The following is a 144179-nucleotide window of genomic DNA, read 5'->3' as shown; positions in this document are numbered from 1 at the left end:
ATCAACACTCTGATAGTCCACAGATTACAGAATTCCACCAGATGTGCATCGGAAACTACTACTGGTCTTCCAGGGATCGATCAAAGCGTAGACTGTTTGAGAATTACTCCCATGGAGGAAAGTGCGCATGGTGACTGTTGTATTCAATCCCGATGCAATTTCTGTACTTCATCAACAATCTGATAGTCCTCAGATTACAGAATGCCTCCAGATGTGCATCGGAAACTACTGCTGGTCTTCCAGGGAACGATCAAAGCGTAGACTGTTTGAGACACTACTCCCATGTAGGAAAGTGCGCATGGTAACTGTTGTATTCAATCCCGATGCAATTTCTGTGTTTCATCAACACTCAATTAGTCCACAGATTTCAGAATGCCTCCAGATGTGCATCGGAAACAACTACTGGTCTTCCAGGGAACGATTAAAGCGTAGACTGTTTGAGACATTACTCCCATGGAGAAGAATGCGCATGGTGACTGTTGTATTCAATTACAATACAATTTCTGTGTTTCACCAACACTCTGATAGTCCACAGATTGCAGGATGCCTCCAGATATGCATCGGAAACTACTGCTGGTCTTCCAGGGAACGATCAAAGCGTTGACTGTTAGAGACATTACTCAAATAGAGGAAAATGCGCATGGTGACTGTTGTATTCAATCCCGATGCAATTTCTGTGTTTCATCAACACTCTGATAGTCCACAGATTACAGAATGCCTCCAGATGTGCATTGGAAACTACCACTGGTCTTCCAGGGAACGATCAAAGCGTAGACTGTTTGAGACATTAGTAACATGGAAGAAAGTGCGCATGGTGACTGTTGTATTAAATCCCGATGCAATATCTGTGTTTCATCAACACTTTGAGGGTCCACAGACTACATAATATCTACAGAGGTGCATCGGAAACTACTACTGGTCTTCCAGGGAACGATCAAAGCGTAGACTGTTGGAGACATTACGCCCGTGGAGGAAAGTGCGCATGGTGACTGTTGTATTCAATCCCGATGCAATTTCTGTGTTTCATCAACACTCTGATAGTCCACAGATTACAGAATGCCACCAGATGTGCATCGGAAACTACTACTGGTCTTCCACGGAACGATCAAAGCGTAGACTGTTTGCGACATTACCCCCATGGAGGAAAGTGCGCATGGTGACTGTTGTATTCAATCCCGATGCAATATCTGTGTTTCGTCAACACTCTGATACACCACAGATTACAGAATGAAACCAGATATGCATCGGAAACTACTACTGGTCTTCCAGGCAACGATCAAAGCGTTGACTGTTAGAGAATTTACTCAAATGTAGGAAAGTGCGCATGGTGACTGTTGTATACAATCGCGATGCAATTTCTGTGTTTCATCAACACTCTGATAGTCCACAGATTACAGAATGCCTTCAGATGTGCATTGGAAACTACCACTGGTCTTCCAGGGAACTATCAAAGCGTAGACTGTTTGAGACATCAGTAACATGCAAGAAAGTGCGCATGGTGACTGTTGTATTCAATCCAGATGCAATATCTTTGTTTCATCAACACTTTGAGGGTCCACAGATTACAGAATGTCTACAGATGTGCATCGGAAATTACTTCTGGTCTTCCAGGGAAGGATGAAAGCGTAGACTGTTGGAGACATTACTCCCGTGGAGGAAAGTGCACATGGTGACTGTTGTATTCAATCCCGATGCAATATCTGTGTTTCGTCAACACTCTGATAGTCCACAGATTACAGAATGACACCAGATAGGCATCGGAAACCACTACTGGTGTTCCAGGGAACGATCAAAACGTAGACTGTTTGAGACATTACTCCCGTGGTGGACACTGAGCATGGTGACTGTTGTATTCAATCCCAATGCAATTTCTGTGTTTCATCAACACTCTGATAGTCCACAGATTACAGAATGCCACCACATGTGCATCGGAAACTACTACTGGTCTTCCATTGAACGATCAAAGCGTGGACTGTTTCCGACATTACTCCCATGGAGGAACGTGCGCATTGTGACTGTTGTATTCAATCCCGATGCAATTTCTGTGTTTCATCAACACTCTGATAGTCCACAAATTACAGAATACCTTTAGATGTGCATTGCAAACTACCACTGGTCTTCCAGGGAACGATCAAAGGGTGGACTGTTTGCGATATTACTCCTGTGGTGGATAGTGTGCATGGTGACTGTTGTATTCAATCGCAATGCAATTTCTTTGTTTCATCAACACTCTGATAGTCCACAGATTACAGAATGCCACCAGATGTGCATCGGAAACTACTACTGGTCTTCCAGGGAACGATCAAAGCGTAGACTGTTTGAGAAATTACTCCCATGGAGGGAAGTGCGAATGGTGACTGTTGTATTCAATCCCGATGCAATTTCTGTGTTTCATCTACACTCTGATAGTCCACAGATAAAATAATGACACCAGATATGCATCGGAAACTACTACAGGTCTTCCAGGTAACGTTCAAAGCGTGGACTGTTTCAGACATTACTCCCATGGAGGAAAGTGCGCATTGTGACTGTTGTATTCAATCCCGATGCAATTTCTGTGTTTCATCAACACTCTGATAGTCCACAGATTACAGAATGCCTCCAGATGTGCATTGGAAACTACCACTGGTCTTCCAGGGAACGATCGAAGCGTGGACTGTTTGAGACATTACTAACATGGAGGAAAGTGCGCATGGTGACTGTTGTATTCAATACCGATGCAATTACTGTGTTTCATCAACACTCTGATAGTCCACAGATTACAGAATGCCTCCAGATGTGCATCGGAAACTACTACTGGTCTTCCAGGGAACGATCAAACCGTAAACTCTTTGAGACATTACTCCCATGGCGGAAGTCGCGCATGGTGACTGTTGTATTCAATCCCGATGCAATTTCTGTGTTTCATCAACACTCTGATAGTCCACAGATTACAGAATTCCACCAGATGTGCATCGGAAACTACTACTGGTCTTCCAGGGATCGATCAAAGCGTAGACTGTTTGAGAATTACTCCCATGGAGGAAAGTGCGCATTGTGACTGTTGTATTCAATCCCGATGCAATTTCTGTACTTCATCAACAATCTGATAGTCCTCAGATTACAGAATGCCTCCAGATGTGCATCGGAAACTACTGCTGGTCTTCCAGGGAACGATCAAAGCGTAGACTGTTTGAGACACTACTCCCATGTAGGAAAGTGCGCATGGTAACTGTTGTATTCAATCCCGATGCAATTTCTGTGTTTCATCAACACTCTGATAGTCCACAGATTACAGAATGCCTCCAGATGTGCATTGGAAACTACCACTGGTCTTCCAGGGAACGATCAAAGCGTAGACTGTTTGAGACATTAGTAACATGGAAGAAAGTGCGCATGGTGACTGTTGTATTAAATCCCGATGCAATATCTGTGTTTCATCAACACTTTGAGGGTCCACAGACTACATAATATCTACAGAGGTGCATCGGAAACTACTACTGGTCTTCCAGGGAACGATCAAAGCGTAGACTGTTGGAGACATTACGCCCGTGGAGGAAAGTGCGCATGGTGACTGTTGTATTCAATCCCGATGCAATTTCTGTGTTTCATGAACACTCTGATAGTCCACAGATTACAGAATGCCACCAGATGTGCATCGGAAACTACTACTGGTCTTCCACGGAACGATCAAAGCGTAGACTGTTTGCGACATTACCCCCATGGAGGAAAGTGCGCATGGTGACTGTTGTATTCAATCCCGATGCAATATCTGTGTTTCGTCAACACTCTGATACACCACAGATTACAGAATGAAACCAGATATGCATCGGAAACTACTACTGGTCTTCCAGGCAACGATCAAAGCGTTGACTGTTAGAGAATTTACTCAAATGTAGGAAAGTGCGCATGGTGACTGTTGTATTCAATCGCGATGCAATTTCTGTGTTTCATCAACACTCTGATAGTCCACAGATTACAGAATGCCTTCAGATGTGCATTGGAAACTACCACTGGTCTTCCAGGGAACTATCAAAGCGTAGACTGTTTGAGACATCAGTAACATGCAAGAAAGTGCGCATGGTGACTGTTGTATTCAATCCAGATGCAATATCTTTGTTTCATCAACACTTTGAGGGTCCACAGATTACAGAATGTCTACAGATGTGCATCGGAAACTACTTCTGGTCTTCCAGGGAAGGATGAAAGCGTAGACTGTTGGAGACATTACTCCCGTGGAGGAAAGTGCACATGGTGACTGTTGTATTCAATCCCGATGCAATATCTGTGTTTCGTCAACACTCTGATAGTCCACAGATTACAGAATGACACCAGATAGGCATCGGAAACCACTACTGGTGTTCCAGGGAACGATCAAAACGTAGACTGTTTGAGACATTAATCCCGTGGTGGACACTGAGCATGGTGACTGTTGTATTCAATCCCAATGCAATTTCTGTGTTTCATCAACACTCTGATAGTCCACAGATTACAGAATGCCACCACATGTGCATCGGAAACTACTACTGGTCTTCCATTGAACGATCAAAGCGTGGACTGTTTCCGACATTACTCCCATGGAGGAACGTGCGCATTGTGACTGTTGTATTCAATCCCGATGCAATTTCTGTGTTTCATCAACACTCTGATAGTCCACAAATTACAGAATACCTTTAGATGTGCATTGCAAACTACCACTGGTCTTCCAGGGAACGATCAAAGCGTGGACTGTTTGCGATATTACTCCTGTGGTGGATAGTGTGCATGGTGACTGTTGTATTCAATCGCAATGCAATTTCTTTGTTTCATCAACACTCTGATAGTCCACAGATTACAGAATGCCACCAGATGTGCATCGGAAACTACTACTGGTCTTCCAGGGAACGATCAAAGCGTAGACAGTTTGAGAAATTACTCCCATGGAGGGAGGTGCGAATGGTGACTGTTGTATTCAATCCCGATGCAATTTCTGTGTTTCATCTACACTCTGATAGTCCACAGATAAAATAATGACACCAGATATGCATCGGAAACTACTACAGGTCTTCCAGGTAACGTTCAAAGCGTGGACTGTTTCAGACATTACTCCCATGGAGGAAAGTGCGCATTGTGACAGTTGTATTCAATCCCGATGCAATTTCTGTGTTTCATCAACACTCTGATAGTCCACAGATTACAGAATGCCTCCAGATGTGCATTGGAAACTACCACTGGTCTTCCAGGGAACGATCGAAGCGTGGACTGTTTGAGACATTACTAACATGGAGGAAAGTGCGCATGGTGACTGTTGTATTCAATACCGATGCAATTACTGTGTTTCATCAACACTCTGATAGTCCACAGATTACAGAATGCCTCCAGATGTGCATCGGAAACTACTACTGGTCTTCCAGGGAACGATCAAACCGTAAACTCTTTGAGACATTACTCCCATGGCGGAAGTCGCGCATGGTGACTGTTGTATTCAATCCCGATGCAATTTCTGTGTTTCATCAACACTCTGATAGTCCACAGATTACAGAATTCCACCAGATGTGCATCGGAAACTACTACTGGTCTTCCAGGGATCGATCAAAGCGTAGACTGTTTGAGAATTACTCCCATGGAGGAAAGTGCGCATGGTGACTGTTGTATTCAATCCCGATGCAATTTCTGTACTTCATCAACAATCTGATAGTCCTCAGATTACAGAATGCCTCCAGATGTGCATCGGAAACTACTGCTGGTCTTCCAGGGAACGATCAAAGCGTAGACTGTTTGAGACACTACTCCCATGTAGGAAAGTGCGCATGGTAACTGTTGTATTCAATCCCGATGCAATTTCTGTGTTTCATCAACACTCAATTAGTCCACAGATTTCAGAATGCCTCCAGATGTGCATCGGAAACAACTACTGGTCTTCCAGGGAACGATTAAAGCGTAGACTGTTTGAGACATTACTCCCATGGAGAAGAATGCGCATGGTGACTGTTGTATTCAATTACAATACAATTTCTGTGTTTCATCAACACTCTGATAGTCCACAGATTGCAGGATGCCTCCAGATATGCATCGGAAACTACTACTGGTCTTCCAGGGAACGATCAAAGCGTTGACTGTTAGAGACATTACTCAAATAGAGGAAAATGCGCATGGTGACTGTTGTATTCAATCCCGATGCAATTTCTGTGTTTCATCAACACTCTGATAGTCCACAGATTACAGAATGCCTCCAGATGTGCATCGGAAACTACTACTGGTCTTCCACGGAACGATCAAAGCGTAGACTGTTTGCGACATTACCCCCATGGAGGAAAGTGCGCATGGTGACTGTTGTATTCAATCCCGATGCAATATCTGTGTTTCGTCAACACTCTGATACACCACAGATTACAGAATGCCACCAGATATGCATCGGAAACTACTACTGGTCTTCCAGGCAACGATCAAAGCGTTGACTGTTAGAGATATTACTCAAATGGAGGAAAGTGCGCATGGTGACTGTTGTATTCAATCCCGATGCAATTTCTGTGTTTCATCAACACTCTAATAGTCCACAGATTACAGAATGCCTCCAGATGTGCATCGGAAACTACTGCTGGTCTTCCGGGGAACGATCAAAGCGTAGACTGTTTGAGACATTACTCCCATGGAGGAGAGTGCGCATGGTGACTGTTGTATTCAATCCCAATACAATTTCTGTGTTTCATCAACACTCTGATTGTCCACAGATTACAGGATGCCTCCAGATGTGCATCGGAAACTACTACTGGTCTTCCAGGGAACGATCAAAGCGTTGACTGTTAGAGAATTTACTCAAATGTAGGAAAGTGCGCATGGTGACTGTTGTATTCAATCGCGATGCAATTTCTGTGTTTCATCAACACTCTGATAGTCCACAGATTACAGAATGCCTTCAGATGTGCATTGGAAACTACCACTGGTCTTCCAGGGAACTATCAAAGCGTAGACTGTTTGAGACATCAGTAACATGCAAGAAAGTGCGCATGGTGACTGTTGTATTCAATCCAGATGCAATATCTTTGTTTCATCAACATTCTGATAGTCCACAGATTACAGAATGCCATCAGATGTGCATCGGAAACTACTACTGGTCTTCTAGGGAACGATCAAAGCGTAGACTGTTTGAGACACTACACGCATGGAGGAAAGTGCGCATGGCGAGTGTTGTATTCAATCCGGATGCAATTTCTGTGTTTCATCAACATTCTGATAGTCCACAGATTACAGAATGCCACCAGATGTGCATCGGAAACTACTACTGGTCTTCCACGGAACGATCAAAGCGTAGACTGTTTGAGACATTACTCCTTTGGAGGAAAGTCCGCATGGTGACTGTTGTATTCAATCCCGATGCAATATCTGTGTTTCGTCAACACTCTGATAGTCCACAGATTACAGAATGCCAACAGATATGCATCGGAAACCACTACTGGTGTTCCAGGGAACGATCAAAGCGTAGACTGTTTGAGACATTACTCCCGTGGTGGAAACTGAGCATGGTGACTGTTGTATTCAATCCCAATGCAATTTCTGTGTTTCATCAACACTCTGATAGTCCACAGATTACAGAATGCCACCAGATGTGCATCGGAAACTACTACTGGTTTTCCATTGAACGATCAAAGCGTGGACTGTTTCCGACATTACTCCCATGGAGAAACGTGCGCATTGTGACTGTTGTATTCAATCCCGATGCAATTTCTGTGTTTCATCAACACTCTGATAGTCCACAAATTACAGAATGCCTTTAGATGTGCATTGCAAACTACCACTGGTCTTCCAGGGAACGATCAAAGCGTGGACTGTTTGCGATATTACTCCTGTGGTGGATAGTGCGCATGGTGACTGTTGTATTCAATCCCAATGCAATTTCTTTGTTTCATCAACACTCTGATAGTCCACAGATTACAGAATGCCACCAGATGTGCATCGGAAACTACTACTGGTCTTCCAGGGAACGATCAAAGCGTAGACTGTTTGAGAAATTACTCCCATGGAGGGAAGTGCGAATGGTGACTGTTGTATTCAATCCCGATGCAATTTCTGTGTTTCATCTACACTCTGATAGTCCACAGATAAAATAATGACACCAGATATGCATCGGAAACTACTACAGGTCTTCCAGGTAACGATCAAAGCGTGGACTGTTTCAGACATTACTCCCATGGAGGAAAGTGCGCATTGTGACTGTTGTATTCAATCCCGATGCAATTTCTGTTTTTCGTCAGCACTCTGATACTCCACAGATTACAGAATGCCTCCAGATGTGCATTGGAAACTACTACTGGTCTTCCAGGGAACGATCAAACCGTAAACTCTTTGAGACATTACTAACATGGAGGAAAGTGCGCATGGTGACTGTTGTATTCAATACCGATGCAATTACTGTGTTTCATCAACACTCTGATAGTCCACAGATTACAGAATGCCTCCAGATGTGCATCGGAAACTACTACTGGTCTTCCAGGGAACGATCAAACCGTAAACTCTTTGAGACATTACTCCCATGGCGGAAGGCGCGCATGGTGACTGTTGTATTCAATCCCGACGCAATATCTGTGTTTCATCAACACTCTGATAGTCCACAGATTGCAGGATGCCTCCAGATATGCATCGGAAACTACTACTGGTCTTCCAGGGAACGATCAAAGCGTTGACTGTTAGAGACATTACTCAAATAGAGGAAAATGCGCATGGTGACTGTTGTATTCAATCCCGATGCAATTTCTGTGTTTCATCAACACTCTGATAGTCCACAGATTACAGAATGCCTCCAGATGTGCATTGGAAACTACCACTGGTCTTCCAGGGAACGATCAAAGCGTAGACTGTTTGAGACATTAGTAACATGGAAGAAAGTGCGCATGGTGACTGTTGTATTAAATCCCGATGCAATATCTGTGTTTCATCAACACTTTGAGGGTCCACAGACTACATAATGTCTACAGATGTGCATCGGCAACTACTACTGGTCTTCCAGGGAACGATCAAAGCGTAGACTGTTGGAGACATTACGCCCGTGGAGGAAAGGGCGCATGGTGACTGTTGTATTCAATCCCGATGCAATTTCTGTGTTTCATCAACACTCTGATAGTCCACAGATTACAGAATGCCACCAGATGTGCATCGGAAACTACTACTGGTCTTCCACGGAACGATCAAAGCGTAGACTGTTTGAGACATTACCCCATGGAGGAAAGTGCGCATGGTGACTGTTGTATTCAATCCCGATGCAATATCTGTGTTTCGTCAACACTCTGATACACCACAGATTACAGAATGCCACCAGATATGCATCGGAAACTACTACTGGTCTTCCAGGGAACGATCAAAGCGTTGACTGTTAGAGATATTACTCAAATGGAGGAAAGTGCGCATGGTGACTGTTGTATTCAATCCCGATGCAATTTCTGTGTTTCATCAACACTCTGATAGTCCACAGATTACAGAATGCCTCCAGATGTGCATCGGAAACTACTGCTGGTCTTCCGAGGAACGATCAAAGCGTAGACTGTTTCAGACATTACTCCCATGGAGGAGAGTGCGCATGGTGACTGTTGTATTCAATCCCAATACAATTTCTGTGTTTCATCAACACTCTGATTGTCCACAGATTACTGGATGCCTCCAGATGTGCATCGGAAACTACTACTGGTCTTCCAGGGAGCGATCAAAGCGTTGACTGTTAGAGATATTACTCAAATGTAGGAAAGTACGCATGGTGACTGTTGTATTCAATCCCGATGCAATTTCTGTGTTTCATCAACACTCTGATAGTCCACAGATTACAGAATGCCTTCAGATGTGCATTGGAAACTACCACTGGTCTTCCAGGGAACGATCAAACGTAGACTGTTTGAGACACTACACGCATGGAGGAAAGTGCGCATGATGAGTGTTGTATTAAATCCGGATGCAATTTCTGTGTTTCATCAACATTCTGATAGTCCACAGATTACAGAATGCCATCAGATGTGCATCGGAAACTACTACTGGTCTTCTAGGGAACGATCAAAGCGTAGACTGTTTGAGACACTACACGCATGGAGGAAAGTGCGCATGGCGAGTGTTGTATTCAATCCGGATGCAATTTCTGTGTTTCATCATCATTCTGCTAGTCCACAGATTACAGAATGCCACCAGATGTGCATCGGAAACTACTACTGGTATTCCACGGAACGATCAAAGCGTAGACTGTTTGGGACATTACTCCTTTGGAGGAAAGTCCGCATGGTGACTGTTGTATTCAATCCCGATGCAATATCTGTGTTTCGTCAACACTCTGATAGTCCACAGATTACAGAATGCCAACAGATATGCATCGGAAACCACTACTGGTGTTCCAGGGAACGATCAAAGCGTAGACTGTTTGAGACATTACTCCCGTGGTGGTAACTGAGCATGGTGACTGTTGTATTCAATCCCAATGCAATTTCTGTGTTTCATCAACACTCTGATAGTCCACAGATTACAGAATGCCACCAGATGTGCATCGGAAACTACTACTGGTCTTCCATTGAACGATCAAAGCGTGGACTGTTCCCGACATTACTCCCATGGAGAAACATGCGCATTGTGACTGTTGTATTCAATCCCGATGCAATTTCTATGTTTCATCAACACTCTGATAGTCCACAAATTACAGAATGCCTTTAGATGTGCATTGCAAACTACCACTGGTCTTCCAGGGAACGATCAAAGCGTAGACTGTTTGAGACACTACACGCATGGAGGAAAGTGCGCATGGTGAGTGTTGTATTCAATCCGGATGCAATTTCTATGTTTCGTCAACACTCTGATACACCACAGATTACAGAATGCCACCGGATATGCATCGGAAACTACTACTGGTCTTCCAGGGAACGATCAAAGCGTTGACTGTTAGAGATATTACTCAAATGGAGGAAAGTGCGCATGGTGACTGTTGTATTCAATCCCGATGCAATTTCTGTGTTTCATCAACACTCTGATAGTCCACAGATTACAGAATGCCTCCAGATGTGCATCGGAAACTACTGCTGGTCTTCCGAGGAACGATCAAAGCGTAGACTGTTTGAGACATTACTCCCATGGAGGAGAGTGCGCATGGTGACTGTTGTATTCAATCCCAATACAATTTCTGTGTTTCATCAACACTCTGATTGTCCACAGATTACAGGATGCCTCCAGATGTGCATCGGAAACTACTACTGGTCTTCCAGGGAGCGATCAAAGCGTTGACTGTTAGAGATATTACTCAAATGTAGGAAAGTGCGCATGGTGACTGTTGTATTCAATCCCGATGCAATTTCTGTGTTTCATCAACACTCTGATAGTCCACAGATTACAGAATGCCTTCAGATGTGCATTGGAAACTACCACTGGTCTTCCAGGGAACGATCAAAGCGTAGACTGTTTGAGACACTACACGCATGGAGGAAAGTGCGCATGGTGAGTGTTGTATTCAATCCGGATGCAATTACTGTGTTTCATCAACATTCTGATAGTCCACAGATAACAGAATGCCATCAGATGTGCATCGGAAACTACTACTGGTCTTCTAGGGAACGATCAAAGCGTAGACTGTTTGAGACACTACACGCATGGAGGAAAGTGCGCATGGCGAGTGTTGTATTCAATCCGGATGCAATTTCTGTGTTTCATCAACATTCTGATAGTCCACAGATTACAGAATGCCACCAGATGTGCATCGGAAACTACTACTGGTCTTCCACGGAACGATCAAAGCGTAGACTGTTTGAGACATTACTCCTTTGGAGGAAAGTCCGCATGGTGACTGTTGTATTCAATCCCGATGCAATATCTGTGTTTCGTCAACACTCTGATAGTCCACAGATTACAGAATGCCAACAGATATGCATCGGAAACCACTACTGGTGTTCCAGGGAACGATCAAAGCGTAGACTGTTTGAGACATTACTCCCGTGGTGGAAACTGAGCATGGTGACTGTTGTATTCAATCCCAATGCAATTTCTGTGTTTCATCAACACTCTGATAGTCCACAGATTACAGAATGCCACCAGATGTGCATCGGAAACTACTACTGGTCTTCCATTGAACGATCAAAGCGTGGACTGTTTCCGACATTACTCCCATGGAGAAACGTGCGCATTGTGACTGTTGTATTCAATCCCGATGCAATTTCTGTGTTTCATCAACACTCTGATAGTCCACAAATTACAGAATGCCTTTAGATGTGCATTGCAAACTACCACTGGTCTTCCAGGGAACGATCAAAGCGTGGACTGTTTGCGATATTACTCCTGTGGTGGATAGTGCGCATGGTGACTGTTGTATTAAATCCCAATGCAATTTCTTTGTTTCATCAACACTCTGATAGTCCACAGATTACAGAATGCCACCAGATGTGCATCGGAAACTACTACTGGTCTTCCAGGGAACGATCAAAGCGTAGACTGTTTGAGAAATTACTCCCATGGAGGGAAGTGCGAATGGTGACTGTTGTATTCAATCCCGATGCAATTTCTGTGTTTCATCAACACTCTGATAGTCCACAGATTACAGAATGCCTCCAGATGTGCATTGGAAACTACCACTGGTCTTCCAGGGAACGATCGAAGCGTGGACTGTTTGAGACATTACTAACATGGAGGACAGTGCGCATGGTGACTGTTGTATTCAATACCGATGCAATTACTGTGTTTCATCAACACTCTGATAGTCCACAGATTACAGAATGCCTCCAGATGTGCATCGGAAGGTACTACTGGTCTTCCAGGGAACGATCAAACCGTAAACTCTTTGAGACATTACTCCCATGGCGGAAGGCGCGCATGGTGACTGTTGTATTCAATCCCGATGCAATTTCTGTGTTTCATCTACACTCTGATAGTCCACAGATAAAATAATGACACCAGATATGCATCGGAAACTACTACAGGTCTTCCAGGTAACGATCAAAGCGTGGACTGTTTCAGACATTACTCCCATGGAGGAAAGTGCGCATTGTGACTGTTGTATTCAATCCCGATGCAATTTCTGTGTTTCATCAACACTCTGATAGTCCACAGATTACAGAATGCCTCCAGATGTGCATTGGAAACTACCACTGGTCTTCCAGGGAACGATCGAAGCGTGGACTGTTTGAGACATTACTAACATGGAGGACAGTGCGCATGGTGACTGTTGTATTCAATACCGATGCAATTACTGTGTTTCATCAACACTCTGATAGTCCACAGATTACAGAATGCCTCCAGATGTGCATCGGAAACTACTACTGGTCTTCCAGGGAACGATCAAACCGTAAACTCTTTGAGACATTACTCCCATGGCGGAAGGCGCGCATGGTGACTGTTGTATTCAATCCCGATGCAATTTCTGTGTTTCATCAACACTCTGATAGTCCACAGATTACAGAATGCCACCAGATGTGCATCGGAAACTACTACTGGTCTTCCAGGGAATGATCAAAGCGTAGACTGTTTGAGAATTACTCCCATGAAGGAAAGTGTATGCTGACTGTTGTATTCAATCCCGATGCAATTTCTGTATTTCATCAACAATCTGATAGTCCTCAGATTACAGAATGCCTCCAGATGTGCATCGGAAACTACTGCTGGTCTTCCAGGGAGCGATCAAAGCGTAGACTGTTTGAGACACTACTCCCATGGAGGAAAGTGCGCATGGTAACTGTTGTACTCAATCCCGATGCAATTATGTGTTTCATCAACACTCAATTAGTCCACAGATTTCAGAATGCCTCCAGATGTGCATCGGAAACTACTACTGGTCTTCCAGGGAACGATTAAAGCGTAGACTGTTTGAGACATTACTCCCATGGAGAAGAGTGCGCATGGTGACTGTTGTATTCAATTACAATACAATTTCTGTGTTTCATCAACACTCTGAAAGTCCACAGATTGCAGGATGCCTCCAGATATGCATCGGAAACTACTACTGGTCTTCCAGGGAACGATCAAAGCGTTGACTGTTAGAGACATTACTCAAATAGAGGAAAATGCGCATGGTGACTGTTGTATTCAATCCCGATGCAATTTCTGTGTTTCATCAACACTCTGATAGTCCACAGATTACAGTATGCCTCCAGATGTGCATTGGAAACTACCACTGGTCTTCCAGGGAACGATCAAAGCGTAGACTGTTTGAGACATTAGTAACATGGAAGAAAGTGCGCATGGTGACTGTTGTATTAAATCCCGATGCAATATCTGTGTTTCATCAACACTTTGAGGGTCCACAGACTACATAATATCTACAGATGTGCATCGGAAACTACTACTGGTCTTCCAGGGAACGATCAAAGCGTAGACTGTTGGAGACATTACGCCCGTGGAGGAAAGTGCGCATGGTGACTGTTGTATTCAATCCCGATGCAATTTCTGTGTTTCATCAACACTCTGATAGTCCACAGATTACAGAATGCCACCAGATGTGCATCGGAAACTACTACTGGTCTTCCACGGAACGATCAAAGCGTAGACTGTTTGAGACATTACCCCCATGGAGGAAAGTGCGCATGGTGACTGTTGTATTCAATCCCGATGCAATATATGTGTTTCGTCAACACTCTGATACACCACAGATTACAGAATGCCACCAGATATGCATCGGAAACTACTACTGGTCTTCCAGGGAACGATCAAAGCGTTGACTGTTAGAGATATTACTCAAATGGAGGAAAGTGCGCATGGTGACTGTTTTATTCAATCCCGATGCAATTTCTGTGTTTCATCAACACTCTGATAGTCCACAGATTACAGAATGCCTCCAGATGTGCATCGGAAACTACTGCTGGTCTTCCGAGGAACGATCAAAGCGTAGACTGTTTGAGACATTACTCCCATGGAGGAGAGTGCGCATGGTGACTGTTGTATTCAATCCCAATACAATTTCTGTGTTTCATCAACACTCTGATTGTCCACAGATTACAGGATGCCTCCAGATGTGCATCGGAAACTACTACTGGTCTTCCAGGGAGCGATCAAAGCGTTGACTGTTAGAGATATTACTCAAATGTAGGAAAGTGCGCATGGTGACTGTTGTATTCAATCCCGATGCAATTTCTGTGTTTCATCAACACTCTGATAGTCCACAGATTACAGAATGCCTTCAGATGTGCATTGGAAACTACCACTGGTCTTCCAGGGAACTATCAAAGCGTAGACTGTTTGAGGCATTAGTAACATGGAAGAAAGTGCGCATGGTGACTGTTGTATTCAATCCAGATGCAATATCTGTGTTTCATCAGCACTTTGAGGGTCCACAGATTGCAGAATGTCTACAGATGTGCATCGGAAACTACTACTGGTCTTCCAGGGAACGATCAAAGCGTAGACTGTTGGAGACATTACTCCCGTGGAGGAAAGTGCACATGGTGACTGTTGTATTCAATCCCGATGCAATATCTGTGTTTCGTCAACACTCTGATAGTCCACAGATTACAGAATGCCACCAGATATGCATCGGAAACCACTACTGGTGTTCCAGGGAACGATCAAAGCGTAGACTGTTTGAGACATTACTCTCGTGGTGGAAACTGAGCATGGTGACTGTTGTATTGAATCCCAATGCAATTTCTGTGTTTCATCAACACTCTGATAGTCCACAGATTACAGAATGCCACCAGATGTGCATCGGAAACTACCACTGGTCTTCCAGGGAACGATCAAAGCGTAGACTGTTGGAGACATTACGCCCGTGGAGGAAAGTGCGCATGGTGACTGTTGTATTCAATCCCGATGCAATTTCTGTGTTTCATCAACATTCTGATAGTCCACAGATTACAGAATGCCACCAGATGTGCATCGGAAACTACTACTGGTCTTCCACGGAACGATCAAAGCGTAGACTGTTTGAGACATTACCCCCATGGAGGAAAGTGCGCATGGTGACTGTTGTATTCAATCCCGATGCAATATCTGTGTTTCGTCAACACTCTGATACACCACAGATTACAGAATGCCACCAGATATGCATCGGAAACTACTACTGGTCTTCCAGGGAACGATCAAAGCGTTGACTGTTAGAGATATTACTCAAATGGAGGAAAGTGCGCATGGTGACTGTTGTATTCAGTCCCGATGCAATTTCTGTGTTTCATCAACACTCTGATAGTCCACAGATTACAGAATGCCTCCAGATGTGCATCGGAAACTACTGCTGGTCTTCCGAGGAACGATCAAAGCGTAGACTGTTTGAGACATTACTCCCATGGAGGAGAGTGCGCATGGTGACTGTTGTATTCAATCCCAATACAATTTCTGTGTTTCATCAACACTCTGATTGTCCACAGATTACAGGATGCCTCCAGATGTGCATCGGAAACTACTACTGGTCTTCCAGGGAGCGATCAAAGCGTTGACTGTTAGAGATATTACTCAAATGTAGGAAAGTGCGCATGGTGACTGTTGTATTCAATCCCGATGCTATTTCTGTGTTTCATCAACACTCTGATAGTCCACAGATTACAGAATGCCTTCAGATGTGCATTGGAAACTACCACTGGTCTTCCAGGGAACTATCAAAGCGTAGACTGTTTGAGACATTAGTAACATGGAAGAAAGTGCGCATGGTGACTGTTGTATTCAATTCAGATGCAATATATGTGTTTCATCAGCACTTTGAGGGTCCACAGATTACAGAATGTCTACAGATGTGCATCGGAAACTACTACTGGTCTTCCAGGGAACGATCAAAGCGTAGACTGTTGGAGACATTACTCCCGTGGAGGAAAGTGCACATGGTGACTGTTGTATTCAATCCCGATGCAATTTCTGTGTTTCATCAACACTCTGATAGTCCACAGATTACAGAATGCCACCAAATGTGCATCGGAAACTACTACTGGTCTTTTAGGGAATGATCAAAGCGTAGACTCTTTGAGACATTACTCCTGTATAGGAAAAAGCGCATGGTGACTGTTGTATTAAATCCCGATGCAATTTCTGTATTTCATCAACACTCTGAGAGTCCGCAGGTTTCAGAATGACACCAGATGTGCATCGGAAACTACTACTGGTCTTCCAGGGAACTATCAATGCGTAGACTGTTTGAGACATTACTCCCGTGGAGGAAAGTGTTCATGGTGACTGTTGTATTCAATCCCGATGCAATTTCTGTGTTTCATCAACACTCTGATAGTCCACAGATGACAGAATGCCTCCAGATGTGCATTGGAAACTATCACTGGTCTTCCAGGGAACGATCAAAGCGTAGACTGTTTGAGACATTACTAACATGGAGGCAAGTGCGCAAGGTGACTGTTGTATTCAATCCGGCTGCAATATGTTTGTTTCATCAACACTCTGATAGTCCACAGATTACAGAATGCCACCAGATGTGCATCGGAAACTACTACTGGTCTTCCACGGAACGATCAAAGCGTAGACTGTTTGAGACATTACTCCTGTGGAGGAAAGTCCGCATGGTGACTGTTGTATTCAATCCCGATGCAATATCTGTGTTTCGTCAACACTCTGATAGTCCACAGATTACAGAATGCCAACAGATATGCATCGGAAACCACTACTGGTGTTCCAGGGAACGATCAAAGCGTAGACTGTTTGAGACATTACTCCCGTGGTGGAAACTGAGCATGGTGACTGTTGTATTCAATCCCAATGCAATTTCTGTGTTTCATCAACACTCTGATAGTCCACAGATTACAGAATGCCACCAGACGTGCATCGGAAACTACTGATGGTCTTCCATTGAACGATCAAAGCGTGGACTGTTTCCGACATTACTCCCATGGAGGAACGTGCGCATTGTGACTGTTGTATTCAATCCCGATGCAATTTCTGTGTTTCATCAACACTCTGATAGTCCACAAATTACAGAATGCCTTTAGATGTGCATTGCAAACTACCACTGGTCTTCCAGGGGACGATCAAAGCGTAGACTGTTTGAGAAATTACTCCCATGGAGGGAAGTGCGAATGGTGACTGTTGTATTCAATCCCGATGCAATTTCTGTGTTTCATCTACACTCTGATAGTCCACAGATAAATTAATGACACCAGATATGCATCGGAAACTACTACAGGTCTTCCAGGTAACGATCAAATCGTGGACTGTTTCAGACATTACTCCCATGGAGGAAAGTGCGCATTGTGACTGTTGTATTCAATCCCGATGCAATTTCTGTGTTTCATCAACACTCTGATAGTCCACAGATTACAGAATGCCTCCAGATGTGCATTGGAAACTACTACTGGTCTTCCAGGGAACGATCGAAGCGTGGACTGTTTGAGACATTACTAACATGGAGGAAAGTGCGCATGGTGACTGTTGTATTCAATCCCGATGCAATTTCTGTGTTTCATCAACACTCTGATAGTCCACAGATTACAGAATGCCACCAGATGTGCATCGTAAACTACTACTGGTCTTCCAGGGAACGATCAAATAGTAGACTGTTTGAGAATTACTCCCATGGAGGAAAGAGCGCATGGTGACTGTTGTATTCAATCCCGATGCAATTTCTGTATTTCATCAACAATCTGATAGTCCTCAGATTACAGAATGCCTCCAGATGTGCATCGGAAACTACTACTGGTCTTCCAGGGAACGATCAAAGCGTTGACTGTTAGAGACATTACTCAAATAGAGGAAAATGCGCATGGTGTCTGTTGTATTCAATCCCGATGCAATTTCTGTATTTCATCAACAATCTGATAGTCCACAGATTACAGAATGCCTCCAGATGTGCATCGGAAACTACTACTGGTCTTCCAGGGAACGATCAAACCGTAAACTCTTTGAGACATTACTCCCATGGCGGAAGGCGCGCATGGTGACTGTTGTATTCAATCCCGATGCAATTTCTGTGTTTCATCAACACTCTGATAGTCCACAGATTACAGAATGCCACCAGATGTGCATCGGAAACTACTACTGGTCTTCCAGGGAATGATCAAAGCGTAGACTGTTTGAGAATTACTCCCATGAAAGAAAGTGTATGCTGACTGTTGTATTCAATCCCGATGCAATTTCTGTATTTCATCAACAATCTGATAGTCCTCAGATTACAGAATGCCTCCAGATGTGCATCGGAAACTACTGCTGGTCTTCCAGGGAACGATCAAAGCGTAGACTGTTTGAGACACTACTCCCATGGAGGAAAGTGCGCATGGTAACTGTTGTACTCAATCCCGATGCAATTATGTGTTTCATCAACACTCAATTAGTCCACAGATTTCAGAATGCCTCCAGATGTGCATCGGAAACTACTACTGGTCTTCCAGGGAACGATTAAAGCGTAGACTGTTTGAGACATTACTCCCATGGAGAAGAGTGCGCAAGGTGACTGTTGTATTCAATTACAATACAATTTCTGTGTTTCATCAACACTCTGAAAGTCCACAGATTGCAGGATGCCTCCAGATATGCATCGGAAACTACTACTGGTCTTCCAGGGAACGATCAAAGCGTTGACTGTTAGAGACATTACTCAAATAGAGGGAAATGCGCATGGTGACTGTTGTACTCAATCCCGATGCAATTTCTGTGTTTCATCAACACTCTGATAGTCCACAGATTACAGAATGCCTCCAGATGTGCATTGTAAACTACCACTGGTCTTCCAGGGAACGATCAAAGCGTAGACTGTTTGAGACATTAGTAACATGGAAGAAAGTGCGCATGGTGACTGTTGTATTAAATCCCGATGCAATATCTGTGTTTCATCAACACTTTGAGGGTCCACAGACTACATAATATCTACAGATATGCATCGGAAACTACTACTGGTCTTCCAGGGAACGATCAAAGCGTAGACTCTTGGAGACATTACGCCCGTGGAGGAAAGTGCGCATGGTGACTGTTGTATTCAATCCCGATGCAATTTCTGTGTTTCATCAACACTCCGATAGTCCACAGATTACAGAATGCCACCAGATGTGCATCGGAAACTACTACTGGTCTTCCACGGAACGATCAAAGCGTAGACTGTTTGAGACATTACCCCCATGGAGGAAAGTGCGCATGGTGACTGTTGTATTCAATCCCGATGCAATATCTGTGTTTCGTCAACACTCTGATACACCACAGATTACAGAATGCCACCAGATATGCATCGGAAACTACTACTGGTCTTCCAGGGAACGATCAAAGCGTTGACTGTTAGAGATATTACTCAAATGGAGGAAAGTGCGCATGGTGACTGTTTTATTCAATCCCGATGCAATTTCTGTGTTTCATCAACACTCTGATAGTCCACAGATTACAGAATGCCTCCAGATGTGCATCGGAAACTACTGCTGGTCTTCCGAGGAACGGTCAAAGCGTAGACTGTTTGAGACATTACTCCCATGGAGGAGAGTGCGCATGGTGACTGTTGTATTCAATCCCAATACAATTTCTGTGTTTCATCAACACTCTGATTGTCCACAAATTACAGGATGCCTCCAGATGTGCATCGGAAACTACTACTGGTCTTCCAGGGAGCGATCAAAGCGTTGACTGTTAGAGATATTACTCAAATGTAGGAAAGTGCGCATGGTGACTGTTGTATTCAATCCCGATGCAATTTCTGTGTTTCATCAACACTCTGATAGTCCACAGATTACAAAATGCCTTCAGATGTGCATTGGAAACTACCACTGGTCTTCCTGGGAACTATCAAAGCGTAGACTGTTTGAGACATTAGTAACATGGAAGAAAGTGCGCATGGTGACTGTTGTATTCAATCCAGATGCAATATCTGTGTTTCATCAGCACTTTGAGGGTCCACAGATTACAGAATGTCTACAGATGTGCATCGGAAACTACTACTGGTCTTCCAGGGAACGATCAAAGCGTAGACTGTTGGAGACATTACTCCCGTGGAGGAAAGTGCACATGGTGACTGTTGTATTCAATCCCGATGCAATATCTGTGTTTCGTCAACACTCTGATAGTCCACAGATTACAGAATGCCACCAGATATGCATCGGAAACCACTACTGGTGTTCCAGGGAACGATCAAAGCGTAGACTGTTTGAGACATTACTCTCGTGGTGGACATTGAGCATGGTGACTGTTGTATTGAATCCCAATGCAATTTCTGTGTTTCATCAACACTCTGATAGTCCACAGATTACAGAATGCCACCAGATGTGCATCGGAAACTACCACTGGTCTTCCAGGGAACGATCAAAGCGTAGACTGTTGGAGACATTACGCCCGTGGAGGAAAGTGCGCATGGTGACTGTTGTATTCAATCCCGATGCAATTTCTGTGTTTCATCAACACTCTGATAGTCCACAGATTACAGAATGCCACCAGATGTGCATCGGAAACTACTACTGGTCTTCCACGGAACGATCAAAGCGTAGACTGTTTGAGACATTACCCCCATGGAGGAAAGTGCGCATGGTGACTGTTGTATTCAATCCCGATGCAATATCTGTGTATCGTCAACACTCTGATACACCACAGATTACAGAATGCCACCAGATATGCATCGGAAACTACTACTGGTCTTCCAGGGAACGATCAAAGCGTTGACTGTTAGAGATATTACTCAAATGGAGGAAAGTGCGCATGGTGACTGTTGTATTCAATCCCGATGCAATTTCTGTGTTTCATCAACACTCTGATAGTCCACAGATTACAGAATGCCTCCAGATGTGCATCGGAAACTACTGCTGGTCTTCCGAGGAACGATCAAAGCGTAGACTGTTTGAGACATTACTCCCATGGAGGAGAGTGCGCATGGTGACAGTTGTATTCAATCCCAATACAATTTCTGTGTTTCATCAACACTCTGATTGTCCACAGATTACAGGATGCCTCGAGATGTGCATCGGAATCTACTACTGGTCTTCCAGGGAGCGATCAAAGCGTTGACTGTTAGAGATATTACTCAAATGTAGGAAAGTGCGCATGGTGACTGTTGTATTCAATCCCGATGCAATTTCTGTGTTTCATCAACACTCTGATAGTCCACAGATTACAGAATGCCTTCAGATGTGCATTGGAAACTACCACTGGTCTTCCAGGGAACTATCAAAGCGTAGACTGTTTGAGACATTAGTAACATGGAAGAAAGTGCGCATGGTGACTGTTGTATTCAATCCAGATGCAATATATGTGTTTCATCAGCACTTTGAGGGTCCACAGATTACAGAATGTCTACAGATGTGCATCGGAAACTACTACTGGTCTTCCAGGGAACGATCAAAGCGTAGACTGTTGGAGACATTACCCCCATGGAGGAAAGTGCGCATGGTGACTGTTGTATTCAATCCCGATGCAATATCTGTGTTTCGTCAACACTCTGATACACCACAGATTACAGAATGCCACCAGATATGCATCGGAAACTACTACTGGTCTTCCAGGGAACGATCAAAGCGTTGACTGTTAGAGATATTACTCAAATGGAGGAAAGTGCGCATGGTGACTGTTGTATTCAATCCCGATGCAATTTCTGTGTTTCATCAACACTCTGATAGTCCACAGATTACAGAATGCCTCCAGATGTGCATCGGAAACTACTGCTGGTCTTCCGAGGAACGATCAAAGCGTAGACTGTTTGAGACACTACTCCCATGGAGGAAAGTGCGCATGGTAACTGTTGTATTCAATCCCGATGCAATTTCTGTGTTTCATCAACACTCAATTAGCCCACAGATTTCAGAATGCCTCCAGATGTGCATCGGAAACTACTACTGGTCTTCCAGGGAACAATTAAAGCGTAGACTGTTTGAGACATTACTCCCATGGAGAAGAGTGCGCATGGTGACTGTTGTATTCAATCCCAATACAATTTCTGTGAATCATCAACACTCAGATAGTCCACAGATTGCAGGATGCCTCCAGATATGCATCGGAAACTACTACTGGTCTTCCAGGGAACGATCAAAGCGTTGACTGTTAGAGACATTACTCAAATAGAGGAAAATGCGCATGGTGACTGTTGTATTCAATCCCGATGCAATTTCTGTGTTTCATCAACACTCTGATAGTCCGCAGATTACAGAATGCCTCCACATGTGCATTGGAAACTCCCACTGGTCTTCCAGGGAACAATCAAAGCGTAGACTGTTTGAGACATTAGTAACATGGAAGAAAGTGCGCATGGTGACTGTTGCATTCAATCCCGATGCAATATCTGTGTTTCATCAACACTTTGAGGGTCCACAGATTACATAATATCTACAGATGTGCATCGGAAACTACTACTGGTCTTCCAGGGAACGATCAAAGCGTAGACTGTTGGAGACATTACGCCTGTGGTGGAAAGTGCACATGGTGACTGTTGTATTCCATCCCAATACAATTTCTGTGTTTCATCAACACTCTAATTGTCCACAGATTACAGGATGCCTCCAGATGTGCATCGGAAACTACTACTGGTCTTCCAGGGAACGATCAAAGCGTTGACTGTTAGAGATATTACTCAAATGTAGGAAAGTGCGCATGGTGACTGTTGTATTCAATCCCGATGCAATTTCTGTGTTTCATCAACACTCTGATAGTCCACAGATTACAGAATGCCTTCAGATGTGCATTAGAAACTACCACTGGTCTTCCAGGGGACTATCAAAGCGTAGACTGTTTGAGACATCAGTAACATGGAAGAAAGTGCGCATCGTGACTGTTGTATTCAATCCAGATGCAATATCTGTGTTTTATCAACACTTTGAGGGTCCACAGGTTACAGAATGTCTACAGATGTGCATCGGAAACTACTACTGGTCTTCCAGGGAACGATCAAATCGTAGACTGTTGGAGACATTACTCCCGTGGAGGAAAGTGCACATGGTGACTGTTGTATTCAATCCCGATGCAATATCTGTGTTTCGTCAACACTCTTATAGTTTACAGATTACAGAATGCCACCAGATATGCATCGGAAACTACCACTGGTCTTCCAGGGAACGATCAAAGCGTGGACTGTTTCCGACATTACTCCCATGGAGGAACGTGCGCATTGTGACTGTTGTATTCAATCCCGATGCAATTTCTGTGTTTCATCAACACTCTGGTAGTCCACAGATTACAGAATGCCACCAGATGTGCATCGGAAACTACTACTGGTCTTTTAGGGAATGATCAAAGCGTAGACTGTTTGAGACATTACTCCTGTATAGGAAAGTGCGCATGGTGACTGTTGTATTCAATCCCGATGCAATTTCTGTATTTCATCAACACTCTGAGAGTCCACAGGTTTCAGAATGACACCAGATGTGCATCGGAAACTACTACTGGTCTTCCAGGGAACTATCAAAGCGTAGACTGTTTGAGACATTACTCCCATGGAGGAACGTGTCCATTGTGACTGTTGTATTCAATCCCGATGCAATTTCTGTGTTTCATCAACACTCTGATAGTCCACAGATTACAGAATGCCACCAGATATGCATCGAAAACCACTACTGGTGTTCCAGGGAACGATCAAAGCGTAGACTGTTTGAGACATTACTCCCGTGGTGGAAACTGAGCATGGTGACTGTTGTATTCAATCCCAATGCAATTTCTGTGTTTCATCAACACTCTGAATGTCCACAGATTACAGAATGCCACCAGATGTGCATCGGAAACTACTACTGGTCTTCCAGGGAACGATCAAAGCGTAGACTGTTTGAGACATTACTAACATGGAGGCAAGTGCGAATGGTGACTGTTGTATTCAATCCCGATGCAATTTCTGTGTTTCATCTACACTCTGATAGTCCACAGATTAGAGAATGACACCAGATATGCATCGGAAACTACTACAGGTCTTCCAGGTAACGATCAAAGCGTGGACTCTTTCAGACATTACTCCCATGGAGGAAAGTGCGCATTGTGACTGTTGTATTCAATCCCGATGCAATTTCTGTGTTTCATCAACACTCAGATAGTCCACAGATTACAGAATGCCTCCAGCTGTGCATCGGAAACTACCACTGGTCTTCCAGGGAAATATCAAAGCGTAGACTGTTGGAGACATTACTCCCGTGGAGGAAAGTGCGCATGGTGACTGTTGTAATCAATCCCGATGCAATATCTGTGTTTCATTAACACTCTGATAGTCCACAGATTACAGAATGCCACCAGATGTGCATCGGAAACTACTACTGGTCTTCCACAGAACGATCAAAGAGAAGACTGTTTGAGACATTACTCCTGTGGAGGAAAGTCCGCATGGTGACTGTTGTATTCAATCCCGATGCAATATCTGTGTTTCGTCAACACTCTGATAGTCCACAGATTACAGAATGCCACCAGATGTGCATCGGAAACTACTACTGGTCTTCCAGGGAACGATCAAAGCGTGGACTGTTTCCGACATTTCTCCCATGGAGGAATGTGCGCATTGTGACTGTTGTATTCAATCTTGATGCAATTTCTGTGTTTCATCAACACTCTGATAGTCCACAAATTACAGAATGCCTCTAGATGTGCATTGCAAACTACCACTGGTCTTCCAGGGAACGATCAAAGCGTAGACTGTTTGAGATATTACTCCTGTGGTGGATTGTGTGCTTGGTGACTGTTGTATTCAATCCCAATGCAATTTCTTTGTTTCATCAACACTCTGATAGTCCACAGATTACAGAATGCCACCAGATGTGCATCGGAAACTACTACTGGTCTTCCAGGGAACGATCAAAGCGTAGACTGTTTGAGAAATTACTCCCATGGACGAAGTGCGAATGGTGACTGTTGTGTTCAATCCCGATGCAATTTCTGTGTTTCATCTACACTCTAATAGTCCACTGATTAAAGAACGACACCAGATATGCATCGGAAACTACTACAGGTCTTCCAGGTAACGATCAAAGCGTGGACTGTTTCAGACATTACTCCCATGGAGGAAAGTGCGCATTGTGACTGTTGTATTCAATCCCGATGTAATTTCTGTGTTTCATCAACACTCTAATAGTCCACAGATTACAGAATGCCTCCAGATGTGCATTGGAAACTACCACTGGTCTTCCAGGGAACGATCGAAGCGTAGACTGTTTGAGACATTACTAACATGGAGGAAAGTGCGCATGGTGACTGTTGTATTCAATACCGATGCAATTACTGTGTTTCATCAACACTCTGATAGTCCACAGATTGCAGAATGCCTCCAGATGTGCATCGGAAACTACTACTGGTCTTCCAGGGAACGGTCAAACCGTAAACTCTTTGAGACATTACTCCCATGGAGGAAGGCGCGCATGGTGACTGTTGTATTCAATCCCGATGCAATTTCTGTGTTTCATCAACACTCTGATAGTCCACAGATTACAGAATGCCACCAGACGTGCATCGGAAACTACTACTGGTCTTCCAGGGTACGATCCAAGCGTTGACTGTTAGAGACATTACTCAAATGGAGGAAAATGCGCATGGTGACTGTTGTATTCAATCCCAATGCAATTTCTGTGTTTCATCAACACTCTGATAGTCCACAGATTACAGAATGCCACCAGATGTGCATCGGAAACTACTACTGGTCTTCCAGGGAACGATCAAAGCGTGGACTGTTTCCGACATTTCTCCTATGGAGGAACGTGCGCATTGTGACTGTTGTATTCAACCCCGATGCAATTTCTGTGTTTCATCAACACTCTGATAGTCCACAAATTACAGAATGCCTCCAGATGTGCATTGCAAACTACCACTGGTCTTCCAGGGAACGATCAAAGCGTAGACTGTTTGTGACATTAGTAACATGGAAGAAAGGGCCCATGGTGACTGTTGTATTAAATCCCGATGCAATATCTGTGTTTCATCAACACTTTGAGGGTCCACAGATTACAGAATATCTACAGATATGCATCGGAAACTACTACTGGTCTTCCAGGGAACGATCAAAGCGTAGACTGTTGGAGACATTACTCCCGTGGAGAAAAGTGCGCATGGTGACTGTTGTATTCAATCCCGATGCAATTTCTGTGTTTCATCAACACTCTGATAGTCCACAGATTACAGAATGCCACCAGATGTGCATCGGAAACTGCTACTGCCCTTCCAGGGAACGATCAAAGCGTATACTGTTTGAGACATTACTCCCATGGAGGAGAGTGCGCATGGTGACTGTTGTATTCTATCCCAATACAATTTCTGTGTTTCATCAACACTCTGATTGTCCACAGATTACAGTATGCCTCCAGATATGCATCGGAAACTACTACTGGTCTTCCAGGGAACGATCAAAGCGTTGACTGTTTCAGACATTACTCCCATGGAGGAAAGTGCGCATTGTGACTGTTGTATTCAATCCCGATGCAATTTCTGTGTTTCATCAACACTCTGATAGTCCACAGATTACAGAATGCCTCCAGATGTGCATTGGAAACTACCACTGGTCTTCCAGGGAACGATCGAAGCGTAGACTGTTTGAGACATTACGCCCATGGAGGAAAGTGCACATGGTAACTGTGTATTCAATCCCGATGCAATTTCTGTGTTTCAATAACACTCAATTAGTCCACAGATTTCAGAATGCCTCCAGATGTGCATCGGAAACTACTACTGGTCTTCCAGGGAACGATCAAAGCGTAGACTGTTTGAGACATTACTCCCATGGAGGAGAGGGCACATGGTGACTGTTGTATTCAATCCCAATACAATTTCTGTGTTTCATCAACACTCTGATAGTCCACAGATTGCAGGATGCCTCCAGATATGCATCGGAATCTACTACTGGTCTTCCAGGGAACGATCAAAGCGTTGACTGTTAGAGACATTACTCAAATGGAGGAAAATGCGCATGGTGACTGTTGTATTCAATCCCGATGCAATTTCTGTGTTTCATCAACACTCTGATAGTCCACGGATTACAGAATGCCTCCAGATGTGCATTGGAAACTACCAGTGGTCTTCCAGGGAACGATCAAAGCGTAGACTGTTTGAGACATTAGTAACATGGAAGAAAGTGCGCATGGTGACTGTTGTATTAAATCCCGATGCAATATCTGTGTTTCATCAACACTTTGAGGGTCCACAGATTACAGAATATCTACAGATGTGCATCGGAAACTACTACTTGTCTTCCAGGGAACGATCAAAGCGTAGACTGTTGGAGACATTACTCCCGTGGAGGAAAGTGCGCATGGTGACTGTAGTATTCAATCCCGATGCAATTTCTGTGTTTCATCAACACTCTAATAGTCCACAGATTACAGAATGCCACCAGATGTGCATCGGAAACTACTACTGGTCTTCCACGGAACGATCAAAGCGTAAACTGTTTGAGACATTACCCCCATGGAGGAAAGTGCGCATGGTGACTGTTGTATTCAATCCCGATGCAATATCTGTGTTTCGTCAACACTCTGATACTCCACAGATTACAGAATGCCACCAGATATGCATCGGAAACTACTGCTGGTCTTCCAGGGAACGATCAAACCGTAGACTGTTTGAGACATTACTCCCATGGAGGAGAGTGCGCATGGTGACTGTTGTATTCAATGCCAATACAATTTCTGTGTTTCATCAACACTCTGATTGTCCACAGATTACAGGATGCCTCCAGATATGCATCGGAAACTACTACTGGTCTTCCAGGGAACGATCAAAGCGTTGACTGTTAGAGATATTACTCAAATGGAGGAAAGTGCGCATGGTGACTGTTGTATTCAATCCAAATGCAATTTCTGTGTTTCATCAACACTCTGATAGTCCACAGATTACAGAATGCCTCCAGATGTGCATTGGAAACTACCACTGGTCTTCCAGGGAACTATCAAAGCGTAGACTGTTTGAGACATTAGTAACATGGAAGAAAGTGCGCATGGTGACTGTTGTATTCAATCCCGATGCAATATCTGTGTTTCGTCAACACTCTGATACTCCACAGATTACAGAATGCCACCAGATATGCATCGGAAACTACTGCTGGTCTTCCAGGGAACGATCAAACCGTAGACTGTTTGAGACATTACTCCCATGGAGGAGAGTGCGCATGGTGACTGTTGTATTCAATGCCAATACAATTTCTGTGTTTCATCAACACTCTGATTGTCCACAGATTACAGGATGCCTCCAGATATGCATCGGAAACTACTACTGGTCTTCCAGGGAACGATCAAAGCGTTGACTGTTAGAGATATTACTCAAATGGAGGAAAGTGCGCATGGTGACTGTTGTATTCAATCCAAATGCAATTTCTGTGTTTCATCAACACTCTGATAGTCCACAGATTACAGAATGCCTCCACATGTGCATTGGAAACTACCACTGGTCTTCCAGGGAACTATCAAAGCGTAGACTGTTTGAGACATTAGTAACATGGAAGAAAGTGCGCATGGTGACAGTTGTATTCAATCCCGATGCAATTTCTGTGTTTCATCAACACTCTGATAGTCCACAGATTACAGAATGCCACCAGATGTGCATCGGAAACTACTACTGGTCTTCCAGGGAACGATCAAAGCGTGGACTGTTTCCGACATTACTCCCATGGAGGAACGTGCACATTGTGACTGTTGTATTCAATCCCGATGCAATTTCTGTGTTTCATCAACAGTCTGGTAGTCCACAGATTACAGAATGCCACCAAATGTGCATCGGAAACTACTACTGGTCTTCTAGGGAATGATCAAAGCGTAGACTGTTTGAGACATTACTCCTGTATAGGAAAGTGCGCATGGTGACTGTTGTATTAAATCCCGATGCAATTTCTGTATTTCATCAATACTCTGAGAGTCCACAGGTTTCAGAATGACACCAGATGTGCATCTTAAACTACTACTGGTCTTCCAGGGAACTATCAAAGCGTAGACTGTTTGAGACATTACTCCCGTGGAGGAAAGTGCGCATGGTGACTGTTGTATTCAATCCCGATGCAATTTCTGTGTTTCATCAACACTCTGATAGTCCACAGATGACAGAATGCCTCCAGATGTGCATCGGAAACTACTGCTGGTCTTCCAGGGAACGATTAAAGCGTAGACTGTTTCAGACATTACTCCCATGGAGGAGAGTGCGCATGGTGACTGTTGTATTCAATCCCAATACAATTTCTGTGTTTCATCAACACTCTGATTGTCCACAGATTACAGTATGCCTCCAGATATGCATCGGAAGCTACTACTGGTCTTCCAGGGAACGATCAAAGCGTTGACAGTTTCAGACATTACTCCCATGGAGGAAAGTGCGCATTGTGACTCTTGTATTCAATCCCGATGCAATTTCTGTGCTTCATCAACTCTAAGATAGTCCACAGATTACAGAATGCCTCCAGATGTGCATTGGAAACTACCACTGGTCTTCCAGGGAACGATCGAAGCGTAGACGGTTAAAGACATTACTAACATGGAGGAAAGTGCGCATGGTGACTGTTGTATTCAATACCGATGCAATTACTGTGTTTCATCAACACTCTGATAGTCCACAGATTACAGAATGCCTCCAGATGTGCATCGGAAACTACTACTGGTCTTCCAGGGAACGATGAAATCGTAAACTCTTCGAGACATTACTCCCATGGAGGAAGGCGCGCATGGTGGCTGTTGTATTCAATCCCGATGCAATTTCCGTGTTTCATCAACATTCTGATAGTCCACAGATTACAGAATGCCACCAGATGTGCATCGGAAACTACTACTGGTCTTCCAGGGAACGATCAAAGCGTAGACTGTTTGAGACATTACTCCCATGGAGGAGAGTGCGCATGGTGACTGTTGTATTCAATCCCAATACAATTTCTGTGTTTCATCAACACTCTGATAGTCCACAGATTGCAGGATGCCTCCAGATATGCATCGGAAACTACTACTGGTCTTCCAGGGAACGATCAAATCGTTGACTGTTAGAGACATTACTCAAATGGAGGAAAATGCGCATGGTGACTGTTGTATTCAATCCCGATGCAATTTCTGTGTTTCATCAACACTCTGATAGTCCACAGATTACAGAATGCCTCCAGATGTGCATTGGAAACTGCAACTGGTCTTCCAGGGAACGATCAAAGCGTAGACTGTTTGAGACATTAGTAACATGGAAGAAAGTGCGCATGGTGACTGTTGTATTAAATCCCGTTGCAATATCTGTGTTTCATCAACACTTTGAGGGTCCACAGATTACAGAATATCTACAGATGTGCATCGGAAACTACTACTGGTCTTCCAGGGAACGATCAAAGCGTAGACTTTTGGAGACATTACTCCCGTGGAGGAAAGTGCGCATGGTGACTGTTGTATTCAATCCCGATGCAATTTCTGTGTTTCATCAACACTCTTATAGTCCACAGATTACAGAATGCCACCAGATGTGCATCGGAAGCTACTACTGATCTTCCACGGAACGATCAAAGCGTAAACTGTTTGAGACATTACCCCCATGGAGGAAAGTGCGCATGGTGACTGTTGTATTCAATCCCGATGCAATATCTGTGTTTCGTCAACACTCTGATACTCCACAGATTACAGAATGCCACCAGATATGCATCGGAAACTACTGCTGGTCTTCCAGGGAACGATAAAAGCGTAGACTGTTTGAGACATTACTCCCATGGAGGAGAGTGCGCATGGTGACTGTTGTATTCAATGCCAATACAATTTCTGTGTTTCATCAACACTCTGATTGTCCACAGATTACAGGATGCCTCCAGATATGCATCGGAAACTACTACTGGTCTTCCAGGGAACGATCAAAGCGTTGACTGTTAGAGATATTACTCAAATGGAGGAAAGTGCGCATGGTGACTGTTGTATTCAATCCAAATGCCATTTCTGTGTTTCATCAACACTCTGATACTCCACAGATTACAGAATGCCTCCAGATGTGCATTGGAAACTACCACTGGTCTTCCAGGGAACTATCAAAGCGTAGACTGTTTGAGACATTAGTAACATGGAAGAAAGTGCGCATGGTGACTGTTGTATTCAATCCCGATGCAATTTCTGGGTTTCATCAACACTCTGATAGTCCACAGATTACAGAATGCCACCAGATGTGCATCGGAAACTACTACTGGTCTTCCAGGGAACGATCAAAGCGTGGACTGTTTCCGACATTACTCCCATGGAGGAACGTGCACATTGTGAATGTTGTATTCAATCCCGACGCAATTTCTGTGTTTCATCAACACTCTGCTAGTCCACAGATTACAGAATGCCACCAGATGTGCATCGGAAACTACTACTGGTCTTCCAGGGAACGATCAAAGCGTAGACTGTTTGAGACATTACTCCTGTGGAGGAAAGTGCCCATGGCGACAGTCGTATTCAATCCCGATGCAATTTCTGTGTTTCATCAACACTCTGATGGTCCACAGATTACAGAATGCCTCCAGATGTGCATTGGAAACTACTACTGGTCTTCCAATGAAAGATCAAAGCGTAAACTCTTTGAGACATTACTCCCATGGAGGAAGGTTGGCATGGTGACTGTTGTATTTAATCCCGATTAAATTTCTGTGTTACATCTACACTCTGATGGTCCACAGATTACAGAATGTCTCCAGATGTGCATCGGAAACTACCACTGGTCTTCCAGGGAACGATCGAAGCGTAGACTGTTTGAGACGTTACTAACATGGAGGCAAGTGCGCATGGTGACGGTTGTATTTAATCCCGAAGAAATTTCTGTGTTTCATCAACACTCGGATTGTCCACAGGTTAAGGAATGCCACCAGATGCGCATCGGAAACTACTACTGGTCTTCCAGGGAACAATCAAAGCGTAGACTGTTTGAGACATTACTTCCGTGGAGGAAAGTGCGCATGGTGACTGTTGTATTCAATTCCGATACAATTTCTGTGTTTCATCAAGACTCTGATAGTCCACAGATTACAAAATGCCACCAGATGTGCATCGGAAACTACTGCTGGTCTTCCAGGGAACTATCAAAGCGTAGACTGTTTGAGACATTACTCCCATGGAGGAGAGTGCGCATGGTGACTGTTGTATTCAATGCCAATACAATTTCTGTGTTTCATCAATACTCTGATTGTCCACAGATTACAGGATGCCTCCAGATATGCATCGGAAACTACTACTGGTCTTCCAGGGAACGATCAAAGCGTTGACTGTTAGAGATATTACTCAAATGTAGGAAAGTGCGCATGGTGACTGTTGTATTCAATCGAAATGACATTTCTGTGTTTCATCAACACTCTGATAGTCCACAGATTACAGAATGCATCCAGATGTGCATTGGAAACTACCACTGGTCTTCCAGGGAACTATCAAAGCGTAGACTGTTTGAGACATTAGTAACATGGAAGAAAGTGCGCATGGTGACTGTTGTATTCAATCCCGATGCAATTTCTGTGTTTCATCAACACTCTGATAGTCCACAGATTACAGAATGCCACCAGACGTGCATCGGAAACTACTACTGGTCTTCCAGGGAACGATCAAAGCGTGGACTGTTTCCGACATTACTCCCATGGAGGAACGTGCACATGGTTTCTGTTGTATTCAATCCCGATGCAATTTCTGTGTTTCATCAACACTCTGATAGTCCACAGATGACAGAATGCCTCCAGATGTGCATTGGAAACTACCACTGGTCTTCCAGGGAACGATCAAATCGTAGACTATTTGAGACATTACTAACATGGGAGCAAGTGCGAATGGTGACTGTTGTATTCATTTCCGATGCAATTTCTGTGTTTCATCAACACTTTGAAGGTACACAGATTACAGAATGCATCCAGATTTGCATCGAAAACTACTACTGGTCATTCAGGGAACGATCAAATCGTAGACTATTTGAGAAATTAATCCCATGGAGGAAAGTGCGCATAGTGAATGTTGTATTCAATCCCGATGCAATTTATGTGTTTCATCAACACTCTGATAGGCCACAGATTACAGAATGCCACCAGATGAGCATCGGAAACTACTACTGGTCTTCCAGGGAACGATCAAAGCGTAGACTGTTTGAGACATTACTCCTGTGGAGGAAAGTGCGCATGGCGACAGTTGTATTCAATCCCGATGCAATTTCTGTGTTTCATCAACACTCTGATTGTCCACAGATTTCAGAATGCCTCCAGATGTGCATTGGAAACTGCTACTGGTCTTCCAATGAAAGATCAAAGCGTAAACTCTTCGAGACATTACTCCCATGGGGGAAGGTGGGCATGGTGACCGTTGTATTTAATCCCGATTAAATTTCTGTGTTTCATGTACACTCTGATAGTCCACAGATTACAGAATGTCTCCAGATGTGCATCGGAAACTACCACTGGTCTTCCAGGGAACGATCGAAGCGTAGACTGTTTGAGAAGTTACTAACATGGAAGCAAGTGCGCATGGTGACGGTTGTATTTAATCCCGAAGAAATTTCTGTGTTTCATCAACACTCGGATTGTCCACAGGTTAAGGAATGCCACCAGATGCGCATCGGAAACTACTACTGGTCTTCCAGGGAACGATCAAAGCGTAGACTGTTTGAGACATTACTTCCGTGGAGGAAAGTGCGCATGGTGACTGTTGTATTCAATTCCGATGCAATTTCTGTGTTTCATCAAGACTCTGATAGTCCACAGATTACAAAATGCCACCAGATGTGCATCGGAAACTACTACTGGTCTTCCAGTGAACGATCAAACCGTAGACTGTTGAGACATTACTCCCGTGGATTAACGTGCGCATGGTGACTGTTGTATTCAATCCCGATGCAATTTCTGTGTTAAATCAACACTCTGATAGTCCACAGATTACAGAATGCCTCCAGATGTGCATCGGAAACTACCACTGGTCTTCCAGGGAATGATCAAAGCGTAGACTGTTTGAGACATTACTAACATGGAGGCAAGTGCACATGGTGACTGTTGTATTCAATCCCGATGCAATTTCTGTGTTTCATCAACACTTTGAAGGTCCACAGATTACAGAATGCATAAAGATGTGCATCGGAAACTACTACTGGTCTTACAGGGAACGATCAAGACGTAGACTCTTTGAGACATACCTCCTGTGGAGGAAAGTGCGCATGGTGACTGTTGTATTCAATCCCGATGCAATTTCTGTGTTTCATCAACACTCTGATAGTCCACAGATGACAGAATGCCTCCAGATGTGCATTGGAAACTACCACTGGTCTTCCAGGGAACGATCAAAGCGTAGACTGTTTGAGACATTACTAACATGGAGTCTAGTGCGAATGGTGACTGTTGTATTCAATTCCGATGCAATTTCCGTGTTTCATCAACACTTTGAAGGTACACAGATTACAGAATGCATCCAGATTTGCATCGAAAACTACTACTGGTCATTCAGGGAACGATCAAATCGTAGACTATTTGAGACATTACTCCCATGGAGGAAAGTGCGCATGGTGACTGTTGTATTCAATCCCGATGCAATTTCTGTGTTTCATCAACACTCTGCTAGTCCACAGATTACAGAATGCCTCCAGATGTCCATTGGAAACTACCACTGGTCTTCCAGGGAACTATCAAAGCGTAGACCGTTTGAGACATTAGTAACATGGAAGAAAGTGCGCATGAAGACTGTTGTATTCAATCCCGATGCAATATCTGTGTTAAATCAACACTCTGATAGTCCACAGATTACAGAATGCCTCCAGATGCGCATCGGAAACTACTACTGGTCTTCCAGGGAACGATCAAAGCGTAAACTGTTTGAGACATTACCCCCATGGAGGAAAGTGCGCATGGTGACTGTTGTATTCAATCCCGATGCAATATCTGTGTTTCGTCAACACTCTGATACTCCACAGATTACAGACTGCTACCAGATATGCATCGGAAACTACTGCTGGTCCTCCAGGGAACGATCAAAGCGTAGACTGGTTGAGACATTACTCCCATGGAGGAGAGTGCGCATGGTGACTGTTGTATTCAATGCCAATACAATTTCTGTGTTTCATCAACACTCTGATTGTCCACAGATTACAGGATGCCTCCAGATATGCATCGGAAACTACTACTGGTCTTCCAGGGAACGATCAATGCGTTGACTGTTAGAGATATTACTCAAATCGAGGAAAGTGCGCATGGTGACTGTTGTATTCAATCCAAATGCAATTTCTGTGTTTCATCAACACTCTGATAGTCCACAGATTACAGAATGCCTCCAGATGTGCATTGGAAACTACCACTGGTCTTCCAGGGAACTATCAAAGCGTAGACTGTTTGAGACATTAGTAACATGGAAGAAAGTGCGCTTGGTGACTGTTGTATTCAATCCCGATGCAATTTCTGTGTTTCATCAACACTCTGATAGTCCACAGATTACAGAATGCCACCAAATGTGCATCGGAAACTACTACTGGTCTTCTAGGGAATGATCAAAGCGTAGACTGTTTGAGACATTACTCCTGTATAGGAAAGTGCGCATGGTGACTGTTGTATTCAATCCCGATGCAATTTCTTGTGTTTCATCAACACTCTGAGAGTTCACAGGTTTCATAATGACACCAGATGTGCATCTTAAACTACTACTGGTCTTCCAGGGAACTATCAAAGCGTAGACTGTTTGAGACATTACTCCCGTGGTGGAAAGTGCGCATGGTGACTGTTGTATTCAATCCCGATGCAATTTCTGTGTTTCATCAACACTCTGATAGTCCACAGATGACAGAATGCCTCCAGATGTGCATTGGAAATTACCACTGGTCTTCCAGGGAACGATCAAAGCGTAGACTATTTGAGACATTACTAACATGGAGGCAAGTGCGAATGGTGACTGTTGTATTCAATTCCGATGCAATTTCTGTGTTTCATCAACACTTTGAAGGTACACAGATTACAGAATGCATCCAGATTTGCATCGAAAACTACTACTGGTCTTTCAGGGAACGATCAAATCGTAGACTATTTGAGACATTAATCCCATGGATGAAAGTGCGCATGGTGAATGTTGTATTCAATCCCGATGCAATTTATGTGTTTCATCAACACTCTGATAGGCCACAGATTACAGAATGCCACCAGATGTGCATCGGAAACTACTACTGGTCTTCCAGGGAACGATCAAAGCGTAGACTGTTTGAGACATTACTCCTGTGGAGGAATTGCGCATGGCGACAGTTGTATTCTATCCCGATGCAATTTCTGTGTTTCATCAACACTCTGATGGTCCACAGATTACAGAATGCTTCCAGATGTGCATTGGAAACTACTACTGGTCTTCCAATGAAAGATCAAAGCGTAAACTCTTTGAGACATTACTCCCATGGAGGAAGGTGGGCATGGTGACTGTTGTATTTAATCCCGATTAAATTTCTGTGTTTCATGTACACTCTGATAGTCCACAGATTACAGAATGTCTCCAGATGTGCATCGGAAACTACCACTGGTCTTCCAGGGAACGATCAAAGCGTGGACTGTTTCAGACATTACTCCCATGGAGGAAAGTGGGCATGGTGACTGTTGTATTCAATCCCGATGCAATTTCTGTGTTTCATCAACACTCTGATAGTCCACAGATGACAGAATGCCTCCAGATGTGCATTGGAAACTACCACTGGTCTTCCAGGGAACGATCAAAGCGTAGACTGTTTGAGAGATTTCTAACATGGAGGCTAGTGCGAATGGTGACTGTTGTATTCAATTCCGATGCAATTTCTGTGTTTCATCAACACGTTGAAGGTACACAGATTACAGAATGAATAAAGATTTGCATAGAAAACTACTACTGGTCTTTCAGGGAACGATCAAATCGTAGACTATTTGAGACATTACTCCCTTGGAGGAAAGTGCGCATGGTGACTGTTGTATTCAATCCCGATGCAATTTCTGTGTTTCATCAACACACTGCTAGTCCACAGATTACAGAATGCCTCCAGATGTGCATTGGAAACTACCACTGGTCTTCCAGGAAACTATCAAAGCGTAGACTGTTTGAGACATTAGTAACAAGGAAGAAAGTGCGCATGAAGACTGTTGTATTCAATCCCGATGCAATATCTGTGTTTCATCAACACTCTGATAGTCCACAGATTACAGAATGTCTACAGATGTGCATCGGAAAATACTACTGGTCTTCCAGGGAACGATCAAATCGTAGACTGTTGGAGACATTACTCTTGTGGAGGAAAGTGCGCATGGTGACTGTTGTATTCAATCCCGATGCAATATCTGTGTTTCATCAACACTCTTATAGTCCACAGATTACAGAATGCCACAAGATGTGCATCGGAAACTACTACTGTTCTTCCAGGGACCGATCAAACCGTAGACGGTTGGAGACATTACTCCCGTGGAGGAAAGTGCGCATGGTGACTGTTGCATTGAATCCCGATGCAATTTCTGTGTTTCATCAACACTCTGATAGTCCACAGATTACAGAATGCCTCCAGATGTGCATTGGAAACTACCACTGGTCTTCCAGGGAACTATCAAAGCGTAGACTGTTTGAGACATTAGTAACATGGAAGAAAGTGCGCATGAAGACTGTTGTATTCAATCCCGATGCAATATCTGTGTTTAATCAACACTCTGATAGTCCACAGATTACAGAATGCCTCCAGATGCGCATCGGAAACTACCACTGGTCTTCCAGGGAACGATCAAAGCGTAGACTGTTTGAGACATTACTTCCGTGGAGGAAAGTGCGCATGGTGACTGTTTTATTCAATTCCGATGCAATTTCTGTGTTTCATCAAGACTCTGATAGTCAACAGATTACAAAATGCCACCTGATGTGCATCGGAAACTACTACTGGTCTTCCAGGGAACGATCAAACCGTAGACTGTTTGAGACATTACTTCCGTGGAGGAATGTGCGCATGGTGACTGTTGTATTCAATCCCGATGCAATTTCTGTGTTTCATCAACACTCTGATGGTCCACAGATTACAGAATGCCTCCGGATGTGCATTGGAAACTACTACTGGTCTTCCAATGAAAGATCAAAGCGTAAACTCTTTGAGACATTACTCCCATGGAGGAAGGTGGGCATGGTGACTGTTGTATTTAATCCCGATTAAATTTCTGTGTTTCATCAACACTCTGATAGTCCACAGATTACAGAATGTCTCCAGATGTGCATCGGAAACTACCACTGGTCTTCCAGGGAACGATCGATGCGTAGACTGTTTGAGACGTTACTAACATGGAGGCAAGTGCGCATAGTGACGGTTGTATTTAATCCCGAAGAAATTTCTGTGTTTCATCAACACTCGGATTGTCCACAGGTTAAGGAATGCCACCAGATGCGCATCGGAAACTACTACTGGTCTTCCAGGGAACGATCAAAGCATAGACTGTTTGAGACATTACTTCCGTGGAGGAAGGTGCGCATGGTGACTGTTGTATTCAATTCCGATGCAATTTCTGTGTTTCATCAAGACTCTGATAGTCCACAGATTACAAAATGCCACAAGATGTGCATCGGAAACTACTGCTGGTCTTCCAGGGAACTATCAAAGCGTAGACTGTTTGAGACATTACTCCCATGGAGGAGAGTGCGCATGGTGACTGTTGTATTCAATGCCAATACAATTCCTGTGTTTCATCAACACTCTGATTGTCCACAGATTACAGGATGCCTCCAGATATGCATCGGAAACTACTACTGGTCTTCCAGGGAACGATCAAAGCGTTGACTGTTAGAGATATTACTGAAATGTAGGAAAGTGCGCATGGTGACTGTTGTATTCAATCCAAATGCCATTTCTGTGTTTCATCAACACTCTGATAGTCCACAGATTACAGAATGCCTCCAGATGTGCATTGGAAACTACCACTGGTCTTCCAGGGAACTATCAAAGCGTAGACTGTTTGAGACATTAGTAACATGGCAGAAAGTGCGCATGGTGACTGTTGTATTCAATCCCGATGCAATTTCTGTGTTTCATCAACACTCTGATAGTCCAGAGATTACAGAATGCCACCAGATGTGCATCGGAAACTACTACTGGTCTTCCAGGGAACGATCAAAGCGTGGACTGTTTCCGACATTCCTCCCATGGAGGAACGTGCACATTGTGACTGTTATATTCAATCCCGATGCAATTTCTGTGTTTCATCAACAGTCTGGTAGTCCACAGATTACAGAATGCCACCAGATGTGCATCGGAAACTACTACTGGTCTTGTAGGGAATGGTCAAAGCGTAGACTGTTTTCTGACATTACTCCTGTATAGGAAAGTGCGCATGGTGACTGTTGTATTCAATCCCGATGCAATTTCTGTGTTTCATCAACACTCTGATAGTCCACAGATGACAGAATGCCTCCAGATGTGCATTGGAAACTACCACTGGTCTTCCAGGGAACGATCAAAGCGTAGACTATTTGAGACATTACTAACATGAAGGCAAGTGCGAATGGTGACTGTTGTATTCAATTCCGATGCAATATCTGTGTTTCATCAACACTTTGAAGGTACACAGATTACAGAATGCATCCAGATTTGCATCGAAAACTGCTACTGGTCTTTCAGGGAACGATCAAATCGTAGACTATTTGAGACATTAATCCCATGGAGGAAAGTGCGCATGGTGAATGTTGTATTCAATCCCGATGCAATTTATGTGTTTCATCAACACTCTGATAGGCCACAGATTACAGAATGTCACCATATGAGCATCGGAAACTACTACTGGTATTCCAGGGAACGATCAAAGCGTAGACTGTTTGAGACATTACTCCTGTGGAGGAAAGTGGGCATGGCGACAGTTGTATTCAGTCCCGATGCAATTTCTGTGTTTCATCAACACTCTGATGGTCCACAGATTACAGAATGCCTCCAGATGTGCATTGGAAACTACTACTGGTCTTCCAATGAAAGATCAAAAACGTAAACTCTTTGAGACATTACTCCCATGGAGGAAGGTGGGCATGGTGACTGTTGTATTTAATCCCGATTAAATTTCTGTGTTTCATCTACACTCTGATTGTCAACAGATTACAGAATGTCTCCAGATGTGCATCGGAAACTACCACTGATCTTCCAGGGAACGATCGAAGCGTAGACGGTTTGAGACGTTACTAACATGGAGGCAAGTGCGCATGGTGATGGTTGTATTTAATCCCGAAGAAATTTCTGTGTTTCATCAACACTCGGATTGTCCACAGGTTAAGGCATGCCACCAGATGCGCATCGGAAACTACTACTGGTCTTACAGGGAACGATCAAGACGTAGACTGTTTGAGACATACCTCCTGTGGAGGAAAGTGCGCATGGTGACTGTTGTATTCAATCCCGATGCAATTTCTGTGTTTCATCAACACTCTGATAGTCCACAGATGACAGAATGCCTCCAGATGTGCATTGGAAACTACCACTGGTCTTCCAGGGAACGATCAAAGCGTAGACTGTTTGAGACATTACTAACATGGAGTCTAGTGCGAAGGGTGACTGTTGTATTCAATTACGATGCAATTTCTGTGTTTCATCAACACTTTGAAGGTACACAGATTACAGAATGCATCCAGATTTGCATCGAAAACTACTACTGGTCTTTCAGGGAACGATCAAATCGTAGACTATTTGAGACATTACTCCCATGGAGGAAAGTGCGCATGGTGACTGTTGTATTCAATCCCGATGCAATTTCTGTGTTTCATCAACACTCTGCTAGTCCACAGATTACAGAATGCCTCCAGATGTGCATTGGAAACTACCACTGGTCTTCCAGGGAACTATCAAAGCGTAGACTGTTTGAGACATTAGTAACATGGAAGAAAGTGCGCATGGTGACTGTTGTATTAATTCCCGATGCAATATCTGTGTTTCATCAACACTTTGAGGGTCCACAGATTACAGAATATCTACAGATGTGCATCGGAAACTACTTCTGGTCTTCCAGGGAACGATCAAAGCGTAGAATGTTGGAGACATTACTCCCGTGGAGGAAAGTGCACATGGTGACTGTTGTATTCAATCCCGATGCAATTTCTGTATTTCATCAACACTCTGAGAGTCCACAGGTTTCAGAATGACACCAGATGTGCATCTTAAACTAATACTGGTCTTCCAGGGAACTATCAAAGCATAGACTGTTTGAGACATTACTCCCGTGGTGGAAAGTGCGCATGGTCACTGTTGTATTCAATCGCGATGCAATTTCTGTGTTTCATCAACACTCTGATAGTCCACAGATGACAGAATGCCTCCAGATGTGCATCGGAAACTACCCCTGGTCTTCCAGGGAACGATCGAAGCGTAGACTGTTTGAGACGTTACTAACATGGAGGAAGGTGGGCATGGTGACTGTTGTACTTAATCCCGATTAAATTTCTGTGTTTCATCTACACTCTGATAGTCCACAGATTACAGAATGTCTCCAGATGTGCATCGGAAACTACCACTGGTCTTCCAGGGAACGATCGAAGCGTAGACTGTTTGAGACGTTAATAACATGGAGGCAAGTGCGCATGGTGACGGTTGTATTTAATCCCGCAGAAATTTCTGTGTTTCATCAACACTCGGATTGTCCACAGGTTAAGGAATGCCACCAGATGCGCATCGGAAACTACTACTGGTCTTCCAGTGAACGATCAAAGCGTAGACTGTTTGAGACATTACTTCCGTGGAGGAAAGTGCGCATGGTGACTGTTGTATTCAATTCCGATGCAATTTCTGTGATTCATCAAGACTCTGATAGTCCACAGATTACAAAATGCCACCAGATGTGCATCGGAAACTACTACTGGTCTTCCAGGGAACGATCAAACCGTAGACTGTTTGAGACATTACTCCCGTGGAGGAATGTGCGCATGGTGACTGTTGTATTCAATCCCGATGCAATTTCTGTGTTAAATCAACACTCTGATAGTCCACAGATTACAGAATGCCTCCAGATGTGCATCGGAAACTACCACTGGTCTTCCAGGGAATGATCAAAGCGTAGACTGTTTGAGACATTACTAACATGGAGGCAAGTGCACATGGTGACTGTTGTATTCAATTCCGATGCAATTTCTGTGTTTCATCAACACTTTGAAGGTCCACAGATTACAGAATGCATAAAGATGTGCATCGGAAACTACTACTGGTCTTACAGGGAACGATCAAGACGTGGTCTGTTTGAGACATACCTCCTGTGGAGGAAAGTGCGCATGGTGACTGTTGTATTCAATCCCGAAGCAATTTCTGTGTTCATCAACACTCTGACAGTTCACAGATGACAGAATGCCTCCAGATGTGCATTGGAAACTACCACTGGTCTTCCAGGGAACAATCAAAGCGTAGACTGTTTGAGACATTACTAACATGGAGGCTAGTGCGAAAGGTGACTGTTGTATTCAATTCCGATGCAATTTCTGTGTTTCATCAACACTTTGGAGGTACACAGATTACAGAATGCATCCAGATTTGCATCGAAAACTATTACTGGTCTTTCAGGGAACGATCAAATCGTAGACTATTTGATACATTACTCCCATGGAGGAAAGTGCGAATGGTGACTGTTGTATTCAATCCCGATGCAATTTCTGTGTTTCATCAACACTCTGCTAGTCCACAGATTACAGAATGCCTCCAGATGTACGTTGGAAACTACCACTGGTCTTCCAGGGAACTATCAAAGCGTAGACTGTTTGAGACATTAGTAACATGGAAGAAAGTGCGCATGAAGACTGTTGTATTCAATCCCGATGCAATATCTGTGTTTCATCAACACTCTGATAGTCCACAGATTACAGAATGTCTACAGATGTGCATCGGAAAATACTACTGGTCTTCCAGGGAACGATCAAAGCGTAGACTGATGGAGACATTACTCTTGTGGAGGAAAGTGCGCATGGTGACTCTTGTATTCAATCCCGATGCAATATCTGTGTTTCATCAACACTCTGATAGTCCACAGATTACAGAATGCCACAAGATGTGCATCGTAAACTACTACTGGTCTTCCAGGGACCGATTAAAGCGTAGACGTTTGGAGACATTACTCCCGTGGAGGAAAGTGCGCATGGTGACTGTTGTATTCAATCCCGATGCAATTTGTGTGTTTCATCAACACTCTGATAGTCCACAGATTACAGAATGCCTCCAGATGTGCATTGGAAACTACCACTGGTCTTCCAGGGAACGATTAAAGCGTAGACTGTTTGAGATATTACTAACATGGGATAAAGTGCGCATGGTGACTGTTGTATTCAATCCCAATGCAATTTCTGTGTTTCATCAACAGTCTGATAGTCCACAGATTACAGAATGCCACCAGATGTGCATCGGAAACTACTACTGGTCTTCCAGGGACCGATCAAAGTGTAGACTGTTTGAGACATTACTCCCATGGAGGAGAGTGCGCATGGTGACTGTTGTAATCAATCAAAATGCAATTTCTGTGTTTCATCAACAATTAGTTAGTCCACAGATTTCAGAATGTCTCCAGATGTACATCGGAAACTACTACAGGTCTTCCAGGGAACGATGAAAGCGTAGACTGTTTGAGACATTACTCCCATGGAGGAGAGTGCGCATGGTGACTGTTGTATTCAAACACGATGCAATTTCTGTGTTTCATCAACACTCTGATAGTCCACAGATTACAGAATGCCTCGAGATGTGCATCCGAAACTACTACTGGTCTTCCAGGGAACGAATAAAGCGTAGACTGTTTGAGATATTACTAACATGGGATAAAGTGCGCATGGTGACTGTTGTATTCAATACCGATGCAATTTCTGTGTTTCATCAACACTCTGATAGTCCACAGATTACAGAATGCCTCCAGATGTGCATCGGAAACTACTACTGGTCTTCCAGGGACCGATCAAACCGTAATCTCTTTGTGACATTACTCCCATGGAGGAAGGTGCGAATGGTGACTGTTGTATTCAATCCCGATGCAATTTCTGTGTGTCATGAACACTCTGATACTCCACAGATTACAGAGTGCCTCCAGATGTGCATCGGAAACTACTACTGGTCTTCCTGGGAACGATCCAAGCGTAGACTTTTAGAGACATTACTCCCATGGAGGAAAGTGCGCATGGTGACTGTTGTAATCAATCCCAATGCAATTTCTGTGTTTCATCAACAATCAGTTAGTCCACAGATTTCAGAATGTCTCCAGATGTGCATCGAAAACTACTACAGGTCTTCCAGGGAACGATCAAAGTGTAGACTGTTTGAGACATTACTCCCATGGAGGAGAGTGCGCATGGTGACTGTTGTATTCAAACACGATGCAATTTCTGTGTTTCATCAACACTCTGATAGTCCACAGATTACAGAATGCCTCCGGATGTGCATCGGAAACTACTACTAGTCTTCCAGGGAACGATCAAAGCGTAGTCTGTTAGAGACATTACTCATATGGAGGAAAGTGCGCATGGTGACTGTTGTATTCAATACCGATGCAATTTCTGTGTTTCATCAACACGTTGATAGTCCACAGATTACAGAATGCCTCCAGATGTGCATCGGAAACTACAACTGGTCTTCCAGGGACCGATCAAACCGTAAACTCTTTGAGACATTACTCCCATGGAGGAAGGTGTACATGGTGACTGTTCTATTCAATCCCGATGCAATTTCTGTGTGTCATGAACATTCTGATTCTCCACAGACTACAGAATGCCTCAAGATGTGCATCGGAAACTACTACTGGTCTTCCTGGGAACGATCCAAGCGTAGATTGTTAGAGACATTACTCCTGTGGAAGAAAGTGCGCATGGTGACTGTTGTATTCAAACACGATGCAATTTCTGTGTTTCATCAACACTCTGATAGTCCATGGACTACAGAATGCCACCAAAATTGCATCGGAAGCTACTACAGGTCTTCCAGGGAACGATTAAAGCGTGGACTGTTTCAGACATTACTCCCATAGAGGAAAGTGCGCATGGTGACTGTTGTATTCAATCCCGATGCAATTTCTGCGTTTCATCAACACTCTGATATTGCACAGATTACAGAATGCCTCCAGATGTGAATTGGAAACTACCACTGGTCTTCCAGAGAACGATCAAATCGTAGACAGTTTCAGACATTACTGACATGGAGGTAAGTGCGCATGGTGACTGTTGTATTCAATCCCGATGCAATTTCTGTGTTTCATCAACACTCTGATAGTCCACAGAGAAAGGAATGTCATCAGATGTGCATCCGAAACTACTACTGGTCTTCCTGGGAACGATCAAAGCGTAGACTGTTTGAGACATTACTTCCGTGTAGAAAGTGCACATGGTGACTGTTGTATTCAATCCCGATGCAATTTCTGTGATTCATCAACACTCTGATAGCCCACAGATTACAGAATGCCTCCAGATGTGCATCGGAAACTACTACTGGTCTTCCAGGGAACAATCAAAGCGTAGACTGTTAGGGACATTACTCATATGGAGGAAAGTGCGCATGGTGACTGTTGTATTCAATCCCGATGCAATATCTGTGTTTCATCTACACTTTGAAGGTCCACAGATTACAGAATGTCTCCAGATGTGCATCGGAAACTACTACAGGTTTTCCAGGGAACGATCAAAGCGTAGACTGTTTGAGACATTGCTCCTGTGGAGGAAAGTGCGCATGGTGACTGTTGTATTCAATTGCGATGCAATTTCTGTGTTTCATCAACACTTTGATAGTCCACAGATAAAGGAATGTCACCGGATGTGCATCCGAAACTACTACTGGTCTTCCAGGGAACGATCAAAGCGTAGACTCTTTGAGACATTACACCCGTGGAGGAAAGTGAGGATGGTGACTGCTGTATTCAATCCCGATGCAATTTCTGTGTTCCATCAACACTCTGATAGTCCACAGATTACAGAATGCCTCCAGATGTGCATCGGAAACTACTTCTGGTCTTATAGGGAACGATCAAAGCGTAGACTGTTAGAGACATTACACCCATGGAGGAAAGAGCGCATGGTGACTCTTGCGTTCAATCCCGATGCAATTTCTGCGTTTCATCAACACTCTGATATTGCACAGATTACAGAATGCCTCCAGATGTGAATTGGAAACTACCACTGGTCTTCCAGGGAACGATCAAATCGTAGACAGTTTCAGACATTACTGACATGGAGGTAAGTGCGCATGTCGACTGTTGTATTCAATCCCGATGCAATTTCTGTGTTTCATCAACACTCTGATAGTCCACAGATTACAGAATGCCTCCAGATGTACATCGGAAACTACCTCTGGTCTTCCAGGGAACGATCAAAGCGTAGACTGTTTGAGACATTACACCCGTGGAGGAAAGTGAGGATGGTGACTGCTGTATTCAATCTAAATGCAATTTCTGTGTTCCATCAACAGTTTGAAGGTCCACTGATTACAGAATGCATTAAGATGTGCATCGGAAACTACTACTGGTCTTCCAGGGAACGATCAAGGCGTAGACTATTGAAGACATTACACCCATGGAGGAAAGTGCACATGGTGACTGTGGTATTCAATCCCGATGCCATTTCTGTGTTTCATCAAGACTCTGATAGTCCACAGATTACAGAATGCCTCCAGATGTGCATCGGAAGCTACTTCTGGTCTTCCAGGGAACGATCAAAGCGTAGACTGTTTGAGACATTACTCCCATGGAGGGCAGTGCGCATGCTGACTGTTGTATTCAATCCCGATGCAATATCTGTGTTTCATCTACACTTTGAAGGTCCACATATTACAGAATGTCTCTAGATGTGCATAGGAAACTACTACAGGTTTTCCAGGGAACGATCAAAGCGTAGACTGTTTGAGACATTGCTCCTGTGGAGGGAAGTGCGCATGGTGACTGTTGGATTCAATTCCGATGCAATTTCTGTGTTTCATCAACACTTTGATAGTCCACAGATAAAGGAATGTCACCAGATGTGAATCCAAATCTACTACTGGTCTTCCAGGGAACGATGAAGGCATAGACTCTTTTAGACATTACACCCGTGGAGGAAAGTGAGGATGGTGACTGCTGTATTCAATCCCGATGCAATTTCTGTGTTCCATCAACACTCTGATAGTCCACAGATTACAGAATGCCTCCAGATGTGCATCGGAAACTACTTCTGATCTTACAGGGAACGATCAAAGCGTAGACTGTTACAGACATTACACCCTTGGAGGAAAGAGCGCATGGTGACTGTTGCATTCAATCCCGATGCAATTTCTGTGTTTCATCAACACTCTGATAGTCCACAGATAAAGGAATGTCACCAGATATGCATCCGAAACTACTACTGGTCTTCCAGGAAACGATCAAAGCGTAGACTGTTTGAGACATTACATCCGTGGAGGAAAGTGAGGATGGTGACTGCTGTATTCAATCCAGATGCAATTTCTGTGTTCCATCAACAGTTTGAAGGTCCACAGATTACAGAATGCCTCCAGATGTGCATCGGAAGCTACTTATGGTCTTCCAGGGAACGATCAAAGCGTAGACTGTTTGAGACATTACTCCCATGGAGGGCAGTGCGCATGCTGACTGTTGTATTCAATCCCGATGCAATTTCTATGTTTCATCAACACTCTGTTAGTCCACAGATTACAGAATGCCACCAGACGTGCATCGGAAACTACTACTGGTCTTCCAGGGATCGATCAAAGCGTAGACCGTGTGAGACCTTACTCCCGTGGAGGAAAGAGCACATAGTGACTGTTGTATTCAATCCCGATGCAATTTCTGTTTTTCATCAACTCTCTGATAGTCCACAGATTACAGATTGCAACCAGATGTACATCGGAAACTACTACTGGTCTTCCAGGGAACGATCAAAGCGTAAACTGTTTGAGACATTACTCCCGTGGAGCAAAGTGTGCATGGTGACCGTTGTATTCAAACCCGATGCAATTTCTATGTTCCATCAACACTCTGATAGCCCACAGATTACAGAATGCCTCCAGAAGTGCATCGGAAGATACTTCTGGTCTTCCAGGGAACGATCCAAGCGTAGGGGGGTGGGCGTAGCTCAGATGGTAGAGCGCTAGCTTAGCGTGCGAGAGGTACTGGGATCGATACCCAGCGCCTCCAGAACTTTTAACGGTCACAACGCCCATATAGTACTAGGAACAGAAAGTTGGCTGAAACCAGACGTAAACAGTAATGAAATCCTAAACTCTGATTGGAATGTATACCGCAGAGATAGGCTGGACAGTGAAGGGGGAGGCGTGTTTATAGCGATAAGAAGTGCAATAGTATCGAAGGAAATTGAAGGAGATTCGAATTGTGAAATGATTTGGGTGAAGGTCACGGTTAAAGCAGGCTCAGACATGGTAATTGGATGTCTCTATAGGCCCCCGGGCTCAGCAGCTGTTGTGGCTCAGCACCTGAAAAATAATTTGGAAAATATTTCGAGTAGATTTCCCCACCATGTTATAGTTCTGGGTGGAGATTTTAATTTGCCGGATATAGACTGGGAGACTCAAACGTTCATAACGGGTGGCAGGGACAAAGAATCCAGTGAAATATTTTTAAGTGCTTTATCTGAAAACTACCTTGAGCAATTAAACAGAGAACCGACTCGTGGCGATAACATATTAGACCTTCTGGTGACAAACAGACCCGAACTATTTGAATCAGTTAATGCAGAACAGGGAATCAGCGATCATAAAGCGGTTATTGCATCGATGATTTCAGCCGTAAATAGAAATATTAAAAAAGGTAGGAAGATTTTTCTGTTTAGCAAAAGTGACAAAAAGCAGATTTCAGAGTACTTGATGGCTCAACACACAAGTTTTGTCTCAAGTACAGATAGTGTTGAGCATCAGTGGACGAAGTTCAAAACCATGGTACAATATGCGTTAGATGAGTATGTGCCAAGCAAGATCGTAAGAGATGGAAAAGAGCCACCGTGGTACAACAACCGAGTTAGAAAACTGCTGCGGAAGCAAAGGGAACTTCACAGCAAACATAAACATAGCCAAAGCCTTGCAGACAAACAAAAATTACGCGAAGCGAAATGTAGTGTGAGGAGGGCTATGCGAGAGGCTTTCAATGAATTCGAAAGTAAAGTTCTATGTACTGACTTGGCAGAAAATCCTAAGAAATTTTGGTCCTATGTCAAAGGGGTAGGTGGATCAAAACAAAATGTCCAGACACTCTGTGACCAAAATGGTACTGAAACAGAGGATGACAGACTAAAGGCCGAATTACTAAATGTCTTCTTCCAAAGCTGTTTCACAGAGGAAGACTGCACTGTGCTTCCTTCTCTAGATTGTCGCACAGTTGACAAAATGGTAGATATCGAAGTAGACGACAGAGGGATAGAGAAACAATTAAAATCGCTCAAAAGAGGAAAGGCCGCTGGTCCTGATGGGATACCAGTTCGATTTTACACAGAGTACGCGAAGGAACTTGCCCCCCTTCTTGCAGCGGTGTACCGTAGGTCTCTAGAAGAGCGAAGCGTTCCAAAGGATTGGAAAAGGGCACAGGTCATCCCCGTTCTCAAGAAGGGACGTCGAACAGATGTGCAGAACTATAGACCTATATCTCTAACGTCGATCAGTTGTAGAATTTTGGAACACGTATTATGTTCGAGTATAATGTCTTTTCTGGAGACTAGAAATCTACTCTGTAGGAATCAGCATGGGTTTCGAAAAAGACGATCGTGTGAAACCCAGCTCGCGCTATTCGTCCACGAGACTCAGAGGGCCTTAGACACGGGTTCACAGGTAGATGCCGTGTTTCTTGACTTCCGCAAGGCGTTTGACACAGTTCCCCACAGTCGTTTAATGAACAAAGTAAGAGCATACGGACTATCAGATCAATTGTGTGATTGGATTGAGGAGTTCCTAGATAACAGAACGCAGCACGTCATTCTCAATGGAGAGAAGTCTTCCGAAGTAAGAGTGATTTCAGGTGTGCCGCAGGGGAGTGTCATAGGACCGTTGCTATTCACAATATACATAAATGACCTGGTGGATGACATCGGAAGTTCACTGAGGCTTTTTGCAGATGATGCTGTGGTGTATCGAAAGGTTGCAACAATGGAAAATTGTACTGAAATGCAGGAGGATCTGCAGCGAATTGACGCATGGTGCACGGAATGGCAATTGAATCTCAATGTAGCGAAGTGTAATGTGATGCGAATACATAGAAAGATAGGTCCCTTATCATTTAGCTACAAAATAGCAGGTCAGCAACTGGAAGCAGTTAATTCCATAAATTATCTGGGAGTACGCATTAGGAGTGATTTAAAATGGAATGATCATATGAAGTTGATCGTCGGTAAAGCAGATGCCAGACTGAGATTCATTGGAAGAATCCTAAGGAAATGCAATCCGACAACAAAGGAAGTAGGTTACAGTACGCTTGTTCGCCCAATGCTTGAATACTGCTCAGCAGTGTGGGATCCGCACCAGGTAGGGTTGATAGAAGAGATAGAGAAGATCCAACGGAGAGCAGCGCGCTTCGTTACAGGATCATTTAGTAATTGCGAAAGCGTTACGGAGATGATAGATAAACTCCAGTGGAAGACTCTGCAGGAGAGACGCTCAGTAGCTCGGTACGGGCTTTTGTTAAAGTTTCGAGAACATACCTTCACCGAAGAGTCAAGCAGTATATTGCTCCCTCCTACGTATATCTCGCGAAGAGACCATGAGGATAAAATCAGAGAGATTAGAGCCCACACAGAAGCATAACGACAATCCTTCTTTCCACGTACAATACGAGACTGGAATAGAAGGGAGAACCGATAGAGGTACTCAGGGTACCCTCCGCCACACACCGTCAGGTGGCTTGCGGAGTACGGATGTAGATGTAGATGTAGATAGACTGTTTGAGACATTACTCCCATGGAGGAAAGTGCGCATGGTGACTGTTGTATTCAATCCCGACGCAATTTCTGTGTTTCATCAACACTCAGTTAGACCACAGCTTTCAGAATGCCTCCAGATGTGCATCGGAAACTACTACTGGTCTTCCAGTTAACGATCAAACGTAGACTGTTTGAGACATTACTCCCATGGACGAAAGTGCGCATGGTGACTGTTGTAATCAATCCCAATGCAATTTCTGTGTTTCATCAACAGTCAGATAGTCCACAGATTTCAGAATGTCTCCAGATGTGAATTTGGAAACTACCACTGGTCTTCCAGGGAACGATCAAAGCGTAGACTGTTTGAGACATTACTAACATGGAGGAAAGTGCGCATGGTGACTGTTGTATTCAATCCCGATGCAATTTCTGTGTTTCATCAACACTCTGATAGTCCACAGATTACAGAATGCCTCCAGATATGCATCGGAAACTACCTCTGGTTTTCCAGGGAATGATCAAAGCGTAGACTGTTTGAGACATTACTAACATGGAGGCAAGTGCTCATGGTGACTGTTGTATTCAATCCCGATGCAGTTTCTGTGTTTCATCAACACTTTGAAGGTTCACAGATTACTGAATGCATCCAGATGTGCATCGGAAACATCTACTAGTCTTCCAGGCAACGATCAAAGCGTAGACAGTTTGAGACATAACTCCCGTGGAGGAGAGTGCGCATGGTGACTCTCGTATTCAATCCCGATGCAATTTCTGTGTTTCATCAACACTCTGATAGTCCACGGATTACAGAATGCCACCAGAATTGAATCGGAAACTACTACTGGTCTTGCAGGGAACGATCAAAACGTGGACTGTTTTAGACATTACTCCCATGGAGGAAAGTGGGCATGGTGACTGTTGTATTCAATCCCGATGCTATTCCTGTGTTTCATCAACACTCTGATAGTCCACAGATTACAGAATGCCTCCAGATGTGCATCGGAAACTACTACTAGTCTTGCAGGGAACGATCAAAGCGTAAACTCTTTGAGACATTACTCCCATGGAGCAAGGTGTGCATGGTGACTGTTGTATTCAATCCCGATGCAATTTCAGTGTTTCATCAACACTCTGATACTCCACAGATTACAGAATGCCTCCAGATGTGCATCGGAAACAACTACTGGTCTTCCTGGGAACGATCGAAGTGTAGACTGTTAGAGACATTACTCCCATGGAGGAAAGTGCGCATGGTGACTGTTGTATTCAATCCCGATGCAATTTCTGTGTTTCATCAACACTCTGATAGTCCACAGAGAAAGGAATGTCATCAGATGTGCATCCGAAACTACTACTGGTCTTCCTGGGAACGATCAAATCGTAGACTGTTTGAGACATTACACCCGTGGAGGAAAGTGCGGATGGTGACTGCTGTATTCAATCCCGATGCAATTTCTGTGTTCCATCAACACTCTAATAGTCCACAGATTACAGAATGTCACCAGATGTGCATCGGAAACTACTACTGGTCTTCCAAGGAACTATCAAATCGTAGACTGTTTGAGACATTACTCCCATGGAGGGAAGTGCGCATGCTGACTGTTGTATTCAATCCCGATGCAATTTCTGTGTTTCATCAACACTCTGTTAGTCCACAGATTACAGAATGCCACCAGACGTGCATCGGAAACTACTACTGGTCTTCCAGGGAACGATCAAAGCGTAGACCGTGTGAGACCTTACTCCCGTGGAGGAAAGATAACAAGGTGATTGTTGTATTCAATCCCGGTGCAATTTCTGTTTTTCATCAACACTCTGATAGTCCACAGATTACAGAATGCAACCAGATGTGCATCGGAAACTACTACTGGTCTTCCAGGGAACGATCAATGCGTAAACTGTTTGAGACATTACTCCCGTGGAGCAAAGTGCGCATGGTGACTGTTGTATTCAATACCGATGCAATTTCTGTGTTCCATCATCACTCTGATAGTCCACAGTTTACAGAATGCCTCCAGATGTGCATCGGAAGATACTTCTGGTCTTCCAGGGAACGATCAAAGCGTAGACTGTTTCAGACATTACTCCCATGGAGGAAAGTGGGCATGGTGACTGTTGTAATCAATCAGAAAGCAATTTCTGTGTTTCATCAACAATCAGTTAGTCCACAGATTTCAGAATGCCTCCAGATGTGCATCGGAAACCAATACTGGTCTTCCAGGGAACGATCAAAGCGTAGACTGTTAAGGACATTACTCATATGGAGGAAAGTGCGCATTGTGACCGTTGTATTCAATCCCGATGCAATATCTGTGTTTCATCAACACTTTGAAGGTCCACAGATTACAGATTGCCTCCAGATGTGCATCGGAAACTACTACAGGTTTTCCAGGGAACGATCAAAGCGTAGACTGTTTGAGACATTGCTCCTGTGGAGGAAAGTGCGCATGGTGACTGTTGTATTCAATCCCTATGCAAATTCTGTGTTTCATCAACACTCTGATAGTCCACATATTACAGAATGCCACCAGATGTGCATCGGAAACATCTACTAGCCTTGCAGGCAACGATCAAAGCGTAGACAGTTTGAGACATACCTCCCGTGGAGGAGAGTGCGCATGGTGACTGTCGTATTCAATCCCGATGCAATTTCTGTGTTTCAACAACACTCTGATAGTCCACGGATTACAGAATGCCACCAGAATTGCATCGGAAACTACTACTGGTCTTCCAGGGAACGATCAAAGCGTGGACTGTTTCAGACATTACTCCCATGGAGGAAAGTGGGCATGGTGTCTGTTGTATTCAATCCCGATACAATTCCTGTGTTTCATCAACCCTCTGATAGTCCACAGATTACCGAATGCCTCCAGATGTGCATCGGAAACTACTACTGGTCTTGCAGGGAACGATCAAAACGTAAACACTTTGAGACATTACTCCCATGGAGGAAGGTGTGCATGGTGACTGTTGTATTCAATCCCGATGCAATTTCTGTGTTTAATCAACACTCTGATACTCCACAGATTACTGAATGCCTCCAGATGTGCATCGGAAACAACTACTGGTCTTCCTGGGAACGATCGAAGCGTAGACTGTTAGAGACATTACTCCCATGGAGGAACGTGCGTATGGTGACTGTTGTATTCCATCCCGATACAATTTCTGTGTTTCATCAACACTTTCAAGGTCCACAGATTGCAGAATGCATCCAGATGTGCATCGGAAACTACTACTGATCTTCCAGGGAACGATCAAAGCGTGGACTGTTTCAGACATTACTCCCATGGAGGAAAGTGGGCATGGTGTCTGTTGTATTCAATCCCGATACAATTCCTGTGTTTCATCAACACTCTGATAGTCCACAGATTACAGAATGCCTCCAGATGTGCATCGGAAACTACTACTGGTCTTGCAGGGAACGATCAAAACGTAAACACTTTGAGACATTACTCCCATGGAGGAAGGTGTGCATGGTGACTGTTGTATTCAATCCCGATGCAATTTCTGTGTTTCATCAACACTCTGATAGTCCACAGGTTACAGAATGCCTCCAGATGTGCATCGGAAGCTACTTCTGGTCTTCCAGGGAACGATCAAAGCGTAGACTGTTTGAGACATTACTCCCATGGAGGAAGTGCATCGGAAACTACTACAGGTTTTCCAGGGAACGATCAAAGCGTAGACTGTTTGAGACATTGCTCCTGTGGAGGAAAGTGCGCATGGTGACTGTTGTATTCAATCCCTATGCAATTTCTGTGTTTCATCAGCACTCTGATAGTCCACATATTACAGAATGTCACCAGATGTGCATCGGAAACATCTACTAGTCTTCCAGGGAACGATCAAATCGTAGACAGTTTGAGACATACCTCCCGTGGAGGAGAGTGCGCATGGTGACTGTCGTATTCAATCCCGATGCAATTTCTGTGTTTCATCAACACTCTGATAGTCCACGGATTACAGTATGCCACCAGAATTGCATCGGAAACTACTACTGGTCTTCCAGGGAACGATCAAAGCGTGGACTGTTTCAGACATTACTCCCATGGAGGAAAGTGGGCATGGTGTCTGTTGTATTCAATCCCGATGCAATTCCTGTGTTTCATCAACACTCTGATAGTCCACAGATTACAGAATGCCTCCAGATGTGCATCGGAAACTACTACTGGTCTTGCAGGGAACGATCAAAGCGTACACTATTTCAGACATTACACCCATGGAGGAAACTGCGCATGGTAACTGTTGCATTCAATCCCGATGCAATTTCTGTGTTCCATCAACAGTTTGAAGGTACACAGATTACAGATGCATCCAGATGTGCATCGGAAATTACTACTGGTCTTCCAGGGAACGATCAAGGCATAGACTATTTGAGAAATTACACCCATGGAGGAAAGTGCGCATGGTGACTGTTGTATTCAATCCCGATGCAATTTCTGTGTTCCATCAACACTCTGATAGTCCACAGATTACAGAATGCCTCCAGATGTGCATTGGAAGCTACTTCTGGTCTTCCAGGGAACGATCAAAGCGTAGACTGTTTGAGACATTACTCCCATGGAGGGAAGTGCGCATGCTGACTGTTGTACTCAATCCCGATGCAATTTCTATGTTTCATCAACACTCTGTTAGTCCACAGATTACAGAATGCCACCAGACGTGCATTGGAAACTACTACTGGTCTTCCAGGGAACGATCAAAGCGTAGACCCTGTGAGACCTTACTCCCGTGGAGGAAAGGGCACATGGTGACTGTTGTATTCAATCCCGATGCAATTTCTGTGTTCCATCAACACTCTGATAATCCACAGATTACAGAATGCCTCCAGATGTGCATCGGAAGCTACTTCTGGTCTTCCAGGGAACGATCAAAGCGTAGACTGTTTGAGACATTACTCCCATGGCGGTAACTGCGCATGGTGACTGTTGTATTCAATCCCGATGCAATTTCGGTGTTTCATCAACACTCTGATAATCCACAGAATACAGAATGCCTCCAGATGTGCATCGGAAACTACTACTGGTCTTCCAGGGAACGATCAAATCGTAGTCTGATTGAGTTACTACTCACACGGAGGAAAGTGCGTATGGTGAATGTTGTATTCAATCCCGATGCAATTTCTGTGTTTCTTCAACACTTTTAAGGTCCACAGATTACAGAATGCCTACAGATGTGCATCGGAAACTACTACTGATCTTCCAGGGAACGATCAAAGCGTGGACTGTTTCAGACATTACTCCCATGGAGGAAAGTGGGCATGGTGTCTGTTGTATTCAATCCCGATACAATTCCTGTGTTTCATCAACACTCTGATAGTCCACAGAGAAAGGAATGTCATCAGATGTGCATCCGAAACTACTACTGGTCTTCCTGGGAACGATCAAATCGTAGACTGTTTAAGACATTACACCCGTGGAGGAAAGTGCGGATGGTGACTGCTGTATTCAATCCCGATGCAATTTCTGTGTTCCATCAACACTCTAATAGTCCACAGATTACAGAATGTCACCAGATGTGCATCGGAAACTACTACTGGTCTTCCAAGGAACTATCAAATCGTAGACTGTTTGAGACATTACTCCCATGGAGGGAAGTGCGCATGCTGACTGTTGTATTCAATCCCGATGCAATTTCTGTGTTTCATCAACACTCTGTTAGTCCACAGATTACAGAATGCCACCAGACGTGCATCGGAAACTACTACTGGTCTTCCAGGGAACGATCAAAGCGTAGACCGTGTGAGACCTTACTCCCGTGGAGGAAAGAGCACAAGGTGATTGTTGTATTCAATCCCGGTGCAATTTCTGTTTTTCATCAACACTCTGATAGTCCACAGATTACAGAATGCAACCAGATGTGCATCGGAAACTACTACTGGTCTTCCAGGGAACGATCAATGCGTAAACTGTTTGAGACATTACTCCCGTGGAGCAAAGTGCGCATGGTGACTGTTGTATTCAATCCCGATGCAATTTCTGTGTTCCATCATCACTCTGATAGTCCACAGATTACAGAATGCCTCCAGATGTGCATCGGAAGATACTTCTGGTCTTCCATGGAACGATCAAAGCGTAGACTGTTTCAGACATTACTCCCATGGAGGAAAGTGGGCATGGTGACTGTTGTAATCAATCAGAAAGCAATTTCTGTGTTTCATCAACAATCAGTTAGTCCACAGATTACAGAATGCCTCCAGATGTGCATCGGAAACTACTACTGGTCTTGCAGGGAACGATCAAAACGTAAACACTTTGAGACATTACTCCCATGGAGGAAGGTGTGCATGGTGACTGTTGTATTCAATCCCGATGCAATTTCTGTGTTTCATCAACACTCTGATAGTCCACAGGTTACAGAATGCCTCCAGATGTGCATCGGAAGCTACTTCTGGTCTTCCAGGGAACGATCAAAGCGTAGACTGTTTGAGACATTACTCCCATGGAGGAAGTGCATCGGAAACTACTACAGGTTTTCCTGGGAACGATCAAAGCGTAGACTGTTTGAGACATTGCTCCTGTGGAGGAAAGTGCGCATGGTGACTGTTGTATTCAATCCCTATGCAATTTCTGTGTTTCATCAGCACTCTGATAGTCCACATATTACAGAATGTCACCAGATGTGCATCGGAAACATCTACTAGTCTTCCAGGGAACGATCAAATCGTAGACAGTTTGAGACATACCTCCCGTGGAGGAGAGTGCGCATGGTGACTGTCGTATTCAATCCCGATGCAATTTCTGTGTTTCATCAACACTCTGATAGTCCACGGATTACAGTATGCCACCAGAATTGCATCGGAAACTACTACTGGTCTTCCAGGGAACGATCAAAGCGTGGACTGTTTCAGACATTACTCCCATGGAGGAAAGTGGGCATGGTGTCTGTTGTATTCAATCCCGATGCAATTCCTGTGTTTCATCAACACTCTGATAGTCCACAGATTACAGAATGCCTCCAGATGTGCATCGGAAACTACTACTGGTCTTGCAGGGAACGATCAAAGCGTACACTATTTCAGACATTACACCCATGGAGGAAACTGCGCATGGTAACTGTTGCATTCAATCCCGATGCAATTTCTGTGTTCCATCAACAGTTTGAAGGTACACAGATTACAGATGCATCCAGATGTGCATCGGAAATTACTACTGGTCTTCCAGGGAACGATCAAGGCATAGACTATTTGAGAAATTACACCCATGGAGGAAAGTGCGCATGGTGACTGTTGTATTCAATCCCGATGCAATTTCTGTGTTCCATCAACACTCTGATAGTCCACAGATTACAGAATGCCTCCAGATGTGCATTGGAAGCTACTTCTGGTCTTCCAGGGAACGATCAAAGCGTAGACTGTTTGAGACATTACTCCCATGGAGGGAAGTGCGCATGCTGACTGTTGTATTCAATCCCGATGCAATTTCTATGTTTCATCAACACTCTGTTAGTCCACAGATTACAGAATGCCACCAGACGTGCATTGGAAACTACTACTGGTCTTCCAGGGAACGATCAAAGCGTAGACCCTGTGAGACCTTACTCCCGTGGAGGAAAGGGCACATGGTGACTGTTGTATTCAATCCCGATGCAATTTCTGTTTTTCAGCAACTCTCTGATAGTCCACAGATTACAGAATGCAACCAGATGTGCATCGGAAGCTACTACTGGTCTTCCAGGGAACGATCAAAGCGTAAACTGTTTGAGACATCACTCCCGTGGAGCAAAGTACGCATGGTGACTGTTGTATTCAATCCCGATGCAATTTCTGTGTTCCATCAACACTCTGATAATCCACAGATTACAGAATGCCTCCAGATGTGCATCGGAAGCTACTTCTGGTCTTCCAGGGAACGATCAAAGCGTAGACTGTTTGAGACATTACTCCCATGGCGGTAACTGCGCATGGTGACTGTTGTATTCAATCCCGATGCAATTTCGGTGTTTCATCAACACTCTGATAATCCACAGAATACAGAATGCCTCCAGATGTGCATCGGAAACTACTACTGGTCTTCCAGGGAACGATCAAATCGTAGTCTGATTGAGTTACTACTCACACGGAGGAAAGTGCGTATGGTGAATGTTGTATTCAATCCCGATGCAATTTCTGTGTTTCTTCAACACTTTTAAGGTCCACAGATTACAGAATGCCTACAGATGTGCATCGGAAACTACTACTGATCTTCCAGGGAACGATCAAAGCGTGGACTGTTTCAGACATTACTCCCATGGAGGAAAGTGGGCATGGTGTCTGTTGTATTCAATCCCGATACAATTCCTGTGTTTCATCAACACTCTGATAGTCCACAGATTACAGAATGCCTCCAGATGTGCATCGGAAACTACTACTGGTCTTGCAGGGAACGATCAAAACGTAAACACTTTGAGACATTACTCCCATGGAGGAAGGTGTGCATGGTGACTGTTGTATTCAATCCCGATGCAATTTCTGTGTTTCATCAACACTCTGATAGTCCACAGAGAAAGGAATGTCATCAGATGTGCATCCGAAACTACTACTGGTCTTCCTGGGAACGATCAAATCGTAGACTGTTTAAGACATTACACCCGTGGAGGAAAGTGCGGATGGTGACTGCTGTATTCAATCCCGATGCAATTTCTGTGTTCCATCAACACTCTAATAGTCCACAGATTACAGAATGTCACCAGATGTGCATCGGAAACTACTACTCGTCTTCCAAGGAACTATCAAATCGTAGACTGTTTGAGACATTACTCCCATGGAGGGAAGTGCGCATGCTGACTGTTGTATTCAATCCCGATGCAATTTCTGTGTTTCATCAACACTCTGTTAGTCCACAGATTACAGAATGCCACCAGACGTGCATCGGAAACTACTACTGGTCTTCCAGGGAACGATCAAAGCGTAGACCGTGTGAGACCTTACTCCCGTGGAGGAAAGAGCACAAGGTGATTGTTGTATTCAATCCCGGTGCAATTTCTGTTTTTCATCAACACTCTGATAGTCCACAGATTACAGAATGCAACCAGATGTGCATCGGAAACTACTACTGGTCTTCCAGGGAACGATCAATGCGTAAACTGTTTGAGACATTACTCCCGTGGAGCAAAGTGCGCATGGTGACTGTTGTATTCAATCCCGATGCAATTTCTGTGTTCCATCATCACTCTGATAGTCCACAGATTACAGAATGCCTCCAGATGTGCATCGGAAGATACTTCTGGTCTTCCATGGAACGATCAAAGCGTAGACTGTTTCAGACATTACTCCCATGGAGGAAAGTGGGCATGGTGACTGTTGTAATCAATCAGAAAGCAATTTCTGTGTTTCATCAACAATCAGTTAGTCCACAGATTTCAGAATGCCTCCAGATGTGCATCGGAAACCAATACTGGTCTTCCAGGGAACGATCAAAGCGTAGACTGTTAAGGACATTACTCATATGGAGGAAAGTGCGCATTGTGACCGTTGTATTCAATCCCGATGCAATATCTGTGTTTCATCAACACTTTGAAGGTCCACAGATTACAGATTGCCTCCAGATGTGCATCGGAAACTACTACAGGTTTTCCAGGGAACGATCAAAGCGTAGACTGTTTGAGACATTGCTCCTGTGGAGGAAAGTGCGCATGGTGACTGTTGTATTCAATCCCTATGCAAATTCTGTGTTTCATCAACACTCTGATAGTCCACATATTACAGAATGCCACCAGATGTGCATCGGAAACATCTACTAGTCTTCCAGGCAACGATCAAAGCGTAGACAGTTTGAGACATACCTCCCGTGGAGGAGAGTGCGCATGGTGACTGTCGTATTCAATCCCGATGCAATTTCTGTGTTTCAACAACACTCTGATAGTCCACGGATTACAGAATGCCACCAGAATTGCATCGGAAACTACTACTGGTCTTCCAGGGAACGATCAAAGCGTGGACTGTTTCAGACATTACTCCCATGGAGGAAAGTGGGCATGGTGTCTGTTGTATTCAATCCCGATACAATTCCTGTGTTTCATCAACACTCTGATAGTCCACAGATTACAGAATGCCTCCAGATGTGCATCGGAAACTACTACTGGTCTTGCAGGGAACGATCAAAACGTAAACACTTTGAGACATTACTCCCATGGAGGAAGGTGTGCATGGTGACTGTTGTATTCAATCCCGATGCAATTTCTGTGTTTAATCAACACTCTGATACTCCACAGATTACTGAATGCCTCCAGATGTGCATCGGAAACAACTACTGGTCTTCCTGGGAACGATCGAAGCGTAGACTGTTAGAGACATTACTCCCATGGAGGAACGTGCGTATGGTGACTGTTGTATTCCATCCCGATACAATTTCTGTGTTTCATCAACACTTTCAAGGTCCACAGATTGCAGAATGCATCCAGATGTGCATCGGAAACTACTACTGATCTTCCAGGGAACGATCAAAGCGTGGACTGTTTCAGACATTACTCCCATGGAGGAAAGTGGGCATGGTGTCTGTTGTATTCAATCCCGATACAATTCCTGTGTTTCATCAACACTCTGATAGTCCACAGATTACAGAATGCCTCCAGATGTGCATCGGAAACTACTACTGGTCTTGCAGGGAACGATCAAAACGTAAACACTTTGAGACATTACTCCCATGGAGGAAGGTGTGCATGGTGACTGTTGTATTCAATCCCGATGCAATTTCTGTGTTTCATCAACACTCTGATAGTCCACAGGTTACAGAATGCCTCCAGATGTGCATCGGAAGCTACTTCTGGTCTTCCAGGGAACGATCAAAGCGTAGACTGTTTGAGACATTACTCCCATGGAGGAAGTGCATCGGAAACTACTACAGGTTTTCCAGGGAACGATCAAAGCGTGGACAGTTTGAGACATACCTCCCGTGGAGGAGAGTGCGCATGGTGACTGTCGTATTCAATCCCGATGCAATTTCTGTGTTTCATCAACACTCTGATAGTCCACGGATTACAGTATGCCACCAGAATTGCATCGGAAACTACTACTGGTCTTCCAGGGAACGATCAAAGCGTGGACTGTTTCAGACATTACTCCCATGGAGGAAAGTGGGCATGGTGTCTGTTGTATTCAATCCCGATGCAATTCCTGTGTTTCATCAACACTCTGATAGTCCACAGATTACAGAATGCCTCCAGATGTGCATCGGAAACTACTACTGGTCTTGCAGGGAACGATCAAAGCGTACACTATTTGAGACATTACACCCATGGAGGAAACTGCGCATGGTAACTGTTGCATTCAATCCCGATGCAATTTCTGTGTTCCATCAACAGTTTGAAGGTACACAGATTACAGATGCATCCAGATGTGCATCGGAAATTACTACTGGTCTTCCAGGGAACGATCAAGGCATAGACTATTTGAGAAATTACACCCATGGAGGAAAGTGCGCATGGTGACTGTTGTATTCAATCCCGATGCAATTTCTGTGTTCCATCAACACTCTGATAGTCCACAGATTACAGAATGCCTCCAGATGTGCATTGGAAGCTACTTCTGGTCTTCCAGGGAACGATCAAAGCGTAGACTGTTTGAGACATTACTCCCATGGAGGGAAGTGCGCATGCTGACTGTTGTATTCAATCCCGATGCAATTTCTATGTTTCATCAACACTCTGTTAGTCCACAGATTACAGAATGCCACCAGACGTGCATTGGAAACTACTACTGGTCTTCCAGGGAACGATCAAAAGCGTAGACCCTGTGAGACCTTACTCCCGTGGAGGAAAGGGCACATGGTGACTGTTGTATTCAATCCCGATGCAATTTCTGTTTTTCAGCAACTCTCTGATAGTCCACAGATTACAGAATGCAACCAGATGCGCATCGGAAGCTACTTCTGGTCTTCCAGGGAACGATCAAAGCGTTGACAGTTTGAGACATTACTCCCGTGGAGGAAAGTGCGCATGGTGACTGTTGTATTCAATCCCGATGCAATTTCGGTGTTTCATCAACACTCTGATAATCCACAGAATACAGAATGCCTTCAGATGTGCATCGGAAACTACTACTGGTCTTCCAGGGAACGATCAAATCGTAGTCTGATTGAGTTACTACTCACACGGAGGAAAGTGCGTATGGTGAATGTTGTATTCAATCCCGATGCAATTTCTGTGTTTCTTCAACACTTTTAAGGTCCACAGATTACAGAATGCCTACAGATGTGCATCGGAAACTACTACTGGTCTTCCAGATAACGATCAAAGCGTAGACTGTTTGAGACAATACTCCCATGGAGGAAAGAGCGCATGGTGACTGTTGTATTCAATTCCGATTAAATTTCTATGTTTCATCAAGACTCATATAGTCCACAGATTACAGAATGCCTCCAGATGTGCATCGGAAACTACTACTGGTCTTCCAGATAACGATCAAATCGTGGACGGTTTGAGACATTACTCCCATGGAGGAAAGTGCACATGGTGACTCTTGTATTCAACCCCGATGCAATTTCTGTGTTTCATCAACACTCTGATAGTCCACAGATTACAGAATGCCTCCAGATGTGCATCGGAAACTGCTACTGGTCTTCCAGGTAACGATCAAACCGTAAACTGTTTGAGACTTTACAACAATGGAGGAAAGTGCGCATGGTGACTGTTGTATTCAATCCCAATGCAGTTTCTGTGTTTCATCAACACTCTGATAGTCCACAGATTACAGAATGCCATCAGATGTGCATCGGAAACTACTACTGGTCTTCCAGGGAACGATCAAAGCGTAGACTGTTTGAGACACTACTCGCATGGAGGAAATTGCGCATGGTGAGTGTTGTATTCAATCCCGATGCAATTTCTGAGTTTCATCAACACTCTGATAGTCCACAGATTACAGAATGCCTCCAGATGTGCATCGGAAACTACTACTGGTCTTCCAGGGAACGATCAAAGCGTAGACTGTTTTCGACATTACTCCCATGGAGGAAAGTGGGCATGGTGACTGTTGTAATCAATCCCGATGCAATTTCTGTGTTTCATCAACACTCTGATAGTCCACACATTACAAAATGCCCCCAGATGTGAATCGGAAACTACTACTGGTCTTCCAGGGAACCATCAAAGCGTAGAATGTTTGAGACATTACTCCCATGGAGGAAAGTGCACATGGTGACTGTTGTATTCAATCCCGATGCAATTTCTGTGTTTCATCAATACTTTGAAGGTACACAGATTACAGAATGCCTCCTGATGTGCATCGGAAACTACTACTGGTCTTCAAGGGAACGATCAAAGCGTAGACAGTTTGAGACATTACTCCCATGGAGGAATGTGCGCATGGTGACTGTTGTATTCAATCCCGATGCAATTTTGGTTTTATCAACACACTGATAGTCCACAGATTACAGAATGCCTCCAGATGTGCATCGGAAACTACTACTGGTCTTCCAGGGAACGATCAAAGCGTAGACTGTTTGAGACATTACTCCCATGGCGGAAAGTGCCCATGATGACTGTTGTATTCAATCCCGATGCAATTTCTGTCTTTCATCAACACTCTGATAGTCCACAGATTACAGATTGCCATCAGATGTGCATCGGAAACTACTACTGGTCTTCCAGGGAACGATCAAATCGTAGACTGTTTGAGACACTACTCGCATGGAGGAAAGTGCGCATGGTGAGTGTTGTATTCAATCCCGATGCAATTTCTGTGTTTCATCAACACGCTGATAGTCCACAGATTACAGAATGCCTCCAGATGTGCATAGGAAACTACTACTGGTCTTCGAGGGAACGATCAAAGCGTAGACTGTTTTCGACATTACTCCCATGGAGGAAAGTGGGCATGGTGTCTGTTGTATTCAATCCCGATGCAATTTCTGTGTTTCATCAACACTCTGATAGTCCACACATTACAGAATGCCTCCAGATGTGAATCGGAAACTACTACTGGTCTTCCAGGGAACCATCAAAGCGTAGAATGTTTGAGACATTACTCCCATGGAGGAAAGTGCACATGGTGACTGTTGTATTCAATCCCGATGTAATTTCTGAGTTTCGTAAACACTCAGATAGTCCAGAGATTGCAGAATGCTCCAGATGTGCATCGGAAACTACTACTGGTCATCCAGGGATCGATCAAAGCGAAGACTGTTGCTACATTACTTCCATAGAGGAAAGTGGGCATGGTGACTGTTTTATTCAACCCCGATGCAATATCTGTGTTTCATCAACACTCTGATAGTCCGCAGATTAAAGAATGCCTCTAGATGTGCATCGGAAACTACTACTGGTCTTCCAGGGAACGATCAAAGCGCAAACTGTTTGAGACATTACACCCATGGAGGAAAGTGCGCATGGTGAGTGTTGTATTCATTCCCGATGCAATTTCTGTGTTTCATCAAGACTCTTATAGTCCACAGATTACAGAATGCCTCCAGATGTGCATCGGAAACTACAACTGGTCTTCCAGGGAACGATCAAAGCGTAGACAGTTTGCGACATTACTCCCATGGAGGAAAGTGCGCATGGTGACTGTTGTATTCCATCCCGATGCAATTTGTGTGTTTCATCAACACTTTGAAGGTCCACAGATTACAGAATGCCTCCAGATGTGCATCGGAAACTACTACTGGACTTCAGTGAACCATCAAAGCGTAGACTGTTTGAGAAATTACTCCCATGGAGGAAAGTGCACATGGTGACGCTTGTATTCAATCCGGATGCAATTTCTGTGTTTCATCAACATACAGATAGTCCACAGATTACAGAATGCCGCCAGATGTGCATCGGAAACTACTACTGGTCTTCCAGGGAACGATCAAATCGTAGACTGTTTGAGACATTACTCCCATGGAGGAAAGTGCGCATGGTGACTGTTGTTTTCAATCCCGATGCAGTTTCTCTGTTTCATAAACACTCTGATAGTCCACAGATTACAGAATGCCTCCAGATGTGCATCGGAAACTACTACTGGTCTTCATGGAAACGATAAAAGCGTAGACTGTTTGAGACATTACTCTCATGGAGGAAAGTGCGCATGGTGACTGTTGTATTCAATCCCGATTAAATTTCTGTGTTTCATTAACACTCTGATATTCCACAGATTACAGAATGCGTCGATTTACATCGGAAACTACTACTGGTCTTCCGGGGAACGATCAAAGCGTAGACTGTTTGAGACATTACTCCCATGGAGGTAACTGCGCATGGTGACTGTTGTATTCAATCCCGATGCAATTTCGGTGTTTCATCAACACTCAGATAATCCACAGAATACAGAATGCCTCCAGATGTGCATCGGAAACTACTACTGGTCTTCCAGGGAACGATCAAAGCGTAGACAGTTTAAAACATTACTAACATGGAGGAAATTGCGCATGGTGACTGTTGTATTCAATCCCGATGCAATATCTGTGTTTCATCAAGACTCTGATAGTCCACAGATTACAGAATGTCTCCATATGTGCATCGGAAACTACTACTGGTCTTCCAGGGAACGATCAAAGCGTAGACAGTTTGCGACATTACTCCCATGGAGGAAAGTGGGCATGGTGACTATTGTATTCAATCCCGATGCAATTTCTGTGTTTCATCAACACCTGATAGTCCACAGATTACAGAATGCCTCCAGATGCGCAACGTAAACTGCTACTGCTCTTCCAGGGAACGATCAAAGCGTAAACTGTTTGAGACATTACATCCATGGAGGAAAGTGCGCATGGTGACTGTTGTATTCAATAACAATGCAATTGCTGTGTTTCATCAAGACTCAGATAGTCCACAGATTACAGAATGCCTCCAGATGTGCATCGGAAACTACTACTGGTCTTCCAGGGAACGATCAAAGCGTAGACTGTTTGCGACAATACTCCCATGGAGGAAAGTGGGCATGGTGACTGTTGTATTCAACCCCGATGCAATTTCTGTGTTTCATCAACACTCTGATAGTCCACAGATTACAGAATGCCTCCAGACGTGCATCGGAAACTGCTACTGGTCTTCCAGGTAACGATCAAACCGTAAACTGTTTGACACTTTACACCAACGGAGGAAAGTGCGCATGGTGACTGTTGTATTCAATCCCGATGCAATTTCTCTGTTTCATCAACACTCTGATAGTCGACAGATTGCAGAATGCCTCCAGATTTGCATCGGAAACTACTAGTGGTCTTCCAGGGAACGATCAAATCGTGGACGGTTTGAGACATTACTCCCATGGAGGAAAGTGCGCATGGTGAATTTTGTATTCAATCCCGATGCAATTTCTGTGTTTTATCAACACTTTTAAGGTCCACAGATTACACAATGCCTCCAGATTTGCATCGGAAACTGCTACTGTTCTTCCAGGGAACGATCAAACCGTAGACAATTTAAAACATTACTCCCATGGACGAAAGTGCGCATGGTGACTGTTGTATTCAGCCCGATGCAATATCTGTGTTTCATCAAGACTCTGATAGTCCACAGATTACAGAATGCAACCAGATGTGCATCGGAAACCACTACTGGTCTCCCAGGGAACGATCAAAGCGTAGACTGTTTGAGACATTACTCCCATGGCGGTAAGTGCGCATGGTAACTGTTGTATTCAATCCCGATGCAATTTCTGTGTTTCATCAACGCATTCAAGGTCCACAGATTGCACGATGACTCCAGATGTGCATCGGAAACTACTACTGGTCTTCCAGGGAACGATCAAAGCGTAGACAGTTTGCGACATTACTCCCATGGAGGAAAGTGGGCATAGTGACTGTTGTATTCAATCCTGATGCAATTTCTGTGTTTCATCAACACTCTGATAGTCCACAGATTACAGAATGCTTCCAGATGTGCATCGGAAACTACTACTGGTCTTCCAGATAACGATCAAAGCGTAGACTGTTTGAGACAATACTCCCATGGAGGAAAGAGCGCATGGTGACTGTTGTATTCAATCCCGATGCAATTTCTGTGTTTCATCGAGACTCATATAGTCCACAGATTACAGAATGCCTCCAGATGTGCATCGGAAACTACAAATGGTCTTCCAGGGAACGATCAAAGCATAGACAGTTTGCGACATTACTCCCATGGAGGAAAGTGCGCATGGTGACTGTTGTATTCAATAACGATGCAATTGCTGTGTTTCATCAAGACTCAGATAGTCCACAGATTACAGAATGCCTCCAGATGTGCATCGGAAACTACTACTGGGCTTCCAGGGAACGATCAAAGCGTAGACAGTTTAAAACATTACTAACATGGAGGAAATTGCGCATGGTGACTGTTGTATTCAATCCCGATGCAATATCTGTGTTTCATCAAGACCCTGATAGCCCACAGATTACAGAATGTCTCCATATGTGCATCGGAAACTACTACTGGTCTTCCTGGGAACGATCAAAGCGTAGACTGTTTGAGACATTTCTCCCATGGAGGAAAGTGCGCGAGGTGACTGTTGTATTCCATCCCGATGCAGTTCTGTGTTTCATCAACACTTTGAAGGTCCACAGATTACAGAATGACTCCAGATGTATATCGGAAACTACTACTGGTCTTCCAGGGAACGATCAAAGCGTAGACAGTTTGCGACATTACTCCCATGGAGGAAAGTGGGCATGGTGACTATTGTATTCAATCCCGATGCAATTTCTGTGTTTCATCAACACCTGATAGTCCACAGATTACAGAATGGCTCCAGATGCGCAACGGAAACTGCTACTGCTCTTCCAGGGAACGATCAAAGCGTAAACTGTTTGAGACATTACATCCATGCAGGAAAGTGCGCATGGTGACTGTTGTATTCAATAACGATGCAATTCCTGTGTTTCATCAAGACTCAGATAGTCCACAGATCACAGAATGCCTCCAGATGTGCATCGGAAACTACTACTGGTCTTCCAGGGAACGATCAAAGCGTAGACAGTTTGCGACATTACTCCCATGGAGGAAAGTGGGCATGGTGACTGTTGTATTCAATCCCGATGCAATTTCTGTGTTTCATCAACACACTGATAGTCCACAGATTACAGAATGCTTCCAGATGTGCACCGGAAACTACTACTGGTCTTCCAGATAACGATCAAAGCGTAGACTGTTTGAGACAATACTCCCATGGAGGAAAGAGCGCATGGTGACTGTTGTATTCAATCCCGATGCAATTTCTGTGTTTCATCAAGACTCATATAGACCACAGATTACAGAATGCCTCCAGATGTGCATCGGAAACTACAAATGGTCTTCCAGGGAACGATCAAAGCATAGACAGTTTGCGACATTACTCCCATGGAGGAAAGTGCGCATGGTGACTGTTGTATTCCATCCCGATGCAATTTGTGTGTTTCATCAACACTTTGAAGGTCCACAGATTACAGAATGCCTCCAGATGTGCATCGGAAACTACTACTGGTCTTCAGTGAACCATCAAAGCCTAGAATGTTTGAGACATTACTCCCATGGAGGAAAGTGCACATGGTGACTCTTGTATTCAATCCGGATGCAATTTCTGTGTTTCATCAACATTCAGATAGTCCACAGATTACAGAATGCCGCCAGATGTGCATCGGAAACTACTACTGGTCTTCCAGGGAACGATCAAATCGTAGACTGTTTGCGACATTACTCCCATGGAGGAAAGTGGGCATGGTGACTGTTGTATTCAACCCGGATGCAATTTCTGTGTTTCATCAACATTCTGATAGTCCACAGATTACAGAATGCCTCCAGATGTGCATCGGAAACTGCTACTGGTCTTCCAGGTAACGATCAAACCGTAAACTGTTTGAGACTTTACACCAATGGAGGAAAGTGCGCATGGTGACTGTTGTATTCAATCCCAATGCAGTTTCTGTGTTTCATCAACACTCTGATAGTCCACAGATTACAGAATGCCTCCAGATGTGCATCGGAAACTACTACTGGTCTTCCTGGAAACGATAAAAGCGTAGACTGTTTGAGACATTAATCTCATGGATGAAAGTGCGCATGGTGACTGTTGTATTCAATCCCGATTCAATTTCTGTGTGTCATTAACACTCTGATAGTCCACAGATTACAGAATGCGTCCAGATTTGCATCGGAAACTACTACTGGTTTTCCAGGGAACGATCAAAGCCTAGACTGTTTGAGACATTACTCCCATGGAGGAATGTGCGCATGGTGACTGTTGTATTCAATCCCGATGCAATTTTGGTTTCAACTACACTCTGATAGTCCACAGATTACAGAATGCCTCCACATGTGCATCGGAAACTACTACATGTCTTCTAGGGAACGATCAAAGCGTAGACTATTTGAGATATTACTCCCATGGAGGAATGTGCGCATGGTGACTGTTGTATCAATCCCGATGCACTTTTGGTTTTATCAAGACCCTGATAGTCCACAGATTACAGAATGCCTCCAGATGTGCATCGGAAACTACTACTGGTCTTCCAGGGAACGATCAAAGCGTAGACTGTTTGAGACATTACTCCCATGGCGGAAAGTGCGAATGATGACTATTGTATTCAATCCCGATGCAATTTCTGTGTTTCATCAACACTCTGATAGTCCACAGATTACAGAATGCCTCCAGATGTGCATCGGAAACTACTACTGGTCTTCCAGGGAACGATCAAAGCGTAAACTCTTTGAGACATTACTCCCATGGATGAAAGTGCGCATGGTGACTGTTGTATTCAATCCCGATGCAATTTTGGTTTCATCAAAACTCTGATAGTCCACAGGGTACAGAATGCCTCCAGATGTGCATCGGAAACTACTACTTGTCTTCTAGGGAACGATCAAAGCGTAGATTGAGATATTACTCCCATGGAGGAAAGTGCGCATGGTGACTGTTGCATTCAATCCCGATGCAATTTTGGTTTTATCAAGACCCTGATAGACCACAGATTACAGAATGCCTCCAGATGTGCATCGGAAACTACTACTGGTCTTCCAGGGAACGATCAAAGCGTAGACTGTTTGAGACATTACTCCCATGGCGGAAAGAGCGAATGATGACTGTTGTATTCAATCCCGATGCAATTTCTGTGTTTCATCAACACTCTGATAGTCCACAGATTACAGAATGCCTCAAGATGTGCATTGGAAACTACTACTGGTGTTCCAGGGAACGATCAAAGCGTAGACTGTTTGAGACATTACTCACATGGAGGATAGTGCGCATGGTGACTGTTGTATCCAATCCCGATGCAATTTCTGTGTTTCATCAATACTTTGAAGGTACACAGATTACAGAATGCCTCCTGATGTGCATCGGAAACTACTACAGGTCTTCAAGGGAACGATCAAAGCGTAGACAGTTTGAGACATTACTCCCATGGAGGAAAGTGCGCATGGTGACTGTTGTATTCAATCCCGATGCAATTTTGGTTTTATCAACACTCTGATAGTCCACAGATTACAGAATGCCTCCAGATGTGCATCGGAAACTAATACTGGTCTTCCAGGGAACGATCAAAGCGTAGACTGTTTGAGACATTACTCCCATGGGGGAAAGTGCGCATGATGACTGTTGTATTCAATCCCGATGCAATTTCTGTGTTTTATCAACACTCTGATAGTCCACAGATTACAGAATGCCATCAGATGTGCATCGGAAACTACTACTGGTCTTCTAGGGAACGATAAAAGCGTAGACTGTTGGAGACACTACTCGCAAGGAGGAAAGTGCGCATGGTGACTGTTGTATTCAATCCCGATGCAATTTCTGTGTTTCATCAACACTCTGATAGTCCACAGATTAAAGAATGCCTCTAGATGTGCATCGGAAACTACTACTGGTCTTCCAGGGAACGATCAAAGCGCAAACTGTTTGAGAAATTACACCCATGGAGGAAAGTGCGCATGGTGACTGTTGTATTCAATCCCGATTCAATTTCTGTGTTTCATCAAGACTCTGATGGTCCACAGATTACAGAATGCCTCCAGATGTGCATCGGAAACTACTACTGGTCTTCCACTTAACGATCAAAGCGTAGACAGTTTGGGACATTACTCCCATGGAGGAAAGTGCGCATTGTGACAGTTGTATTCCATCCCGATGCAATTTCTGTCTTTCATCAACACATTGAAGGTCCACAGATTACAGAATGCCTCCAGATGTGCATCGGAAACTACTACTGGTCTTCCAGGGAACGATCAAAGCGTAGACAGTATGAGACAATACTCCCATTTAGGAAAGTGCGCATCGTGACTGTCGTATTCAATCCCGATGCAATTTCTGTGTTTCATCACCAGTCTGATAGTCCACAGATTACAGAATGCCTCCAGATGAGATTCGGAAACTACTACTGGTCTTCCAGGGAACAATCAAAGCGTAGACTGTTTGAGACATTACTCCCATGGAGGAAAGTGCGCATGGTGACTGTTGCATTCAATCCTGATGCAATTTCTGTGTTTCATTAACACTCTGATAGTCCAAAGATTACAGAATGTCTCCAGATGTGCATCGGAAACTACTACTGGTCTTCCTGGGAACGATCAAAGCGTAGACTGTTTGAGACATTTCTCCCATGGAGGAAAGAGCGCGAGGTGACTGTTGTATTCCATCCCGATGCAGTTCTGTGTTTCATCAACACTTTGAAGGTCCACAGATTACAGAATGACTCCAGATGTGCATCGGAAACTACTACTGGTCTTCCAGGGAACGATCAAAGCGTAGACAGTTTGCGACATTACTCCCATGGAGGAAAGTGGGCATGGTGACTATTGTATTCAATCCTGATGCAATTTCTGTGTTTCATCAACACCTGATAGTCCACAGATTACAGAATGCCTGCAGATGTGCATCGGAAACTGCTACTGCTCTTCCAGGGAACGATCAAAGCGTAAACTGTTTGAGACATTACATCCATGGAGGAAAGTGCGCATGGTGACTGTTGTATTCAATCCCGATGCAATTTCTCTGTTTCATCAACACTCTGATAGTCCACAGATTACAGAATGCCTCCAGATGTGCATCGGAAACTACTACTGGTCTTCCTGGAAACGATAAAAGCGTAGACTGTTTGAGACATTACTCTCATGGAGGAAAGTGCGCATGGTGACTGTTGTATTCAATCCCGATGCAATTTCTGTGTTTCATCAACACTCTGATAGTCGACAGATTGCAGAATGCCTCCAGATTTGCATCGGAAACTACTACTGGTCTTCCAGGGAACGATCAAATCGTAGACGGTTTGAGACATTACTCCCATGGAGGAAAGTGCGCATGGTGAATGTTGTATTCAATCCCGATGCAATTTCTGTGTTTTATCAACACTTTTAAGGTCCACAGATTACACAATGCCTCCAGATTTGCATCGGGAACTACTACTGTTCTTCCAGGGAACGATCAAACCGTAGACAGTTTAAAACATTACTCCCATGGACGAAAGTGCGCATGGTGACTGTTGTATTCAGCCCGATGCAATATCTGTGTTTCATCAAGACTCTGATAGTCCACAGATTACAGAATGCAACCAGATGTGCATCGGAAACCACTACTGGTCTCCCAGGGAACGATCAAAGCGTAGACTGTTTGAGACATTACTCCCATGGAGGAAAGTGCGCATGGTGACTGTTGTATTCAATCCCGATGCAATTTCTGTGTTTCATCAACACTCTGATAGTCCACAGATTACAGAATGCTACCAGATGTGCATCGGAAACTACTACTGGTCTTCCAGATAACGATCAAAGCGTAGACTGTTTGAGACAATACTCCCATGGAGGAAAGAGCGCATGGTGACTGTTGTATTCAATCCCGATGCAATATCTGTGTTTCATCAAGACTCATATAGTCCACAGATTACAGAATGCCTCCAGATGTGCATCGGAAACTACAAATGGTCTTCCAGGGAACGATCAAAGCATAGACAGTTTGCGACATTACACCCATGGAGGAAAGTGCGCATGGTGACTGTTGTATTCCATCCCGATGCAAATTCTGTGTTTCATCAACACTTTGAAGGTCCACAGATTACAGAATGCCTCCAGATGTGCATCGGAAACTACTACTGGTGTTCAGTGAACCATCAAAGCGTAGACTGTTTGAGACATTACTCCCATGGAGGAAAGTGCGCATGGTGAATGTTGTATTCAATCCCGATGCAATTTCTGTGTTTTATCAACACTTTTAAGGTCCACAGATTACACAATGCCTCCAGATTTGCATCGGAAACTACTACTGTTCTTCCAGGGAACGATCAAACCGTAGACAGTTTAAAACATTACTCCCATGGACGAAAATGCGCATGGTGACTGTTGTATTCAGCCCGATGCAATATCTGTGTTTCATCAAGACTCTGATAGTCCACAGATTACAGAATGCAACCAGATGTGCATCGGAAACCACTACTGGTCTCCCAGGGAACGATCAAAGCGTAGACTGTTTGAGACATTACTCCCATGGAAGTAAGTGCGCATGGTGACTGTTGTATGTAATCCCGATGCAATTTCTGTGTTTCATCATCACTTTCAAGGTCCACAGATTACACGATGACTCCAGATGTGCATCGGAAACTACTACTGGTCTTCCAGGGAACGATCAAAGCGTAGACAGTTTGCGACATTACTCCCATGGAGGAAAGTGGGCATGGTGACTGTTGTATTCAACCCCGATGCAATTTCTGTGTTTCATCAACACTCTGATAGTCCACAGATTACAGAATGCCTCCAGACGTGCATCGAAAACTGCTACTGGTCTTCCAGGTAACGATCAAACCGTAAACTGTTTGAGACTTTACACCAATGGAGGAAAGTGCGCATGGTGACTGTTGTATTCAATCCCGATGCAATTTCTCTGTTTCATCAACACTCTGATAGTCCACAGATTACAGAATGCCTCCAGATGTGCATCGGAAACTACTACTGGTCTTCCTGGAAGCGATAAAAGCGTAGACTGTTTGAGACATTACTCTCATGGAGGAAAGTGCGCATGGTGAATGTTGTATTCAATCCCGATGCAATTTCTGTGTTTTATCAACACTTTTAAGGTCCACAGATTACACAATGCCTCCAGATTTGCATCGGAAACTACTACTGTTCTTCCAGGGAACGATCAAACCGTAGACAGTTTAAAACATTACTCCCATGGACGAAAATGCGCATGGTGACTGTTGTATTCAGCCCGATGCAATATCTGTGTTTCATCAAGACTCTGATAGTCCACAGATTACAGAATGCAAACAGATGTGCATCGGAAACCACTACTGGTCTCCCAGGGAACGATCAAAGCGTAGACTGTTTGAGACATTACTCCCATGGAGGTAAGTGCGCATGGTGACTGTTGTATGTAATCCCGATGCAATTATTGTGTTTCATCATCACTTTCAAGGTCCACAGATTACACGATGACTCCAGATGTGCATCGGAAACTACTACTGGTCTTCCAGGGAACGATCAAAGCGTAGACAGTTTGCGACATTACTCCCATGGAGGAAAGTGGGCATGGTGACTGTTGTATTCAATCCCGATGCAATTTCTGTGTTTCATCAACACTCTGATAGCCCACAGATTACAGAATGCTTCCAGATGTGCATCGGAAACTACTACTGGTCTTCCAGATAACGATCAAAGCGTAGACTGTTTGAGACAATACTCCCATGGAGGAAAGAGCGCATGGTGACTGTTGTATTCAATCCCGATGCAATATCTGTGTTTCATCAAGACTCATATAGTCCACAGATTACAGAATGCCTCCAGATGTGCATCGGAAACTACAAATGGTCTTCCAGGGAACGATCAAAGCATAGACAGTTTGCGACATTACTCCCATGGAGGAAAGTGCGCATGGTGACTGTTGTATTCCATCCCGATGCAATTTGTGTGTTTCATCAACACTTTGAAGGTCCACAGATTACAGAATGCCTCCAGATGTGCATCGGAAACTACTACTGGTCTTCAGTGAACCATCAAAGCGTAGACTGTTTGAGACATTACTCCCATGGAGGAAAGTGCACATGGTGACTCTTGTATTCAATCCGGATGCAATTTCTGTGTTTCATCAACATTCAGATAGTTCACAGATTACAGAATGCCGCCAGATGTGCATCGGAAACTACTACTGGTCTTCCAGGGAACGATCAACTCGTAGACTGTTTGCGACAATACTCCCATGGAGGAAAGTGGGCATGTTGACTGTTGTATTCAACCCCGATGCAATTTCTGTGTTTCATCAACACTCTGATAGTCCACAGATTACAGAATGCCTCCAGACGTGCATCGGAAACTGCTACTGGTCTTCCAGGTAACGATCAAACCGTAAACTGTTTGAGACTTTACACCAATGGAGGAAAGTTCGCATGGTGCCTGTTGTATTCAATCCCGATGCAATTTCTCTGTTTCATCAACACTCTGATAGTCCACAGATTACAGAATGCCTCCAGAGGTGCATCGGAAACTACTACTGGTCTTCCTGGAAACGATAAAAGCGTAGACTGTTTGAGACATTACTCTCATGGAGGAAAGTGCGCATGGTGACTGTTGTATTCAATTCCGATGCAATTTCTGTGTTTCATCAACACTCTGATAGTCGACAGATTGCAGAATGCGTCCAGATTTGCATCGGAAACTACTACTGGTCTTCCAGGGAACGATCAAATCGTAGACGGTTTGAGACATTACTCCCATGGAGGAAAGTGCGCATGGTGAATGTTGTATTCAATCCCGATGCAATTTCTGTGTTTTATCAACACTTTTAAGGTCCACAGATTACACAATGCCTCCAGATTTGCATCGGAAACTACTACTGTTCTTCCAGGGAACGATCAAACCGTAGACAGTTTAAAACATTACTCCCATGGACGAAAGTGCGCATGGTGACTGTTGTATTCAGCCCGATGCAATATCTGTGTTTCATCAAGACTCTGATAGTCCACAGATTACAGAATGCAACCAGATGTGCATCGGAAACCACTACTGGTCTCCCAGGGAACGATCAAAGCGTAGACTGTTTGTGACATTACTCCCATGGAGGTAAGTGCGCATGGTGACTGTTGTATTTAATCCCGATGCAATTTATGTGTTTCATCAACACTTTCTAGGTCCACAGATTACACGATGACTCCAGATGTGCATCGGAAACTACTACTGGTCTTCCAGGGAACGATCAAAGCGTAGACAGTTTGCGACATTTCTCCCATGGAGGAAAGTGGGCATGGTGACTGTTGTATTCAATCCCGATGCAATTTCTGTGTTTCATCAACACTCTGATAGTCCACAGATTACAGAATGCTTCCAGATGTGCATCGGAAACTACTACTGGTCTTCCAGATAACGATCAAAGCGTAGACTGTTTGAGACAATACTCCCATGGAGGAAAGAGCGCATGGTGACTGTTGTATTCAATCCCGATGCAATTTCTGTGTTTCATCAAGACTCATATAGTCCACAGATTACAGAATGCCTCCAGATGTGCATCGGAAACTACAAATGGTCTTCCAGGGAACGATCAAAGCATAGACAGTTTGCGACATTACTCCCATGGAGGAAAGTGCGCATGGTGACTGTTGTATTCCATCCCGATGCAATTTATGTGTTTCATCAACACTTTCTAGGTCCACAGATTACACGAAGACTCCAGATGTGCATCGGAAACTACTACTGGTCTTCCAGGGAACGATCAAAGCGTAGACAGTTTGCGACATTACTCCCATGGAGGAAAGTGGGCATGGTGACTGTTGTATTCAATCCGGATGCAATTTCTGTGTTTCATCAACATTCAGATAGTCCACAGATTACAGAATGCCGCCAGATGTGCATTGGAAACTACTACTGGTCTTCCAGGGAACGATCAAAGCGTAGACAGTTTGCGACATTACTCCCATGGAGGAAAGTGGGCATGGTGACTGTTGTATTCAATCCCGATGCAATTTCTGTGTTTCATCAACACTCTGATAGCCCACAGATTACAGAATGCTTCCAGATGTGCATCGGAAACTACTACTGGTCTTCCAGATAACGATCAAAGCGTAGACTGTTTGAGACAATACTCCCATGGAGGAAAGAGCGCATGGTGACTGTTGTATTCAATCCCGATGCAATATCTGTGTTTCATCAAGACTCATATAGTCCACAGATTACAGAATGCCTCCAGATGTGCATCGGAAACTACAAATGGTCTTCCAGGGAACGATCAAAGCATAGACAGTTTGCGACATTACTCCCATGGAGGAAAGTGCGCATGGTGACTGTTGTATTCCATCCCGATGCAATTTGTGTGTTTCATCAACACTTTGAAGGTCCACAGATTACAGAATGCCTCCAGATGTGCATCGGAAACTACTACTGGTCTTCAGTGAACCATCAAAGCGTAGACTGTTTGAGACATTACTCCCATGGAGGAAAGTGCACATGGTGACTCTTGTATTCAATCCGGATGCAATTTCTGTGTTTCATCAACATTCAGATAGTTCACAGATTACAGAATGCCGCCAGATGTGCATCGGAAACTACTACTGGTCTTCCAGGGAACGATCAACTCGTAGACTGTTTGAGACAATACTCCCATGGAGGAAAGTGGGCATGTTGACTGTTGTATTCAACCCCGATGCAATTTCTGTGTTTCATCAACACTCTGATAGTCCACAGATTACAGAATGCCTCCAGACGTGCATCGGAAACTGCTACTGGTCTTCCAGGTAACGATCAAACCGTAAACTGTTTGAGACTTTACACCAATGGAGGAAAGTTCGCATGGTGACTGTTGTATTCAATCCCGATGCAATTTCTCTGTTTCATCAACACTCTGATAGTCCACAGATTACAGAATGCCTTCAGATGTGCATCGGAAACTACTACTGGTCTTCCTGGAAACGATAAAAGCGTAGACTGTTTGAGACATTACTCTCATGGAGGAAAGTGCGCATGGTGACTGTTGTATTCAATCCCGATGCAATTTCTGTGTTTCATCAACACTCTGATAGTCGACAGATTGCAGAATGCGTCCAGATTTGCATCGGAAACTACTACTGGTCTTCCAGGGAACGATCAAATCGTAGACGGTTTGAGACATTACTCCCATGGAGGAAAGTGCGCATGGTGAATGTTGTATTCAATCCCGATGCAATTTCTGTGTTTTATCAACACTTTTAAGGTCCACAGATTACACAATGCCTCCAGATTTGCATCGGAAACTACTACTGTTCTTCCAGGGAACGATCAAACCGTAGACAGTTTAAAACATTACTCCCATGGACGAAAGTGCGCATGGTGACTGTTGTATTCAGCCCGATGCAATATCTGTGTTTCATCAAGACTCTGATAGTCCACAGATTACAGAATGCAACCAGATGTGCATCGGAAACCACTACTGATCTCCCAGGGAACGATCAAAGCGTAGACTGTTTGAGACATTACTCCCATGGAGGTAAGTGCGCATGGTGACTGTTGTATTCAATCCCGATGCAATTTATGTGTTTCATCAACACTTTCTAGGTCCACAGATTACACGATGACTCCAGATGTGCATCGGAAACTACTACTGGTCTTCCAGGGAACGATCAAAGCGTAGACAGTTTGCGACATTTCTCCCATGTAGGAAAGTGGGCATGGTGACTGTTGTATTCAATCCCGATGCAATTTCTGTGTTTCATCAACACTCTGATAGTCCACAGATTACAGAATGCTTCCAGATGTTTATCGGAAACTACTACTGGTCTTCCAGATAACGATCAAAGCGTAGACTGTTTGAGACAATACTCCCATGGAGGAAAGAGCGCATGGTGACTGTTGTATTCAATCCCGATGCAATTTCTGTGTTTCATCAAGACTCATATAGTCCACAGATTACAGAATGCCGCCAGATGTGCATCGGAAACTACTACTGGTCGTCCGGGGAACGATCAAATCGTAGACTGTTTGCGACATTACTCCCATTGAGGAAAGTGGGCATGGTGACTGTTGTATTCAACCCCGATGCAATTGCTGTGTTTCATCAACACTCTGATAGTCCACAGATTACAGAATGCCTCCAGATGTGCACCGGAAACTGCTACTGGTCTTCCAGGTAACGATCAAACCGTAAACTGTTTGAGACTTTACACCAATGGAGGAAAGTGCGCATGGTGACTGTTGTATTCAATCCCAATGCAGTTTCTGTGTTTCATCAACACTCTGATAGTCCACAGATTACAGAATGCCTCCAGATGTGCATCGCAAACTACTACTGGTTTTCCAGGGAACGATCAAAGCGTAGACTGTTTGAGACATTACTCCCATGGAGGAATGTGCGCATGGTGACTGTTGTATTCAATCCCGATGCAATTTTGGTTTCAACTACACTCTGATAGTCCACAGATTACAGAATGCCTCCACATGTGCATCGGAAACTACTACTTGTCTTCTAGGGAACGATCAAAGCGTAGACTATTTGAAATATTTCTCCCATGGAGGAAAGTGCGCATGGTGACTGTTGTATTCAATCCCGATGCAATTTTGGTTTTATCAAGACCCTGATAGTCCACAGATTACAGAATGCCTCCAGATGTGCATCGGAAACTACTACTGGTCTTCCAGGGAACGATCAAAGCGTAGACTGTTTGAGACATTACTCCCATGGAGGAAAGTGGGCATGGTGACTGTTGTATTCAATCCCGATGCAATTTCTGTGTTTCATCAACACTCTGATAGTCCACAGATTACAGAATGCCTCCAGATGTGCATCGGGAACTACTACTGGTCTTCCAGGGAACGATCAAAGCGTAAACTCTTTGAGACATTACTCCCATGGATGAAAGTGCGCATGGTGACTGTTGTATTCAATCTCGATGCAATTTTGGTTTCATCAAAACTCTGATAGTCCACAGATTACAGAATGCCTCCAGATGTGCATCGGAAACTACTACTTGTCTTCTAGGGAACGATCAAAGCGTAGACTATTTGAGATATTACTCCCATGGAGGAAAGTGCGCATGGTGACTGTTGCATTCAAACCCGATGCAATTTTGGTTTTATCAAGACCCTGATAGACCACAGATTACAGAATGCCTCCAGATGTGCATCGAAAACTACTACTGGTCTTCCAGGGAACGATCAAAGCGTAGACTGTTTGAGACATTACTCCCATGGGGGAAAGTGCGCATGATGACTGTTGTATTCAATCCCGATGCAATTTCTGTGTTTCATCAACACTCTGATAGTCCACAGATTACAGAATGCCATCAGATGTGCATCGGAAACTACTACTGGTCTTCTAGGGAATGATCAAAGCGTAGACTTTTTGAGACACTACACGCATGGAGGAAAGTGCGCATGGTGAGTGTTGTATTCAATCCGGATGCAATTTCTGTGTTTCATCAACACTCTGATAGTCCAAAGATTACAGAATGCCTCCAGATGTGCATCGGAAACTACTACTGGTCTTCAAGGGAACGATCAAAGCGTAGACTGTTTTCGACATTACTCCCATGGAGGAAAGTGGGCATGGTGACTGTTGTATTCAATCCCGATGCAATTTCTGTGTTTCATCAACACTCTGATAGTCCACACATTACAGAATGCCTCCAGATGTGATTCGGAAACTACTACTGGTCTTCCAGGGAAACATCAAAGCGTAGAATGTTTGAGACATTACTCCCATGGAGGAAAGTGCACATGGTGACTGTTGTATTCAACCCCGATGCAATATCTGTGTTTCATCAACACTCTGATAGTCCACAGATTAAAGAATGCCTCTAGATGTGCATCGGAAACTACTACTGGTCTTCCAGGGAACGATCAAAGCGCAAACTGTTTGAGACATTACACCCATGGAGGAAAGTGCGCATGGTGACTGTTGTATTCAATCCCGATTCAATTTCTGTGTTTCATCAACACTCTGATAGTCTACAGATTACAGAATGCCTCCAGATGTGCATCGGAAACTACTACTGGTCTTCCTGGGAACGATCAAAGCGTAGACTGTTTGAGACATTACTCCCACGGAGAAAAGTGCGCATGGTGACTGTTGTATTCAATCACGATGCAATTTCTGTGTTTCATCAAGACTCTGATGGTCCACAGATTACAGAATGCCTCCAGATGTGCATCGAAATCTACTACTGGTCTTCCACTTCACGATCAAAGCGTAGACTGTTTGAGACATTACTCCCATGGAGGAAAGTGCGCATGGTGACTGTTGCATTCAATCCTGATGCAATTTCTGTGTTTCATTAACACTCTGATATGAAACTTCCTGGCAGATTAAAACTGTGTGCCCGACCGAGACTCGAACTCGGGACCTTTGCCTTTCGCGGGCAAGTGCTCTACCAACTGAGCTACCGAAGCACGACTCACGTCCGGTACTCACAGCTTTACTTCTGCCAGTATCCGTCTCCTACCTTCCAAACTTTACAGAAGCTCTTCTGCGAACCTTGCAGAACTAGCACTCCTGAAAGAAAGGATATTGCGGAGACATGGCTTAGACACAGCCTGGGGGATGTTTCCCGAATGAGATTTTCACTCTGCAGCGGAGTGTGCGCTGATATGAAACTTCCTGGCAGATTAAAACTGTGTGCCCGACCGAGACTCGAACTCGGGACCTTTGCCTTTCGCGGACAAGTGCTCTACCAACTGAGCTACCGTAGCACGACTCACGTCCGGTACTCAGAGCTTTACTTCTGCCAGTATCCGTCTCCTACCTTCCAAACTTTACAGAAGCTCTTCTGCGAACCTTGCAGAACTAGCACTCCTGAAAGAAAGGATATTGCGGAGACATGGCTTAGTCAAAGCCTGGGGGATGTTTCCAGAATGAGATTTTCACTCTGCAGCGGAGTGTGCGCTGATATGAAACTTCCTGGCAGATTAAAACTGTGTGCCCGACCGAGACTCGAACTCGGGACCTTTGCCTTTCGCGGGCAAGTGCTCTACCAACTGAGCTACCGAAGCACGACTCACGTCCGGTACTCACAGCTTTACTTCTGCCAGTATCCGTCTCCTACCTTCCAAACTTTACAGAAGCTCTTCTGCGAACCTTGCAGAACTAGCACTCCTGAAAGAAAGAATATTGCGGAGACATGGCTTAGCCACAGCCTGGGGGATGTTTCCAGAATGAGATTTTCACTCTGCAGCGGAGTGTGCGCTGATATGAAACTTCCTGGCAGATTAAAACTGTGTGCCCGACCGAGACTCGAACTCGGGACCTTTGCCTTTCGCGGGCAAGTGCTCTACCAACTGAGCTACCGAAGCACGACTCACGTCCGGTACTCACAGCTTTACTTCTGCCAGTATCCGTCTCCTACCTTCCAAACTTTACAGAAGCTCTTCTGCGAACCTTGCAGAACTAGCACTCCTGAAAGAAAGGATATTGCGGAGACATGGCTTAGCCACAGCCTGGGGGATGTTTCCAGAATGAGATTTTCACTCTGCAGCGGAGTGTGCGCTGATATGAAACTTCCTGGCAGTTTAAAACTGTGTGCCCGACCGGGACTCGAACTCGGGACCTTTGCCTTTCGCGGGCAAGTGCTCTACCAACTGAGCTACCGAAGCACGACTCACGTCCGGTACTCACAGCTTTACTTCTGCCAGTATTCGTCTCCTACCTTCCAAACTTTACAGAAGCTCTTCTGCGAACCTTGCAGAACTAGCACTCCTGAAAGAAAGGATATTGCGGAGACATGGCTTAGCCACAGCCTGGGGGATGTTTCCAGAATGAGATTTTCACTCTGCAGCGGAGTGTGCGCTGATATGAAACTTCCTGGCAGATTAAAACTGTGTGCCCGACCGAGACTCGAACTCGGGACCTTTGCCTTTCGCGGGCATGTGCTCTACCAACTGAGCTACCGAAGCACACTCCGCTGCAGAGTGAAAATCTCATTCTGGAAACATCCCCCAGGCTGTGGCTAAGCCATGTCTCCGCAATATCCTTTCTTTCAGGAGTGCTAGTTCTGCAAGGTTCGCAGAAGAGCTGCTGTAAAGTTTGGAAGGTAGGAGACGGATACTGGCAGAAGTAAAGCTCTGAGTACCGGACGTGAGTCGTGCTTCGGTAGCTCAGTTGGTAGAGCACTTGCCCGCGAAAAGCAAAGGTCCCGAGATCGAGTCTCGGTCGGGCACACAGTTTTAATCTGCCAGGAAGTTTCATATCAGCGCACACTCCGCTGCAGAGTGAAAATCTCATTCTGGAAACATCCCCCAGGCTGTGGCTAAGCCATGTCTCCGCAATATCCTTTCTTTCAGGAGTGCTAGTTCTGCAAGGTTCGCAGAAGAGCTGCTGTAAAGTTTGGAAGGTAGGAGACGGATACTGGCAGAAGTAAAGCTGTGAGTACCGGACGTGAGTCGTGCTTCGGTAGCTCAGTTGGTAGAGCACTTGCCCGCGAAAGGCAAAGGTCCCGAGATCGAGTCTCGGTCGGGCACACAGTTTTTATCTGCCAGGAAGTTTCATATCACCGCACACTCCGCTGCAGAGTGAAAATCTCATTCTGGAAACATCCCCCAGGCTGTGGCTAAGCCATGTCTCCGCAATATCCTTTCTTTCAGGAGTGCTAGTTCTGCAAGGTTCGCAGAAGAGCTTCTGTAAAGTTTGAAAGGTAGGAGACGGATACTGGCAGAAGTAAAGCTGTGAGTACCGGACGTGAGTCGTGCTTCGGTAGCTCAGTTGGTAGAGCACTTGCCCGCGAAAGGCAAAGGTCCCGAGTTCGAGTCTCGGTCGGGCACACAGTTTTAATCTGCCAGGAAGTTTTATATCAGCGCACACTCCGCTGCAGAGTGAAAATCTCATTCTGGAAACATCCCCCAGGCTGTGGCTAAGCCATGTCTCCGCAATATCCTTTCTTTCAGGAGTGCTAGTTCTGCAAGGTTCGCAGAAGAGCTTCTGTAAAGTTTGGAAGGTAGGAGACGGATACTGGCAGAAGTAAAGCTGTGAGTACCGGACGTGAGTCGTGCTTCGGTAGCTCAGTTGGTAGAGCACTTGCCCGCGAAAGGCAAATGTCCCGAGTTCGAGTCTCTGTCGGGCACACAGTTTTAATCTGCCAGGAAGTTTCATATCAGCGCACACTCCGCTGCAGAGTGAAAATCTCATTCTGGGAACACTCTGATAGTCCACAGATTACAGAATGTCTCCAGACGTGCATCGGAAACTACTACTGGTCTTCCAGGGAACGATCAAAGCGTAGACAGTTTGCGACATTACTCCCATGGAGGAAAGTGGGCATGGTGACTATTGTATTCAATCCCGATGCAATTTCTGTGTTTCATCAACACCTGATAGTCCACAGATTACATAATGCCTCCAGATGTGCATCGGAAACTGCTACTGCTCTTCCAGGGAACGATCAAAGCGTAAACTGTTTGAGACATTACATCCATGGAGGAAAGTGCGCATGGTGACTGTTGTATTCAATCCCGATGCAATTGCTGTGTTTCATCAAGACCCAGATAGTCCACAGATTACAGAATGCCTCCAGATGTGCATCGGAAACTACTACTGGTCTTCCAGGGAACTATCAAAAACGTAGACTGTTTGCGACAATACTCCCATGGAGGAAAGAGGGCATGGTGACTGTTGTATTCAACCCCGATGCAATTTCTGTGTTTCATCAACACTCTGATAGTCCACAGATTACAGAATGCCTCCAGACGTGCATCGGAAACTGCTACTGGTCATCCAGGTAACGATCAAACCGTAAACTGTTTGAGACTTTACACCAATGGTGGAAAGTGCGCATGGTGACTGTTGTATTCAATCCCGATGCAATTTCTCTGTTTCATCAACACTCTGATAGTCCACAGATTACAGAATGCCTCCAGATGTGCATCGGAAACTACTACTGGTCTTCCTGGTAACGATAAAAGCGTAGACTGTTTGAGACATTACTCTCATGGAGGAAAGTGCGCATGGTGACTGTTGTATTCAATCCCGATGCAATTTCTGTGTTTCATCAACACTCTGATAGTCGACAGATTGCAGAATGCCTCCAGATTTGCATCGGAAACTACTACTGGTCTTCCAGGGAACGATCAAATCGTAGACGGTTTGAGACATTACTCCCATGGAGGAAAGTGCGCATGGTGAATGTTGAATTCAATCCCGATGCAATTTCTGTGTTTTATCAACACTTTTAAGGTCCACAGATTACACAATGCCTCCAGATTTGCATCGGAAACTACTACTGTTCTTCCAGGGAACGATCAAACCGTAGACAGTTTAAAACATTACTCCCATGGACGAAAGTGCGCATGGTGACTGTTGTATTCAGCCCGATGCAATATCTGTGTTTCATCAAGACTCTGATAGTCCACAGATTACAGAATGCAACCAGATGTGCATCGGAAACCACTACTGGTCTCCCAGGGAACGATCAAAGCGTAGACTGTTTGAGACATTACTCCCATGGAGGAAAGTGCGCATGGTGATTGTTGTATTCAATCCCGATGCAGTTTCTGTGTTTCATCAACACTCTGATAGTCCACAGATTACAGAATGCTTCCAGATGTGCATCGGAAACTACTACTGGTCTTCCAGATAACGATCAAAGCGTAGACTGTTTGAGACAATACTCCCATGGAGGAAAGAGCGCATGGTGACTGTTGTATTCAATCCCGATGCAATTTCTGTGTTTCATCAAGACTCATATAGTCCACAGATTACAGAATGCCTCCAGATGTGCATCGGAAACTACAAATGGTCTTCCAGGGAACGATCAAATCATAGTCAGTTTGCGACATTACTCCCATGGAGGAAAGTGGGCATGGTGACTGTTGTATTCCATCCCGATGCAAATTCTGTGTTTCATCAACACTTTGAAGGTCCACAGATTACAGAATGCCTCCAGATGTGCATCGGAAACTACTACTGGTCTTCAGTGAACCATCAAAGCGTAGACTGTTTGAGACATTACTCCCATGGAGGAAAGTGCACATGGTGACTCTTGTATTCAATCCGGATGCAATTTCTGTGTTTCATCAACATTCAGATAGTCCACAGATTACAGAATGCCGCCAGATGTGCATCGGAAACTACTACTGGTCTTCCAGGGAACGATCAAAGCGTAGACAGTTTGCGACATTACTCCCATGGAGGAAAGTGGGCATGGTGACTATTGTATTCAATACCGATGCAATTTCTGTGTTTCATCAACACCTGATAGTCCACAGATTACATAATGCCTCCAGATGTGCATCGGAAACTGCTACTGCTCTTCCAGGGAACGATCAAAGCGTAAACTGTTTGAGACATTACATCCATGGAGGAAAGTGCGCATGGTGACTGTTGTATTCAATCCCGATGCAATTGCTGTGTTTCATCAAGACTCAGATAGTCCACAGATTACAGAATGCCTCCAGATGTGCATCGGAAACTACTACTGGTCTTCCAGGGAACTATCAAATCGTAGACTGTTTGCGACAATACTCCCATGGAGGAAAGTGGGCATGGTGACTGTTGTATTCAACCCCGATGCAATTTCTGTGTTTCATCAACACTCTGATAGTCCACAGATTACAGAATGCCTCCAGACGTGCATCGGAAACTGCTACTGGTCTTCCACGTAACGATCAAACCGTAAACTGTTTGAGACTTTACACCAATGGAGGAAAGTGCGCATGGTGGCTGTTGTATTCAATCCCGATGCAATTTCTCTGTTTCATCAACACTCTGATAGTCCACAGATTACAGAATGCCTCCAGATGTGCATCGGAAACTACTACTGGTCTTCCTGGAAACGATAAAAGCGTAGACTGTTTGAGACATTACTCTCATGGAGGAAAGTGCGCATGGTGACTGTTGTATTCAATCCCGATGCAATTTCTGTGTTTCATCAACACTCTGATAGTCGACAGATTGCAGAATGCCTCCAGATTTGCATCGGAAACTACTACTGGTCTTCCAGGGAACGATCAAATCGTAGACGGTTTGAGACATTACTCCCATGGAGGAAAGTGCGCATGGTGAATGTTGTATTCAATCCCGATGCAATTTCTGTGTTTTATCAACACTTTTAAGGTCCACAGATTACACAATGCCTCCAGATTTGCATCGGAAACTACTACTGTTCTTCCAGGGAACGATCAAACCGTAGACAGTTTAAAACATTACTCCCATGGACGAAAGTGCGCATGGTGACTGTTGTATTCAGCCCTATGCAATATCTGCGTTTCATCAAGACTCTGATAGTCCACAGATTACAGAATGCAACCAGATGTGCATCGGAAACCACTACTGGTCTCCCAGGGAACGATCAAAGCGTAGACTGTTTGAGACATTACTCCCATGGAGGAAAGTGCGCATGGTGATTGTTGTATTCAATCCCGATGCAATTTCTGTGTTTCATCAACACTCTGATAGTCCACAGATTACAGAATGCTTCCAGATGTGCATCGGAAACTACTACTGGTCTTCCAGATAACGATCAAAGCGTAGACTGTTTGAGACAATACTCCCATGGAGGAAAGAGCGCATGGTGACTGTTGTATTCAATCCCGATGCAATTTCTGTGTTTCATCAAGACTCATATAGTCCACAGATTACAGAATGCCTCCAGATGTGCATCGGAAACTACAAATGGTCTTCCAGGAACGATCAAAGCATAGTCAGTTTGCGACATTACTCCCATGGAGGAAAGTGGGCATGGTGACTGTTGTATTCCATCCCGATGCAAATTCTGTGTTTCATCAACACTTTGAAGGTCCACAGATTACAGAATGCCTCCAGATGTGCATCGGAAATTACTACTGGTCTTCAGTGAACCATCAAAGCGTAGACTGTTTGAGACATTACTCCCATGGAGGAAAGTGCACATGGTGACTCTTGTATTCAATCCGGATGCAATTTCTGTGTTTCATCAACATTCAGATAGTCCACAGATTACAGAATGCCGCCAGATGTGCATCGGAAACTACTACTGGTCTTCCAGGGAACGATCAAAGCGTAGACAGTTTGCGACATTACTCCCATGGAGGAAAGTGGGCATGGTGACTATTGTATTCAATCCCGATGCAATTTCTGTGTTTCATCAACACCTGATAGTCCACAGATTACATAATGCCTCCAGATGTGCATCGGAAACTGCTACTGCTCTTCCAGGGAACGATCAAAGCGTAAACTGTTTGAGACTTTACACCAATGGAGGAAAGTGCGCATGGTGGCTGTTGTATTCAATCCCGATGCAATTTCTCTGTTTCATCAACACTCTGATAGTCCACAGATTACAGAATGCCTCCAGATGTGCATCGGAAACTACTACTGGTCTTCCTGGAAACGATAAAAGCGTAGACTGTTTGAGACATTACTCTCATGGAGGAAAGTGCGCATGGTGACTGTTGTATTCAATCCCGATGCAATTTCTGTGTTTCATCAACACTCTGATAATCGACAGATTGCAGAATGCCTCCAGATTTGCATCGGAAACTACTACTGGTCTTCCAGGGAACGATCAAATCGTAGACGGTTTGAGACATTACTCCCATGGAGGAAAGTGCGCATGGTGAATGTTGTATTCAATCCCGATGCAATTTCTGTGTTTTATCAACACTTTTAAGGTCCACAGATTACACAATGCCTCCAGATTTGCATCGGAAACTACTACTGTTCTTCCAGGGAACGATCAAACCGTAGACAGTTTAAAACATTACTCCCATGGACGAAAGTGCGCATGGTGACTGTTGTATTCAGCCCGATGCAATATCTGTGTTTCATCAAGACTCTGATAGTCCACAGATTACAGAATGCAACCAGATGTGCATCGGAAACTACTACTGGTCTTCCAGATAACGATCAAAGCGTAGACTGTTTGAGACAATACTCCCATGGAGGAAAGAGCGCATGGTGACTCTTGTATTCAATCCGGACGCAATTTCTGTGTTTCATCAACATTCAGATAGTCCACAGATTTCAGAATGCCGCCAGATGTGCATCGGAAACTACTACTGGTCTTCCAGGGAACGATCAAAGCGTAGACAGTTTGCGACATTACTCCCATGGAGGAAAGTGGGCATGGTGACTATTGTATTCAATCCCGATGCAATTTCTGTGTTTCATCAACACCTGATAGTCCACAGATTACATAATGCCTCCAGATGTGCATCGGAAACTGCTACTGCTCTTCCAGGGAACGATCAAAGCGTAAACTGTTTGAGACATTACATCCATGGAGGAAAGTGCGCATGGTGACTGTTGTATTCAATCCCGATGCAATTGCTGTGTTTCATCAAGACTCAGATAGTGCACAGATTACAGAATGCCTCCAGATGTGCATCGGAAACTACTACTGGTCTTCCAGGGAACTATCAAAGCGTAGACTGTTTGCGACAATACTCCCATGGAGGAAAGTGGGCATGGTGACTGTTGTATTCAACCCCGATGCAGTTTCTGTGTTTCATCAACACTCTGATAGTCCACAGATTACAGAATGCCTCCAGACGTGCATCGGAAACTGCTACTGGTCTTCCAGGTAACGATCAAACCGTAAACTGTTTGAGACTTTACACCAATGGAGGAAAGTGCGCATGGTGACTGTTGTATTCAATCCCGATGCAATTTCTCTGTTTCATCAACACTCTGATAGTCCACAGATTACAGAATGCCTCCAGATGTGCATCGGAAACTACTACTGGTCTTCCTGGAAACGATAAAAGCGTAGACTGTTTGAGACATTACTCTCATGGAGGAAAGTGCGCATGGTGACTGTTGTATTCAATCCCGATGCAATTTCTGTGTTTCATCAACACTCTGATAGTCGACAGATTGCAGAATGCCTCCAGATTTGCATCGGAAACTACTACTGGTCTTCCAGGGAACGATCAAATCGTAGAAGGTTTGAGACATTACTCCCATGGAGGAAAGTGCGCATGGTGAATGTTGTATTCAATCCCGATGCAATTTCTGTGTTTTATCAACACATTTAAGGTCCACAGATTACACAATGCCTCCAGATTTGCATCGGAAACTACTACTGTTCTTCCAGGGAACGATCAAACCGTAGACAGTTTAAAACATTACTCCCATGGACGAAAGTGCGCATGGTGACTGTTGTATTCAGCCCGATGCAATATCTGTGTTTCATCAAGACTCTGATAGTCCACAGATTACAGAATGCAACCAGATGTGCATTGGAAACCACTACTGGTCTCCCAGGGAACGATCAAAGCGTAGACTGTTTGAGACATTACTCCCATGGAGGAAAGTGCGCATGGTGATTGTTGTATTCAATCCCGATGCAATTTCTGTGTTTCATCAACACTCTGATAGTCCACAGATTACAGAATGCTTCCAGATGTGCATCGGAAACTACTACTGGTCTTCCAGATAACGATCAAATCGTAGACTGTTTGAGACAATACTCCCATGGAGGAAAGAGCGCATGGTGAGTGTTGTATTCAATCCCGATGCAATTTCTGTGTTTCATCAAGACTCATATAGTCCACAGATTACAGAATGCCTCCAGATGTGCATCGGAAACTACAAATGGTCTTCCAGGGAACGATCAAAGCATAGTCAGTTTGCGACATTACTCCCATGGAGGAAAGTGCGCATGGTGACTGTTGTATTCCATCCCGATGCAAATTCTGTGTTTCATCAACACTTTGAAGGTCCACAGATTACAGAATGCCTCCAGATGTGCATCGGAGACTACTACTGGTCTTCAGTGAACCATCAAAGCGTAGACTGTTTGAGACATTACTCCCATGGAGGAAAGTGCACATGGTGACTCTTGTATTCAATCCGGATGCAATTTCCGTGTTTCATCAACATTCAGATAGTCCACAGATTACAGAATGCCGCCAGATGTGCATCGGAAACTACTACTGGTCTTCCAGGGAACGATCAAATCGTAGACTGTTTGCGACATTACTCCCATGGAGAAAAGTGGGCATGGTGACTGTTGTATTCAACCCCGATGCAATTTCTGTGTTTCATCAACACTCTGATAGTCCACAGATTACAGAATGCCTCCAGATGTGCATCGGAAACTGCTACTGGTCTTCCAGGTAACGATCAAACCGTAAACTGTTTGAGACTTTACACCAATGGAGGAAAGAGCGCATGGTGACTGTTGTATTCAATCCCAATGCAGTTTCTGTGTTTCATCAACACTCTGATAGTCCACAGATTACAGAATTCCTCCAGATGTGCATCGGAAACTACTACTGGTCTTCCTGGAAACGATAAAAGCGTAGACTGTTTGCGACATTACTCCCATGGAGAAAAGTGGGCATGGTGACTGTTGTATTCAATCCCGATTCAATTTCTGTGTTTCATTAACACTCTGATAGTCCACAGATTACAGAATGCGTCCAGATTTGCATCGGAAACTACTTCTGGTTTTCCAGGGAACGATCAAAGCGTAGTCTGTTTGAGACATTACTCCCATGGAGGAATGTGCGCATGGTGACTGTTGTATTCAATCCCGATGCAATTTTGGTTTCAACCACACTCTGATAGTCCACAGATTACAGAATGCCTCCACATGTGCATCGGAAACTACTACTTGTCTTCTAGAGAACGATCAAAGCGTAGACTATTTGAGATATTACTCCCATGGAGGAAAGTGCGCATGGTGACTGTTGCATTCAATCCCGACGCAATTTTGGTTTTATCAAGACCCTGATAGACCACAGATTACAGAATGCCTCCAGATGTGCATCGGAAACTACTACTGGTCTTCCAGGGAACGATGAAAGCGTAGACTGTTTGAGACATTACTCCCATGGCGGAAAGTGCGAATGATGACTGTTGTATTCAATCCCGATGCAATTTCTGTGTTTCATTAACACTCTGATAGTCCACAGATTACAGAATGCCTCAAGATGTGCATTGGAAAGTGCTACTGGTGTTCCAGGGAACGATCAAAGCGTAGACTGTTTGAGACAATACTCACATGGAGGATAATGCGAATGGTGACTGTTGTATTCAATCCCGATGCAATTTCTGTGTTTCATCAATACTTTGAAGGTACACAGATTACAGAATGCCTCCTGATGTGCATCGGAAACTACTACTGGTCTTCAAGGGAACGATCAAAGCGTAGACAGTTTGAGACATTACTCCCTTGGAGGAAAGTGCGCATGGTGACTGTTGTATTCAATCCCGATGCAATTTTGGTTTTATCAACACTCTGTTAGTCCACAGATTACAGAATGCCTCCAGATGTGCATCGGAAACTAATACTGGTCTTCCAGGGAACGATCAAAGCGTAGACTATTTGAGACATTACTCCCATGGGGGAAAGTGCGCATGATGACTGTTGTATTCAATCCCGATGCAATTTCTGTGTTTCATCAACACTCTGATAGTCCACAGATTACAGAATGCCATCAGATGTGCATCGGAAACTACTACTGGTCTTCTAGGGAACGATCAAAGCGTAGACTGTTTGAGACACTACTCGCATGGAGGAAAGTGCGCATGGTGAGTGTTGTAATCAATCCGGATGCAATTTCTGTGTTTCATCAATACTTTGAAGGTACACAGATTACAGAATGCCTCCTGATGTGCATCGGAAATTAGTACTGGTCTTCAGGGGAACGATCGAAGGGTAGACAGTTTGAGACATAACTCCCATGGAGGAAAGTGCGCATGGTGAGTGTTGTATTCAATCCCGATGCAATTTTGGTTTTATCAACACTCTGATAGTCCACAGATTACAGAATGCCTCCAGATGTGCATCTGAAACTAATACTGGTCTTCCAGGGAACGATCAAAGCGTAGACTGTTTGAGACATTACTCCCATGGGGGAAAGTGCGCATGATGACTGTTGTATTACATCCCGATGCAATTTCTGTGTTTCATCAACACTCTGATAGTCCACAGATTACAGAATGCCATCAGATGTGCATCGGAAACTACTACTGGTCTTCTAGGGAACGATCAAAGCGTAGACTGTTTGAGACACTACTCGCATGGAGGAAAGTGCGCATGGTGAGTGTTGTATTCAATCCGGATGCAATATCTGTGTTTCATCAAGACTCTGATAGTCCACAGATTACAGAATGCAACCAGATGTGCATCGGAAACAACTACTGGTCTCCCAGGGAACGATCAAAGCGTAGACCGTTTGAGACATTACTCCCATGGAGGAAAGTGCGCATGGTGATTATTGTATTCAATCCCGATGCAATTTCTGTGTTTCATCAACACTCTGATAGTCCAGAGATTACAGAATGCTTCCAGATGTGCATCGGAAACTACTACTGGTCTTCCAGATAACGATCAAAGCGTAGACTGTTTGAGACAATACTCCCATGGAGGAAAGAGCGCATGGTGACTGTTGTATTCAATCCCGATGCAATTTCTGTGTTTCATCAAGACTCATATAGTCCACAGATTACAGAGTGCCTCCAGATGTGCATCGGAAACTACAAATGGTCTTCCAGGGAACGATCAAAGCATAGTCAGTTTGCGACATTACTCCCATGGAGGAAAGTGCGCATGGTGACTGTTGTATTCAATCCCGATGCAAATTCTGTGTTTCATCAACACTTGGAAGGTCCACAGATTACAGAATGCCTCCAGATGTGCATCGGAAACTACTACTTGTCTTCAGTGAACCATCAAAGCGTAGACTGTTTGAGACATTACTCCCATGGAGGAAAGAGCACATGGTGACTCTTGTATTCAATCCGGATGCAATTTCTGTGTTTCATCAACTTTCAGATAGTCCACAGATTACAGAATGCCGCCAGATGTGCATCGGAAACTACTACTGGTCTTCCAGGGAACGATCAAATCGTAGACTGTTTGCGACATTACTCCCATGGAGAAAAGTGGGCATGGTGACTGTTGTATTCAACCCCGATGCAATTTCTGTGTTTCATCAACACTCTGATAGTCCACAGATTACAGAATGCCTCCAGATGTGCATCGGAAACTGCTACTGGTCTTCCAGGTAACGATCAAACCGTAAACTGTTTGAGACTTTACACCAATGGAGGAAAGAGCATATGGTGACTGTTGTATTCAATCCCAATGCAGTTTCTGTGTTTCATCAACCCTCTGATAGTCCACAGATTACAGAATGGCACCAGATGTGCATCGGAAACTACTACTGGTCTTCCTGGAAACGATAAAAGCGTAGACTGTTTGCGACATTACTCCCATGGAGAAAAGTGGGCATGGTGACTGTTGTATTCAATCCCGATTCAATTTCTGTGTTTCATTAACACTCTGATAGTCCACAGATTACAGAATGCGTCCAGATTTGCATCGGAAACTACTTCTGGTTTTCCAGGGAACGATCAAAGCGTAGTCTGTTTGAGACATTACTCCCATGGAGGAATGTGCGCATGGTGACTGTTGTATTCAATCCCGATGCAATTTTGGTTTCAACCGCACTCTGATAGTCCACAGATTACAGAATGCCTCCACATGTGCATCGGAAACTACTACTGGTCTTCCAGGGAACGATCAAAGCGTAGACTGTTTGAGACATTACTCCCATGGCGGAAAGTGCGAATGATGACTGTTGTATTCAATCCCGATGCAATTTCTGTGTTTCATTAACACTCTGATAGTCCACAGATTACAGAATGCCTCAAGATGTGCATTGGAAAGTGCTACTGGTGTTCCAGGGAACGATCAAAGCGTAGACTGTTTGAGACAATACTCACATGGAGGATAGTGGGCATGGTGACTGTTGTATTCAATCCCGATGCAATTTCTGTGTTTCATCAATACTTTGAAGGTACACAGATTACAGAATGCCTCCTGATGTGCATCGGAAACTACTACTGGTCTTCAAGGGAACGATCAAAGCGTAGACAGTTTGAGACATTACTCCCATGGAGGAAAGTGCGCATGGTGACTGTTGTATTCAATCCCGATGCAATTTTGGTTTTATCAACACTCTGTTAGTCCACAGATTACAGAATGCCTCCAGATGTGCATCGGAAACTAATACTGGTCTTCCAGGGAACGATCAAAGCGTAGACTATTTGAGACATTACTCCCATGGGGGAAAGTGCGCATGATGACTGTTGTATTCAATCCCGATGCAATTTCTGTGTTTCATCAACACTCTGATAGTCCACAGATTACAGAATGCCATCAGATGTGCATCGGAAACTACTACTGGTCTTCTAGGGAACGATCAAAGCGTAGACTGTTTGAGACACTACTCGCATGGAGGAAAGTGCGCATGGTGAGTGTTGTATTCAATCCGGATGCAATTTCTGTGCTTCATCAATACTTTGAAGGTACACAGATTACAGAATGCCTCCTGATGTGCATCGGAAACTACTACTGGTCTTCAGGGGAACGATCAAAGCGTAGACAGTTTGAGACATTACTCCCATGGAGGAAAGTGCGCATGGTGACTGTTGTATTCAATCCCGATGCAATTTTGGTTTTATCAACACTCTGATAGTCCACAGATTACAGAATGCCTCCAGATGTGCATCTGAAACTAATACTGGTCTTAAAGGGAACGATCAAAGCGTAGACTGTTTGAGACATTACTCCCATGGGGGAAAGTGCGCATGATGACTGTTGTATTCAATCCCGATGCAATTTCTGTGTTTCATCAACACTCTGATAGTCCACAGATTACAGAATGCCATCAGATGTGCATCGGAAACTACTACTGGTCTTCTAGGGAACGATCAAAGCGTAGACTGTTTGAGACACTACTCGCATGGAGGAAAGTGCGCATGGTGAGTGTTGTATTCAATCCGGATGCAATTTCTGTGTTTCATCAACACTCTGATAGTCCACAGATTACAGAATGCCTCCAGATGTGCATCGGAAACTACTACTGGTCTTCCAGGGAACGATCAAAGCGTAGATTGTTTTCGACATTACTCCCATGGAGGAAAGTGGGAATGGTAACTGTTGTATTCAATCCCGATGCAATTTCTGTGTTTCATCGACACTCTGATAGTCCACACATTACAGAATGCCTCCAGATGTGAATCGGAAACTACTACTGGTCTTCCAATGAACCATCAAAGCGTAGAATGTTTGAGACATTACTCCCATGGAGGAAAGTGCACATGGTGACTGTTGTATTCAATCCCGATGTAATTTCTGTGTTTCATAAACACTCAGATAGTCCAGAGATTGCAGAATGCTCCAGATGTGCATCGGAAACTACTACTGGTCTTCTAGGGAACGATCAAAGCGTAGACTGTTTGAGACACTACTCGCATGGAGGAAAGTGCGCATGGTGAGTGTTGTAATCAATCCGGATGCAATTTCTGTGTTTCATCAATACTTTGAAGGTACACAGATTACAGAATGCCTCCTGATGTGCATCGGAAATTAGTACTGGTCTTCAGGGGAACGATCAAAGCGTAGACAGTTTGAGACATAACTCCCATGGAGGAAAGTGCGCATGGTGAGTGTTGTATTCAATCCCGATGCAATTTTGGTTTTATCAACACTCTGATAGTCCACAGATTACAGAATGCCTCCAGATGTGCATCTGAAACTAATACTGGTCTTCCAGGGAACGATCAAAGCGTAGACTGTTTGAGACATTACTCCCATGGGGGAAAGTGCGCATGATGACTGTTGTATTCCATCCCGATGCAATTTCTGTGTTTCATCAACACTCTGATAGTCCACAGATTACAGAATGCCATCAGATGTGCATCGGAAACTACTACTGGTCTTCTAGGGAACGATCAAAGCGTAGACTGTTTGCGACATTACTCCCATGGAGAAAAGTGGGCATGGTGACTGTTGTATTCAACCCCGATGCAATTTCTGTGTTTCATCAACACTCTGATAGTCCACAGATTACAGAATGCCTCCAGATGTGCATCGGAAACTGCTACTGGTCTTCCAGGTAACGATCAAACCGTAAACTGTTTGAGACTTTACACCAATGGAGGAAAGAGCATATGGTGACCGTTGTATTCAATCCCAATGCAGTTTCTGTGTTTCATCAACACTCTGATAGTCCACAGATTACAGAATGGCACCAGATGTGCATTGGAAACTACTACTGGTCTTCCTGGAAACGATAAAAGCGTAGACTGTTTGCGACATTACTCCCATGGAGAAAAGTGGGCATGGTGACTGTTGTATTCAATCCCGATTCAATTTCTGTGTTTCATTAACACTCTGATAGTCCACAGATTACAGAATGCGTCCAGATTTGCATCGGAAACTACTTCTGGTTTTCCAGGGAACGATCAAAGCGTAGTCTGTTTGAGACATTACTCCCATGGAGGAATGTGCGCATGGTGACTGTTGTATTCAATCCCGATGCAATTTTGGTTTCAACCGCACTCTGATAGTCCACAGATTACAGAATGCCTCCACATGTGCATCGGAAACTACTACTGGTCTTCCAGGGAACGATCAAAGCGTAGACTGTTTGAGACATTACTCCCATGGCGGAAAGTGCGAATGATGACTGTTGTATTCAATCCCGATGCAATTTCTGTGTTTCATTAACACTCTGATAGTCCACAGATTACAGAATGCCTCAAGATGTGCATTGGAAAGTGCTACTGGTGTTCCAGGGAACGATCAAAGCGTAGACTGTTTGAGACAATACTCACATGGAGGATAGTGGGCATGGTGACTGTTGTATTCAATCCCGATGCAATTTCTGTGTTTCATCAATACTTTGAAGGTACACAGATTACAGAATGCCTCCTGATGTGCTCGGAAACTACTACTGGTCTTCAAGGGAACGATCAAAGCGTAGACAGTTTGAGACATTACTCCCATGGAGGAAAGTGCGCATGGTGACTGTTGTATTCAATCCCGATGCAATTTTGGTTTTATCAACACTCTGTTAGTCCACAGATTACAGAATGCCTCCAGATGTGCATCGGAAACTAATACTGGTCTTCCAGGGAACGATCAAAGCGTAGACTATTTGAGACATTACTCCCATGGGGGAAAGTGCGCATGATGACAGTTGTATTCAATCCCGATGCAATTTCTGTGTTTCATCAACACTCTGATAGTCCACAGATTACAGAATGCCATCAGATGTGCATCGGAAACTACTACTGGTCTTCTAGGGAACGATCAAAGCGTAGACTGTTTGAGACACTACTCGCATGGAGGAAAGTGCGCATGGTGAGTGTTGTATTCAATCCGGATGCAATTTCTGTGTTTCATCAACACTCTGATAGTCCACAGATTACAGAATGCCTCCAGATGTGCATCGGAAACTACTACTTGTCTTCCAGGGAACGATCAAAGCGTAGATTGTTTTCGACATTACTCCCATGGAGGAAAGTGGGAATGGTAACTGTTGTATTCAATCCCGATGCAATTTCTGTGTTTCATCGACACTCTGATAGTCCACACATTACAGAATGCCTCCAGATGTGAATCGGAAACTACTACTGGTCTTCCAATGAACCATCAAAGCGTAGAATGTTTGAGACATTACTCCCATGGAGGAAAGTGCACATGGTGACTGTTGTATTCAATCCCGATGTAATTTCTGTGTTTCATAAACACTCAGATAGTCCAGAGATTGCAGAATGCTCCAGATGTGCATCGGAGACTACTACTGGTCATCCAGGGATCGATCAAAGCGAAGACTGTTTGCTACATTACTTCCATAGAGGAAAGTGGGCATGGTGACTGTTGTATTCACCCCCAATGCAATATCTGTGTTTCATCAACACTCTGATAGTCCACAGATTAAAGAATGCCTCTAGATGTGCATCGGAAACTACTACTGGTCATCCAGGGATCGATCAAAGCGAAGACTGTTTGCTACATTACTTCCATAGAGGAAAGTGGGCATGGTGACTGTTGTATTCACCCCCAATGCAATTTCTGTGTTTCATCAAGACTCTGATAGTCCACAGATTACAGAATGCCTCCAGATGTGCATTGGAAACTACTACTGGTCTTCCACTTCACGATCAAAGCGTAGACAGTTTGGGACATTACTCCCATGGAGGAAAGTGCGCATGGTGACAGTTGTATTCCATCCCGATGCAATTTCTGTCTTTCATCAACACATTGAAGGTCCACAGATTACAGAATGCCTCCAGATGTGCATCGGAAACTACTACTGGTCTTCCAGGGAACGATCAAAGCGTAGACAGTATGAGACAATACTCCCATTTAGGAAAGTGCGCATCGTGAATGTCATCCCGGTGCAATTTCTGAGTTTCATCAAGACTCTGATAGTCCACAGATTACAGAATGCCTCCAGATGTGCATCGGAAACTACTACTGGTCTTCCAGGGAACGATCAAATCGTAGACTGTTTGCGACGTTACTCCCAAGGAGGAAAGTGGGCATGGTGACTGTTGTATTCAACCCCGATGCAATTTCTGTGCTTCATCAACACTCTGATAGTCCACAGATTACAGAATGCCTCTAGATGTGCATCGGAAACTACTACTGGTCTTCCAGGGAACGATCAAAGCCTAAACTGTTTGAGACATTACAGCCATGGAGGAAAGTGCGCATGGTGACTGTTGTATCCAATCCCGATTCAATTTCTGTGTTTCATCAACACTCTGATTGTCCACAGATTACAGAATGCCTCCAGATGTGCATCGGAAACTACTACTGGTCTTTCAGGGAACGATCAAAGCGTAGACTGTTTGCGACATTACTCACATGGAGGAAAGTGGGCATGGTGACTGTTGTATTCAATCCCGATGCAATTTCTGTGTTTCATCAAGACTCTGATAGTCCACAGATTACAGAATGCCTCCAGATGTGCATCGGAAACTACTACTGGTCTTTCAGGGAACGATCGAAGCGTAGACTGTTTGCGACATTACTCACATGGAGGAAAGTGGGCATGGTGACTGTTGTATTCAATCCCGATGCAATTTCTGCGTTTCATCAAGACTCTGATAGTCCACAGATTACAGAATGCCTCCAGATGTGCATCGGAAACTACTACTGGTCTTCCTGGGAACCATCAAAGCGTAGACTGTCTGAGACATTACTCCCATGGAGGAAAGTGCGCATGGTGACTGTTGTATTCAATCACGATGGAATTTCTGTGTTTCATCAACACTCTGATAGTCCACAGATTACAGAATGCCTCCAGATGTGCTTCGGAAACTACTACTGGTCTTCCAGGGAACGATCTAAACGTAGACTGTTTGAGACATTACTCCCACGGAGGATAGTGCGCATGGTGACAGTTGTATTCAATCCCGATGCAATTTCTGTGTTTCATTAACACTTTGAAGGTACACAGATTACAGAATGCATCCAGATGTGAATCGGAAACTACTACTAGTCTTCCAGGGAACGATCAAAGCGTAGACAGTTTGAGACATTACTCCCATGGAGGAAAGTGCGCATGGTGACTGTTGTATTCCATCCCGATGCAATTTCTGTGTTTCTTCAACACTCTGATAGTCCACAGATTACAGAATGCCTCCAGATGTGCATCGGAAACTAGTACTGCTCTTCCAGGGAACGATCAAAGCGTAGACTGTTGCGACATTACTCCCATGGAGGAAAGTGGGCATGGTGACTGTTGTATTCAATTCCGATGCAATATCTGTGTTTCATCAAGACTTTGATAGTCCACAGATTACAGAATGCCTCCAGATGTGCATCGGAAACTACTACTGGTCTTCCAGGGAACGATCAAAGCGTAAACTATTTGAGACATTACACCCATGGTGTAATGTGCCCATGGTGACTGTTGTATTCAATCCCGATGCAATTTCTGTGTTTCATCAACACTCTGATTGTCCACATATTACAGAATGCCTCCAGATGTGCATCGGAAACTACTACTGGTCTTCCAGGGAACCATCAAAGCGTAGACCGTTTGAGACTTTACTCCCATGGAGGAAAGTGCACATGGGGACTGTTGTATACGATCCCGATGCAATTTCTGTGTTTCATCAACACTCAGATAGTCCACAGATTACAGAATGCTTCCAGATGTGCATCGGAAACTACTACTGGTCTTCCAGGGAACGATCAAAGCGTAGACTGTTTGCGACGTTACTCCCATGGAGGAAATTGGGCATGGTGACTGTTGTATTCAACCCCGATGCAATTTCTGTGTTTCATCAACACTCCGATAGTCCACTGATTACAGAATGCCTCTAGATGTGCATCGGAAACTACTACTGGTCTTCCAGGGAACGATCAAAGCGTAGACTGTTTGCGACGTTACTCACAAGGAGGAAAGTGGGCATGGTGACTGTTGTATTCAACCCCGATGTAATTTCTGTGTTTCATCAACACTCTGATAGTCCACAGATTACAGAATGCCTCTAGATGTGCATTGGAAACTACTACTGGTCTTCCAGGGAACGATCAAAGCGTAAACTGTTTGAGACATTACACCCATGGAGGAAAGTGCGCATGGTGACTGCTGTATACAATCCCGATGCAATTTCTGGGTTTCATCAACATTCTCATAGTCTGCACATTACAGAATGCCTTCAGATATGAATCGGAAACTACTACTGGTCTTCCAGGGAACGATCAGAGCGTAGACAGTTTGAGACATTACTCCCATGGAGGAAAGTGCGCATGGTGACTGTTGTATTCAATCCGGATGCAATTTCTGTGTTTCATCAACACTCTGATAGTCCACAGATTACATGATGCCTCCAGATGTGCATCGGAAACTACTACTGGTCTTCCAGGGAACGATCAGAGCGTAGACAGTTTGAGACATTACTCCCACGGAGGATAGTGGGCATGGTGACTGTTGTATTCAATCCCGATGCACTTTCTGTGTTTCATCAACACTCTGATAGTCCACAGATTACAGAATGCCTCCAGATGTGCATCGGAAACTACTAATACTCTTCCAGGGAGCGATCAAAGCGTAGACTGTTTGCGACATTACTCCCATGGAGGAAAGTGGGCATGATGACCGTTGTATTCAATCCCGATGCTATTTCTGTGTTTCATCAAGACTCTGATAGTCCACAGATTACAGAATGCCTCCAGATGTGCATCGGAAACTACTACTGGTCTTCCAGGGAACGATCAAATCGTAGACTGTTTGCGACGTTACTCCCAAGGAGGAAAGTGGGCATGGTGACTGTTGTATTCAACCCCGATGCAATTTCTGTGCTTCATCAACACTCTGATAGTCCACAGATTACAGAATGCCTCTAGATGTGCATCGGAAACTACTACTGGTCTTCCAGGGAACGATCAAAGCCTAAACTGTTTGAGACATTACAGCCATGGAGGAAAGTGCGCATGGTGACTGTTGTATTCAATCCCGATTCAATTTCTGTGTTTCATCAACACTCTGATTGTCCACAGATTACAGAATGCCTCCAGATGTGCATCGGAAACTACTACTGGTCTTTCAGGGAACGATCAAAGCGTAGACTGTTTGCGACATTACTCACATGGAGGGAAGTGGGCATGGTGACTGTTGTATTCAATCCCGATGCAATTTCTGTGTTTCATCAAGACTCTGATAGTCCACAGATTACAGAATGCCTCCAGATGTGCATCGGAAACTACTACTGGTCTTTCAGGGAACGATCGAAGCGTAGACTGTTTGCGACATTACTCACATGGAGGAAAGTGGGCATGGTGACTGTTGTATTCAATCCCGATGCAATTTCTGCGTTTCATCAAGACTCTGATAGTCCACAGATTACAGAATGCCTCCAGATGTGCATCGGAAACTACTACTGGTCTTCCTGGGAACCATCAAAACGTAGACTGTTTGAGACATTACTCCCACGGGGATAGTGCGCATGGTGACAGTTGTATTCAATCCCGATGCAATTTCTGTGTTTCATTAACACTTTGAAGGTACACAGATTACAGAATGCATCCAGATGTGAATCGGAAACTACTACTAGTCTTCCAGGGAACGATCAAAGCGTAGACAGTTTGAGACATGACTCCCATGGAGGAAAGTGCGCATGGTGACTGTTGTATTCCATCCCGATGCAATTTCTGTGTTTCTTCAACACTCTGATAGTCCACAGATTACAGAATGCCTCCAGATGTGCATCGGAAACTAGTACTGCTCTTTCAGGGAACGATCAAAGCGTACACTGTTGCGACATTACTCCCATGGAGGAAAGTGGGCATGGTGACTGTTGTATTCAATTCCGATGCAATTTCTGTGTTTCATCAAGACTTTGATAGTCCACAGATTACAGAATGCCTCCAGATGTGCATCGGAAACTACTACTGGTCTTCCAGGGAACGATCAAAGCGTAAACTATTTGAGACATTACACCCATGGTGTAATGTGCCCATGGTGACTGTTGTATTCAATCCCGATGCAATTTCTGTGTTTCATCAACACTCTGCTTGTCCACATATTACAGAATGCCTCCAGATGTGCATCGGAAACTACTACTGGTCTTCCAGGGAACCATCAAAGCGTAGACCGTTTGAGACTTTACTCCCATGGAGGAAAGTGCACATGGGGACTGTTGTATACGATCCCGATGCAATTTCTGTGTTTCATCAACACTCAGATAGTCCACAGATTACAGAATGCCTCCAGATGTGCATCGGAAACTACTACTGGTCTTCCAGGGAACGATCAAAGCGTAGACTGTTTGCGACGTTACTCCCATGGAGGAAATTGGGCATGGTGACTGTTGTATTCAACCCCGATGCAATTTCTGTGTTTCATCAACACTCCGATAGTCCACTGATTACAGAATGCCTCTAGATGTGCATCGGAAACTAATACTGGTCTTCCAGGGAACAATCAAAGCGTAGACTGTTTGCGACGTTACTCACAAGGAGGAAAGTGGGCATGGTGACTGTTGTATTCAACCCCGATGTAATTTCTGTGTTTCATCAACACTCTGATAGTCCACAGATTACAGAATGCCTCTAGATGTGCATCGGAAACTACTACTGGTCTTCCAGGGAACGATCAAAGCGTAAACTGTTTGAGACATTACACCCATGGAGGAAAGTGCGCATGGTGACTGTTGTATACAATCCCGATGCAATTTCTGGGTTTCATCAACATTCTCATAGTCTGCACATTACAGAATGCCTTCAGATATGAATCGGAAACTACTACTGGTCTTCCAGTTAACGATCAAAGCGTAGACAGTTTGAGACATTACTCCCATGGAGGAAAGTGCGCATGGTGACTGTTGTATTCAATCCGGATGCAATTTCTGTGTTTCATCAACACTCTGATAGTCCACAGATTACATGATGCCTCCAGATGTGCATCGGAAACTACTACTGGTCTTCCAGGGAACGATCAGAGCGTAGACAGTTTGAGACATTACTCCCACGGAGGATAGTGCGCATGGTGACTGTTGAATTCAATCCCGATGCAATTTCTGTGTTTCATCGACACTTTGAAGGTACACAGATTACAGAATGCCTCCTGATGTGCATCGGAAACTACTACTGGTCTTTCAGAGAACGATCAAAGCGTAGACTGTTTGCGACATTACTCCCATGGAGGAAAGTGGGCATGGTGACTGTTGTATTCAATCCCGATGCAATTTCTGTGTTTCATCAAGACTCTGATAGTCCACAGATTACAGAATGCCTCCAGATGTGCATCGGAAACTACTACTGGTCTTCCTGGGAACCATCAAAGCGTAGACTGTTTGAGACATTACTCCCATGGAGGAAAGTGCGCATGGTGACTGTTGTATTCAATCACGATGCAATTTCTGTGTTTCATCAACACTCTGATAGTCCACAGATTACAGAATGCCTCCAGATGTGCATCGGAAACTACTACTGGTCTTCCAGGGAACGATCAAAGCGTAGACTGTTTGAGACATTACTCCCACGGAGGATAGTGCGCATGGTGACAGTTGTATTCAATCCCGATGCAATTTCTGTGTTTCATTAACACTTTGAAGGTACACAGATTACAGAATGCCTCCAGATGTGAATCGGAAACTACTACTAGTCTTCCAGGGAACGATCAAAGCGTAGACAGTTTGAGACATTACTCCCATGGAGGAAAGTGCGCATGGTGACTGTTGTATTCCATCCCGATGCAATTTCTGTGTTTCTTCAACACTCTGATAGTCCACAGATTACAGAATGCCTCCAGATGTGCATCGGAAACTAGTACTGCTCTTCCAGGGAACGATCAAAGCGTAGACTGTTGCGACATTACTCCCATGGAGGAAAGTGGGCATGGTGACTGTTGTATTCAATTCCGATGCAATTTCTGTGTTTCATCAAGACTTTGATAGTCCACAGATTACAGAATGCCTCCAGATGTGCATCGGAAACTACTACTGGTCTTCCAGGGAACGATCAAATCGTAAACTATTTGAGACATTACACCCATGGTGTAATGTGCCCATGGTGACTGTTGAATTCAATCCCGATGCAATTTCTGTGTTTCATCAACACTCTGATAGTCCACATATTACAGAATGCCTCCAGATGTGCATCGGAAACTACTAACGGTCTTCCAGGGAACCATCAAAGCGTAGACCGTTTGAGACTTTACTCCCATGGAGGAAAGTGCACATGGTGACTGTTGTATACGATCCCGATGCATTTTCTGTGTTTCATCAACACTCAGATAGTCCACAGATTACAGAATGCCTCCAGATGTGCATCGGAAACTACTACTGGTCTTCCAGGGAACGATCAAAGCGTGGACTGTTTGCGACGTTACTCCCATGGAGGAAATTGGGCATGGTGACTGTTGTATTCAACCCCGATGCAATTTCTGTGTTTCATCAACACTCCGATAGTCCACTGATTACAGAATGCCTCTAGATGTGCATCGGAAACTACTACTGGTCTTCGAGGGAACGATCAAAGCGTAGACTGTTTGCGACGTTACTCACAAGGAGGAAAGTGGACATGGTGACTGTTGTATTCAACCCCGATGTAATTTCTGTGTTTCATCAACACTCTGATAGTCCACAGATTACAGAATGCCTCTAGATGTGCATCGGAAACTACTACTGGTCTTCCAGGGAACGATCAAAGCGTAAACTGTTTGAGACATTACACCCATGGAGGAAAGTGCGCATGGTGACTGTTGTATACAATCCCGATGCAATTTCTGGGTTTCATCAACATTCTCATAGTCTGCACATTACAGAATGCCTCCAGATGTGAATCGGAAACTACTACTGGTCTTCCAGGGAACGATGAAAGCGTAGACAGTTTGAGACATTACTCCCATGGAGGAAAGTGCGCATGGTGACTGTTGTATTCAATCCGGATGCAATTTCTGTGTTTCATCAACACTCTGATAGTCCACAGATTACATAATGCCTCCAGATGTGCATCGGAAACTACTACTGGTCTTCCAGGGAACGATCAGAGCGTAGACAGTTTGAGACATTAATCCCACGGAGGATAGTGCGCATGGTGACTGTTGTATTCAATCCCGATGCAATTTCTGTGTTTCATCGACACTTTGAAGGTTCACAGATTACAGAATGCCTCCAGATGTGCATCGGAAACTACTACTGGTCTTTAGGGGAACGATCAAAGCGTAGACAGTTTGAGACATTACTCCCATGGAGGAAAGTGCGCATGGTGACTGTTGTATTCCATCCCGATGCAATATCTGTGTTTCATCAACACATTGAAGGTCCACAGATTACAGAATGCCGCCAGATGTGCATCGGAAATTACTACTGGTCTTCCAGATAACGATCAAAGCGTAGACTGTTTGAGACAATACTCCCATGGAGGAAAGAGCGCATGGTGACTGTTGTATTCAATCCCGATGCACTTTCTGTGTTTCATCAACACTCTGATAGTCCACAGATTACAGAATGCCTCCAGATGTGCATTGGAAACTACTAATACTCTTCCAGGGAGCGATCAAAGCGTAGACTGTTTGCGACATTACTCTCATGGAGGAAAGTGGGCATGATGACTGTTGTATTCAATTCCGGTGCAAATTCTGTGTTTCATCAAGACTCTGATAGTCCACAGATTACAGAATGCTTCCAGATGTGCATCGGAAACTACTAATACTCTTCCAGGGAACGATCAAGGCCTAGACTGTTTGCGACATTACTCCCATGGAGGAAAGTGGGCATGATGACTGTTGTATTCAATCCCGATGCTATTTCTGTGTTTCATCAAGACTCTGATAGTCCACAGATTACAGAATGCCTCCAGATGTGCATCGGAAACTACTACTGGTCTTCCAGGGAACGATCAAAGCGTAGACTGTTTGCGACGTTACTCCCATGGAGGAAAGTGGGCATGGTGACTGTTGTATTCAACCCCGATGCAATTTCTGTGCTTCATCAACACTCTGTTAGTCCACAGATTACAGAATGCCTCTCGATGTGCATCGGAAACTACTACTGGTCTTCCAGGGAACGATCAAAGCCTAAACTGTTTGAGACATTACAGCCATGGAGGAAAGTGCGCATGGTGACTGTTGTATTCCATCCCGATGCAATTTCTGTGTTTCATCAACACTTTGAAGGTCCACAGATTACAGAATGAATCCAGATGTGCATCGGAAACTACTACTGGTCTTCCAGGGAACCATCAAAGTGGAGACTGTTAGAGACATTAACCCCATGGATGAGAAATGCACATGGTGACTGTTGTATTCAATCCCGATGCGATTTCTGTGCTTCATCAACACTCTGATAGTCCACAGATTACAGAATGCCTCTAGATGTGCATCGGAAACTACTACTGGTCTTCCAGGGAACGATCAAAGCGTAGACTGTTTGAGACATTACTCCCACGGAGGATAGTGCGCATGGTGACAGTTGTATTCAATCCCGATGCAATTTCTGTGTTTCATTAACACTTTGAAGGTACACAGATTACAGAATGCCTCCAGATGTGAATCGGAAACTACTACTAGTCTTCCAGGGAACGATCAAAGCGTAGACAGTTGGAGACATTATTCCCATGGAGGAAAGTGCGCATGGTGACTGTTGTATTCCATCCCGATGCAATTTCTGTGTTTCTTCAACACTCTGAAAGTCCACAGATTACAGAATGCCTCCAGATGTGCATCGGAAACTAGTACTGCTCTTCCAGGGAACGATCAAAGCGTAGACTGTTGCGACATTACTCCCATGGAGGAAAGTGGGCATGGTGACTGTTGTATTCAATTCCGATGCAATTTCTGTGTTTCATCAAGACTTTGATAGTCCACATATTACAGAATGCCTCCAGATGTGCATCGGAAACTAGTACTGCTATTCCAGGGAACGATCAAAGCGTAGACTGTTGCGACATTACTCCCATGGAGGAAATTGGGCATGGTGACTGTTGTATTCAATTCCGATGCAATTTCTGTGTTTCATCAACACTCTGATAGTCCACATATTACAGAATGCCTCCAGATGTGCATCGGAAACTACTACTGGTCTTCCAGGGAATCATCAAAGCGTAGACCGTTTGAGACTTTACTCCCATGGAGGAAAGTGCACATGGTGACTGTTGTATACGATCCCGATGCAATTTCTGTGTTTCATCAAGACTCTGATAGTCCACAGATTACAGAATGCCTCCAGATGTGCATCGGAAACTACTACTGGTCTTTCTGGGAACCATCAAAGCGTAGACTGTTTGAGACATTACTCCCATGGAGGAAAGTGCGCATGGTGACTGTTGTATTCAATCACGATGCAATTTCTGTGTTTCATCAACACTCTGATAGTCCACAGATTACAGAATGCCTCCAGATGTGCATCGGAAACTACTACTGGTCTTCCAGGGAACGATCAAAGCGTAGACTGTTTGAGACATTACTCCCACGGAGGATAGTGCGCATGGTGACAGTTGTATTCAATCCCGATGCAATTTCTGTGTTTCATTAACACTTTGAAGGTACACAGATTACAGAATGCCTCCAGATGTGAATCGGAAACTACTACTAGTCTTCCAGGGAACGATCAAAGCGTAGACAGTTTGAGACATTATTCCCATGGAGGAAAGTGCGCATGGTGACTGTTGTATTCCATCCCGATGCAATTTCTGTGTTTCTTCAACACTCTGATAGTCCACAGATTACAGAATGCCTCCAGATGTGCATCGGAAACTAGTACTGCTCTTCCAGGGAACGATCAAAGCGTAGGCTGTTGCGACATTACTCCCATGGAGGAAAGTGGGCATGGTGACTGTTGTATTCCATTCCGATGCAATTTCTGTGTTTCATCAAGACTTTGATAGTCCACATATTACAGAATGCCTCCAGATGTGCATCGGAAACTAGTACTGCTATTCCAGGGAACGATCAAAGCGTAGACTGTTGCGACATTACTCCCATGGAGGAAAGTGGGCATGGTGACTGTTGTATTCAATTCCGATGCAATTTCTGTGTTTCATCAACACTCTGATAGTCCACATATTACAGAATGCCTCCAGATGTGCATCGGAAACTACTACTGGTCTTCCAGGGAATCATCAAAGCGAAACCGTTTGAGACTTTACTCCCATGGAGGAAAGTGCACATGGTGACTGTTGTATACGATCCCGATGCAATTTCTGTGTTTCATCAACACTCAGATAGTCCACAGATTACAGAATGCCTCCAGATGTGCATCTGAAACTACTACTGGTCTTCCAGGGAACGATCAAAGCGTAGACTGTTTGCGACGTTACTCACAAAGAGGAAAGTGCGCATTGTGACTGTTGTATTCAATTCCGATGCAATTTCTGGGTTTCATCAACATTCTCATAGTCTGCACATTACAGAATGCCTCCAGATGTGAATCGGAAACTACTACTGGTCTTCCAGGGAACGATCAAAGCGTAGACAGTTTGAGACATTACTCCCATGGAGGAAAGTGCGCATGGTGACTGTTGTATTCAATCCGGATGCAATTTCTGTGTTTCATCAACACTCTGATAGTCCACAGATTACATAATGCCTCCAGATGTGCATCGGAAACCACTACTGGTCTTCCAGGGAACGATCAGAGCGTAGACAGTTTGAGACATTACTCCCACCGATGATAGTGCGCATGGTGACTGTTGTATTCAATCCCGATGCAATTTCTGTGTTTCATCAGCACATTGAAGGTCCACAGATTACAGAATGCCACCAGATGTGCATCGGAAACTACTACTGGTCTTCCAGATAACGATCAAAGCGTAGACTGTTTGAGACAATACTCCCATGGAGGAAAGTGGGCATGGTGACTGTTGTATTCAATCCCGATGCAATTTCTGTGTTTCATCAAGACTCTGATAGTCCACAGATTACAGAATGCCTCCAGATGTGCATCGGAAACTACTACTGGTCTTCCTGGGAACCATCAAAGCGTAGACTGTTTGAGACATTACTCCCATGGAGGAAAGTGCGCATGGTGACTGTTGTATTCAATCACGATGCAATTTCTGTGTTTCATCAACACTCTGATAGTCCACAGATTACAGAATGCCTCCAGATGTGCATCGGAAACTACTACTGGTCTTCCAGGGAACGATCAAAGCGTAGACTGTTTGAGACATTACTCCCACGGAGGATAGTGCGCATGGTGACAGTTGTATTCAATCCCGATGCAATTTCTGTGTTTCATTAACACTTTGAAGGTACACAGATTACAGAATGCCTCCAGATGTGAATCGGAAACTACTACTAGTCATCCAGGGAACGATCAAAGCGTAGACAGTTTGAGACATTACTCCCATGGAGGAAAGTGCGCATGGTGACTGTTGTATTCCATCCCGATGCAATTTCTGTGTTTCTTCAACACTCTGATAGTCCACAGATTACAGAATGCCTCCAGATGTGCATCGGAAACTAGTACTGCTCTTCCAGGGAACGATCAAAGCGTAGACTGTTGCGACATTACTCCCATGGAGGAAAGTGGGCATGGTGACTGTTGTATTCAATTCTGATGCAATTTCTGTGTTTCATCAAGACTTTGATAGTCCACAGATTACAGAATGCCTCCAGATGTGCATCGGAAACTACTACTGGTCTTCCAGGGAACGATCAAATCGTAAACTATTTGAGACATTACACCCATGGTGTAATGTGCCCATGGTGACTGTTGAATTCAATCCCGATGCAATTTCTGTGTTTCATCAACACTCTGATAGTCCACATATTACAGAATGCCTACAGATGTGCATCGGAAACTACTACTGGTCTTCCAGGGAACCATCAAAGCGTAGACCGTTTGAGACTTTACTCCCATGGAGGAAAGTGCACATGGTGACTGTTGTATACGATCCCGATGCATTTTCTGTGTTTCATCAACACTCAGATAGTCCACAGATTACAGAATGCCTCCAGATGTGCATCGGAAACTACTACTGGTCTTCCAGGGAACGATCAAAGCGTGGACTGTTTGCGACGTTACTCCCATGGAGGAAATTGGGCATGGTGACTGTTGTATTCAACCCCGATGCAATTTCTGTGTTTCATCAACACTCCGATAGTCCACTGATTACAGAATGCCTCTAGATGTGCATCGGAAACTACTACTGGTCTTCGAGGGAACGATCAAAGCGTAGACTGTTTGCGACGTTACTCACAAGGAGGAAAGTGGACATGGTGACTGTTGTATTCAACCCCGATGTAATTTCTGTGTTTCATCAACACTCTGATAGTCCACAGATTACAGAATGCCTCTAGATGTGCATCGGAAACTACTACTGGTCTTCCAGGGAACGATCAAAGCGTAAACTGTTTGAGACATTACACCCATGGAGGAAAGTGCGCATGGTGACTGTTGTATACAATCCCGATGCAATTTCTGGGTTTCATCAACATTCTCATAGTCTGCACATTACAGAATGCCTCCAGATGTGAATCGGAAACTACTAATACCCTTCCAGGGAACGATCAAAGCGTAGACTGTTTGCGACATTACTCCCATGGAGGAGAGTGGGCATGATGACTGTTGTATTCAATCCCGATGCTATTTCTGTGTTTCATCAAGACTCTGATAGTCCACAGATTACAGAATGCCTCCAGATGTGCATCGGAAACTACTACTGGTCTTTCAGGGAACGATCAAAGCGTAGACTGTTTGCGACGTTACTCCCATGGAGGAAAGTGGGCATGGTGACTGTTGTATTCAACCCCGATGCAATTTCTGTGCTTCATCAACACTCAGATAGTCCACAGATTACAGAAAGCCTCTAGATGTGCATCGGAAACTACTACTGGTCTTCCAGGGACGATCAAAGCCTAATCTGTTTGAGACATTACAGCCATGGAGGAAAGTGCGCATGGTGACTGTTGTATTCAATCCCGATTCACTTTCTGTGTTTCATCAACACTCTTATTGTCCACAGATTACAGAATGCCTCCAGATGTGCATCGGAAACTACTACTGGTCTTCCTGGGAACCATCAAAGCGTAGACTGTTTGAGATAATACTCCCATGGACGAAAGTGCGCATGGTGACTGTTGTATTCCATCCCGATTCAATTTCTGTGTTTCATCAACACTCTGATTGTCCACAGATTACAGAATGCCTCCAGATGTGCATCGGATACTACTACTGGTCTTCCTGGGTACCATCAAAGCGGAGACTGTTTGAGACATTACTCCCATGGAGGGAAGTGCGCATGGTGACTGTTGTATTCAATCCCGATGCAATGTCTGTGTTTCATCAAGACTCTGATAGTCCACAGATTACAGAATGCCTCCAGATGTGCATCGGAATATACTACTGGTCTTCCAGGGAACGATCAAAGCGTGGACTGTTTGAGACCTTACTCCCTTGGAGAAACGTGCGCATGGTGACTGTTGTATTCAATCACGATGCAATATCTGTGTTTCAACAACACTTTGAAGGTCAACAGATTACAGAATGCCTCCAGATATGCATCGGAAACTACTACTGGTCTTCAAGTTACCGATCAAAGCGTAAACAGTTTGAGACATTACTCCCATGGAGGAAAGTGCGCATGGTGACTGTTGTATTCCATCCCGATGCACTTTCTGTGTTTCATCAACACTTTGAAGGTCCACAGATTACAGAATGCCTCCAGATGTGCATCGGAAACTACTACTGGTTTCCAGGGAACCATCAAAGCGGAGACTGTTTGAGACATTACCTCCATGGATGAAAATGCACATGGTGACTGTTGTATTCAATCCCGATGCGATTTCTGTGTTTCATCAACACTCAGATAGTTCACAGATTACAGAATGCCTCCAGATGTGCATCGGAAACTTCTACTGGTCTTCCAGGGAACGATCAAAGCGTAGACTGTTTGCGACATTACTCCCTTGGAAGAATGTGGGCATAATGACTTTTGTATTCAATCCCGATGCAATTTCTGTGTTTCATCAAGACTCTGATAGTCCACAGATTACAGAATGCCTCCAGATTTGCATCGGAAACTACTACTGGTCTTCCAGGGAACGATCAAAGCGTAAACTGTTTGAGACATTACACCCATGGAGGGATGTGCACATGGTGACTGTTGTATTCAATCCTGATGCAATATCTGTGTTTCATCAAGACTCTGATAGTCCACAGATTACAGAATGCCTTCAGATGTGCATCGGAAACTATTATAATGACTTCCAGGGAACGATCAAAGCGTAGACTGTTTGAGACATTCCTCCCATGGAGGAAAGTGCGCATGGTGACTGTTGTATTCAATCCCGATGCAATTTCTGGGTTTCATCAACATTCTCATAGTCTGCACATTACAGAATGCCTCCAGATGTGAATCGGAAACTACTACTGGTCTTCCAGGGAACCATCAAAACGGATACTGTTTGAGACATTACTCCCATGGAGGAAAGTGCACATAGTGACTGTTATATTCGATACCGATGCAATTTCTGTGTTTCATCAACACTCTGATAGTCCACAGATTACAGAATGCCTCCAGATGTGCATCGGAAACTACTAATACTCTTCCAGGGAGCGATCAAAGCGTAGACTGTTTGCGACATTACTCTCATGGAGGAAAGTGGGCATGATGACTGTTGTATTCAATCCCGGTGCAATTTCTGTGTTTCATCAAGACTCTGATAGTCCACAGATTACAGAATGCCTCCAGGTGTGCATCGGAAACTACTAATACTCTTCCAGGGAACGATCAAAGCGTAGACTGTTTGCGACATTACTCCCATGGAGGAAAGTGGGCATGATGACTGTTGTATTCAATGCCGATGCTATTTCTGTGTTTCATCAAGACTCTGATAGTCCACAGATTACAGAATGCCTCCAGATGTGCATCGGAAACTACTACTGGTCTTCCAGGGAACGATAAAAGCGTAGACTGTTTGCGACGTTACTCCCATGGAGGAAAGTGGGCATGGTGACTGTTGTATTCAACCCCGATGCATTTTCTGTGCTTCATCAACACTCTGATAGTCCCCAGATTACAGAATGCCTCTAGATGTGCATCGGAAACTACTACTGGTCTTCCAGGGAACGATCAAACCCTAAACTGTTTGAGACATTACAGCCATGGAGGAAAGTGCGCATGGTGACTGTTGTATTTAATCCCGATTCAATTTCTGTGTTTCATCAACACTCTGATTGTCCACAGATTACAGAATGCCTCCAGGTGTGCATCGGAAACTACTACTGGTCTCCCTGGGAACCATCAAAGCGTAGACTGTTTGAAACATTACTCCCATGGACGAAAGTGCGCATGGTGACTGTTGTATTCCATCCCGATTCAATTTCTGTGTTTCATCAACACTCTGATTGTCCACAGATTACAGAATGCCTCCAGATGTGCATCGGAAACTACTACTGGTCTTCCTGGGAACCATCAAAGCGTAGACTGTTTGAGACATTACTCCCATGGAGGAAAGTGCGCATGGTGACTGTTGTATTCAATCCCGATGCAATTTCTGTGTTTCATCAAGACTCTGATAGTCCACAGATTACAGAATGCCTCCAGATGTGCATCGGAATATACTACTGGTCTTCCAGGGTACGATCAAAGCGTGGACTGTTTGAGACGTTACTCCCTTGGAGAAACGTGCGCATGGTGACTGTTGTATTCAATCACGATGCAATATCTGTGTTTCATCAACACTTTGAAGGTCCACAGATTACAGAATGCCTCCAGATATGCATCGGAAACTACTACTGGTCTTCAAATTAACGATCAAAGCGTAAACAGTTTGAGACATTACTCCCATGGAGGAAAGTGCGCATGGTGACTGTTGTATTCCATCCCGATGCAATTTCTGTGTTTCATCAACACTTTGAAGGTCGACAGATTACAGAATTCCTCCAGATGTGCATCGGAAACTACTACTGGTCTTCCAGGGAACCATCAAAGCGGAGACTGTTTGAGACATTACCCCCATGGATGAAAATGCACATGGTGACTGTTGTATTCAATCCCGATGCGATTTCTGTGTTTCATCAACACTCAGATAGTTCACAGATTACAGAATGCTTCCAGATGTGCATCGGAAACTTCTACTGGTCTTCCAGGGAACGATCAAAGCGTAGACTGTTTGCGACATTACTCCCTTGGAGGAAAGTGGGCATAGTGCCTTTTGTATTCAATCCCGATGCAATTTCTGTGATTCATCAAGACTCTGATAGTCCACAGATTACAGAATGCCTCCATATTTGCATCGGAAACTACTACTGGTCTTCCAGGGAACGATCAAAGCGTAAACTATTTGAGACATTACACCCATGGTGTAATGTGCGCATGGTGACTGTTGTATTCAATCCCGATGCAATTTCTGTGTTTCATCAACACTCTGATAGTCCACATGTTACAGAATGCCTCCAGATGTGCATCGGAAACTACTACTGGTCTTCCAGGGAACCATCAAAGCGTAGACCGTTTGAGACTTTACTCCCATGGAGGAAAGTGCACATAGTGACTGTTGTATTCGATCCCTATGCAATCTCTGTGTTTCATCAACACTCAGATAGTCCACAGATTACAGAATGCCTCCAGATGTGCATCGGAAACTCGTACTGCTCTTCCAGGAAACGATCAAAGCGTAGACTGTTTGCGACATTACTCCCATGGAGGAAAGTGGGCATGGTGACTGTTGTATTCAACCCCGATGCAATTTCTGTGTTTCATCAAGACTCTGATAGTCCACAGATTACAGAATGCCTCCAGATGTGCATCGGAATATACTACTGGTCTTCCAGGGAACGATCAAAGCGTGGACTGTTTGAGACCTTACTCCCTAGGAGAAACGTGCGCATGGTGACTGTTGTATTCAATCACGATGCAATTTCTGTGTTTCATCAACACTTTGAAGGTCCACAGATTACAGAATGCCTCCAGATTTGCATCGGAAACTACTACTGGTCTTCAAGTTAACGATCAAAGCGTAAACAGTTTGAGACAATACTCCCATGGAGGAAAGGGCGTATGGTGACTGTTGTTTTCCATCCCGATGCAATTTCTGTGTTTCATCAACACTGTGAAGGTCCACAGATTACAGAATGCCTCCATATGTGCATCGGAATCTACTACTGGTCTTCCAGGGAACCATCAAAGCGGAGACTGTTTGAGACATTACACCCATGGATGAAAATGCACATGGTGACTGTTGTATTCAATCCCGATGCGATTTCTGTGTTTCATCAACACTCAGATAGTTCACAGATTACAGAATGCCTCCAGATGTGCATCGGAAACTTCTACTGGTCTTCCAGGGAACGATCAAAGCGTAGACTGTTTGCGACATTACTCCCTTGGAGGAAAGTGGGCATGGTGACTTTTGTATTCAATCCCGATGCAATTTCTGCGTTTCATCAAGACTCCGATAGTCCACAGATTACAGAATGCATCCAGATGTGCATCGGAAACTACTACTGGTCTTCCAGGGAACGATCAAAGCGTAAACTATTTGAGACATTACACCCATGGTGTAATGTGCGCATGGTGACTGTTGTATTCAATCCCGATGCAATTTCTGTGTTTCATCAACACTCAGATAGTCCACAGATTACAGAATGCCTCCAGATGTGCATCGGAAACTACTACTGGTCTTCCAGGGAACGATCAAAGCGTAGACTGTCAGCGACGTTACTCCCATGGAGGAAAGTGCGCATGGTGACTGTTGTATTCCATCCCGATGCAATATCTGTGTTTCATCAACACATTGAAGGTCCACAGATTACAGAATGCCTCCAGATGTGCATCGGAAACTACTACTGGTCTTCCAGATAACGATCAAAGCGTAGACTGTTTGAGACAATTCTCCCATGGAGGAAAGAGCGCATGGTGACTGTTGTATTCAATCCCGATGCAATTTCTGTTTTTCATCAACACTCTGATAGTCCACAGATTACAGAATGCCTCCAGATGTGCATCGGAAACTACTAATACTCTTCCAGGGAGCGATCAAAGCGTAGACTGTTTGCGACATTACTCCCATGGAGGAAAGTGGGCATGATGACTGTTGTATTCAATCCTGGTGCAATTTCTGTGTTTCATCAAGACTCTGATAGTCCACAGATTACAGAATGCCTCCAGATGTGCATCGGAAACTACTACTGGTCTTCCAGGGAACCATCAAAGCGTAGACCGTTTGAGACTTTACTCCCATGGAGGAAAGTGCACATGGTGACTGTTGTATTCGATCCCGATGCAATTTCTGTGTTTCATCAACACTCAGATAGTCCACAGATTACAGAATGCCTCCAGATGTGCATCGGAAACTACTACTGGTCTTCCAGGGAACGATCAAAGCGTAGACTGTTTGCGACGTTACTCCCATGGAGGAAAGTGGGCATGGTGACTGTTGTATTCAACCCCGACGCAATTTCTGTGCTTCATCAACACTCTGATAGTCCACAGATTACAGAATGCCTCTAGATGTGCATCGGAAACTACTACTGGTCTTCCAGGGAACGATCAAAGCGTAAACTGTTTGAGACATTACAGCCATGGAGGAAAGTGCGCATGGTGACTGTTGTATTCAATCCCGATTCAAATTCTGTTTTTCATCAACACTCTGATTGTCCACAGATTACAGAATGCCTCCAGATGTGCATCGGAAACTACTACTGGTCTTCCTGGGAACCATCAAAGCGTAGACTGTTTGAGACATTACTCCCATGGACGAAAGTGCGCATGGTGACTGTTGTATTCCATCCCGATGCAATTTCTGTGTTTCATCAACACTTTGAAGGTCCACAGATTACAGAAAGCCTCCAGATGTGCATCGGAAACTACTACTGGTCTTCCAGGGAACCATCAAAGCGGAGTCTGTTTGAGACATTACCCCCATGGATGAATATGCACATGGTGACTGTTGTATTCAATCCCGATGCGATATCTGTGTTTCATCAACACTCAGATAGTTCACAGATTACAGAATGCCTCCAGATGTGCATCGGAAACTACTACTGGTCTTCCAGGGAACTATCAAAGCGTAGACTGTTTGTGACATTACTCACATGGAGGAAAGTTGGCATGGTGACTTTTGTATTCAATCCCTATGCAACTTCTGTGTTTCATCAAGACTCTGATAGTCCACAGATTACAGAATGCCTCCAGATGTGCATCGAAAACTACTACTGGTCTTCCAGGGAACGATCAAATCGTAGACTGTTTGAGACATTACTCCCATGGAGGAAAGTGCGCATGGTGACTGTTGTATTCAATCACGATGCAATTTCTGTGTTTCATCAACACTCTGATAGTCCACAGATTACAGAATGCCTCCAGATGTGCATCGGAAACTACTACTGGTCTTCCAGGGAACGACCAAAGCGTAGACTGATTGAGACATTACTACCACGGAAGATAGTGCGCATGGTGACAGTTGTATTCAATCCCGATGCAATTTCTGTGTTTCATTAACACTTTGAAGGTACACAGATTACAGAATGCCTCCAGATGTGAATCGGAAACTACTACTTGTCTTCCAGGGAACGATCAAAGCGTAGACAGTTTGAGACATTACTCCCATGGAATAAAGTGCGCATGGTGACTGTTGTATTCAATCCCGATGCAATTTCTGTGTTTCATCAAGACTCTGATAGTCCACAGATTACAGAATGCCTCCAGATGTGCATCGGAAACTACTACTGGTCTTCCAGGGAACGATCAAAGCGTAAACTATTTGAGACATTACACCCATGGAGTAATGTGAGCATGGTGACTGTTGTATTCAATCCCGATGGAATTTCTGTGTTTCATCAACACTCTGATAGTCCACATATTACAGAATGCCTCCAGATGTGCATCGGAAACTACTACTGGTGTTCCAGGGAACCATCAAAGCGTAGACCGTTTGAGACTTTACTCCCATGGAGGAAAGTGCACATGGTGACTGTTGTATTCGATCCCGATGCAATTTCTGTGTTTCATCAACCCTCAGATAGTCCACAGATTACAGAATGCCTCCAGATGTGCATCGGAAACTACTACTGGTCTTCCAGGGAACGATCAAAGCGTAGACTGTTTCCGACGTTACTCCCATGGAGGAAAGTGGGCATGGTGACTGTTGTATTCAACCCCGATGCAATTTCTGTGTTTCATCAACACTCTGATAGTCCACAGATTACAGAATGCCTCTAGATGTGCATCGGAAACAACTACTGGTCTTCCAGGGAACGATCAAAGCGTAGACTGTTTGCGACGTTACTCCCATGGAGGAAAGTGGGCATGGTGACTGTTGTATTCAACCCCGATGCAATTTCTGTGTTTCATCAACACTCTGATAGTCCACAGATTACAGAATGCCTCTAGATGTGCATCGGAAACTATTACTGGTCTTCCAGGAAACGATCAAAGCGTAAACTGTTTCAGACATTACACCCATGGAGGAAAGTGCGCATGGTGACTGTTGTATTCAATCCCGATTCAATTTCTGTGTTTCATCAACACTCTGATTGTCCACAGATTACAGAATGCCTCCAGATGTGCATTGGAAACTACTACTGGTCTTCCTGGGAACCATCAAAGCGTAGACTGTTTGAGACATTACTCCCATGGACTAAAGTTCGCATGGTGACTGTTGTATTAAATCCCGATGGAATTTCTGTGTTTCATCAAGACTCTGATAGTCCGCAGATTACAGAATGCCTCCAGATGTGCATCGGAATATACTACTGGTCTTCCAGTCAACGATCAAAGCGTGGACTGTTTGAGACATTACTCCCTTGGAGAAACGTTCGCATGGTGACTGTTGTATTTAATCACGATGCAATTTCTCTGTTTCATCAACACTTTGAAGGTCCACAGATTACAGAATGCCTCCAGATATGCATCGGAAACTACTACTGGTCTTCCAGTTAACGATCAAAGCGTAAACAGTTTGAGACATTACTCCCATGGAGGAAAGTGGGCATGGTGACTGTTGTATTCCATCCCGATGCAATTTCTGTGTTTCATCAACACTTTGAAGGTCCACAGATTACAGAATGCCTCCAGATGTGCATCGGAAACTACTACTGGTCTTCCAGGGAACCATCAAAGCGGAGACGGTTTGAGACATTACTCCCATGGAGGAAAGTGCACATAGTGACTGTTGTATTCGATACCGATGCAATTTCTGTGTTTCATCAACACTCAGATAGTCCACAGATTACAGAATGCCTCCAGATGTGCATCGGAAACTACAACTGGTCTTCCAGGGAACGATCAAAGCGTAGACTGTTTGCGACGTTACTCCCATGGAGGAAAGTGCGCATGGTGACTGTTGTATTCCATCCCGATGCAACATCTGTGTTTCATCAACACATTGAAGGTCCACAGATTACAGAATGCCTCCAGATGTGCATCGGAAACTACTACTGGTCTTCCAGATAACGATCAAAGCGTAGACTGTTTGAGACAATACTCCCATGGAGGAAAGAGCGCATGGTGACTGTTGTATTCAATCCTGGTGCAATTTCTGTGTTTCATCAAGACTCTGATAGTCCACAGATTACAATGCCTCCAGATGTGCATCGGAAACTACTACTGGTCTTCCAGGGAACCATCAAAGCGTAGACCGTTTGAGACTTTACTCCCATAAAGGAAAGTGCACATGGTGACTGTTGTATTCGATCCCGATGCAATTTCTGTGTTTCATCAACACTCAGATAGTCCACAGATTACAGAATGCCTCCAGATGTGCATCGGAAACTACTACTGGTCTTCCAGGGAACGATCAAAGCGTAGACTGTTTGCGACGTTACTCCCATGGAGGAAAGTGGGCATGGTGACTGTTGTATTCCATCCCGATGCAATTTCTGTGTTTCATCAACACTTTGAAGGTCCACAGATTACAGGAAGCCTCCAGATGTGCATCGGAAACTACTACTGGTCTTCCAGGGAACCATCAAAGCGGAGACTGTTTGAGACATTACCCCCATGGATGAATATGCACATGGTGACTGTTGTATTCAATCCCGATGCGATATCTGTGTTTCATCAACACTCAGATAGTTCACAGATTACAGAATGCCTCCAGATGTGCATCGGAAACTACTACTGGTCTTCCAGGGAACGATCAAAGCGTAGACTGTTTGTGACATTACTCACATGGAGGAAAGTGGGCATGGTGACTGTTGTATTCAATCCCTATGCAATTTCTGTGTTTCATCAAGACTCTGATAGTCCACAGATTACAGAATGCCTCCAGATGTGCATCGAAAACTACTACTGGTCTTCCAGGGAACGATCAAATCGTAGACTGTTTGAGACATTACTCCCATGGAGGAAAGTGCGCATGGTGACTGTTGTATTCAATCACGATGCAATTTCTGTGTTTCATCAACACTCTGATAGTCCACAGATTACAGAATGCCTCCAGATGTGCATCGGAAACTACTACTGGTCTTCCAGGGAACGACCAAAGCGTAGACTGTTTGAGACATTACTACCACGGAGGATAGTGCGCATGGTGACAGTTGTATTCAATCCCGATGCAATTTCTGTGTTTCATTAACACTTTGAAGGTACACAGATTACAGAATGCCTCCAGATGTGAATCGGAAACTACTACTTGTCTTCCAGGGAACGATCAAAGCGTAGACAGTTTGAGACATTACTCCCATGGAATAAAGTGCGCATGGTGACTGTTGTATTCAATCCCGATGCAATTTCTGTGTTTCATCAAGACTCTGATAGTCCACAGATTACAGAATTCCTCCAGATGTGCATCGGAAACTACTACTGGTCTTCCAGGGAACGATCAAAGCGTAAACTATTTGAGACATTACACCCATGGAGTAATGTGCGCATGGTGACTGTTGTATTCAATCCCGATGCAATTTCTGTGTTTCATCAACACTCTGATAGTCCACATATTACAGAATGCCTAAAGATGTGCATCGGAAACTACTACTGGTCTTCCAGGGAACCATCAAAGCGTAGACCGTTTGAGACTTTACTCCCATGGAGGAAAGTGCACATGGTGACTGTTGTATTCGATCCCGATGCAATTTCTGTGTTTCATCAACCCTCAGATAGTCCACAGATTACAGAATGCCTCCAGATGTGCATCGGAAACTACTACTGGTCTTCCAGGGAACGATCAAAGCGTAGACTGTTTCCGACGTTACTCCCATGGAGGAAAGTGGGCATGGTGACTGTTGTATTCAACCCCGATGCAATTTCTGTGTTTCATCAACACTCTGATAGTCCACAGATTACAGAATGCCTCTAGATGTGCATCGGAAACAACTACTGGTCTTCCAGGGAACGATCAAAGCGTAGACTCTTTGCGACGTTACTCCCATGGAGGAAAGTGGGCATGGTGACTGTTGTATTCAACCCCGATGCAATTTCTGTGTTTCATCAACACTCTGATAGTCCACAGATTACAGAATGCCTCTAGATGTGCATCGGAAACTACTACTGGTCTTCCAGGAAACGATCAAAGCGTAAACTGTTTGAGACATTACACCCATGGAGGAAAGTGCGCATGGTGACTGTTGTATTCAATCCCGATTCAATTTCTGTGTTTCATCAACACTCTGATTGTCCACAGATTACAGAATGCCTCCAGATGTGCATCGGAAACTACTACTGGTCTTCCTGGGAACCATCAAAGCGTAGACTGTTTGAGACATTACTCCCATGGACTAAAGTGCGCATGGTGACTGTTGTATTCAATCCCGATGGAATTTCTGTGTTTCATCAATACTCTGATAGTCCACAGATTACAGAATGCCTCCAGATGTGCATCGGAATATACTACTGGTCTTCCAGTCAACGATCAAAGCGTGGACTGTTTGAGACATTACTCCCTTGGAGAAACGTTCGCATGGTGACTGTTGTATTCAATCACGATGCAATTTCTCTGTTTCATCAACACTTTTAAGGTCCACAGATTACAGAATGCCTCCAGATATGCATCGGAAACTACTACTGGTCTTCCAGTTAACGATCAAAGCGTAAACAGTTTGAGACATTACTCCCATGGAGGAAAGTGGGCATGGTGACTGTTGTATTCCATCCCGATGCAATTTCTGTGTTTCATCAACACTTTGAAGGTCCACTGATTACAGAATGCCTCCAGATGTGCATCGGAAACTACTACTGGTCTTCCAGGGAACCATCAAAGCGGAGACTGTTTGAGACATTACTCCCATGGAGGAAAGTGCACATAGTGACTGTTGTATTCGGTCCCGATGCAATTTCTGTGTTTCATCAACACTCAGATAGTCCACAGATTACAGAATGCCTCCAGATGTGCATCGGAAACTACAACTGGTCTTCCAGGGAACGATCAAAGCGTAGACTGTTTGCGACGTTACTCCCATGGAGGAAAGTGCGCATGGTGACTGTTGTATTCCATCCCGATGCAACATCTGTGTTTCATCAACACATTGAAGGTCCACAGATTACAGAATGCCTCCAGATGTGCATCGGAAACTACTACTGGTCTTCCAGATAACGATCAAAGCGTAGACTGTTTGAGACAATACTCCCATGGAGGAAAGAGCGCATGGTGACTGTTGTATTCAATCTCGATGCAATTTCTGTGTTTCATCAACACTCTGATAGTCCACAGATTACAGAATGCCTCCAGATGTGCATCGGAAACTACTTATACTCTTCCAAGGAGCGATCAAAGCGTAGACTGTTTGCGACATTACTCTCATGGAGGAAAGTGGGCATGGTGACTGTTGTATTCAATCCCGATGCAATTTCTGTGTTTCATCAAGACTCTGATAGTCCACAGATTACAGAATGCCTCCAGATGTGCATCGGAAACTACTACTGGTCTTCCAGGGAACGATCAAAGCGTAAACTATTTGAGACATTACACCCATGGAGTAATGTGCGCATGGTGACTGTTGTATTCAATCCCGATTCAATTTCTGTGTTTCATCAACACTCTGATAGTCCACTTATTACAGAATGCCTCCAGATGTGCATCGGAAACTACTACTGGACTTCCAGGGAACCACCAAAGCGTAGACCGTTTGAGACTTTACTCCCATGGAGGAAAGTGCACATGGTGACTGTTGTACTCGATCCCGATGCAATTTCTGTGTTTCATCAACACTCAGATAGTCCACAGATTACAGAATTCCTCCAGATGTGCATCGGAAACTACTACTGGTCTTCCAGGGAACGATCAAAGCGTAGACTGTTTGCGACGTTACTACCATGGAGGAAAGTGGGCATGGTGACTGTTGTATTCAACCCCGATGCAATTTCTGTGTTTCATCAACACTCTGATAGTCCACAGATTACAGAATGCCTCTAGATGTGCATCGGAAACTACTACTGGTCTTCCAGGGTACGATCAAAGCGTAGACTGTTTGCAACGTTACTCCCATGGAGGAAAGTGGGCATGGTGACTGTTGTATTCAACCCCGATGCAATATCTGTGTTTCATCAACACTCTGATAGTCCACAGATTACAGAATGCCTCTAGATGTGCATCGGAAACTACTACTGGTCTTCCAGGGAACGATCAAAGCGTAAACTGTTTGAGACATTACACCCATGGATGAAAGTGCGCATGGTGACTGTTGTATTCAATCCCGATTCAAATTCTGTGTTTCATCAACACTCTGATTGTCCACAGATTACAGAATGCCTCCAGATGTGCATCGGAAACTACTACTGGTCTTCCTGGGAACCATCAAAGCGTAAACTGTTTGAGACATTACTCCCATGGACGAAAGTGCGCATGGTGACTGTTGTATTCCATCCCGATGGAATTTCTGTGTTTCATCAACACTTTGAAGGTCCACAGATTACAGAAAGCCTCCAGATGTGCATCGGTAACTACTACTGGTCTTCCAGGGAACCATCAAAGCGGAGACTGTTTGAGACATTACCCCCATGGATGAAAATGCAAATGGTGACTGTTGTATTCAATCCCGATGCGATTTGTGTGTTTCATCAACACTCAGATAGTTCACAGATTACAGAATGTCTCCAGATGTGCATCGGAAACTACAACTGGTCTTCCAGGGAACGATCAAAGCGTAGACTGTTTGCGACATTACTCACATGGAGGAAAGTGGGCATGGTGACTGTTGTATTCAATCCCTATGCAATTTCTGTGTTTCATCAAGACTCAGATAGTCCACAGATTACAGAATGCCTCCAGATGTGTATCGAAAACTACTACTGGTCTTCCAGCTAACGATCAAAGCGTAGACTGTTTGAGACATTACTCTCATGGAGGAAAGTGGGCATGGTGACTGTTGTATTCAATCCCGATGCAATTTCTGTGTTTCATCAAGACTCTGATAGTCCACAGATTACAGAATGCCTCCAGATGTGCATCGGAAACTACTACTGGTCTTCCTGGGAACCATCAAAGCGTAGACTGTTTGAGACATTACTCCCATGGAGGAAAGTGCGCATGGTGACTGTTGTATTCAATCCCGATGCAATTTCTGTGTTTCATCAACACTCAGATAGTTCACAGATTACAGAATGCCTCCAGATGTGCATCGGAAACTACTACCGGTCTTCCAGTAAACGATCAAAGCGTAGACTGTTTGCGACATTACTCCCATGGAGAAAAGTGGGCATGGTGAATTTTGTATTCAATCACGATGCAATTTCTGTGTTTCATCAACACTTTGAAGGTCCACAGATTACAGAATGCCTCCAGATACGCATCGGAAACTACTACTGGTCTTCCAGTTAACGATCAAAGCGTAAACAGTTTGAGACATTACTCCCATGGAGGAAAGTGCGCATGGAGACTGTTGTATTCAATCACGATGCAATTTCTGTGTTTCATCAACACTCTGATAGTCCACAGATTGCAGAATGATTCCTGATGTGCATCGGAAACTACTACTGGTCTTCCAGGGAACGATCAAATCCTAGACTGTCTGAGACATTACTCCCATGGAGGAAAGTGCACATGGTGACAGTTGTATTCAATCCCGATGCAATTTCTGTGTTTCATCAACACTTTGAAGGTACACAGATTACAGAATGCCTCCAGATGTGAATCGGAAACTACTACTTGTCTTCCAGGGAACCATCAAAGCGTAGACAGTTTGAGACATTACTCCCATGGAGGAAAGTGCGCATGGTGACTGTTGTATTCCATCCCGATGCAATATCTGTGTTTCATCAACACATTGAAGGTCCCAGATTACAGAATGCCTCCAGATGTGCATCGGAAACTACTACTGGTCTTCCAGGGAACGATCAAAGCGTAGACTGTTTGCGACATTACTCCCATGGAGGAAAGTGGGCATGGTGACTGTTGTATTCAATCCTGATGCAATTTCTGTGTTTCATCAACACTCTGATAGTCCACAGATTCCAGAAGGCCTCCAGATGTGCATCGGAAACTAATACTGGTCTTCCAGGGAACGATCAAAGCGTAAACTGTATGACACATTACACCCATGGAGGAATGTGCGCTTGGTGACTGTTGTATTCATTCCCGATGCAATTTCTGTGTTTCATCAAGACTCTGATAGTCCACAGATTACAGAATGCCTCTAGATGTGCATCGGAAACTACTACTGGTCTTCCAGGGTACGATCAAAGCGTAGACTGTTTGCGACGTTACTCCCATGGAGGAAAATGGGCATGGTGACTGTTGTATTCAACCCCGATGCAATATCTGTGTTTCATCAACACTCTGATAGTCCACAGATTACAGAATGCCTCTAGATGTGCATCGGAAACTACTACTGGTCTTCCAGGGAACGATCAAAGCGTAAACTGTTTGAGACATTACACCCATGGAGGAAAGTGCGCATGGTTACTGTTGTATTCAATCCCGATTCAATTTCTGTGTTTAATCAACACTCTGATTGTCCACAGTTTACAGAATGCCTCCAGATGTGCATCGGAAACTACTACTGGTCTTCCTGGGAACCATCAAAGCGTAGACTGTTTGAGACATTACTCCCATGGAGGAAAGTGCGCATGGTGACTGTTGTATTCAATCCCGATGTAATTTCTGTGTTTCATCAAGACTCTGATAGTCCACAGATTACAGAATGCCTCCAGATGTGCATCGGAATATACTCCTGGTCTTCCAGTCAACGATCAAAGCGTGGACTGTTTGAGACATTACTCCCTTGGAGAAACGTGCGCATGGTGACTGTTGCATTCAATCACAACACTTTGAAGGTCCACAGATTACAGAATGCCTCCAGATATGCATCGGAAACTACTACTGGTCTTCCAGTTAACGATCAAACCGTAAACATTTTGAGACATTACTCCCATGGAGGAAAGTGCGCATGGTGACTGTTGTATTCAATCCCGATTCAATTTCTGTGTTTCATCAACACTCTGATTGTCCACATATTACAGAATGCCTCCAGATGTGCATCGGAAACTACTACTGGTCTTCCTGGGAACCATCAAAGCGTAGACTGTTTGAGACATTACTCCCATGGAGGAAAGTTCGCATGGTGACTGTTGTATTCAATCCCGATGCAATTTCTGTGTTTCATCAACACTCAGATAGTTCACAGATTACAGAATGCCTCCAGATGTGCATCGGAAACTACTACCGGTCTTCCAGGGAACGATCAAAGCGTAGACTGTTTGCGACATTACTCCCATGGAGAAAAGTGGGCATGGTGAATTTTGTATTCAATCCCGATGCAATTTCTGTGTTTCATCAAGACTCTGATAGTCCACAGATTACAGAATGCCTCCAGATGTGCATCGGAAACTACTACTGGTCTTCCAGGGGACGATCAAAGCGTAAACTATTTGAGACATTACACCCATGGTGTAATGTGCGCATGGTGACTGTTGTATTCAATCCCGATGCAATTTCTGTGTTTCATCAACACTCTGATAGTCCACAGATTACAGAATGCCTCTAGATGTGCATCGGAAACTACTACTGGTCTTCCAGGGAACGATCAAAGCGTAAACTGTTTGAGACATTACACCCATGGAGGAAAGTGCGCATGGTGACTGTTGTATTCAATCCCGATTCAATTTCTGTGTTTCATCAACATTCTGATTGTCCACAGATTACAGAATGCCTCCAGATGTGCATCGGAAACTACTACTGGTCTTCCTGGGAACCATCAAAGCGTAGACTGTTTGAGACATTACTCCCATGGAGGAAAGTGCGCATGGTGACTGTTGTATTCAATCCCGATGCAATTTCTGTGTTTCATCAAGACTCTGATAGTCCACAGATTACAGAATGCCTCCAGATGTGCATCGGAATATACTACTGGTCTTCCAGTCAACGATCAAAGCGTAAGCTGTTTGAGACATTACTCTCTTGGAGAAACGTGCGCATGGTGACTGTTGTATTCAATCACGATGCAATTTCTGTGTTTCATCAACACTTTGAAGGTCCACAGATTACAGAATGCCTCCAGATATGCATCGGAAACTACTACTGGTCTTCCAGTTAACGATCAAAACGTAAACAGTTTGAGACATTACTCCTATGGAGGAAAGTGCGCATGGTGACTGTTGTATTCCATCCTGATGCAATTTCTGTGTTTCATCAACACTTTGAAGGTCCACAGATTACAGAATGCCTCCAGATGTGCATCGGTAACTACTACTGGTCTTCCAGGGAACCATCAAAGCGGAGACTGTTTGAGACATTACTCCCATGGAGGTAAGTGCGCATGGTGACTGTTGTATTCAATCCCGATGCAATTTCTGTGTTTCAAGACTCTAATAGACCACAGATTACAGAATGCCTCCAGATGTGCATCCGAAAATACTACTGGTCTTCGAGGGAACGATCAAAGCGTGGACTGATTGAGATATTACTCCCATGGAGAAAAGTGCGCATGGCGACTGTTGTATTCAATCACGATGCAATTTCTGTGTTTGGACAACACTTTGAAGGTCCACAGATTACAGAATGCCTCCAGATGTTCATCGGAAACTACTACTGGTCTTCCAGTTAACGATCAAAGCGTAGACAGTTTGAGACATTACTCCCATGGAGGAAAGTGCACATGGTGACTGATGTATTCAATCCCGATGCAATTTCTGTGTTTCATCAACACTCAGATAGTTCACAGTTTACAGAATGCCTCCAGATGTGCATCGGAAACTACTACTGGTCTTCCAGGGAACGATCAAAGCGTAGACTGTTTGCGACATTACTCACATGGAGGAAAATGGGCATGGTGACTGTTGTATTCAATCCCGATGCAATTTCTGTTTTTCATCAAGACTCTGATAGTCCACAGATTACAGAATGCCTCCAGATGTGCATCGGATACTACTACTGGCCTTCCAGGGAACGATCAAAGCGTAGACTGTCTGTGACATTACTCCCATGGAGGAAAGTGCGCATGGTGACTGTTGTATTCAATTACGATGCAATTTCTGTGTTTCATCAACACTCTGATAGTCCACAGATTGCAGAATGATTCCTGATGTGCATCGGAAACTACTACTGGTCTTCCAGGGAACGATCAAAGCGTAGACTGTCTGAGACATTACTCCCATGGAGGAATGTGCACATGGTGACAGTTGTATTCAATCCCGATGCTATTTCTGTGTTTCATAAACACTTTGAAGGTACACAGATTACAGAATGCCTCCAGATGTGAATCGGAAACTACTACTTGTCTTCCAGGGAACCATCAAAGCGTAGACAGTTTGAGACATTACTCCCATGGAGGAAAGTGCGCATGGTGACTGTTGTATTCCATCCCGATGCAATATCTGTGTTACATCAACACATTGAAGGTCCCAGATTACAGAATGCCTCCAGATGTGCATCGGAAACTACTACTGGTCTTCCAGGGAACGATCAAAGCGTAGACTGTTTGCGACATTACTCCCATGGAGGGAAGTGGGCATGGTGACTGTTGTATTCAATCCTGATGCAATTTCTGTGCTTCATCAACACTCTGATAGTCCACAGATTACAGAATGCCTCCAGATGTGCATCGGAAACTAATACTGGTCTTCCAGGGAACGATCAAAGCGTAAACTGTATGAGACATTACACCCATGGAGGAATGTGCGCTTGGTGACTGTTGTATTCATTCCCGATGCAATTTCTGTGTTTCATCAAGACTCTGATAGTCCACAGATTACGGAATGCCTCCAGATGTGCATCGGAAAATACTACTGGTCTTCCAGGGAACGATCAAAGCGTGGACTGTTTGAGACATTACTCCCATGGAGAAAAGTGCGCATGCTGACTGTTGTATTCAATCACGATGCAATTTCTGTGTTTCATCAACACTCAGAGAGTTTGACAGTTTACAGAATGCCTCCAGATGTGCATCGGAAACTACTACTGGTCTTCTACGGAACGACCAAAGCGTAGACTGTTTGAGACATTACTCCCATGGAGGTGAATGCGGATGGTGACTGTTGTATTCAATCCCGATGCAATTTCTTTGTTTCATCAAAACTTTGACAGTCCACAGATTACAGAATGCCTCCAGATGTGAATCGAAACTACTACTATTCTTCCATGGAACTATCAAAGCGTAGACTGTTTGAGACACTATTCCCTTGGAGGAAAGAGTGCATGTTGACTGTTGTATTCAATCCCGATGCAATTTCTGTGTTTCATCAAGACCCTGATAGTCCACAGATTACAGAATGCCTCCAGATGTGCATCGTGAACTACTACTGTTCTTCCAGGGTACGATCAAAGCGTAGACTGTTTGAGACATTAATCCAATGGAGGAAAGTGAGCAAGGTGACTGTTGTACTGAATCCCGATGCAATTTCTGTGTTTCATCAACGGTCTGATAGTCCACAGATTACAGAATGCCTCCAGTTGTGCATCGGAAACTACTACTGGTCTTCCAGGGAACGATCAAATCGTAGACTGTTTGAGAAATTACTCCAATGGAGGAAGTGCGCATGGTGACTGTTGTATTGAAGCCCGATGCAATTTCTGTGTTTCAACAACACTCTGATAGTAAACAGATTACAGAATGCCTCCAGATGTGCATCGGAAACTACTACTGGTCTTCTAGGTAACGACCAATGCGTAGACTGTTTGAGACATTACTCCCATGGACGGGAATGCGGATGGTGGCTGTTGTATACAATCCCGATGCAATTTCTGTGTTTCATAAACACTTTGAAGGTCCACAGATTACAGAATGCCTCCAGATGTGAATCGAAACTACTACTGGTCTTCCAGGGAACAATCAAAGCGTAGACTGTTTGAGACACTACTCCCATGGAGGAAAGTGTGCATGGTGAATGTTGTATTCATTCCCGATGCAATTTCTGTGTTTCATCAACACCCAGATAGTCCACAGACTACAGAATGCCTCCAGATGTGCATCGTAAACTACCACTGGTCTTCCAGGGAGCGATCAAAACGTACACTGTTTGAGACATTACTCCCATGGAGGGAAGTGCGCATGGTGACTGTTGTATTCAATCCCGATGCAATTTCTGTGTTTCATCAACACTTTGAAGGTCCACAGATTACAGAATGCCTCCACATGTGCATCGGAAACTACTACTGGTCTTCAAGGGAGCGATCAAAGCGTAGACCCTTTGCGACGTTACTCCCATGGAGGAAAGTGCGCATGGTGACTGTTGTATTCAATCCCGTTGCAATTTCTGTGATTCATCAAGACTCTGATAGTCCACAGATTACGGAATGCCTCCAGATGTGCATCGGAAAGTACTACTGGTCTTCCAGGGAACGATCAAAACGTGGACTGTTTGAGACTTTACTCCCATGTAGAAAAGTGCGCATGGTGACTGTTGTATTCAATCCCGATGAAATTTCTGTTTTTCATCAAGACTCTGATAGTCCAAAGATTACAGAATGCCTCCAGATGTGCATGGGAAACTACTACTGGTCTTCCAGGGAACGCTCAAAGCGTAGACTGTTTGAGACATTACTCCCATGGACGGGAATGCGGATGGTGACTGTTGTATTCAATCCCGATGCAATTTCTGTGTTTCATCAACACTTTGAAGGTCCACAGATTACAGAATGCCTCCAGATGTACATCGGAAACTACTACTGGTCTTCCAGGGAACGATCAAACCGTAGACTCTTTGCGACGTTACTCCCATGGAGGAAAGTGCGCATGGTGACTGTTGTATTCAATCCCGATGCAATTTCTGTGTTTCATCAAGACTCTGATAGTCCACAGATTACGGAATGCCTCCAGATGTGCATCGGAAAATACTACTGGTCTTCCAGGGAACGATCAAAGCGTGGACTGTTTGAGACATTACTCCCATGGAGAAAAGTGCGCATGGTGACTGTTGTATTCCATCCCGATGCAATTTCTGTTTTTCATCAACACTTTGAAGATCCACAGATTACAGAATGCCTCCAGATGTGCATCGGAAACTACTACTGGTCTTCCAGGGAACCATCAAAGCGTAGACTGTTTGAGACATTACTCCCTTGGAAGGAAGTGCACATGGTGACTGTTGTATTCCATCCCGATGCAATTTCTGTTTTTCATCAACACTTTGAAGATCCACAGATTACGGAATGCCTCCAGATGTGCATCGGAAAATACTACTGGTCTTCCAGGGAACGATCAAAGCGTGGACTGTTTGAGACATTACTCCCATGGAGAAAAGTGCGCATGGTGACTGTTGTATTCTACCACGATGCAATTTCTGTGTTTCATCAACACCTTGAAGGTCCGCAGATTACAGAATGCCTCCAGATGTTCATCGGAAACTACTACTGGTCTTCCAGTTAACGATCAAAGCGTAGACAGTTTGAGACATTACTCCCATGGAGGAAAGGGCGCATGGTGACTGTTGTATTCCATCCCGATGCAATTTCTGTTTTTCATCAACACTTTGAAGATCCACAGATTACAGAATGCCTCCAGATGTGCATCGGAAACTACTACTGGTCTTCCAGGGAACCATCAAAGCGTAGACTGTTTGAGACATTACTCCCTTGGAAGGAAGTGCACATGGTGACTGCTGTATTCAATCCCAATGCAATTTCTGTGTTTCATCAACACTCAGATAGTTCACAGTTTACAGAATGCCTCCAGATGTGCATCGGAAACTACTAGTGGTCTTCCAGAGAACGATCAAAGCGTAGACTGTTTGCGACATTACTCACATGGAGGAAAGTGGGCATGGTGACTGTTGTATTCAATCCCGATGGAATTTCTGTTTTTCATCAAGACTCTGATAGTCCACAGATTACAGAATGATTCCAGATGTGCATCGGAAACTACTACTGGTCTTCCAGGGAACGATCAAAGCGTAGACTGTTTATGACATTACTCCCACGGAGGATTGTGCGCATGGTGACAGTTGTATTCAATCCCGATACAATTTCTGTGTTTCATCAACACTTTGAAGGTACACAGATTACAGAATGCCTCCAGATGTGAATCGGAAACTACCACTGGTCTTCCAGGGAACGATCAAAGCGTAGACAGTTTGAGACATTACTCCCATGGAGGAAAGTGCGCATGGTGACTGTTGTATTCCATCCCGATGCAATATCTGTGTTTCATCAACACATTGAAGGTCCACAGATTACAGAATGCCTCCAGATGTGCATCGGAAACTACTACTGGTCTTCCAGTGAACGATCAAAGCGTAGACTGTTGAGACAATACTCCCATGGAGGAAAGAGCGCCTGGTGACTGTTGCATTCAATCCCGATGCAATTTCTGTGTTTCATCAACACTCTGATAGTCCACAGATTACAGAATGCCTCCAGTTGTGAATCGGAAACTACTACTGGTCTTCCAGGGAACGATCAAAGCGTAAACTGTGTGAGACATTACACCCATGGAGGAATGTGCGCATGGTGACTGTTGTATTCAATCCCGATGCAGTTTCTGTGTTTCATCAAGAATCTGATAGTCCACAATTTACAGAATGCCTCCAGATGTGCATAGGAAACTATTTTAATGACTTCCAGGGAACGATCAAAGCGTAGACTGTTTGAGACATTACTCCCATGGAGGAAAGTGCGCATGGTGACTGTTGTTTTCAATCCCGATGCAATTTCTGTGTTTGATCAACACTCTGATGGTCCACACATTAAAGAATGCCTCCAGATGTGCATCGGAAACTACTACTGGTCTTCCAGGGAAACATCAAGGCGTAGACCGTTTGAGACATTACTCCCATGGAGGAAAGTGCGCATGGTGACTGTTGTATTCGATCCCGATTCAATTTCTGTGTTTCGTCAACACTCAGATAGTCCACAGATTAGAGAATGCCTCCAGATGTGCATCGGAAACTACTACTGGTCTTCCTGGGAACGATCAAAGCCTAGACTGTTTGCGACATTACTCCCATGGAGGAAAGTGGGCATGGTGACTGTTGTATTCAACCCCGATGCAATTTCTGTGTCTCATCAACACTCTGATAGTCCACAGATTACAGAATGCCTCCAGATGTGCATCGGGAACTATTATAATGATTTCCAGGGAACGATCAAAGCGTAGACTGTTTGAGACATTACTCCCATGGAGAAAAGTGCGCATGGTGACTGTTGTATTCAATCCCGATGCAATATCTGTGTTTCATCAAGACTCCGATAGTCCACAGGTTACAGAATGACTCCACATGTGCATCGGAAACTACTACTGGTCTTCCAGGGAACGATCAAAGCGTAGACTGTTTGAGACATTACTCACATGGAGGAAAGTGCGCATGGTGACTGTTGTATTCAATCCCGATGCAATTTCTGTGTTTCATCAACACTTTGAAGGTCCACAGATTACAGAATGCCTCCACATGTGCATCGGAAACTACTACTGGTCTTCCAGGGAACGATGAAAGCGTAGACTGTTTGCGACGTTACTCCCATGAAGGAAAGTGCGCATGGTGACTGTTGTATACAATCGCGATGCAATTTCTGTATTTCATCAAGACTCTGATAGCCCACATATTACAGAATGCCTCCAGATGTGCATAGGAAACTATTTTAATGACTTCCAGGGAACGATCAAAGCGTAGACTGTTTGAGACATTACTCCCATGGAGGAAAGTGCGCATGGTGACAGTTGTTTTCAATCCCGATGCAATTTCTGTGTTTCATCAACACTCTGATAGTCCACATATTACAGAATGCCTCCAGATGTGCATCGGAAACTACTACTGGTCTTCCAGGGAACCATCAAAGCGTAGACCGTTTGAGACATTACTCCCATGGAGGAAAGTGTGCATGGTGACTGCTGTATTCGATCCCGATGCAATTTCTGTGTTTCATCAACACTCAGATAGTCCACAGATTAGAGAATGCCTCCAGATGTGCATCGGAAACTACTGCTGGTCTTCCAGGGAACGATCTAAGCGTAGACTGTTTGCGACATTTCTCCCATGGAGGAAAGTGGGCATGGTGACTGTTGTATTCAACCCCGATGCAATTTCTGTGTCTCATCAACACTCTGATAGTCCACAGATCACAGAATGCCTCTAGATGTGCATCGGAAACTACTACTGGTCTTCCAGGGAACGATCAAAGCGTAAACTGTTTGAGACATTACACCCATGGAGGAAAGTGCGCATGGTGACTGTTGTATTAAATCCCGATTCAATTTCTGTGTTTCTTCAACACTCTGATAGTCCACAGATTACAGAATGCCTGCAGATGTGCATGGGAAACTACTACTGGTCTTCCAGGGAACGATCAAAGCGTAGACTGTTTGAGAAATTACTCCCATGGAGGAAAGTGCGCATGGTGACTGTTGTATTCAATCACGATGCAATTTCTGTGTTTCATCAACACTCTGATAGTCCACAGATTACAGAATGATTCCAGATGTGCATCGGAAACTACTACTGGTCTCTCAGGGAACGATCAAAGCGTAGACTGTTTTCAACATTACTCCCATGGAGGAAAGTGCGCATGGTGACTGTTGTGTTACATCCCGATGCAATATCTGTGTTTCATCAACACATTGAAGGTACACAGATTACAGAATGCCTCCAGATGTGCATCGGAAACTACTACTGGTCTTCCAGGGAACGATCAAAGCGTAGACTGTTGAGACAATACTCCCATGGAGGAAAGAGCGCCTGGTGACTGTTGTATTCAATCCCGATGCAATTTCTGTGTTTCATCAACACTCTGATAGTCTACAGATTACAGAATACCTCCAGATGTGAATCGGAAACTACTACTGCTCTTTCAGGGAACCATCAAAGCGTAGACTGTTTGAGACATTACTCCCACGGAGGAAAGTGCGCATGGTGACTGTTGTATTCAATCCCGATGCAATTTCTGTGTTTCACCAACACTCTGATAGTCCACAGATTACAGAATGCCTCCAGATGAGCATCGGAAACTACTACTGGTCTTCCAGGGAACGATCAAAGCGTAGACTGTTTTCGACATTACTCCCATGGCGGAAAGTGGGCATGGTGACTGTTTTATTCAATCCCGATGCAATTTCTGTGTTTCATTAACACGCTGATAGTCCACAGATTACAGAATGCGTCCAGATATGCATCGGAAACTACTACTGGTCTTCCAGGGAACGATCAAAGCGTAAACTGTTTGAGACATTACACCCATGGAGGAATGTGCGCAAGGTGACTGTTGTATTCAATCCCGATGCAGTTTCTGTGTTTCATCAAGAATCTGAGAGTCCACAGATTACAGAATGCGCCCAGATGTGCATAGGAAACTATTTTAATGATTTCCAGGGAACGATCAAAGCGTAGACTGTTTGAGACATTACTCCCATGGAGGAAAGTGCGCATGGTGACTGTTATATTCAATCCCGATGCAATTTCTGTGTTTCATCAACACTCTGATAGTCCACACATTACAGAATGCCTCCAGATGTGCATCGGAAACTACTACTGGTCTTCCAGGGAACCATCATGCGTAGACCGTTTGAGACATTACTCCCATGGAGGTAAGTGCGCATGGTGACTGTTGTATTCGATCCCGATGGAATATCTGTGTTTCATCAACACTCAGATAGTCCACAGATTAGAGAATGCCTCCAGATGTGCATCGGAAACTACTACTGGTCTTCCAGGGAACGATGAAAGCGTAGACTGTTTGCGACGTTACTCCCATGGAGGAAAGTGCGCATGGTGACTGTTGTATACAATCCCGATGCAATTTCTGTATTTCATCAAGACTCTGATAGTCCACAGATTACGGAATGCCTCCAGATGTGCATCGGAAAATACTACTGGTCTTCCAGGGAACGATCAAAGCCTGGACTGTTTGAGACATTACTCCCATGGAGAAAAGTGCGCATGGTGACTGTTGTATTCCGTCCCGATGCAATTTCTGTTTTTCATCAACACTTTGAAGATCCACAGATTACAGAATGCCTCCAGATGTGCATCGGAAACTACTACTGGTCTTCCAGGGAACCATCAAAGCGTACACTGTTTGAGACATTACTCCCATGGAGGAAAGTGCACATGGTGACTGTTGTATCCAATCCCGATGCAATTTCTGTGTTTCATCAACACTCAGATAGTTCACAGTTTACAGAAAGCCTCCAGATCTGCATCGGAAACTACTACTGGTCTTCCAGGGAACGATCAAAGCGTAGACTGTTTGCGACATTACTCACATGGAGGAAAGTGGGCATGGTGACTGCTGTATTCAATCCCGATACAATTTCTGTTTTTCATCAAGACCCTGATAGTCCACAGATTACAGAATGCCTCCAGATGTGCATGGGAAACTACTACTGGTCTTCCAGGGAACGATCAAAGCGTAGACTGTTTGAGACATTACTCCCATGGAGGAAAGTGCGCATGGTGACTGTTGCATTCCAACCCGATGGAATATCTGTGTTTCATCAACACATTGAAGGTCCACAGATTACAGAATGCCTCCAGATGTGCATCGGAAACTACTACTGGTCTTCCAGGGAACGATCAAAGCATAGACTGTTGAGACAATACTCCCATGGAGGAAAGAGCGCCTGGTGACTGTTGTATTCAATCCCGATGCAATTACTGTGTTTCATCAACACTCTGATAGCCCACAGATTACAGAATGCCTCCAGATGTGCATAGGAAACTATTTTAATGACTTCCAGGGAACGATCAAAGCGTAGACTGTTTGAGACATTACTCCCATGGAGGAAAGTGCGCATGGTGACTGTTGTTTTCAATCCCGATGCAATTTCTGTGTTTCATCAACACTCTGATAGTCCACAGATTACAGAATACCTCCAGATGTGAATCGGAAACTACTACTGCTCTTCCAGGGAACCATCAAAGCGTAGACTGTTTGAGACATTACTCCCATGGAGGAAAGTGCGCATGGTGACTGTTGTATTCAATCCCGATGCAATTTCTGTGTTTCACCAACACTCTGATAGTCCACAGATTACAGAATGCCTCCAGATGAGCATCGGAAACTACTACTGGTCTTCCAGGGAACGATCAAAGCGTAGACTGTTTGCGACATTACTCCCATGGCGGAAAGTGGGCATGGTGACTGTTTTATTCAATCTCGATGCAATTTCTGTGTTTCATTAACACTCTGATAGTCCACAGATTACATAATGCCTCCAGATATGCATCGGAAACTACTACTGGTCTTCCAGGGAACGATCAAAGCGTAAACTGTTTGAGACATTACACCCATGGAGGAATGTGCGCATGGTGACTGTTGTATTCAATCCCGATGCAATTTCTGTGTTTCATCAAGAATCTGAGAGTCCACAGATTACAGAATGCGCCCAGATGTGCATAGGAAACTATTTTAATGACTTCCAGGGAACGATCAAAGCGTAGACGGTTTGAGACATTACTCCCATGGAGGAAAGTGTGCATGGTGAATGTTATATTCAATCCCGATGCAATTTCTGTGTTTCATCAACACTCTGATAGTCCACACATTACAGAATGCCTCCAGATGTGCATCGGAAACTACTACTGGTCTTCCAGGGAACCATCATGCGTAGACCGTTTGAGACATTACTCCCATGGAGGTAAGTGCGAATGATGACTGTTGTATTCGATCCCGATGGAATATCTGTGTTTCATCAACACTCAGATAGTCCACAGATTAGAGAATGCCTCCAGATGTGCATCGGAAACTACTACTGGTCTTCCAGGGAACAATGAAAGCGTAGACTGTTTGCGACGTTACTCCCATGGAGGAAAGTGCGCATGGTGACTGTTGTATACAATCCCGATGCAATTTCTGTATTTCATCAAGACTCTGATAGTCCACAGATTACGGAATGCCTCCAGATGTGCATCGGAAAATACTACTGGTCTTCCAGGGAACGATCAAAGCCTGGACTGTTTGAGACATTACTCCCATGGAGAAAAGTGCGCATGGTGACTGTTGTATTCCGTCCCGATGCAATTTCTGTTTTTCATCAACACTTTGAAGATCCACAGATTACAGAATGCCTCCAGATGTGCATCGGAAACTACTACTGGTCTTCCAGGGAACCATCAAAGCGTACACTGTTTGAGACATTACTCCCATGGAGGAAAGTGCACATGGTGACTGTTGTATCCAATCCCGATGCAATTTCTGTGTTTCATCAACACTCAGATAGATCACAGTTTACAGAAAGCCTCCAGATGTGCATCGGAAACTACTACTGGTCTTCCAGGGAACGATCAAAGCGTAGACTGTTTGCGACATTACTCACATGGAGGAAAGTGGGCATGGTGACTGCTGTATTCAATCCCGATACAATTTCTGTTTTTCATCAAGACCCTGATAGTCCACAGATTACAGAATGCCTCCAGATGTGCATGGGAGACTACTACTGGTCTTCCAGGGAACGATCAAAGCGTAGACTGTTTGAGACATTACTCCCATGGAGGAAAGTGCGCATGGTGACTGTTGCATTCCAACCCGATGGAATATCTGTGTTTCATCAACACATTGAAGGTCCACAGATTACAGAATGCCTCCAGATGTGCATCGGAAACTACTACTGGTCTTCCAGGGAACGATCAAAGCATAGACTGTTGAGACAATACTCCCATGGAGGAAAGAGCGCCTGGTGACTGTTGTATTCAATCCCGATGCAATTACTGTGTTTCATCAACACTCTGATAGCCCACAGATTACAGAATGCCTCCAGATGTGCATAGGAAACTATTTTAATGACTTCCAGGGAACGATCAAAGCGTAGACTGTTTGAGACATTACTCCCATGGAGGAAAGTGCGCATGGTGACAGTTGTTTTCAATCCCGATGCAATTTCTGTGTTTCATCAACACTCTGATAGTCCACAGATTACAGAATACCTCCAGATGTGAATCGGAAACTACTACTGCTCTTCCAGGGAACCATCAAAGCGTAGACTGTTTGAGACATTACTCCCATGGAGGAAAGTGCGCATGGTGACTGTTGTATTCAATCCCGATGCAATTTGTGTGTTTCATTAACACTCTGATAGTCCACAGATTACAGAATGCCTCCAGATATTCATCGGAAACTACTACTGGTCTTCCAGGGAACGATCAAAGCGTAAACTGTTTGAGACATTACACCCATGGAGGAATGTGCGCATGGTGACTGTTGTATTCAATCCCGATGCAATTTCTGTGTTTCATCAAGAATCTGAGAGTCCACAGATTACAGAATGCGCCCAGATGTGCATAGGAAACTATTTTAATGACTTCCAGGGAACGATCAAAGCGTAGACGGTTTGAGACATTACTCCCATGGAGGAAAGTGTGCATGGTGACTGTTATATTCAATCCCGATGCAATTTCTGTGTTTCATCAACACTCTGATAGTCCACACATTACAGAATGCCTCCAGATGTGCATCGGAAACTACTACTGGTCTTCCAGGGAACCATCAAAGCGTAGACCGTTTGAGACATTACTCCCATGGAGGAAAGTGCGCATGGTGACTGTTGTATTCGATCCCGATTTAATATCTGTGTTTCATCAACACTCAGATAGTCCACAGATTAGAGAATGCCTCCAGATGTGCATCGGAAACTACTACTGGTCTTCCAGGGAACGATCAAAGCGTAGACTGTTTGCGACATTACTCCCATGGAGGAAAGTGGGCATGGTGACTGTTGTATTCAATCCCCGATGCAATTTCTGTGTCTCATCAACACTCTGATAGTCCACAGATCACAGAATGCCTCCAGATGTGCATCGGAAACTAATACTGGTCTTCCAGGGAACGATCAAAGCGTAAACTGTTTGAGACATTACACCTATGGAGGAATGTGCGCATGGTGACTGTTGTATTCATTCCCGATGCAATTTCTGTGTTTCATCATCACTCTGATAGTCCACAGATTACAGAATGCCTCCAGATGTGCATCGGAAAATACTACTGGTCTTATAGGGAACGATCAAAGCGTGGACTGTTTGAGACATTACTCCCATGGAGAAAAGTGCACATGGTGACTGTTGTATTCAATCACGATGCAATTTCTGTGTTTCATCAACACTTTGAAGGTCCACAGATTACAGCATGCCTCCAGATGTTCATCGGAAACTACTACTGGTCATCCAGTTAACGATCAAAGCGTAGACAGTTTGAGACATTACTCCCATGGAGGAAAGTGCGCATGGTGACTGTTGTATTCCATCCCGATGCAATTTCTGTTTTTCATCAACACTTTGAAGATCCAAAGATTACAGAATGCCTCCAGATGTGCATCGGAAACTACTACTGGTCTTCCAGGGAACCATCAAAGCGTAGACTGTTTGAGAAACTACTCCCAAGGAGGAAAGTGCGCATGGTGACTGTTGTATTCAATCCCGATGCAATTTCTGTGTTTCATCAACACTCAGATAGTTCACAGTTTACAGAATGCCTCCAGATGTGCATCGGAAACGACTACTGGTCTTCCAGGGAACGATCAAAGCGTAGACTGTTTGCGACATTACTCACATGGAGGAAAGTGGGCATGGTGACTGTTGTATTCAATCCCGATGCAATTTCTGTTTTTCATCAAGACTCTGATAGTCCACAGATTACAGAATGCCTCCAGATGTTCATGGGAAACTACTACTGGTCTTCCAGGGAACGATCAAAGCGTAGACTGTTTGAGACATTACTCCCATGGAGGAAAGTGCGCAAGGTGACTGTTGTATTCAATCACGATGCAATTTCTGTGTTTCATCAACACTCTGATAGTCCACAGATTACAGAATGATTCCAGATGTGCATCGGAAACTACTACTGGTCTTCCATGGAACGATCAAAGCGTAGACTGTTTAAGACATTACTCCCAAGGAGGATAGTGCGCATGGTGACAGTTGTATTCAATCCCGATGCAATTTCTGTGTTTCATCAACACTTTGAAGGTACACAGATTACAGAATGCCTCCAGATGTGAATCCGAAACTACTACTGGTCTTCCAGGGAACGATCAAAGCGTAGACAGTTTGAGACAATACTCCCATGGAGGAAAGAGCGCCTGGTGACTGTTGAATTCAATCCCGATGCAAATTCTGTGTTTCATCAACACTCTGATAGTCCACAAATTACAGAATACCTCCAGATGTGAATCGGAAACTACTACTGCTCTTCCAGGGAACCATCAATGCGTAGACTGTTTGAGACATTACTCCCATGGAGGAAAGTGCGCATGGTGACTGTTGTATTCAATCCTGATGCAATTTCTGTGTTTCACCAACACTCTGATAGACCACAGATAACAGAATGCCTCCAGATGAGCATCGGAAACTACTACTGGTCTTCCAGGGAACCATCAAAGCGTAGACTGTTTGAGACACTACTCCCATGGAGGAAAGTGCACATGGAGACTGTTTTATTCAATCCCGATGCAATTTCTGTGTTTCATCAACACTTTGAAGGTACACAGATTACAGAATGCCTCCAGATGTGAATCGGAAACTACTACTGGTCTTCCAGGGAACGATCAAA

Source organism: Schistocerca gregaria, chromosome 9 (genome assembly GCF_023897955.1).
Source record: "Schistocerca gregaria isolate iqSchGreg1 chromosome 9, iqSchGreg1.2, whole genome shotgun sequence".
NCBI lineage: Eukaryota > Metazoa > Arthropoda > Insecta > Orthoptera > Acrididae > Schistocerca > Schistocerca gregaria.
This window is presented reverse-complemented; position numbering follows the sequence as displayed.